The sequence below is a fragment of the Juglans regia genome, chromosome 1 (genome assembly GCF_001411555.2).
Source record: "Juglans regia cultivar Chandler chromosome 1, Walnut 2.0, whole genome shotgun sequence".
NCBI lineage: Eukaryota > Viridiplantae > Streptophyta > Magnoliopsida > Fagales > Juglandaceae > Juglans > Juglans regia.
The window spans coordinates 10936909-11079481 of NC_049901.1; the positions used below are offsets into that span (position 1 = coordinate 10936909).

General features: G+C 35.0%; 14 protein-coding genes, 1 long non-coding RNA gene, 1 other non-coding gene and 2 pseudogenes across 23 annotated transcripts in view; 10 read left to right on the plus strand and 8 right to left on the minus strand.

The window, feature by feature from the left end:
- Positions 1-6358: 6358 nt before the first annotated feature.
- LOC109018078 lies at positions 6359-12770 on the plus strand (annotated as a pseudogene).
- A 1120-nt stretch (positions 12771-13890) lies between these two features.
- TRNAQ-UUG lies at positions 13891-13962 on the plus strand. The gene has a single exon. It is a non-coding gene; the product is annotated as a tRNA-Gln (tRNA).
- Positions 13963-14706: 744 nt separating this feature from the next.
- On the minus strand, positions 14707-26334 carry LOC109018077 (fatty acid amide hydrolase-like). Of its 2 annotated transcripts, none has more exons than XM_035682630.1 (20): positions 26212-26334; positions 25538-25647; positions 22693-22753; positions 22373-22563; positions 21932-22061; positions 21553-21630; positions 21320-21467; positions 20525-20637; positions 19428-19503; positions 19263-19334; positions 18920-18974; positions 18421-18492; positions 18200-18280; positions 17878-17981; positions 17690-17782; positions 16181-16249; positions 15842-15906; positions 15626-15687; positions 15442-15537; positions 14707-15016 (listed from the first exon to the last, which is right to left on the minus strand). In XM_035682630.1, exons 1-20 carry the CDS (start codon positions 26309-26311, stop codon positions 14954-14956), a joined length of 1839 nt encoding a protein of 612 aa, XP_035538523.1. In that variant the 5' UTR covers positions 26312-26334; the 3' UTR covers positions 14707-14953. The 2 variants fall into 2 exon arrangements, with proteins under 2 accessions (XP_035538523.1, XP_035538502.1); XM_035682609.1 differs by having other exon boundaries at positions 22373-22566.
- Positions 26335-30766: 4432 nt separating this feature from the next.
- On the minus strand, positions 30767-38128 carry LOC108996371 (alternative NAD(P)H-ubiquinone oxidoreductase C1, chloroplastic/mitochondrial). Its single transcript, XM_018972240.2, has 11 exons — positions 37844-38128; positions 37299-37492; positions 35468-35563; positions 34890-34956; positions 34595-34778; positions 34074-34167; positions 33737-33949; positions 32994-33398; positions 32709-32785; positions 31234-31337; positions 30767-31140 (listed from the first exon to the last, which is right to left on the minus strand). The coding sequence occupies exons 1-11, from the start codon at positions 37890-37892 to the stop codon at positions 31001-31003; spliced, it is 1623 nt and encodes a 540-aa protein (XP_018827785.1). The 5' UTR covers positions 37893-38128; the 3' UTR covers positions 30767-31000.
- Positions 38129-42026: 3898 nt separating this feature from the next.
- LOC108996342 (serine carboxypeptidase-like 45) lies at positions 42027-46031 on the minus strand. The gene is made up of 10 exons (XM_018972189.2): positions 45643-46031; positions 45330-45431; positions 44969-45064; positions 44543-44635; positions 44106-44176; positions 43663-44010; positions 43443-43570; positions 43247-43339; positions 42446-42563; positions 42027-42340 (listed from the first exon to the last, which is right to left on the minus strand). The coding sequence occupies exons 1-10, from the start codon at positions 45896-45898 to the stop codon at positions 42191-42193; spliced, it is 1455 nt and encodes a 484-aa protein (XP_018827734.2). The 5' UTR covers positions 45899-46031; the 3' UTR covers positions 42027-42190.
- A 3207-nt stretch (positions 46032-49238) lies between these two features.
- LOC108996129 (serine carboxypeptidase-like 45) lies at positions 49239-50366 on the minus strand. Its single transcript, XM_018971897.2, has 3 exons — positions 49903-50366; positions 49568-49693; positions 49239-49462 (listed from the first exon to the last, which is right to left on the minus strand). The coding sequence occupies exons 1-3, from the start codon at positions 50288-50290 to the stop codon at positions 49239-49241; spliced, it is 738 nt and encodes a 245-aa protein (XP_018827442.1). The 5' UTR covers positions 50291-50366.
- Positions 50367-50845: 479 nt separating this feature from the next.
- On the minus strand, positions 50846-54474 carry LOC108996341 (serine carboxypeptidase-like 45). Of its 2 annotated transcripts, none has more exons than XM_018972187.2 (10): positions 53926-54474; positions 53617-53718; positions 53262-53357; positions 52856-53041; positions 52347-52417; positions 51902-52249; positions 51682-51809; positions 51486-51578; positions 51255-51372; positions 50846-51149 (listed from the first exon to the last, which is right to left on the minus strand). In XM_018972187.2, exons 1-10 carry the CDS (start codon positions 54179-54181, stop codon positions 51000-51002), a joined length of 1548 nt encoding a protein of 515 aa, XP_018827732.2. In that variant the 5' UTR covers positions 54182-54474; the 3' UTR covers positions 50846-50999. The 2 variants fall into 2 exon arrangements, with proteins under 2 accessions (XP_018827732.2, XP_018827733.2); XM_018972188.2 differs by having other exon boundaries at positions 52856-52948; positions 53926-54426.
- Positions 54475-58275: 3801 nt separating this feature from the next.
- On the plus strand, positions 58276-68543 carry LOC108996130 (annotated as a pseudogene).
- On the minus strand, positions 65330-82334 carry LOC108996306 (protein disulfide-isomerase-like). Of its 6 annotated transcripts, none has more exons than XM_018972127.2 (11): positions 81964-82334; positions 80753-80783; positions 80340-80627; positions 80072-80260; positions 79847-79972; positions 78927-79064; positions 78715-78834; positions 78367-78484; positions 77141-77253; positions 76238-76431; positions 65330-65515 (listed from the first exon to the last, which is right to left on the minus strand). In XM_018972127.2, exons 1-10 carry the CDS (start codon positions 82125-82127, stop codon positions 76243-76245), a joined length of 1476 nt encoding a protein of 491 aa, XP_018827672.1. In that variant the 5' UTR covers positions 82128-82334; the 3' UTR covers positions 65330-65515; positions 76238-76242. The 6 variants fall into 6 exon arrangements, with proteins under 6 accessions (XP_018827672.1, XP_018827673.1, XP_018827671.1 ...); XM_018972128.2 differs by lacking the exon at positions 65330-65515 and adding an exon at positions 75370-75576 and having other exon boundaries at positions 82036-82334; XM_018972126.2 differs by lacking the exon at positions 65330-65515 and adding an exon at positions 75370-75573.
- Positions 69861-73021, plus strand: LOC108996309. The gene is made up of 2 exons (XR_001996992.2): positions 69861-70665; positions 72707-73021. It is a non-coding gene; the product is annotated as an uncharacterized LOC108996309 (long non-coding RNA).
- Positions 73824-75122, plus strand: LOC108996308 (protein DOG1-like 3). Its single transcript, XM_018972133.2, has one exon. The coding sequence runs from the start codon at positions 74019-74021 to the stop codon at positions 74886-74888; it is 870 nt and encodes a 289-aa protein (XP_018827678.1). The 5' UTR covers positions 73824-74018; the 3' UTR covers positions 74889-75122.
- A 5852-nt stretch (positions 82335-88186) lies between the features above and the next one.
- LOC108996307 (15-cis-zeta-carotene isomerase, chloroplastic) lies at positions 88187-91143 on the plus strand. Its single transcript, XM_018972132.2, has 4 exons — positions 88187-88795; positions 89646-89792; positions 89901-90110; positions 90618-91143. Exons 1-4 carry the CDS (start codon positions 88310-88312, stop codon positions 90951-90953), a joined length of 1179 nt encoding a protein of 392 aa, XP_018827677.1. The 5' UTR covers positions 88187-88309; the 3' UTR covers positions 90954-91143.
- Positions 91144-93136: 1993 nt separating this feature from the next.
- LOC108996339 lies at positions 93137-100156 on the plus strand. Its single transcript, XM_018972185.2, has 4 exons — positions 93137-93527; positions 95368-96275; positions 97439-97513; positions 99794-100156. The coding sequence occupies exons 2-4, from the start codon at positions 95382-95384 to the stop codon at positions 99908-99910; spliced, it is 1086 nt and encodes a 361-aa protein (XP_018827730.1). The 5' UTR covers positions 93137-93527; positions 95368-95381; the 3' UTR covers positions 99911-100156.
- Positions 100157-101423: 1267 nt separating this feature from the next.
- On the minus strand, positions 101424-107774 carry LOC108996383. The gene is made up of 2 exons (XM_018972253.2): positions 106660-107774; positions 101424-101837 (listed from the first exon to the last, which is right to left on the minus strand). Exon 1 carries the CDS (start codon positions 107583-107585, stop codon positions 106665-106667), a length of 921 nt encoding a protein of 306 aa, XP_018827798.1. The 5' UTR covers positions 107586-107774; the 3' UTR covers positions 101424-101837; positions 106660-106664.
- Positions 107775-109154: 1380 nt separating this feature from the next.
- LOC108996365 (aldehyde dehydrogenase family 3 member H1-like) lies at positions 109155-115207 on the plus strand. Its single transcript, XM_018972231.2, has 12 exons — positions 109155-109342; positions 110059-110160; positions 110254-110506; positions 110709-110777; positions 110888-110984; positions 112296-112502; positions 112670-112785; positions 112868-112972; positions 113046-113218; positions 113320-113410; positions 113910-114059; positions 114604-115207. Exons 1-12 carry the CDS (start codon positions 109305-109307, stop codon positions 114841-114843), a joined length of 1641 nt encoding a protein of 546 aa, XP_018827776.1. The 5' UTR covers positions 109155-109304; the 3' UTR covers positions 114844-115207.
- A 572-nt stretch (positions 115208-115779) lies between these two features.
- LOC108996215 (aspartic proteinase Asp1-like) lies at positions 115780-118687 on the plus strand. Its single transcript, XM_018971985.2, has 8 exons — positions 115780-116147; positions 116234-116348; positions 116822-117048; positions 117261-117494; positions 117730-117868; positions 117967-118164; positions 118300-118369; positions 118457-118687. The coding sequence occupies exons 1-8, from the start codon at positions 115945-115947 to the stop codon at positions 118564-118566; spliced, it is 1296 nt and encodes a 431-aa protein (XP_018827530.1). The 5' UTR covers positions 115780-115944; the 3' UTR covers positions 118567-118687.
- A 6635-nt stretch (positions 118688-125322) lies between these two features.
- LOC108996217 (NAC domain-containing protein 2-like) lies at positions 125323-127338 on the minus strand. Its single transcript, XM_018971987.2, has 3 exons — positions 127034-127338; positions 126227-126501; positions 125323-126090 (listed from the first exon to the last, which is right to left on the minus strand). The coding sequence occupies exons 1-3, from the start codon at positions 127191-127193 to the stop codon at positions 125656-125658; spliced, it is 870 nt and encodes a 289-aa protein (XP_018827532.1). The 5' UTR covers positions 127194-127338; the 3' UTR covers positions 125323-125655.
- Positions 127339-138506: 11168 nt separating this feature from the next.
- Positions 138507-142573, plus strand: part of LOC108996213 (beta-galactosidase 6-like) — a 13994-nt gene continuing 9927 nt past the window's right edge. The window contains exons 1-7 of the mRNA XM_035689709.1: positions 138507-138656; positions 139064-139159; positions 139263-139375; positions 139726-139792; positions 140135-140227; positions 140418-140561; positions 142393-142487. Coding sequence (XP_035545602.1) covers positions 138516-138656; positions 139064-139159; positions 139263-139375; positions 139726-139792; positions 140135-140227; positions 140418-140561; positions 142393-142487 — 749 coding nt within the window. The 5' untranslated portion in view covers positions 138507-138515. The remainder of the gene's footprint in view (positions 138657-139063; positions 139160-139262; positions 139376-139725; positions 139793-140134; positions 140228-140417; positions 140562-142392; positions 142488-142573) is intronic.

Sequence of the window (142573 nt, forward strand, 5' to 3'; positions counted from 1 at the left end):
ACAATTTTTTTTAATTTCTACATAAAAGAAAATAAACAATTCAATTTTTTTAAATTTTAAATAAAAATAATATTAAAAAAATATATTCTAACAATATTTTATTTAACTTTTAACTTTAATCTCAACTCATCTTATCTCATCTGCGAAAACTAATAAGGATAGTTACGCTATTTGCGAGTTAATGTATAAAGAATAATCAAATATATAAGTTTAAAACGTACAAATTTTGCGTAGTTTTTTTTGTTAAAAAGTAGACCCTATCATAAAAAAATATAAACAATTCATCTTTTTTTTTTAATAGTAGGATCTATTTTTTTATAAGTAAAATGATTTATACACAATATTTTCTATAACACATTTCATAACAACGTGTTAAATGAGGGATAATTTTGTAAAACATTTTATAAAAATAATATTACTTTACAGAAATATCATTATCTTATAACATTGTTGTGAAATGCGATATCAATACTCTATTCTATGATGATCCATTATTTGTTAAAATAATTATTTATAAGTCCACTATCATCGCTCATTGCACAAATAACAAACAATTGATATAAAAATCTTCTACATCTACACAAAAATTATTAATATTTTGATTTTTCTATACCTATATACCAATAGATGTATTTACATGTGAGTTTGTGAATAACATAATTCTATTCAGCCACTCAAAAATGCACCGTTAATACATTTTTTTTTTCAATGTTAAAAAAACACATAAATGCATTGGTAGTAGAATTTTTTAACAGTTAAAAAAAAAATCAAATGCACTAACAATAACCTTGGATGGTAGACTCGAAGGGCTACATAGCATCTTCCATAGATCAAAACTAAATATGAAGATTGACATTTATGATGAAATAAAATATTTAAAAAGAATCCTCTTTTGGAAATTAATATTTATCTCACATTAGTCTAAATCAATTTTCAAAGAGTGACACTATATCATATTCCCCCCCACACACACACATATCATATTTTCAAAGACTGCAGTCCAGTGATCAAATTGAGATAGAACAAACTTGGCATCCCATAAGATAACTCCCGAACTATGGAACTATGAAGTGTTAAGTTTGATTTTGTGAATTACTTGCAGTGCATCCCCTTCTAAGATTATCTTTCTCAAACTTATGTCTCTTGCAAAAATGATCGCCAATCATATGGATTTGTTCATGAATTAAAGAGTGGGAAAAAAAATACATTTAGCCTTTGCCCCTTCGTTTCAATTTCAGTTTTTGTGCTATGTGTAATAAAGAGACGCACATGTTGAGTACCCATTCCCTTCAATTGTACAAGAATTATAAAGTCAGTTCAAGAGTTTTGATGGCTGGACTTCAAGGCCAACCGGGAGTTACGGTTGGAGAGGCCATAGCCCCTCCCACTTAGAGTGGCGTGCTTCCAATACAAAAAATGAAAATCTTTTTCAAAATATGTATATTTCTTATCCCGACATTTAGATTGTAGAATATGCGAGTATTGTCCTGGTTTTACTATATGGCACACTCCACTATTAATGAGGATGGTTTCGGACAAACAATACCCGTGGAAAAGCTTGTAGAATAACCGCACCTGATCCAAGATTTGCCACCTCAGACAAACGCTTCCGCTATGCACTCTAATATAGAATTTCTAACATTATGTAATCTTGATTAATCCACAAAATCAATCTAGTTGGTTCTTTATTTATGCCTTGTATTATACTTAATAAATAAGCTTTTTTTTTTTTTTTCTTTTTATGGTGATGGTCAATGAGCATATTTTCAACATTGAGATGTATACACTTTTAAAAGATGTCAAAATGTTATGCTTCAAATTCAATTAAATATCATGCAACCAGTGGGTAATCCATAATAAGGCTAGGAGTGGGCCCCCCAACCTGACCTAGCTGCCGGTTCCACCCTAGGTGCGAGCTAGTTCCTAACTAAAAGATACATATGCGGGTGGGGACGGGGTGGTTACCTTACCCACTCGTCTAGTGTGTGTGTGTATGTATGTAATTCTATATAAATACCTCAAAGCCTAAATTCTTTTTCTCTCTCCTCTCATTTTCTCCTCCACCCCTCATTTTCTCTCTCATTTCTCTTCTCTTCTTCCCTTTTCTCTCATGCTAGTGCCTATCACCTACTATACTTCCTCTTCTTTCTCCCCCTCATCTATTCTTTTTTTTTTTTCTCCTCCCCTTAGCCTATTTATTCTTCTCCACCCATTGCCAAACCATTGTCATGGGTCATGGCCAAGCCGTAGTCTATGACGATACAAACACAGCTTGGTCGCGGGTCTCTACAATCCAAGACCAGGGTCGCTGTCGTGGATCTGTAAGTTAAAAACCCATGACTGCACCTGTAGGTTTGCAAATTTTATGATCCACGATTGCGATCGTGGATTTGTGGGGTTTATGAGCCACAATCATGGCCATGGTCATGGTCATGACCTTGAATTTGCATTTTTGTGCATATATATGAAGATCTATGCACATATATGATGTTTCTTGTCGGTTTTATGCTATTCATTTGATGTATTTACGATTTTCTACCATTTTTTGTGAAGAACCTATTGTTGGACGGGGTGGCCGAATGGTGGTGGTGTCAACCCGCCCACCTAGTAAGCAGATGCAGGCGATCAGAGATATGGATGGAGACGGGGTGCGAAAGGGGTGGCTACCTACCTGTATGGGTCGGGTAGCACCCCTAATCTATAGGATGCACATTAAATAAAGTAAATTTAAACATCAAATAAGTGAGAGAAATTATATTTTTTAAAACCCCAATGACCACAAATGATTTTTTTGAGTTATTCTATTATCAACGTAGTGCGTAAAACATATCATCCATATCACTTAAATGATAACAATTTATTTATAAGCACTTACGGGTTTGAGAATGAAAATTTTCTTCTGTCTTTATTATCTAGGATAAGATAGATAAACACATAAAATATACCTCATAACACATACCGACAATTTGATACTACCTGGAAATTTTACTTGGACACCTATAAATATTGTGAGGTCTAATTCAAGCATTTAACTCTATCCTATTCTAAATCCCAAAAGCTTCGGAATTGGAAGTCACAGTCTGTAACATACTAAGCATATATTTGGAACATGTAAAATAAGTATAATCTTTTAGTTATTATTATTATTTTAATATCGAGGTTTTATTTATTGAATATTATTATAAATATTTAACCCAAAATCTGTATTAATTTTATCGGATGTAAACACTACGGACTGAGTCTCTAGTGAATTATAAAATCATTTCTAAATGTGAAAAGCATGCCTAGGTTAGTTTTAACTACACCGAAATTCATTGCAAATAAACCACTCTTTACTTCATGTCACCCATTTCGTTATCCCTCTATTTTCGGTGTGATCACCTAGTCTTTTTCTTACAAACTGACTGAAACAATTTGAATTGGACACGTACAAGACGATTCCCATCTATTTATCCCTTCTCCAATTTAATCACATAAAAGTCTCAAGCAACAACACAACTACTCCCGCAATCCGATATGTCCTCCATCTTACTCAAAACCAACATTCATTTATATATACCTTCGTACTTCATCTGGCTTGAAGCTATTGTCACCGTTGACTTAGCCACTTAGAGCCATTGTGCAAGACATTTTTTAGAGGCTTCCCTCAGTGCTCTACCACTGTCTATTTTCACTCGCTAGCCACCAATCGCATCTCTTCCACCCCGTGCTAAATTGCACTCCAAAAACCACCATAAGAGGATCCATACCCATAATCTGATACACCTACCAAGCATCTCGTTAGAAACCGCCTAGACAACCACGAAAACCGTTGTTCGAGCACTCTTCATTAGCCCAGATCCGTCGCACGCCCTCCCCGTAAGTTCCTCATTGCAAACTCCATCCCTCTGCTCCTTAATTCTTAGTTTGGCAACACCCAATGGTTTTTCTCTCTCTCTCTCTCTCTCTCTCTCAATGCACTTTAGCCGTGCCACCCACTGTTGTGTGGGGGTAGAGGTGGAGGAGGTTGATGATTGTTTTGTTGGGTGAAGTAGGTTCGTAGCATGTCCTTAATTTCCTGAACATCAGTCTTAACCTCACTGAGCTCCTGCTTAGCTTGGTCCATTTGAGCTTGTTGGGCATCAAATTGTTGCTGCTGTTGGTTTTTTGATCGAGTGTTTTTAGCCATGGTAGTCTATGGTATGGTAGGATTAATTTTCTGTGTAGAATGCGTGGTTTGATGACTGTTTGACTGAATTTTTATGGGTGGTTGGGACTAATTTAGGTGGCTGTTTGGATGAGATTTTTTTGTGGGTGTTTGGATCTTATTTTGGTGGTTGTTTGGATGTCGAATAAACCGACATGTAGCATTTTCTACCTACTAAACATGGAAGACATCCAGATTACAAGAAATCTAAACTATAACCAAACTAATTTGAATTGATATATACAAAAAAACTTGCTGCTTTATAATTAACAATAACAAAAAAAATCTATTTACAAGCTCACTGATCAACACACTCAATTCATTATTGATTCTTTTTATATTTATAATGAGTTGCGCGACAAGTACGTGGTACATAAATAATCTGAATAAACACTTTTTTTTTTTAAACTTTGATACTCCCTTCCATGCAATGTATATTGCATATCAAATGACTGAGACAAAAAAAATCCAAGCAGAAATTGATGATTGTCTAGAAGAAGTATTCTCTTGAAATAATTTGATAAGCCAATCTTAGAACCATCTAATATTTTATGAATGTAGAACATGTTTTTGAAAAGATATACAGAGCAAGTTGTGGGAAGAAGTTGTTTTTATTGGAGACCGATGATTGATTAGTTTTCTGGTCAAGCTCTAGATGATAGTACCCATATAGTTGTGGAGAAACAGTTGCAGCCAAGTCCCATAATTCAAGGGCGGGAATCATGCAGGTTCCGTTTGAAAAAAGAAAAGAAGCTCAATGCAATTATAAGCGTAGGGGTGGACTTTTTTAAGGCACGCATTCCTAACTACACGTTCGCAATGGCCCTACACTTGTATTTTTTTGAATTATTTTCTACACAGAAGCAGGCTAAAACAACAAATACGGAGTACTATTATTCTCCACGTTTCCTTCTTCAATCCCAACACGTTGCGCCTGACATTCCACAGATCTCTCCACATTGTTTGGCGTTTTGTGTGATCCAACTCTTGGCTAGTTAGTTTGGGAGGTAGAGTATTTTTATAATATTTAATTATTAATTAATTAATTTATTATTATTTAATATTATATTATTTTTTATTACTATTCATAAAATATTTGAGATCATCTCACTATCTAAATATAATCTTAAACTACTTTTAGAATTTGAACTAAATTGAGATCAGTTTAATTTTAAACTGAATTTAATATCCAAATATCTAATTCTCAAATTTGAAAACTAAGCTCGTTTGTTTTCGAAAATGAGATGAGATTAAAGTTAAAAAATTAAATAAAATATTGTTAGAATATATTTTTAATATTATTTTTATTTTAAGATTTAAAAAAATTGAATTATTTATTTTATTTTGTATTAAAAGTTAAGAAAATTATAATGATTAGATAAGATGAGATGTTTTCTCAAAACAAACGAGATCAAATTCATCTCAACTCATCATTATAACTTTTTCAAATTTCAACACAAAATATAATAAAAAATTCAACTTTTTCAAATCTCAAAATAATAATAATAATAAACAATAATATTCTAACAATATTTTATCATCTCAACTCAACTCAGTTCAACATCTAAACGCACTTTAAATTTATCTCAATTTAAAATTTTTTTACATGTGAGATTCACAATATATTTCAACTCAACACTTATTTATACTCGAGACTTATAATTTTTTTTAATTTTTTATAAATATATTAATATTTATTTTAATATTTTAATATATCTAAATTTATCTTAAATAGGTTTTATAAAACTCATTTTACCATCACAATCTAATATTATTCGTAAAAAACCCAGCTGAACTCTGCTTAAAATGTTCTTTAATATTTCAGTTGCACTCCCTTTAATCGCGGGGCATCGCTTTTTGTTTAATATTTTGGATACGCGTATTAATGTGTTAATATGAAGAATCGTTTATAATTAATTTTTTCGAAATTATAAGCAAATTTGATATGGGTATTCTCTGTCTCTTACTTCTGCGTGATATTTTAGGTGGGTCTTGCTGTTTCCCAGTTTTCTTTCGGATGTATTGAAATGGGTATTGTCTATTTCACAGTACTGTGTGGTCCTCCCTCACTTTCTCTCCCGCTCGCACACAAGGCACTCACGCACACATATCGTATGGCGTAAATTTAGAGCATTTGGTAGGTGCGGATTGAGGTTTGTTCTGATATGGTGTTTCAAGTAATTACCATTAGAAATAATCTTCAAAGAAAATTTTAAAAGCAACCTGTATTCCATTTATATTTTGATGTTGCATTTCAAAATACCCACTCCTTTCCGGTTTGGTTTAGAAGAGCCCAGGTTAATTAATTAATTTTATGGAGGTTGGATTTGTTGGGAAAGTGAATTGTAAGCAAAGCTAATAATTACCGCAATATCCATCCTTCTTTGTTTGAACAGTATATGGTTTCATCTTTTTGCTTCTTTTGGTTTGTTTACGATGTTTGGAAGTCGTGAATTTCCCAAACAAACCAAACTCACTTGCTAGACACTACTGGGTTTATAGTTATGGATGGTATAAACGTTCTCAGATTTGAATCTTTCGATCTTCGTTAAGATTTCAAGCACAGAGGTTCAGATTTAGTTCTCCCTGGTATTGTTTTTTTGCAATGATATTTCTCGATGTAGCACTTATGGTTGGTGGCTTTATGAAATTGCAGATGAAGTCTCTGTAACAGGCCGCTGAGGTGCTGCTTTGTTGGGATTCAAAATGGACCGGCGGAGCTGGCTATGGCGAAGGAAGTCTTCAGAGAAGAGTCCCGGAGAGACCGAAAGCTCAGGATCGTTATCTTCTCATTCTGAAAGGTTCTCTGACGAGCAGGTAGGTGATAGTAGCATTGTGGTGTAGATGAATCCGTGCCATCCATTTTGGTGAATTCGATTGCTGAGTTGAATGGAAAAATGGGGTGATCTTATGCCATAATAGACCGGATTTTGTAGTCCTCCCGTTACATAGATAATGATCTTTTCTTTTCCAATTCTCTCTCTCTCTCGTTTGGTAATGACTTATTTTCTGCACAAATATATTCATGGTTTCCTGTTATACAAATGTCCGAATATTCATGCCCACCATAAATCAGCAAATCAGAACCCACTCTTTCTTCGTTTCTTTTTTTGATTGTCACTAGGTGTCCGGATCAAAGTCCCGACTAATCCCAGGATGCATAAGCCATCGGCAATGAGTTCCCGTGAGTGCACCTCGGGTAACTCAGATGGAAATTCTCCCATCCGATGACCCCTAGAAATTGTTTGGATCCAAGGGTTTGAACCTTAGGCCTGGAGGGAGCATACCACCAATACCAATGCATTTATCACTTGAGTCAACCCCTAGGACTCACTTCTTTCTTCTTTTCTTCACTGTCATATTATAGTAGGTCATTGAAGTTGCTGTGCAGAAGGTTTTTTAATGGCACTGATATTCCTTTTGTACTGTATTTTAATTTTAGCGTTCCCTTGGATATTCATAATAACTCTGAAAAGTTGGTGTAACTTGTGTACCACATTTTTTTTCATTGGGTCAAATCATCTTCAGCGGCCGGTGGCGTTTGATCCCACCAAGATATGTGTCCATAGTTTTTTCCCAGCGTGGTGGGGTACTTGCATTGATGGGAATTTTGTTCTGTCTGAGGCTAGCTAAAGCGAGTCAGAATATGAAGAAACCTTCTGAATTCATCAGAAACTGCAGCCTAATCTTGACTTGAGAGTATTTCCAGAACTAAGGCTTGAAGCAAAAGTACTTCCAGAACTAACAGTTGTGTGTGTTTCTTGGAAATTTAGAAAATATGGGGCTTGCCTGGAACACTTTCATGTGTGCGTGTGGGGGGTGCAAGTGTTATTGGAATATCTCTGTTGTGCATAGTGCTGTCCAAAATTGTATGTCTATCTATGACTGTGATTATCCTATCATTTGATGTCTTTGTATTACTTGCTCATCTCCTTGAATACCACCTTAAGTCATGGTAAAAAATCAGTTAAAAACACTTTTTTGGGCTCTTTAAGCCGTAACTGCCCGATTTCATTGGATGTTGATTTTTTTATTTTGACTGGTGAATGATGGTTTTGTATTCAAGATACACTGCTACATGAATTTTGTTAAATTTGGCAAAAGATAGTCATAAAAGAATAATGTGTGGCCAAGAATAGGAGTCAGATTTGCTGTAATACTGAGGTATGATGAAAACCTTAAAAGATAAGTTGATCAAGTTTTCTACTGGAATTCTGTAAGTTTATCCTGCTATTCCTAATCATGTGCCTGCTATGTAGTTTCTGGTCTCCTTTGCAATTGGATGGAGTTAAATTCCATTTTTTGAATGCCTTATTACTCGATTCAGTATACCATAGTCAGCAATATAGATCATCTTCGGTGAATGGAAGAAGTGCATGATTTTTATCTCACTTATTGAAGAAATTCATAAGCTTAACTCATCTCATAAAACCGGTTCTACAAGAGAGGATTGCTCATTCCTTATAAACATGCTCAAGAACTTGTCCACAGGTAATGCGAGATTATTCCTCAACACTCTCCCTCACGTGCAGGCCAGTATTTTTCCTGGTCCTTGTCACGGGGTAAGTAGTGTGGGCGGCCTCCATTCGTCCTGTGGCAGACTCTGATACCATGAAGAAATTTATGGGCTTAACTTATCTCATAAAATCGGTTCTACAATAGAGGATTGCTCATTCCTTATAAACATGCCCAAGACCTTGTCCACAAGCAATGTGAGATTATTCCTCAACACTTATATTGGATGCTTCTCTGCGGTATATGTTTTGTGATGGGTAAAACTGTCTAGACCAAAGTGACAACAGAAGCAAATCTGGTGATTATAAAAGCAAGTTAATGTCTTGAGTTTGTCCAGGGTTTTCATCTGTATGGGTATATGAGGCAAGTTAAAAGATGGCTGTTTAGTACTTGAGTTTGCTCTCTGGTTAATTGGTTCTAGGTAATTAGTTCTCATAATATTCAGTGTCCTGTTGGATTAATCTGTGGCATTGACTCTTAATTTTCCTCACAGTATGAGTTGTTCAGATTTTCTTTATATGAAATATGTGGAGTTGTGTGCATCAGTTAATTTTCCTTTGAAGGATGATGACCTTTGTGATCTTAAACTGTTGTATTGTTCTGTTCCTTTTGCGTGTTTTAGATTGGTTTTGTCCTCTGAATGATGTGGAAAGAGAAAATCTTATCTTCTTTTGAAATTATATTCTCATGAAAGGCATATCCATCTCAAAGTACCCAATCACCGGAAGTCACATCTAAATCTGCAAACAATGATGAAGAAGTTAACAATAGTGTGAAGACCTTAACGGAGAAATTATCTGCTGCTCTTCTAAACATTAGTGCCAAAGAAGAATTGGTAAAGCAGCATGCCAAAGTTGCAGAAGAAGCTGTCTCAGGTATTCCATCTTGAACTGTAATTTTCATGCTACTTTTTTTAGGCATTGTTAGCCAAAAAAATGATAGAAAACCTATAATGGGAATTAGGCTAAAGTATTTCATATGGTCACAAAAGATCGAACTTGTGTGAAAAATAGATAATTTGGGTCAGACCATTCTGAATGCCCAAAAAAAGGATTTTAGAGAAAGATTGTGTTAGAAAATATTTGAGGGAAGTGTGAGAGTAATGTCTAAGCAATTAGAGATCTTTATGGCATCGTGTAATGATGTTTATTTCAAAGCAGCATGTTTTGTCTCGTCTTTCTTATTAAATCATATGTCTAAGTTTTTTAATGAATTATTAATGCGTTATAACATAAAGTTTTTGCTACAAAATTTTGGGAGTCAATTTTTTAAAGTTGGAGGCGATATTTACCAATTTTAAATAGTTCTTCTAAGTCCAAGATTATGGGGATCCTTTTTTAGGGTTCATACTTTTTTGGGCAATAATGTTATTCTGTTCGTCAGTCATTCACTCATTTCAGATTATAATTTTGCCATGTTGACCCTATGTCAGCCACGTGTACTTCAATTGTCAATTGACTCACAGGCGTTATTGTTACCTTTTAAATTGTTCAGGGAGTAAAAAAACTTGTTAAATTTTTTTGGGGATGAGATTGAAACTTTGGCCAAATTCAGGGACCTAGCATATTTAGCTTTCATTTTGAATTTATTTTCTCTTGCTACATTAGTTTGCCAGTGCTTTACATACTAGTTTCTTCAATTACATTTATGCAATGCTAGGCTGGGAGAAGGCTGAAAATGAGGTACTCTCTTTAAAGCAACAGCTTGAGGCTGCCAAGAAGAAAAACTCAGCTCTTGAAGATCGTGCCTGTCATCTTGATGGAGCACTGAAGGAATGTGTGAGGCAGCTTAGGCAAGCGAGAGAAGAGAAAGAGCAGAAGATCAACGAAGTCATTGCAAAGAAAACTCATGAATGGGAATCTGCAAAGTCTGAGCTTGAGAGACAGCTTGTTGAACTTCAGGTCCAACTTCAGGCTGCTAAAGCTGAAACTACTGGCTCAGTTGGTTCTGATCTTCGCCCAAAGCTTGAGGCTGCAGAAAAAGAGAACTCAGCCCTCCAACTTGAGCTCCTATCTCGGCTGGAGGAGATAGAAATCAGGATTATGGAGAGAGACTTGAGCACGCAAGCTGCTGAAACAGCCAGCAAACAACATTTAGAAAGCATTAAGAAGGTGGCTAAGCTTGAAGCTGAGTGCCGCAGGCTAAAAGCCATGGCTCGTAAAGCTTCCCTTGGTAATGATCACAAGTCGTTTTCTGCCTCTAATTGTGTAGAATCTTTTGCAGATAGCCAGTCAGACTGTGGGGAAAGGCTACTGGCAGTTGAAACTGATATGTGCAAAATTAGTGGCTTGGATCCTAATGAATGTGAACCAAACCGTTCTGACTCATGGGCATTAACTCTAGTCTCGGAATTTGATCATTTTAAGAATGAGAAGGTTCTCAGAAGAAACCTTATGGTTCCTTCAATAGAAATAAATCTCATGGATGATTTCCTTGAAATGGAAAGGCTTGTGGCAATGCCAGATACAGAAAGTGGTAGCTATTGCCTTGAGACAGGGCCTGCTGTGGATCAAGTCAATGCTGGTGAAAGCCATATAAAAGCTGAACTCGAAGCCATGATTGACAGGACTGCCGAATTGGAGGAAAAGTTGAAGAAGTTAGTGGCAGAAAAAGAGGAATTTAAGATGGCTTTAACTGATTGTCAAAAGCAGTTTGAGACATCACGGGGTCAGCTAAGAGAAGCAGAGCTGAAATTGGTAGAACTGCAGACTCAGTTAGCTCTCGCGGACAAATTAAAGCAGGCTACAGATCAAGAAGTAAAGGCCACCCAAACAAAGCGGGAAACAGCAGAGTCACAACTCAGAATTGTTGAATCTGAGGTCAAATCCTTGCTTTTGAAAGTTAGTTCATTAGAAGAAGAGGTTGAGAAGGAGCGTGCTTTGTCTGCTGAAAATGTGGCCAAGTGTCAGAAATTGGAGGATGAACTTTTAAGAATCAAAAGAGAAGCTGAGATCTACCGTGATGCAGAGCTGCGGTTAGTGAAAAGCAATGATGGTGAATTGAAGATGAAGCAGGTCAGTTTTCCAGGACAAAAATAATACATTTTCTTATTTAGCACGAAGTAATAATAAAACGACATCTCTGAAAATAAGTAATTTCAAGTTTTCAGTTTTCATATATTTTAATGCCTTGGGAAACAGGACCATGCCTATGAATGACATTATTAGTTTGTGATTGGATTGACTTCTGATTCATTTGGCTGGCCATGACCTGTTCCAAATGTTATCAAAGGAAAGAAAGTTCAAGCTGCAGCCTCGATTATCTCTTGATTGAACGGTACTTTTGAACGATAATTAAACAATTTTTCAGGAGTTATATCTAGATAGACCCTTAAACTGCTAAATTGAATTGGGACCATGAGAGATGTGGGATCCTTGCCAAATCCATGTCTGTCTTTGATTGATTTGCAATTGGTTGCTGGGGGTAACAAATGAATAATTTTGTATACACCAATTACTTTCCTCAATACATTGGTTTTGATGTCTTGAGGCTTGTGACAGGAGAAGGAACTTGCTGTGGCTGCTAGTAAATTTGCAGAGTGCCAAAAAACGATTGCATCGCTAGGCCAGCAGCTGAGGTCTCTTGCAACACTGGAAGACTTCCTGACTGACTCCGAGAAGCCACTAGAACTCACAGGTGAGGGAACTAATGGTCTCAAAAATGGCAGAGAACCATTGAAATTGCAATTTGGCGATCTAAAGTTGCCAAAAAAAGATTCTGAATCGATAAAAATAGCCACTGATGATTCAAGTCTTTAAAAAGTGGCAATGAAAGGGAATTCTCAGTAGACCCAATTATTGCCTCTGAAGAGACCCGAAATGGGTTTGGAAAGTTTTTCCCTAGAGTGTGAATCGAAATGAAAATCAGGGAGAATGATAAGCGAAAGAAATCAAAAGAAAAATAATAGGTTTGAGTTTTTCATTGTAAAGCTGCTTTATTTGTTCTTTACTACCAAACACTAGCATATGCTTGTGACAAAACAAGATTTTATTTTCATAGAAGGTGATTCTTGGGAAACAGAAATTTCTCAATGAAGATATAGCTATACATAAATACGATTGTTTTTATCGCTCTTGGTTTTGATTTTTCAGTGTCTCAAATATCATTGATGTGAAGAATGGCTAGTGTCCCACACGATCAATTCTGGAGGCTGACTGAGCTACATGGGTTAGGGGTTTCAATTCTTACCATTTGCAAACCCAGAAAAACAAAGGAAAATAATAATTGGAACTTAATATGCATTGGTGTTTGGTTCGTATGTTAGGAAATGTAAGCCTCTGCAACCTTAAGAACCAATTCAATAACTACCCCAGTGACTGTTATAAGAGCATTAGTAGTGGAATCAACAAAGTTTGGTTAGAGAATTTACTTTTATAAATTTAGTTAGTTATTTTTCAACAACACCAAATAACAGACTCAACAAATTTATTATTATTCTATTAAAATATTGATTTTGATATTTTCATTTATTTTAATTCTAATTATAATTTAAATATTTATTTGTTATTTTATGTATTAATATTTATGGTTGTATTAATGTTTTATTGTTGTATTAATTTTTAGTCATAGATACAACAACTTGGTAAATATTTGACACAGTAGCAACATCGAAAAAGAACAACTTCAAATCCAAGCATACTAAATCATCTTTGAGAAATTGGAAGTTTGGCGAATTCGTGCTTCAAGTGGAAAGCGTGAAACGAAAGCACGCTAGAGATGAATTTCTTACTGTAACTTAATAGATTTGGCCAGTAAAATTGAAGAAAGCTAAAAATACTGTAACTTTGTTGAGTCCACCGCAACCCTTTTTATGCAATCTAGTTAAATTTTGGTCAAATTATAACGCTGTTGGTATTTACTTTAATATTCCATGGCTTCCCAATTTAGTCCAGTGTGATTTCAAGACCAAGAGAAGCACCTAATTAAGCAGTAGTTGAGCCGTATATTTCTAGTTGGGTAATGCTGTTTAATACGTTAGATCGGTTGGAGTTTGTGGATTATCTTTTTGTTCATACCAATTGCACGTCTTCCTCTTAAAAGCTGTCTGAGGATTAATTAACTGTTTTCAATCTTTAATTCTTAAAATAATATGAAAAGAGTGCAACAAATAATAGTTGACTCAAGTTATTTCTTCTATTCATTAAATCTCTTTATTTAAATAAATAAACAACAGTTAATCTGACATCAAAGGTTCTATGGTGTAGTGGTTAGCACTCTGGACTTTGAATCCAGCGACCTGGGTTCGACTCCCGGTAGGACCTTTGCATATTTCTAATTTTGCTTTTTTTTTTTTTTTATATGAAAGTTGCCATTCTGTTTATTCTTTTTGGGTATGATCAAGGAAAACTAGTAAAAGTTTCCTCTTCAACGAGTTTTCCAAGCAAAATCTGTAACACCTGCATAATGGAAAAAATGGGTTGGTCTATGATTCCACGACTTTCATGAATGTGATTTTTTTATGGTAAAAGATTTTCGGAAGCTTTTGCTTGAACTTGAGGGTCTCAAATGAGACACAGAAAGACGCATGAAGTACTGCATCAGCATTTTATTGTTCATGAGAAGAACCCACCATAATCAAAACAACAACCCATTATCACTAAGAGAGCACGTTTTCACCAAAATATGTTATCAAACACCCCATACAAAGTAGGTTAGAATCATTAACTGAAAGCGATTCCAAAGAATTTAACCGACCGATCTGGTTTTTGGTCCTTGAAAAATCTGTCATGCCACCTTCAGATAGCAGTAATATTTGTAGTTTGAGCAGGTTTCTTTTCATCCTATGGTTACTTGGATTTTTCAGGGTTCGGTTTAAAAAGAAAAAATGGCGTCGCTACCATTCAAAACATCATTTTCTCATGAATATGTCCTCTGTTTCAGATGCAGAAGGCATAACAAGACCCTAACACATGAGTTTGACAGTCTGATAGTTTAAGATTTGATCACAACGACATAGATATTCAGCGGTCATACGATTGCAAGCTCTTCAACCGAATAATGCTTACTTTTCGAATGATGTTGCGTATTATTGTTAATTGTAAAAGTAATACAGACCTTTTGGGTAATGCCACGTACTATGGTGATTCATAGTTAAAAACATAACAGCATAATCGAGAAGTTCAACAAGTGCTCACAAAAAAAAAAAAATAATAAAATGGAAGGAAAGAGAAGTTCAGTGGACATCATTATCCAGTGTAGAGTTGCTCATATGTGTGACCATCTGTAATCATGTTGTGGACATTCCCTGCGCACTTAATCCCTATTGAGAAGATCATGGAAGACCTCTGGCTTTCTGTATTCTGACATGCAGAGGGCCTGCCATGAAATTAGCTCTACATGTTAGGACACTGAAAAATTACTGTAGTCTTCCCTTTCATAAAAATTTAATAATTCTACATACAACTGTGCGTAAATGCCGCGTAATCGCTTTGAAAATAGTGGGGTTTGCTAATAAAAAATTAATTTTTTTCATATGGGTCTCATGTCTTATTTAATTTTTTTAAAGCGATTATACGATAATTACACAATTCACGGTTGCAAATATATTTTCTCATTCATATAATGCCTTTCACAGATGGTATACATAAGCAGAATCTAAAAAGGTTAGCAGCATGTGAATATTTTTTGAAAACTGAGTTATTCAATATCCTTGATCTGAACATAAATAACAAAGGATAGAAGAAAAGCGAGAAACAGAAAGAAACTACCAACTTCTTCACTGTAAATATTTGGTAATCTACCTGCATGGCAGACGCTATGTGAATTAATGTTGGTTCAGACCATGGCCTCCCAATAAACTGCAGGCCAATCGGCAAACCAAGTTTGTCATATCCCACCTGTTGATGAAGAATTGATCAAGCTTGCTACTAAGAATAGCATACCGGAAAAGATAGCAGAAAGACAAAAAGGATGATAAGATCAGACCGGAATGGTCACAGCAGGCAGTCCTAGAAAATTTCCTGCTATTGAATACCGAACTAGTGCAGCTGCAATGGTGGCAAACTTAATCAATTCCGTTTCTTCTTTTTTGTCTTCCATAATTTAGTTAAATGTGCATGGATGCTGAAAATGCTTCTCTTCAAATGCAAAACCTTGGTAGAATGGAAAATTTGAGAAACTAATTTAGTAGGCATTGAATACCTCCATTTATGTAGTCGAGTTCACCAGTCTCTACTGCATCATCCTTTATTGGGTATGCAGTTACACTGTCACATTAATCAGAGAAAGTAAACATTAGATATTATTGGAGGAACAGTGAGGTGAAAACTAAACTAAAAGGTGTCTTCTTTTTAATTCTTTTTTCTTGTCAATATAATCTCTGTCATGCATCTTATGATTGGCTTAATATTTGCATTAATTGAAGGCCATGGCTTAGAATGTACAAAAGCAATCAAGTGGGAGTTGCTTCAAAGTTCAAACTTTCAGATAACAGGTAACTTGGAGAAACGAACTAGATCTGACTAAAGCAGCCAAGAATACCCTGTTGTTGGTGAAACAATGACATCTGCCTGAGCAAATATCTTCATGTGAAACTGCATCTGGCGGTTCCTGTGGATAGTCAAACAAGCTAGTGTCCAGATAAGAATGAAATTAGAACAAAATGTTCAAATGCTGTAGTTCTAATCATGTGGATGCATACCTACAAAGTAAGGATAATGAGCTAAAATGTTTCAAAGCACCCAGCTTAGATGCTGTTTTAGTACATTTCTCAAATATCTGGAATGGAATAAGTGCAAGTGCATGTGCATTGAAAAAATTATCTAGTAGAATAAAAAGGAAAAACAAGAAGCACTACCTAACATGCGAGAATATTAGCATATGAACCAAAAAGATTTTCATCTTTCCTCGTATTACATATAATATAATCGGCATGTGTAGAATTTTTCTTAAAGCTTTTACAGAAGAATATAAATGCTGTAAATATGAGCGTCAAATGATGATCATGCAATGGCAGATAAATTTTCCATATGATCTCAAACATACATGGACTCTCCTGGAAGCTTTTTGAACTTTAGTTACTTCTTAAAGTTCGATATTTTGTTTCTCCTGAGCACTCAAAACTCAAAAACTTTTAAATTTGGTTGCAACTTCAAAATCCAACAATCCAGCCTGAGGCTGTCTGATTCGAAATTTGACACTTTAATAGAGCCTTTTTACTGGGGGCCTGACAAGTATATTAGGAAATTAGCACTATCATTATAACGCTTATGGGTTTGAACCTGGTTTTTCCTATGTTTCCCATACCATAAAGCTTCTTAATTTGTAAACCAGAATATAAGTCCAGTCATAAGTTATAGGCCCTAAAACCATGCCAATTTGCAACAGAATCTTGGCAAATAATATGAATTGGAATCCTGATCCACCCCATGCCTACCGTGAACTTTAAGGGCTTGTATGGATATAGAAACCATCTCATCATTACAACTTTTCTAAATTTTCACACAAAATTTAATAAATAATTCAACTTTTTCAAATATCAAAACAATAATAATATTAAAAAATAATATTCTAACAATATTTTATTGAACTTATCTAAAACCATCTCATCTCATCTCACTATCCAAACGCCTTTTTCTGTGCACTTGGAAAGCTTTGGCAACTAATTTCGAGCCCTTGTGCCATTTCCACAAAAAATTGAAGAATGTTGCAACTTGACATTAGTTTATTTACAAAGTAGATATGAGACAAAGATATAGAACATATCATCACTGATGCAATTAACCAGATAGCTTCATTGTCAGATATAATTTGTAAGCAGAGATGATGATATGTGAACTAGAAAACTTAAGCAGTCCAAAAAAGCAAATAATTGCCAGGAAGGCTCAGTAATTTTTATCTCCACACTTCTATGATTCGTTGTTATTGGCAAATTGCAGCTTCAGATATTTGTATAGCTGATCAATTCTTTATGACTACCATGTTTTTCTACTTATGGTACCTTTTCATGTCATTTAAATTAATAAAAAAAATTAGGTAAAAAACACTTACCTAATTTGCTGTGCCTTTATGTACTCCTTGCTGCTGAAAGCACCATATACGCCAAGTCCTACCCTTATATCCCATCCTGATTCTGCAGGATCCCTTTAATGTGTTTCTAATGTCAGCCTTTTTCTTTTTATATTTCTCACTCTTTAAAAGATAACTATGAAGAAAATGCAGTGCTGAAGACAACATACAGCTTTTCTAGATGAGAACTAAGGGAAGTGCTGCACTCAGATGCAATTGTAGAATAATGTGCAAGGCGCATCGATTCTATCTCCGGGATAGTCACGTCTACAACCTTACAGACAAGAGAACAGAGTGAATGAATGACTATTGTATTGACTATAGTCGCCATGACAAGTATAGAATTTAACTTTCTTGCAAAAAACCTATTCTACAATATGAATCTTTGTAAGAGGGAAGTTGACATTGGATAGGGAGGTGCAGACAGGGCATTATTCAGTAGCAGCAACTCAATAGATAATTATAAGATAGGGAGCATTTGATTGCTAATACCTTCCAACCATAGTGCTTCTTAAGCTTGTCAAGTGATTGAGAACAGCATATTCTTATATCGTCACTGCAATCATTAAACCACTAATTGTCCCAATTAGTGGTTTGAGTTTAAGATTAAGAATATGAGAAAACAACAATTCAATATAAATTAATGAATCATCAACTTTAATATTATCTATTATTGATTTTTATATTATAAGCTTGAGAAACAGGGTACTAACCTCCTCATACTTCGCCAATTTGACATCAGAGATAGGTTCAGTTGAGTTGAGCAATGGAAAATACACTTTTGGCTGGAAGGTTTTCCAAAAAGAAAAAGGTCAGAATTCAGATTCATTTGGGAAACCATCGTTAATTTAATGAAGGGAGGAATAACGTAGAAAGAGAATTCTAGATAGAAACATAGATAGCAAAGCCAATTTGATAAAGATGCAATCTAAAACTTGAAGTGTACGATAATTGAATTGCCTCACAATCACAGCTTTTATTAGTAAAAAAATAAGCAAAGAAGAAGGCCATGGCATTGTCCCGAACATTTGAGAAATGTAAGCTCAATTAGATTATCTTTTAGTTTAGAAGTCCCCATTTGAGTCTATTCCGAATGAGTGTATGCATGTTTCTACATCAATTCGAAAGAAAGCATTATATGCAATAGGTTTGGATAAATGCATAAAATATAAAAAGAATCTACATTGTCAAACGATTGCAACATGTTCTTACCTGTACAGAACTTGTGGGTTGATCCGATGGAAGTCGTCCACTCATAGCTGCATAACTGTAAATATTAAAAGTTAAAGAAATGCTTGGTCTACACGGAAATCTTACAAAAACAAATTTTCAAACCGACACAACTTGATATGATACGTTAGATTGTAAAACATTTTATCGTAAAACATGTCTAACATATCACATGACTTATAAACAATATCATTTTATAATTTTGTTTTTGTAAAATCTTTGTGCAGCACTTTTCTACCATCAAACCCATATAATTAAGGAACCAACAGAGGAAACATGAAAAGCCACAGCCAAATGAACAAATAAATAAGAAATATATACTGACACAATAAATGCGTCCTCAATGGTGCCTGCTAGGATTCCAACCATCCCCACTGTCCAGTTTAGAGGAAAAACACTGAAAAAAAACTCATAGAACTTCCAAATTACATGAGAGAGAGATCAGAGATCAGAGATAGAGAAGATAATTCATGTAAAAGTTTATATTCACCCAGAATGAGGTATGCGCCCAAAAGTTGGTTTCAAGCCAACAACACCACAGAGAGCTGCAGGCATTCGCACAGATCCTGGACAAAGACACAGATGAAGAATTCAGTTATTTAATATTATACACATGATATGCAGAACTGTGTCATACAGAATTTTAATGTCCAATGAGTTGTAGTTCACAAAGCACCTCCTCCAACTTAAAAGGCAGGTTGTAGGGTGAGGTTGTGGGTTTCAGACAAGCTAGGCACTCCTGAACTACATACACGTGATACTCTTATCCTTTCATAGGATCTCATGCCATGTTGTGATACGTACTGACATAAGTAATTTTAATTATATGACATGTTGTGATAGGATATGAGCACCACGTCATCCGTACTGAGTAGCTAATAATTTTCCATCTGTAATTTACTAATAAATAAACTCTTCATTTACATTATAATAAATTTAAACTGTTCAGAGGTGAAAATCAGTTAGATTATGTCAGTGGTTGGGGTTAGAAAATAGTTAAAGTTGACCATGATTGAGTCACAACAAGCATGAAGTTTATTGCCAATGCTAGTCCAACCAGGAGAAATATTATATCAACACTGAACATCGAAATTAACCAGAATGGATCAGCCATTTAATTATGGACTCCAGAATAGATCATTTACTTCTCTGCATTATTACTCACCAATCACCATTTTTTCTATATTTTTCCTTCTTGGTATGTGTTTAGCCACTTAAGAGGACTGATCTTAAAGCCTAAAGGTCCAAGCAAACCAACGAATAATAGCATCCCAACACTGTTTAATTGACGCATATACACGAAAATAGAAAATGGAATCCTCGTGTAAGAACCCACTACGAAGCCATTATCCATGTGATCAGTGGAGTTCAATGTTTTGTTTAGCATAATTATTCCTGTAAAAAGGGTGTGGAAAATCATCTATATATATGGATCATGGTTCTGCTATATATTAATTCTTAGAAAATAAACATTGACATAGAATCCACACAGATCAGAACAGCAAATGCGGGAAAGGGGAAACATGCATGCAGGAGTACTTTAATTTGCTTCTCAGTAAAGGAATATTTTGAAGTAGCAAGCTGTACCTCCCCCATCAACACCAAGGGCAGCAGGGCACAATCCTGAAGCCACTACAGCAGCAGATCCGCTGGAAGAACCTCCGGAGATCTTGCTGATATCATATGGATTTCTAGTGGCCCTGCAGCAGTCATAAATCATCATGAAGTCATCAATGATTCTGAAATGAACAGGCTAATTAAGGAATTCGATACTGAAAAATAACTGATCTATATATGGAGCAAAGTAGTACAAAGACTCTTTTATACCGAAACAATCAGTCACTGAAAAGCTAACTGTAAAATCAGTACTGAGTCTTCGTGATTTTGCATGCAATATGATCAAGCTGCCTCGCGGCTTCGTTTGGTTTCTCAAATACTCTCAACTCATCTCAACTCATCATTACAACTTTTTCAAATCTCAATACAAAATATAATAAACAATTTAATTTTTTCAAATCTCAAAATAATAATAATATTAAAAAATAATATTCTAATAATATTTTATCATCTCAACTCAACTCACTTCAACATCCTTTTGTAACATCGAAATTTAAATTTTTAAAAATTATAATTAATTACTTCTGTCAATCTCTAATATGTCACGTATCTGTCTTTGATTGGTTGATCACGTGGATATTATTGCTATGTGTCATTTAATAAAAAAAATTCATGACCCGTGACCTCCCATTAATTTTGCTAACAATAGACTGACAGAGGTACCTAATCACAATTTTTTTTAAAATTTAGGCATTAATTTTGCAAGATTAAAAATTGAGGCATTGAATTGCAAAAAGGTGAAAACACACGTCCTTACGTACGTACCCATAGTGAGGATTTATCCCACTTGTTCCGGCCCCAAGTTCATGCATATTAGTTTTACCAACAAGTATCGCACCACACGATCTGAGGCGCTTAACACAACATGCATCATCCGTACAAGATCGAACTTTGTGTAGCCACTTTGTTCCTCCTGGAAAAACCAACTTTAATTTACTTTTAGGAGAATATTAATTTACTTTTGGCTTGACTGACACATACCTATAGCAGTAGTTTACCTGTAGTAGGATATGGAGAACAATCTATTTCATCCTTGATAGCAATCGGGATCCCGTCTAGAAAGGATATTGCTTGTCCTGGAGATCATGACCATATGTATATAGATAATGAGATAAATGATCAGATGAAGAATAGATCATGCACTTCCTAATGTTATTATTCTGGTGAAGATGCATATATAGATATGGTTTTGCTGCATGCATGCAGAGATATAAAACTTCAAACATGTTCTATATATATGCAATAGTTCCTAAAAGCAGCAGCTAGCATTTCCAGTACTGTTCAAGTACTATGGCAGTAGCTGGGGAGTCATGCTTATAATGAGCGCGCATTAATTCATCAAGTGTTGGAGCATTCATGATTCAGTTTGGCGAATACCTCGTTCATAACGAAGTGTTGATTCGGTTGCTTGCTTTAGGATGTCTTCAACATTATAGTTGATAAAGAATGACATCTGCAATGGAGGACTACAAGATTCACGTACAGCTTTTATAAACCGCTCTGCGACCTGCACAATCGTCGGAAAAGTCAATCGCTTTTGAGTGTACGTAATATACTAGAATTCAGTAACATGACATGACGAACGGCCTTAATTTATGCTTCGATCAAATCTTCTGGGTCTGCGGTCTGCCAAAATATTTATTTTATAGAAAGGGCATGCATATACAGTTGCTAGCTAGCTACAGCCATGCACACATGCATGCACGCACAGGCGCAGAAGAAAAAATTCATGACAGCATACGATCTCAAAACACTACTCTTTCCAGGATTTCAATTCATGTGTAATGTTGATTTAGTTAAAGTTGGCGCGCAGCATACCATCCGGGGAGTTATTTCTCCAGATCTATAGGCTCTTGAATAGTCCAATATCGTCCAGCGATGGAAAGAATCTGATTTAACTGTATTTTCTGATGAATAATGAGGCAAACAATCCATTGCCTGTTGAACTTGTTCTGGAGGAGACAAATCAGAATCTATGTACTTAACTTCCTGTTGATCTTTCAGATGATCATCTGCAGTCATAAGCTAGCTGAGATTAGCTAGCAAAAAGATCGATCCTGCTTTCCCGAGAAAAACTCATTTATTTTAATTAGTTAAAAAATTTGTGGTTCATTGCTTCATTTTTTTTTTTTTTTTACCTTCAAAAGGATGCGATGGAACGAAGAGAGGTGGCTCCTCTATCTCTGCATTTGTTATGAACTGCAAAAGTTGAAACACACTTTTTAAACGAATGGCACGTCATGAGAGTAATGATACACGCATAATAATTTTTTATACAATTATGTCTTAAAATAAGATATTTATATAAAGAGAAGTTATTTTTATAAGTTATTTTCTAAAAATATTTTCATCAGCTTTGATCTCCTTCCTCAAGACGTTGCATCGATACTTAGATCCTGTTTGAATATAAAAAGTCTCTCAAGTGTCAACCCATTTAATTTTATTATTATAATTTTTTTAAATTTTTATATAAAATATAATAATTAATTCAATTTTTTCAAACTTCAAAACATGAATAATAATATTAAAAATTAATATTTTAATAATATTTTATTCAATTCATCTAAAATTATTTTATTTTATCTCAATATCCAAATTTATCCTTAAAAGAAAAGAAAAAAAAAAAAAGTCGTTCATGTATAGAAGGTTTTATCATCTCAACCACAAGTTCAAAGTTCAAATGTACATTAAGTACTCATGAAAACCCTATATCTACTCTCAGTACGGAACATTTTAGCTACCATGGAAGATTTGTTCACCCGGCTTGATACATGCACGTACAGAGAGGAGAACACTAAAAAAAATATGACAAAATTATATATATATATATTTTTTTATAAAATTTAGATTTCTTGGAGTTCTTGACTGAAATATATACAGAGTTGAGAGCGAATTAAAGAAAGGTATACACGAAGTGAACTTGTTCGAATGAATTGTTTGGCAGTATTAAATGCTCAATATATATATATTTTGCTAGCTATCGGTTGGGAGTAATGCTAAAGAATGATATTATAGGGTGTGCAAGTCCTGTTCATTATTTAAAAAAAAAGTAAGTTCTATTATTAAAAAAGGGTGATGATACAACTCCTGCTGGAGGCTCTCGTTGGGAGCTTCCGCTTGGAGTGTAGTATTATTTTACATGTATTTTGTTTAATTAATTTTTTATATAAATCTTTTAATATTTTAAAATATTTTTAAAAAATAAAATAAATTTAAAACATCATTAAGAAAATATTTTCTTAATCAGAAAGTAAAAAAAAATATATTTTTAATCACGAAGTAAAATAAAAAATTATAAAAAATATTTTTTTATATTTTTTTATTTTACTTCATGATTAAGAAAGTATTTTTTAATAATATCATTTTTTAAAAAAAAAATATTTAAAATGGTCATGCTACAACCTTGCTGAGGCTCCCACTGGGCTTAGCATGTACTTTCCTATGTGTATTTTTTTAATTTTTTTTATATAGATTTTTTTACACTTTTAAAATATTTTTAAAAAATAAAATAAATTTAAAATATTATTAAAAAATACTTTCTTAATCAAAAAGTAAAAACAAATATTAAAAAATACTTCCTTAATCACGAAATAGAATAAATATTATTTTTTATTCTACTTCGTGATTAAAAAAATATTTTTTAATAATAATATTATTTTATTTTATTTTTTTAAAATATCTATATAAAAAATTAAAAAAAACACATATAAAAAAAATGCTAGAGCCCAACGGGAGCCTCCAGCGGGACATCTAGCATTTTCCATTAAAGAATAATTTTTTTTTTCATATGAATTCTAAATTTATTTATTTTTTTAAAGAGAGGGAGCTTAACTCATATATTTTAAAACTGTAAATATCATTTTTTATAAGTTAAATATGATAAATACTAATCTCACAAATATTTAAACTTTAAAATGATTAATAGACTATTAAAATTAAAAAATCATGGTTAGGATTCAAAAATATTTATCATTAAAATTCTCTATATTCTCTATATTATCGTGATCAAGGCTAATAGAGAAATGTTTTTTCAAATGTAATGCATTACTTTAAATTTTTTTCAAAATTTTTTTTCTCAAAGCGTTGTACATGCACCTAATTTTGTTTTGGCAGCAATAATTCCTTTAAAATTGGTCCCCGATCCCCGTACACTCTTTTCTGTTGTCAATAATAAATGGGGGAGGCCCAATTTGCAGGAGCCACTAGCCTTACCGATACAAACTAAGCCCCGTTTGAAACTTGTAGAGAGATAAATTCAAATCAATCTAATTAATTTTAAATTGAATTGAATTTTTAAATATATAATTTTTAAATTATTAAATTTATATCAATTCAAAATTTCTTTACATGATATCTTGTGAGATTCACAATATTTTTCAACTCAACATCTTTTTATACGCGGAACCCACTACATTTTTCAACTTCTCATAAATGTCTTATAAGTTCATCTTAATATCCAAATACATCTAAACTCATTTTAGGTAGGCTCTATAAAATTTACTCTACCATCTCAACTCACTACTATTCATAAAAAATTTAACTCATCTCAATTCAGCTCAACATCCAAACGAGGCCTAATACTTTCATGATAAAGTAATACTATATGCAATCGGAGAGTGTACAATTGTCGTGTAATCGCTTTGAAAAAAAGTGAAATCTACTATTAAAAAATTATTATTTTTTCATGTAGAAAAAAAAAAAAAAAGATTTCGGGATAGGGTGAATTACTTTATGAAAATACCCCAAAAGACCTCAAAAAAAAAAAAATATTGTTTTGAAAATTTTTGTGGGGCTAGAGTTACAAAGGGATACGTAGTCCGTTCTGATCTGCAAGAACATAATGCTTGGTCGACGTACGAAACTCATATGTTGGTTTGATATGCAGAGGAAGATGATGAAAGGTTTCCCTCGAAATGCCAAAAACCTCAGAAACTGAAACTAGCTAGAAAGCCATGAAAGAGCAAGTTTATCGTACGTACTTACCTTGTGAATTAGATTGTTTTTCTTCAATATGTACATCAACAATGTCCCAAAGATCCTTGACTCCAGAAACCAGGCGAAGATCTTGACCAGAAGACCGGCCATTCTAGGAGCTATATATGTAGTAAAAGAGTCATGCACTTCATTAGGAAATTTATGTGCAAATCATGTATATAACAGTAATTAATAAAAGCCTTGCACCGGTGCATGGCATTTAACCTATGAGATAGGAAGTTTCATGTATGTATGGAATTCAGGCTCCAAAAATGGAACACCATGAGTATGAACCGTCAAAGTTAATATAACTGCAATTTAAGTTTGATCATCTGCAACTGCATGCCCTCTGATCAGGATTGTACTTTTGAATAAAAGAGAGAGAAAGAAATTATCTGACAGAGAACACATGATGATGATTTTTTACAAGTATCGCCAGAAAACGGCCTCGATCTCTTTGGTTGCAGAGTCTTTGTTCTTCAAGATTCATCAACCCACAACACATATATTACTCCAGCTCATAATTAATACGATTTCAAGGCGTTGGTATATAGAGAACCCAACACGAAGAATTCTGAGAATCCAAGTACTTCATGATGAAAATATATATATATATATATATATATATATATATGTGATAACAACAGATAAGAAGAAGAAGAAGAAGATATTAATCAATCAACCTTTGACGTTGGCTCGAACATAGATTTGATCACTGTGAGGACCAACATCAACCTCTTCCACAGGCTTGTAAACGACGGTTTCCTCCTTGAGCAACCCCATAATTAATTAAGAAAGAATTCTAAGATGTTCTTTTGGGCTTACAACCTATACATGATGGCTAGCTGTTGTTATATATAGACAGAAAGCAAAGATCAGAGCTCTGGGCGGAGGACGCAAAGAAAGATTTGGCTTCCCAACAATTAATAATAATAATAATAATAATAATAATAATACATACATACATACATACATACATACCATAATGGAACTCTTTAGGCTTATAGATGTGTGTACATTTAACATGAGCTAGCTAGCAATGACAATTTTAGGGCAGTTCAAAGATACATAGGAATACTTTAATTATAAATTGACGTAATTATATATGATACGTTAAATTGTAAAATTATTTTTATCGTAAAATAGATCAAACGTATTATAAGAAAACACGTCAATTTGTGACTGTTCATATATATATATATATATATATATATAAAAGAGTGCAAGCTTACAATATTAGAGGAAGTTGTTCATGTTTTGGGAGGGGGTACTACTGTGGAATCGGTTGGAAAACATCATACAACTTTGTTGGGTAAATGCTAATTAATCCTATTAATCCCACAACGTAACATTTAATAATATTCTTCTACCATAATTGTCAAATTGATGCGAAGAAAACAAAGGAAAAGAACGAGTACGTACGTACACAATTACTAATTTAATCTTTTTTGTTTTTTTCTTTTTTTGTTCCAAGCAAAACTAACTTTAATTACAGTACTTAACGCACAATATCTGAGATATTACATGCTAGAAATTAAGTGATAAGGGAAAACAAAAAATCGACTCTGATTTTATTAATAATAAATTATAAAATAGGTCTTTGGTGTGTTTTGTCGATCTGACTCGAAAACACCATTTTGACTTAAAAGCTTCATCTTGTACTTATAATGGTTTTTTATTACAACTACCCGCTTTCACAGGTGTTAGAAAATAACAAGAGAAGTTCATTTTAAAGGAGTTTTAACGTTAACTGCCGTGCACGGTACATCAAATTTATTTTTCATAAAAAAAAAATTATACAATCTAATATATTATATCAAAGTTATAGATCGTTTTATTAATTTACTTTTATAACTTATATTTATTTCTTAAACAATAAATTTATTCATCATCAGCTTTTTTTTCATCATATTCTCATCATTTCATAATGTGGCATTAAATAATTTGATCATTTGATCATTTCATGATGTGGTATTAGATGATTGGATCCTTTTATTATCTCATGATGTGGTTTTATATTTTATTTATGAACTAATCATCTAATACTATATTATGAAATGAAAAAAAAAAAAAGAGTAATATTAGTCCAACATTATAATTGATGTAGCCCGGCCCGTCCTTAAATTATAGCAAATTTAAATAATAATTATGTCATGTGACGGTGACGATTGAGTAGTACGACGTGCAATATTATACGTACGTGATATATATATAGATGATTTGTATAAATTTTAAATAGATAAATTTTATACAAACTCTTGTAAAAAGATGGATCTTACCTTAAAAAAATATAAAATAAATATAAAATAAATATTCTTTATTAGTGGGATCCATTATTTTATAAAAGATTTGTATAAAATTTATCTATTTAGGACTTATATATAGCATTACTCATATATATATATATATTTATAGATATATATTTCCTATATCTTAAAAGTACGTATCCTGAAATGAATATTGTTTATAAATAGTAATGAATAGTATTTATAAACAGTAATAAATAGTATTTTTAACGGATAGTATTTTTAATAGTACCTATATTTTAAAAGTCCGTATTGTATGAATAGTATTATAAACAGTAATAAATAGTGTTTATGAACAGTAATGAATAATGTTTATAAACAGTAATAAATAATATTTTCTATGGACACTTTTTATTCCGCCTATCATTTGCCGTGTAATATCTTACAAGAAAAATTTTACATACAATTGTGAAGTAGGTAAACGTCACATAATCGTTTTGAAAAAAAGTAAGATTTATTATTAAAAAATTAATTTTTTAAATGTAGATCATATATTTTATTCACTTTTTTAAAATAATTACGCGACGATTGCATAATTCATAGTTATAAATATATTTTCTTATTTTCTAAAAGTTTTGAACTCTTTTAGTGTATTGGCAAAAAATGATCCTTACATTTTTAGATGAGTTGGTGTGCATGCAGTATAATATAGTCACATAAGTTCATACGTATATATATACTAGGTAGACATAATTATTTTTAAAAAATAAATGATGTAGTTTTATTGAACATTTTTAAGAAAAAATTAACTAATTAATTTAAATTTTTAATATAATTTATTTTTTTATTAGACAGATGTGACAAACGTGCAAAGCCACCGCTAGTATATATATATATAAACACGCGCATGCAGCATCGAGAGTAGATTAACCTATTTATTATTTTTTGTCTTGTTTTCATCCACAAAGTTACGACAACTAAAAAGTTATGTAAATTGGGTTGAGCTAGCTAGCTAGCCCGGCCAGCTTGCACAATCAAACGTCTCTCGTGACTCTCTAAACTATGAAAGAATAAAAATAAAAATAAAAATAAAAATAAAAATAAAAATAAAAATTGTATTTATTACGTGCTCAAATATGGATATTTATTAACTTTATAATGGATTGGAGAAAACTTCTAATTTAATATATATATTATATATATTTTAATGTCATTTACGCTCGTAAGAAATTAAATATATATACACATATCGAATCTCGATATCCACCTCTAATATATTCTACTTGCTAAATTAATGGTAATGGATCTACCTTTAAGCATGCATGTAGTTTATTATTGCTACTTATTTTAAACATATAGCTAGCTAGCATTATTCTGTCCATTTTGATCTCTTCAAACTTAATTTTTATATATATATATATATATATATATAGTTGTACAAAATAATTAACCGCCTACGCACACAACATTTATTTCAAGATGATAAGATCAGCTGGAAGGGAAGCTTGTTGAAAAATGAAAAAGACGGCCGCCCCCAAGATCAGTAATTAAATCAAGAACTAGCATATATATATATATATATATATATATATATATATATAAGAAACCTCCAGATCATCATGATGTTTGTTTGTTAAACTCCACGTACAATTTGCAAGTTTCCTTTGCAGCTTGGATCTAATCGTACGTGAAGATCAGGTATCAAGATTTTTAGACAATTAATCTCGCTTATAATTGTTAAGTTATACCCAATAATATAATTATTGGAAACCTTCCCGTCAAAATCATACGGCCTGATCTTCATATCTTCAACCAACCCTTCTCCATCAAAACTAATTCACGAGGATCGCTGTGTTTTTTAGTTCTGATTGATCAAAAGAAAACGAATAATAATTGATGACATGATGATGATCTTGTATATATACTGGGTGATCATGACAAAGTGCATGTCTCCTGAAACAGGAACCGCATGCATGCTGCAGAGTTTCTTAGGCGTATCAATAGTGCATAACTTGCTGTATCAGTACTACTGGATGGCTTTACAATTTCGGCATTACCTTAATACAATCCTTTCTGCATACGTACAATATCTTTGAAAGTCTGGTCTACAAATCAGAGAGAGTGTTAAGATATAAAATAAATAATAAAATCTATATTTTCTCATTAGTTTAAGCTTTTAAGACAAGTGGTGATTTCACAGACTTGGAAATGGTGTGCACAAGTTCAATAATTTTTCTTTCCCACTTTTTTTGGGCACAAGTTCAATGATTTGCAAGCATAGAATTTAATTCTCAGTTGGCGCCACCACCATTATCATGTTTCATGGGTGTGATGAAAAGAAAACCTTGTATCAAAGCTTCTCATGTTTGTTTAGAATTAAGAATTATTTTGTAAAGAAAACCTTGAAGAAAAAGGAAAGGAAAAGAAAGATAAACCGGCCTAGCTAGGCGTGGGAAATGCATGCTCAACGTACAGGAAGTAGTTTGGAACTTGGGAAGACAGTAGTGTGGTCCTCAATGATAAGTGAACTTCGTGAAGAGCCTACGTCCATGCATTATTCTAACTCCTTTCATTAAAGTGGAGAGTAAGCCTTTAATATCTTGTCCTCAATAATTCTAAATACGTCTTTCCAGATATAGGTTTTTGATGCATTAGCACGATTGGTCATGTGTATAGATATTTCTTCTTTCTTCAAAAAGGCAAAAAAGACATGAAATATATTACTTACGACTAGGTTTGGCTCATTGTAATATTGTCATTAGACTATTTTGGCACTGATCAAAAGAAAAATAAGTTTGTGGAGCACTGCGTGACTCCCTGGAGAGGGCTCCTGACTCCCTGCGTCCTGAACACTGGTCTTTTTTGTTGGTAACTTCCAATTGATACGATGTCTCTTGAACCTACCTACAACCTTGCTTTTCATCTCATTGACATAATACATCAAGCCATAACCTCCAAGAGAGCAACAAAAGAGAAAAAGGGAAGTTCCTAGTTTCATTGTGGAAGGCCAATTTCCAAGATTTCATTTCATGTCATACTTGGGAATACCCGATTGATATAAGAAAATTGGTCAAATTTATGCTCCAGTACTGCTGCCAGGCAGAGATAGTATCCCAGCCATAAACATTTGAATCCCATCTTGTCCGAGAAATATGTAGTTTTATAAGTCATATAACAAACCAAAAATATACTGTACAACCTGAAAGAGTTAAGACAACATTCTGGTCTATGAGCCGGAGAGAACCTTTGTTAGGTTGCTTTGTAGCGAGGCAACTGATTCTATAGCAGATTTTGTAAGCCAGCTGATTCCCACTTTAAGCCTATGCTCATCTGTTGGTAATCTGATCAAGTATGCTATTTTCCTTGCTGCAAAGACGGGGGAGAGATCCAATGTTCTAAATATTTACACAGAGCAAAGAGGTGAAGGAGGAGGCAAGAGAAGCCAGGAAATGAAATTACCAGTATGACCTATAGGACCTTCTAAGGTAAGCCCCTCTATGAAACTTGGTGAAATAGCAGCATCATTTCTCCCCAGAGTCATCATCTCACCCAAATTCTGAAACCTGGTAGCAAATGTGGCAGGTTATATACATTTGATGTTTATATTAATAATTCTTCAAAACAAAAAACGAATTGGCGCTAGCATATGTAATACGGATAAGAGTACTAATACAACCAAGAAGCTTAACATCGTACAAAAAAAAATTACTATATTAGCAATACAACTATAGAAATGTTTTAAGATGATAGAACTGTATGGATGTGTAGCGAATGCCACCTATCCTATTGAAATCAGGCATATTCCATGAAAACCAGACCCGGCATACTGGCATAACCCAAAGTCAAAATCCAGAGGATTGGGCATTTACCATGATACAGAATCGAATATGCCACACAGAGCAAAAATGCTTGTGGTTCTAGCATGGGATACTTTCCAATATCAATTAACAAAATTAACTCTCACCAGATTGATTAGACGATACATTAAGCATAAGCATGTAGTGAAGTTCTAATCAACTGCTAAGACATCTATAATCCACATTCAAATGAAAATCAGTCACATTGTCTAAGGGTGGGGGAACTTTAGGCTACACAAACATTGCTGAATCAAGCAACCATTTGCAAGGCAAACATGAGACTGAGAACTTGTGTAGTTCAACCAACATTTGCACGCTCACTACTGCTTGATGTAGGAAAAAGCCTAATATTGAGCACTGCTCAGAAAATCTTGATAGGCTAGTGCAGTTCATGGAGGGATAGGTAGAATTAAGGATTATGGACAGAACGAAGCACAGACTGGTTATGGTCTAGGAGTATTAACTTATAAAATTAGTGGTAAAGGAGTATGGGATGTGAATGGTTCAAAAATTGGAAGGTTGCATCTTAAAGCTCGCGGAAGTGGAGAATGGTAAAGATGCTGAAAATAAAGAGAATAATGAAAAATTAAAGGAATCAAAACCAGAAGCTAAAGACTTTTTAGGAGTCGTGCTTAAAAGTACCAATGAAGTCCCTATTATTCTTTTGACAAGTAATCCAATGAAGTCCCAATTATTGCACAAAAATACAGAGATTGGTTAAGATTTCTCTAGAATATAATATTTTCTAATTGTCTCTGCAGGACTACCTCATTTCCAAAGCATGACTAGGGAAAAAGAGAGATGCCCTAAAATTTCACTTCCCACTTAGACAAGTGAATCACCAAAATACCCTAAATATTGAATATTTGCTCTAAATCTTAGGTTGTTCAAACCAAATTATTGAGTATCACCCCCACAAAACAAGTTCTCTTGTCTGTAGACCCAATACCCATTAAACCCCACTCCCTATAATTGCCCTGATTTGCCAGTTTAGATCAATAGAATCTGAGAGAGAGAGAGAGAGACAGAGAGAGCAAACTTGCGAGTATGATACTAGAAAGTGTATGAGCGGCCAACCTAAATGGCAAAAGAGGACGGTCATTGATTGCTGCCCACAGATTCCACCCAGTAAAGTCTGCTTGCTGAAATGCAACCTGCGAGGTGTTCGGAAGCAATTCACCAGATGTAAAAATAACATTAAAGGAGTATAACATCTTTTTTTTTTTTATCAGTAAGGGAGTATAACATGTACAAACCTTTCAGCTCAAACGTTAATTAATCCATTAGATTAGGAAATACCTATTAGAAAAGACTAATTATATCCATTAGATTAGGATATTAGAAAAGACTTATTTAGTACACCTGTGCTGTGGCTGGAAGAAGCTTTCCATTTGAGTCCCTTAAAGAAGAAGAGTCACCAAGGGCAAATATGCGAGGATGGCCCTTAACACGAAGAGTTTCATCTGTTTCTGCCTGTCCCCGGCCATTTAGGGGAAGCTCATGGGGTTTATCATGGGGTTCCAGTTGAGGAAGAGGAGGTTTAGATCCAACGGTCCATAATACTAAATCTGCCTCCAGGATTTGACTCTGTAATCCCCTTTGAGCGGGTTGAAGTTCCAATGTATATGTCTCATGATCATGTTCAGCAGCAATGCCAGGAACTGCTCCACTTCCAGTCATATTTTCTGAAGCTTCCACATTGTCCACTCTCCGAATACAGCGGACAAAATAACCCAATAGCAGTTGAACTTCCCTGGAAGAAAGAACCTAGAACCAAAAAAAATAAAAATGAAAAAAATAAAAAAAACAATGTCGAAATGTATATATAATTTAACTGCATTATAATGAGAACCTTACAAAAAAGATTGGAACACACTCAAAAATGAAAAATATAATAAACTATACCATCAGACAGAAAAGAGACAAGTTTGTCACTAACTGAAAAAGACGGATTCTCAGGAGTTCAGTTTGAAATTACTGAGCAAATATGTATCAGTCCCTATGACCAGGAAGATATTGCAGCTAAAAGGACTACTCTGAATCCGTTATTCAATGTTATACAAATGTACTCCAAAGAAACATGTGAACCAAACTCTATGACTTACTTTCAAAGCAGCTTCCCTATTTCCAGGGGGGGCAGTTGGGCATATTGTGGTTTCCACATTGATCGCTTGCACAATTCCTCTACTCTGCAGCCTCTCCGCTACTGTGGCTGCTAACTCCACACCAGAGTAACCACAACCAACAACAGCTACACGAATTGGAGAGAACTTACCAAAGTTCCTCCTCTCCAGTCTTCTTAACTTACTGTCAACCTTCTGCTCCACAAGGTTATTGTACATGTAAAGGCAGCAAACATCAATTTATTCCAACAAAGAAACCCCATCTGTTTGCGAAGGGATTTCAGAGAACGAAAATATTTATTTTCAATCAAACACTCACGCGTGCATCCTCCAGGTTGGAGAATGGCAATGCAAATTCTGATGCTCCTGGTACAACATCAAGTTTAGATTCAGCTCCCAAAGCAAGAACCAGCCTGGCTGCCCAGGGTTATCAACAAAAAAAAAAATGGTCAAATCAGCAGGGGCAAACTCCTTTAATTAAAAAAATACGAACAAAGTCTATCTACTTCATGCTAACAGAGAAATCCATATGTCCAAAACGAAGTATTTACATTCACACAGGCTTCTCCATTCATATGTTTTTGGGACACTTAAGACCAAAATACATTGGATCCTACCCAGACTTACCCGACACCACAAATAGTACAGAGAGGCATTAAGGACCTATTCAGTAAGGTCTCTCAGGGATCCCAAAAAAACTAACAAACCAAGCAGGTCATGACAAAAAGCAACACCTATCATATCTTTGAGGGGAAGAATAAAGAAAACACGGTTAATAAACAAAATTAAAAAGTTTTCGGTAGAAACTGCCAAGAAGTTTGTCGAGTATCAGAAGTATACCAGTCATATTCAATAAGGAGACCACTTTCAAGAAGCACAGTTCCTCCAAAACTAGATCCAGAGGGCCCATTCATTCTAAAATGATCATACGGATGTAACAGCTTTACCCTGTCTTGGCAAAACTGCACACTTGTATTTGCCAGCAAATCCAAGAAACGAGGAGCAATTTCCCATGCATCCACTTCTGCATACAAGGAGATAAATTATTTAAGAAACCATTTATAAGAACGTTTAATATAATTATAGCTCAAATGAAAAGAAAATTACATATGATTAGCCCAAACAAAATACGTACCTCCAGATAGAAGCTCATACAACATTGGCTTAAAAACAAATCGTTCAGACTGGTCAACCAGAAGCACCTAGTTCCATATCCAATGAATTTCAAAGGTGTTACCAAACAAATTGAATATCATATGTTGTGATCGTAAAAGCAAAATTACAAAAGTCTTATATTATCTTTCTCTTTTTCCTTCCACTTAGTCTTAATACAGCGAGGGTGGGTAAAAGTATCCCATTATATTTTTCACAGAATAACAAGGAGCTAAATTTTGCTTCAACATAACGGTATGCATACTAACATTCTCAAAGCTTCAAGATTTCCCCCCCCCCCCTTTATCCATAATTATGGACCGCAATATGTCCTCAATTCTCAGAAATGATTCATTTTTGCCTTATGAGGTTTAATCTGATACAATTAAAACTCACAATAAAATTTCAAGCAAAAGAAAAAAAAAAAAAAAGGGAATAGTAAGATTGAATAATAGAGCACAAGGAACTAGTTTCTTTTACATTTAGGATCCAACTGCCCCCAAGGTAAGGCAAACCATATCCAGTGATTAAATGTAATGTTGCCTTTTAATCACAACTTACCTGAGGTTTTTTGTCATCAGGCCATACAAGTGATTCTAGTCTCAAGGCAGTATATAAGCCTCCAAATCCACCACCTAGTATACACACCCTAGGCTTCTGTAAGCAAAAAAAAGGAAAAAAAAATGTTACTAATGCTGTAACATCCAATCCAAAGGCTTGAGGTAAAAAAGAAAGGTCAGATCTGAAAAAATCATGGTCTACTTCAAATAGAGCATAAGAAATCCATCCAACAATGATGACAAAGTAACTTGAGAACGCATTGGGTAGTAGGCATCAAAACTGGATATTTATAGATGAGGATGAACAAGCATTGTTCGTAGAAGAGTTACAAATCCTTATGGACATGCTGGGGCACCCTTTTTGCCCTTAAAATAAATTTGAAGTGGGGGGAAATGGATGTGATTTCACCTAAGTAACGTAGGAAAGGTCCAAAGCCAATCTTATGGAACAGTGAGACTTTATAGGATCTTTTTGTCAAGATGAAAATAATCTCTATCTTCATAACTTGTCTATTTTAGTCTTTCTGAAACAGTGTCCGGACATAAATTTCAACTGATTAGAAAAATAGCCACTACTAAAATACAAAGATCCTATGGCTTCTAATTTTGTAAATCATCCATAACTGGGGTTTTGAACCATGACCTCAATTCAGTTTGCCCCTCAATAACACAACCTAGGAAAACCAAAGGATAGATGATACAAACTTCAAACTGAAGGAAGCAGTTGGTTAGTGAGATTTATTAATGACCAATAAAAGAAACAGAGGCATAATCAAAGTAAATGGTGGGTATAACTTCGCATTTATGTCCATCCTCAATGGATTAAGGAAAGGAACAAGGGCACTCTCCCTTGGTGCAAAAGCTACTGGTTCAGGTGTAGGGTATGGCACTGAAGGTCCTCAGACTTCCAGACAGTTTTTCTTTTGTACGGTTTTTCACCATGGGATCTTACCATAACAGCCCCCTATAGTTTTTGTTACTGATATATCGTTCTTATTTGTGTATATATATTGTTCCCAGGGATTAAAAGTGTTAATTGACATCTTTAGTCCATATTCCCTAGTAACACATCAATAACTTGTCTCAGTATACTTGCAAAAAAATTTTGAACTTTTGACTACACTGAATGAACTTCGTGTTCACAGCTAAAATTTTTGTTTTGACAAGGTAATTGAGCTAGACCAATATACTCACATTTCTCAACCATCCAAAATATCATCCAGACTTTTGGCTGAACCTCAGCAAAAACCAAATAGAAGCTCTCACTACTGTAGTCATATGCACTATTTACAAGTTACGACTACTCCACAGAATGCGTAAGTTAGGTTGACTATCTTAGAATAGACATGATATTTTTTGGGATAAAAGAGCTTTTAATTGATCTTCCAAGCTGTTGCAATAAGAAAACTTTGGTTGAAACACTAGCTCCAAGTGGCTAGAAAACTTGATGAACTAAATTGCCATTCAGCATATTTTCAAAACCAAAACCAATCAATTGCAACAAGACAGTGAAATCACCAACACGCCCAACTTTAATGGCACCCTGAACATCCATCTATGACATGCTTCCTTTCCCATTAAAAGGGAAAAATGGAAAAAAGAAAAAAAGAAAAAAAGAACCAAACTTAAAGAAACGAAAGTAATAAACTATATCCTTGCTGAAAATTTCCGAAGGAAGTTTAGACAGAGTTTAATACGATTAATTACTTACAGCGACAAGCGTCATCTCATGTTGTAACAAATACATTTTACACTTCATCAATATGGCTTCAAGCAATGATAGGAACCTTTGTCTAAACTTTTTACAAAATAAAAATTCACACAAGAGTAACCTTCTTATCTGGCCATACATAAGACCTTGGAGCTGTTTCACCGTCAGATATCTCCGGAACACCACCATTCCTCCCTGTCGCATCCGAAGCCACAAATCTAACTCCTTTCTTCCGATAACTCATGAATAACGAGATGTTGGTCCCGTATCTTTTCGAGAACCTGGGAAATAGATTAGTCCATTGCTTTGCTCCACCTGATATTAACGAATGACTCAAAAAACATATCTCAAAATTGAAATTGACGGGAAAATGACACCGGATAATAATATTCCCATCAGCTTGGTTGCGAGAAATTGTAAAGAAACAAGAAGAGGAGGAAAAGTTTAAATCTTTAGGCATTTTCCTCCATTATTCGAGAACCCGAAAGCAAAAATCTAAAATCAGTCAAGCAGGTCCAACTATTTTGCATCAATGGACAATAATCTTCCATTCCTTTGACAACTCAAAAGAACACAACAGTTATTATGCATAGTTTTGGCATTCTCCTCTCATCAACGAGAAGAATTGATTACGCGACATCTTAAAAGGGAGAAGGAAAGAATTACGATTGAAGGGAAAGAGCGCAGCTGAAGTAGTTAAAGCAATCTGTGCCATCAGCGAAAAGAACAAAGCCAAGGCTTTCTGCTTGCAATAAGGGACTATCACTAGCCCCGGAGGACAGAGCTATTAAAGAGTGAGGGTGGAGGAAATGCAGTGGTATTTATTCTATGGCTGTTTTGGTTCCACGCCACAATCACCACGATTTGTTCTGCTATCGAGCTCTGGTAGTGGGCGTGTCCCCCTCTGAAGGGTGGTGCTAGAGCCACCGGTACCGAATTCGACAGTGTAAAATGTTTTTTTTTTTTTTATTAAACAATCACAAATCTTTAAATAAAAAAAAAAAAAAAACTAAGCAGGACCTATATGTAAAGAATGTGTTTCACACTACCAACCGAGCAGATGACATGCAATAACGAAAAAATGGTACTAGTTGTCCTGGGCAGATTTTGATACTTAAATCAGTAATAATATGAGAATAATTATATGTAAAAATGAAGAAGATGATGTTTGTTACCTCTCATAGGTTATTTATAAAAGGACCTGGACATATCAAAATGATTACTGACTCTGATCCCTTCCTAATCGAGAGGAAAGATAACTCCTGCTTCGTAATGGTTATCTTCCTCAAGATAATGACCTTCACATGTGGATCAATATTATATGATATGTCATGTTATATGATATATTGAGTGCATATATACAAGACATGTGATATTTTTACCATTTTTAATATATTGCATATAAATGTCATTTTTCATGAAACTTGCTGCATATGTACATGTCATGAAAAATATTTTTTAAAGCATAGAATGAAAATAATTTTGTCAAGACCCCAAAGGCCAGAATGAGGAATTATCTTGGTGGAACTCCTCTATCCACTTTGGAGTGTTTAATAATGAAGTGGTAATCCCCAGGTTGACGAAGAACAATCAACAGGTTTCGGATGGTTTCTTTTTAAAGAACGCCGGAGCGAAGTCAATATGTTATGACACCTAACGCTGATGGATGTACACGTTATAATTTTTGTAATGTTATGTTATTTACTAATGCATTGAGAACGAGTCTATAGACAACATAGTTTCAACATAAGTTATACTACGGTCACATGCAGATACTCACAGTGCATATGGAGAACTGTGACATTACCACACGTTATATTATTAATTAAGATAATGATGTAAATTTATGATGATGAAAGTTTATGATGAAAGTTTATAATAAAATATTATGAAGAAGTTATGTCTTTTAAAAAATGATGATAAAATTACTTGTTGAGTAAAAATCCGTGTGACCACATTTTTAAAAGATGTTGAAGAATCTGGATGGAAGACATATATACTGATTTTCTACATCTTATGCATTGCATATTTATAATTTTTTATGATTGATTTATCTTTATCTTAGTTAATTGTTTAACTTACTAAAATTTCGAGTAAATCTCATCCTTTTATGGGACCACTATCATTCCACTCAGAATGATAGAAGTTGTGTCAGGATTCGACCAGGACAAGATTGATGGAGCATCGGATTCGCATGATTGAGGAGGAGTTGGATTTGGAGAGGAAGCTGAACTTAATTTTAATGTTCATACCCCAAGTTTTTTATGCTTTAGATCGCATGAAGAGAATGTTATGACTTTGTATATAAGTTTATGCTATTTAGTATTTTGAATATGATGATTATCTAATGAAGTTGAGATGTTTTAGTTATTCTGACATATTTTTCACCTTAACCTTTTATTTTTGCTGTGATTATTGCATACTGCTAGTTGCATACTAGGATGCATTGCATATTTACTGTCATGAACGAGAGTATATAACCTTGTATTGCATGTCCCGACGCTCTAAGTCTTCGTTCCATCCCAAGCGGGGATTGGGGGCGTCACAGGTTCTTCCCCTCATTCTATTGTATGGTTAGTAGATAAGCAGTTGGTTTGCGGTGCCTTCTGCTCGCCAAAAACTGTGTGAGAAATTGCTTAGCTAACTCCTCAAACTTGCTAATGGATCTAGGGCGTAGGGTCCCAAACCATCCTCATGCTATTCCTTTCAATGTTAAAGGAAAGACGCGACAAGCCACCTCCCCGAAGAAGCCGTGGAAGATCATGTGAGTTTTCAAATTCTCGAGATGATCAACATGATCATTGGATCCATCGTGTAGGTCGATCTGGGGTACCTTAAATTTAGACGGTAGCAGGACTACCATGACCTCCTCGTTGTAAGGTAGGTCCGTTCGTGTGAGAAGCTGCTCTACGAAAGAGAAACCACCCATCCTTTTCGCCATCTCCTCGTATTTGTCCACCAAACTGCGCAACTCATCGTGCATCTTTTTCTTTTTCATCTCTTCGCTATTGACCTCCTTCTTACTGTGTGCATCTCCTTCAGCTTGCTCGTTCTGGCCTGGGGGATTACCTTTCTGTCGCTTTAGCTCTTCGTTCTCTTTTTACAGTCGTTCAACAACCTCCATCACTTCAACCTTTCTTCCGTTTCCGCTAACCTCACATCCACTTCCTTCATGCTTGTTTCTGGATCCCGGTGGACATGTGATCATGTGATGGTTGGCATGTAAACATCACGTTTAAGTCTGCAAACGATTCCACAGATGGCGTCACTTTAAAGGACATGTTTCACACTATCAACCGTACGGATGACCTGTAGTAACGAAGTAGCGGCACTGGTTGCCCTAGGTAGACTTCGATGCTTAAGTTGTAACAATATGAGAATAAGTGTATATAAAAATGAAGAAGATGATGCTTGTTACCTTTTGTAGGTTATTTATAGAAGGACTTGGACGTATCAGAATGATTACTGACTCTGATCCCTTCCTAATCAGGAGGGAAGATAACTCCTGCTTGATAGGGGTTATCTTCCTCAGGATAATGACCTTCACTTGTAGGGATCAATATTCCAACCTTATAATAGTTATCTGCCATAAGGTTATGCTTCTGGGCTTTCCAGACGCGACCCTTTTAATCCCTAGGCCAAGGGCTCTGGGCTTGCTATTAGTCATGGGCTTGGGCGGCCAGGGGAACCCAAATATCCCTTCTACTATCATTTTCTAAAGAGATCTATTACATATAGTTTTTTTTGCATATTTTATTGATGTGATTTACCAAAACAGTTATTTTATACTAAAAAAATGACGCAATCAACCACTTTAATAGAGTGTGCAAAGAGTACGTAAAAATAACTGCACAAGGAATAGGTAAAAATGAGTTTTTGTTTTCGAAAATTGCAAAGCTATTTGAGCTTTGAAGTTTACTATTATTTTTTTTTATAAATATCATTTTTTTTTCTAAATATCATTTTTTTTCTAAATATCAATTTTTTTTAAATAAAATAGAATATTATTTTAAGAGTAATGTTAGTTATAAGTTTTGAATATATAAATTTTGAACAAGTCTTTTGTAAAAATGTGGATTCCATCAAGAAAAAAAAAAAAAATTTCATACTTTTTCAAGATGGGTCCACTTTTTGGTAAAAGACTTGTGTCAGATTTAGACATTTGGAACTTGTATATATTATTTTTATTTTATTTTAAATATAATATACTGCTGAAAATAATAAAATTTAAAATAAATTGCGATTTTCTTTTTTTAAGATCACGTAGTTTTGACTGAAGTAAATGATCGCTTAAGAATGAAATAATATTTGCTTAACATGTTAACAATTATTACCAAAATAATTTTGAAAATACAAAGTTTTATTCCTATTTATGAAGGAATATTGCAAAAATAAAGTGATTACGAATCCAACTTGGGCTATAAAAAAAATTATAAATGCCATTATCCTTTCCTTTTCACAAGACTTCAACTGATATTTGTATTGATCGAGTGGATTTGCGAATAAATTCTCCATATATAGAAGAATTTTAAATTAGAATAATGCATGGAATACACAAATATCATGCAGTTACTTTAAAAAAATGTGAGACTCATTATTAAAAAATTAATTTTTTAATATAATCTCATATATTTATTCACTTTTTTTAAAATGATTGTGAGCGCATTTACAACTGCAATTATCACTTTCCTTCAAATTAATAGTAATGGAGTGATGCTACTACACCCACCTATAGAATCTACTGATGGATGCTACCCAGAAGGCCAAATTGTTTTTTTTTTTCATTGTTTTTATACCATTCAACATCTAAAAACAAGTTCACAACATATTAAAAACACTTTATCAATCATTAAATAAATAATAATAATAATAATTAAAAAAAACCATCGCGGTGGACTAAGCATTCCTCAATAGTAATATTACATGCATCCGCCATACAACAACAATGATCAGCTCTTATTAGAACTTAATATAAATATTAATGAGAGTAGAGATATCTCTTTTAGTACTTGATCATGTTGCTGGCAGTGCTTTGCCTGCAATAAACCCCTTAAAGAGCGTTAATGATCTCTCTGGTTGAGAGGCAGGAGCTGTGTGAGAAGCTCCTCTTATGCTGGCAAAGGATAGCTCCATCTTTCCATATACCTGTGTCCAACCACCGACCTGCCATAATAATAAATCAGGAAATTATTATAAGAACACCATGCATTTGGCAACACTACTCTTCAGAAAGTTTGAATTTTGAGATATAGACATGAACACTTTCACCTGTTTTCCTTCAAACCAAGCTCTGTAAGGTACAGTTGTATTCAATCCCAACTCCATTGCTAATCCATGCACGAGTGTCCGAGTCCCGGTAAATGGGATAACTGAATCCTGATCTCCACTGCCAAATAATATCCAAATCACATCCATTATAGAAGCGGGATGATCAACATTTTATAATTTAGGCTCGAAATAAAATGAAAAATCAAGTTAAGAGATAAAGTCAGAAAATGAAAGGGATTCAGACTTTTAATAGAGAAATGACTCAGACTCCTAAAAAGAAATTGGCTCAGATTTCTAATAGGAAAAGACTTCACAAATAGGAAAAGACTTCACAAAGCAAGTTGAACATCTCTATATATAAGAGGATCCCCCACAAAACAGATGAACTCTTCATGGACTCTCTACAAGCCCTTTAGACAGAAGCTTCCTATGCCAAACTCCACTATAATTCCAAATGATCTTTTCTAAATTTTTTTATTGTATTGTGAGATATGTAAGGTCATGAGAGATTTAAAAATTCCATTATAGTTGATTTCGTCCTCAAACAACCCGTAGACGTAGGCATTATACCGAACACCTTAAATCTTTGTATCTCTCTTTATTTACTTTTATTCACTCATTTATTATTTATCATATAGATAAAGGTGAAGAATATCATATTGAAATCCGAATCGTCTCTTGGGTCGAGAATAATTCTTTCCTTCATTCTTATCTGCTGGCATTAACACGGGACAAGCATATGATGTACGACAATAAGGAGCTCGAAATTCGATCGTTTAAGAGGTTATTAAAGATCGATACCTGTAAACCAAGGCCCGGATGCCAGACCTGACAAGTGATCCTACGACAGGAATCGTAGGTATCTCTCGGTCTCTCGCATCATAGTTTGGAACTCTGAAATAAAAAATAGTAGAGAAGATCAGCATCTAAGAACTGATTGCAATAACCCATTTCAAGCATGTTATAATTAATTACTAACAGATGTGCATGTTATTACTTGCTGCATAAAACCCATTTTGGGACTCCAACAAGCCGGGCATGGAGAGCCTGCTGCACATCTTTCCTGTTCAAATACTGGGCTGTATTTTCTTGAGCGCAGACATCTTCCTTGCTCTGCCTAACTGCCTGTAATTAGCAGAGGGAGAAATGAAAAAACCGTTTGAATTCGAAACAAGATCATATAAAAATGCAATCTTTTGGGGAACTAATTCATTCACCTGTTGACTGGAAGCATCTGAGAGTGAATGAAAAGATGACAAAGTCTCAAATCTAGATTTTAGAGGGTGATACAGAGTCTCCACTTGAGATTGACCAGATGACTGCACACAAACATCACCAATGACATAGTATCGATCGATTGACTGAGAAAGTTCTCTTGAAAGTTGGGTATATACAGCAGTACAGGCGGGAGAAACAATGCCATTTATGGCCTCTCGCATTATCTGAGAACTGTTGCAATATTTACTGAGAAGGCTATAAACAGCATCAGATATCAAGCCATGAGACCAGTTATATTCGTCTGGAGCATTGAAATCAGTGGCGAATTCCAGAAGAGGATTCCCTATCTGCAGTAGTGTTCGTTACAAATTAACAAAAAATCTCTCATTGTGAAAATCAGTGAATTAATCCGAGAAGTCATATTTCCATCATGTCTACTCACAGCGATCCCTTTCAATTTGAACTTCACATTGGACTGAACAATGAGATGAGCAAGTTGTGGAACATAATGACCTATTACCAATAATAAGGCCATTCAATTAAGAGAAATGATATTTATAATTTTAAAAATTATAAATCTCGCATAATTTTTTTAAATAAAAAAAATTTGAGATTCATTTAAAAGGATTATTTTTATAATAATTGATTCTATTTTTTTTTTTTTTTTTTATCCAGAGGAAATGTCGGGACTTGCACACCTTTATCTAACATTAATGGTTAATTAATCCATGTTAATTCTCAACATCTCATCTACGACGTGCTCTCTATCGTACTTTTCTCACAGCAATTAATGCCCGCACGCACATGAACAATCATGCCGATGATAGTGGATGGTCTTCGTTAAAAGGGACAAACAAACAATAAAGGGAAGAAATTTACCGCCATAGCTCTCTCCTGTGATAAAAAAATCTCTGTTTTGGTATTCTGGAAACTTGGCAAACCAGAGTTTCAGGAACAAGAGACTGTCTTGTGCTGAAGAAAAGCAGACCCAAGTGTCAGTTTCGAAATGTCTATGCATGTCTAAGCTTGTTATTTGATAAACATCCTCTCGTAGCTGTAATTCTCGTGTAAAATATTCTAAATGTGAAAGGATAAGCCTAGTTTTGTGTATCTTTATTATTATCAAATCAAAGCTATCATGTCTGTATTCTGTTTTTGATAGATAATCTGTAAACATCAGAAACTGAAAGTATATGCATGTAAACTGTATTATTCGACATGAATAATCATCGAATAATGTAAGAACCAGACACTCAAAACAAATTCAGTAGCTAGAGATTTATTAGATGATGAAAGAACATAAACCTGTAATCTCATCGTCCACATAGCTGTAAAATGATTTATTAGATGAGTAAGAAAAACCAACTCCAGCTGGTGACTCCAGGTACAGCATATTTGCTTCTGTTAGACAAATAGGATGTACTTAAAAAGTGAGTAATCCTTTCATTTAGAATAAATAAATAAATAAACTCAACCAATTACAGTAAAACATGAAACTATTTTCACGTGCTAAAAAGGACTGATGTGGATAAGACTTCGACTTATCCTCATTGAGTCATTGCTTTGTCTAATCTGGTGAGATTTTCTTGGCAGACATGCTGTGGTTCCCGCACAAAGACACGGGGGAAAAAAGAAAGAAATTAAGCAAGAAAGAAGTTGTAAAGACCTTTATTCCAACTATACTCGTTCTTGACAAGATTATTTCCACTTGGTCTAAAGGGTCCGTGCTCAATAAAAGCTCCAGCTCCAATAGATGAACAACCAGGCCCTACGAAAGAGAGAGAAAAAAACAAACTCATTCACGCACCAAAGGGAGTGTATCTAATCTACTATATATTTCTAATTTCATAAAACTCAGAAAGATCAGATTTTTGTTTCAAAACATTTAGGAAATGAAAAACAACTTATACAGAGAAAGAAAGAGGTTATTTCGATGAGCTGGGCCCAGGTGATGAAAAGTCAAAAAGAATCTAGGCTACCTCCAGTTAGCCAGAGAACAAGAGGCCTTGAAGCAGGGTTTCCTTCAGCTTCAACAAAGTAGTAAAAAAGAGCTCTCTGTTGCTGTTCATCAATGGTGATGAAGCCAGCAAATTGTTGGAAAGTGACCTGTGGCTGGCCAGGCAGACTTTTGATTTTGTGAGCTACGGGAAGAGACTCCACTGGAATGAGAGTTTGGAAGAACGACGCACAGATTACGCCCATGACCATGATCCATTGCTTAAACTTCATGATCATGGAGAGAGATGGAAGAGTGAGATCAGAGTCTGAGCTCGCCCGATCTTTAATTTGGTTTGTAACAGAATTGTTATTCTTATAGAGCTGGAGGGGCGATCGAGTGGTGTGTGCCTCGTGGGGAGACTGGAGATTGGTCCTCGTCCAAATTATTAATCGAGAGAAATCACATATCGACAAAAGAGTAGCTAGAGCCACCGCTGCGGGACCATCTGTTTTTTTATGTATTTTTTTTATAATTATTTTTATATAGATATTTTTAATAATTTTTAATATTTTAAAAAAATAAAATAAATTTATAATATTAGTAAAAACACACTTCTTTAATCCTGAAGTAAAAAAAAAATTATTAAAAAATATTTTCTTAATTACGAAATAAAATAAAAATCAGAATAGCTGTCGTTGCATCCAACGTGGATTAGTCCGGTCAATATCCGTGACAGACTCTGCATAAAACATAATCGTATGGAGGCGTCTTCGCCTTATATTAATAAACAATACAGTTGATTTATAGTAATCGTATGGAGGCGTCTTCGCCTTATATTTATAGACAATATAGTTGATTTCCAGTAATCGTATGGAGGCGTCTTTGTTTATATTAATAAACAATGTAGTTGATTTATAACAAGATAACAAGCTAATGATCCTTACTTATCCATATCTCTTTCAATATTTGAATTTACATATTATATATCTCTAGGAGTGATCTTCTCGAATTTATGTTTATTTTTGTGTTTGACTTGGTCTGGAGCATTATGCCATTATCACTAGAGGTGTAATCGGTTCGGTTCGGTCTGATTTTAGATAAAATCTAGGATCGAACCGGTATGTACCGATTTTGTATTTTTCAAAACCGATTACGTACCAGTTACCCTCCTAAACCGGTACTTCCGGTTTCCGGTCCGGTTTTTCGGATTTTTTAAAATGTAAATTTCACAATTTATCATTAAAAATTTGTTTATAAAAAAAAAATTGATTAAAAAAAAATTATTTTATACTTTTATTAATATATTAGACTATATAATAGTATTAATATTAGACTATTGGTATAGTTATAAGTTATATATTAGTATTAGTTATAAACTTTTAGTGATTTAGTATTAACATTTTATGTAATAATTTATAAATTATAATAAGAAATTATTTCATATATGAATATATATGTTATATATAAAATTTCACATAAAAATTTATAATTATACATTATATATAAAAATTATATATATTAATATTTAATATATATAAAATATTTTGTATAAAACTTATATATAAAAATATTATTTTTTAGTTTTTTTAATCAATCGGTCCGGTCCGGTTCGGTCTGGTCCAAAAAATTTCAGAACCGGAACCAGCCGTTTTTACATTTTAAAAACCGGTCCGGTTCGGTACGGTCCAATTTTTCGCTTTTTTTAAAATGTAAATTTCACAATTTGTCATTAAAAATTTGTTTATAAAAAAAAAATTGATTTTAAAAAAACTGTTTTATACTTTTATTAATATATTAGACTATATAATAGTATTAATATTAGACTATTGGTATAGTTATAAGTTATATATTAATATTAGTTATAAACTTTTAGTGATTTAGTATTAACATTTTATGTAATAATTTATAAATTATAATAAGAAATTATTTCATATATAAATATATATGTTATATATAAAATTTCACATAAAAATTTATAATTATACATTATATATAAAAATTATATATATTAATATTTAATATATATAAAATATTTTGTATAAAACTTATATATAAAAATATTATTTTTTATTATTTTTAATCAACCGGTCCGATCCAATCGGTCCGGTCCAAAAAATCCTGGAACCTTACCGGAACCGGCCGGTTTTTACATTTTAAAAATCGGTTCCGGACCGGACTGGTTCAAAACCAGTAAAACCGATCCGGTTTGGTCCGGTCCGGTCGGTTTTCCGGTTTGAGTTTACACCCCTAATTATCAATTACATGCCCCCTCAAGCAAAGCGGGGCAGAAGCCACGTGAAGCTTGTCTTTGAGCAAAGTAAACTGCGGTGAAGGTAGAGGCTTTGTCAACACATCTGTCATTTGATCCTTCCCAGAGATGAATCGGACATCCAACAACTTCTTTGACACTTGATCACGTACAAAATGATAGTTCAGCTCTATATGCTTGGTACGGGCATGAAAACTCGGATTAGCTGTCAAATAGGTGGCGCTGATATTATGTCAAATAGTTCAATTGTAGTATTTGCAATGGCTCGATACTTGGCTTCCATACTAGACCGTGTCACTGTGGTTTGTTTTTTGGAACTCCAAGTCATAATATTATGACCAAAAAAGATGCAATAGCTGGTTGATCGCTGATCTTCAAGGGAACCTACCCAATCCGCATCGGAAGAGGCTATAAGTTGTGAGGTATGACTTGGTCGGATAAGGATGCTATGATCGACTGTGTGTTTCAGATAACACAATATGCGTTTTACTGCTGTCCAATGAACTATTATTAGTCGATGTATAAATTGATAGATTCGGTTGACGGCAAATGAAATGTTGGCTCTTGTTAATGATAGATACTGAAGTGCTCCAACTGTGCTTCTGTAGAGTGTTTCGTCTTCAAAGTTATCCCCATCAAGTATGGTTAGATTATGAGCAGTGGACATTGGAGAGGCAACTGGTTTAGCATGAATCATGTTTGTATGGTGCAGGAGATTTATAATATATCTGTGCTGAGAGAGGAAGAATACCAGGTCCTGAGTGCTTGTTTTAGTCCATAAAGGGCCTTATGAAGCCTACATACATGATCGGGATATGGAGGATGTATAAAGCTAGGAGGTTGTTGCATATATACCTCCTCATTAAGAAATCCATGGAGGAAGGCATTAGTGATGTCGTGCTGTTTAATGCACCATTGTTGACTCACGGCATGAGAGAGTACTAGGCGGATAGTAGTGGGTTTGACCACGAGACTAAATGTGTCTTGAAAATTCAGTCCTTCTTGTTGATTATATCATTATACCCTTTAGCCACAAGATGGGCTTTATATTGATCAATTGTGCCGTCCGGCTTCCTTTTGATTTTATAGACCATGCGACATCCCACCACATTCATGTTGTTGTGTGGTTTAACAAGTGACCAAGTGTCGTTTTTAAGCAATGCCTTGAACTCTGTATTCATGGCCTGCCGTCACTCTACATGTTTAGTAGCACGAGTGAAGGAGGTTGGTTCAACCAGAGATAAGTCGCCAGTAGCCATTAATGCTCTCGGCAGAGGATAGCGCACAACCATCATGATACTGCTTGGGTTTTTTAATGTTATTTTGGAGTCGAGTTTGCATCGGATGAGAACACAATGGAGGATTGACTACTGCATTGGGCTGGACTGACTTTGACGTTGAAAGTGTTGGTGAGGTAGCCGTATGTGAAGAATCACTTGAGACGTGAGGATAAGCTGGGAGGGTCGGGTGGAGGTGGAGAGGGTGTTTCGACTAGTTGTAATCTCATCGTCCACATAGCTGTAAAATGATTTATTAGATGAGTAAGAAAAGCCAACTCCAGCTGGTGACTCCAGGTACAGCATATTTGCTTCTGTTAAACGAATAGGATGTACTTAAAAAGTGAGTAATTCTTTCATTTAGAATAAATAAATAAATAAACTCAACCAATTAGAGTAAAAAATGAAACTATTTTCACGTGCTACAAAGGACTGATGTGGATAAGACTTCGACTTATCCTCATCCTCGTTGCTTTGTCTAATCTGGTGAGATTCTCTTGGCAGAGATGCTGTGGTTCCCGCATAATTAGATGAACAACCAGGCCCTACGAAAGAGAGAAAAAAACAAACTCATTCACACACCAAAGGGAGTGTATCTAATCTAAATACATATTTCTAATTTCATAAAACTCAGAAAGATCAGATTTTTGTTTCAAAACATTTAGGAAATGAAAAACAACTTATAGAGTGAAAGAAAGAGGTGCTGTCAATGAGCTGGGCACTGGTAATGAAAGTTAAAAAGAATCTAGGCTACTTCCATTTAGCCAGAGAACAAGAGGCTTTGAAGCAGGGTTTCCTTCAGCTTCAACAAAGTAGTAAAAAAGAGCTCTCTGTTGCTGTTCATCAATGGTGATGAAGCCAGCAAATTGTTGGAAACTGACCTGTTGCTGGCCAGGCTGACTTTTGATTTTGTGAGCTACGGGAAGAGATTCCACTGGAATTAGAGTTTGGAAGAACGACGCACAGATTACGCCCATGACCATGATCCATTGCTGAAACTTCATGATCATGGAGAGAGATGGAAGAGTGAGATCAGAATCTGAGCTCGCCCGATCTTTAATTTGGTTTGAAACAGAACTGTTATTCTTATAGAGCTGGGGGGTATTAAGGAAGATTGTCAAAATCAAGCACAAGTGAAACATCTAGAATCTATCCTAAAATCAAGCTGTCAATAATTTCCTGATCTGTTGCAAATCAAAAATCATTGTATAGTCAATAGCCAAGATTTCTGTAAAGTTTAAATGTCTTTGTAAATGCTGTATTTATTTCCTTGAATAGCTTTGTAAAGCTCCTGTATAAATAAAGCTTATTCATTAGTTAATTATGGAAATACAAGGTTTTATTCCTAATTATGAAGGAATATTGCAAAAATAAAGTAATTACGAATCCAACTTGGGCTATAAAAAAAATTATGAATGTCATTCTCATTATCCTTTCATTTTTATAAGACTTCAACTGATATTTGTATTGAGAAGATTTGCGAATAAATGCTGCATCCATAGAAGAATTTCAAATTAATAGTAATGAAGTGATGCTACATGCACCGGTAGAATCTACCGATGCATGCTACCGACAAGGTCAAATGGTTTTTTTCTTTTTTTCATCTTTTTTATACATTTTTTTTATACCATTCAACATCTAAAAACAAGTTCACAACATCGTTTAAAAACACTTTCTTAATTATTAAATAAATAATAATAATAATAAAAACCATTGGTGGATTCCACCGGTGGACGAAGCATTCCTCAATAGTAATATTACATGCATCCGCCATACAACAACAATGATCAGCTCTTATTAGAACTTAATATAATTATTAGTGAGAGTAAAGATGTCTCTTTTAGTATTTGATCATGTTGCTGGCAGTGCTTTGCCTGCAATAAACCCCTTAAAGAGCTTTAATGATCTCTCTGGTTGAGAGGCAGGAGCTGTGTGAGAAGCTCCTCTTATGCTGGCAAAGGATAGCTCCATCTTTCCATATACCTGTGTCCAACCACCGACCTGCCATAATAATAAATCAGGAAATTATTATAAGAACACCATGCATTTGGCAACACTACTCTTTAGAAAGTTTGAATTTTGAGATATAGACATGAACACTTTCACCTGTTTTCCTTCAAACCAAGCTCTGTAAGGTACAGTTGTTTTCAGTCCCAACTCCATTGCTAATCCATGCACGAGTGTCCGAGTCCCGGTAAATGGGATAACTGAATCCTGATCTCCACTGCCAAATATTATCCAAATCATATCCATTATAGATAAGCGGAACAAGCATATGGAGTACGACAATAAGGAGCTCGAAATTCGATCGTTTAAGGGCTTTTTAAAGATTGATACCTGTAAACCAATGCCCGGATGCCAGACCTGACAAGTGATCCTACGACAGGAATCGTAGGTATCTCTCGGTCTCTGGCATCATATTTTGGAACCCTGCAATAAAAAATAGTAGAGCAGATCAGCATCTAAGAACTGATTGCAATAACCCGTTTCATGCATATTATAATTAATTACTAACAGACGTGCATGTTATTACTTGCTGCATAAAACCCATTTTGGGACTCCAACGAGCCGGGCATGGAGAGCCTGCTGCACATCTTTCCTGTTCAAATACTTGGCTGTATTTTCTTGAGCGCAGACATCTTCCTTGCTCTGCCTAACTGGCTGTAATTAGCAGAGGGAGAAATGAAAAGACTGTTTGAAATCGAAACAAGATCATATAAAAATGCAATCTTTTGGGGAACTAATTCATTCACCTGTTGACTGGAAGCATCTGAGAGTGAATGAAAATATGACAAAGTCTCAAATCTAGATTTTAGAGGGTGATACAGAGCCTCCACCTGAGATTGACCAGGTGCCTGCACACAAACATCACCAATGACATAGTATGTATCGATTGACCGAGAAAGTTCTCTTGAACGTTGGGTATATACAGCAGCACAGGCGGGAGAGAGAAAGCCATTTATGGCCTCTCGTATTATCTGAGAACTGTTGCAATATTTACGGAGAAGGCTATAAACAGCATCAGATATCAAGCCATGAGACCAGTAATACTCGTCCGGCGCATTGAAATCAGTGGCGAATTCCAGAAGAGGATTCCCTATCTGCGCAGTAGTTTTCGTTAGAGATTAACAAAAATTTTCTCATTGTGAAAATCAGAGAATTATTTCGAGAAGTCATATTTCCATCATGTCTACTCACAGCGATCCCCTTCAATTTGAACTTCACATTGGAGTGAACAATGAGATGTGCAAGTTGTGGAACATAATGACCTATTACAAACAACAAGGCCATTGAATTAATAGAAATGATATTTATAATTTTAAGATATATATATTTTTTAAATAAATAAATTTAAAGATTCATATGAAAAGATTATTTTTTTAATAATTGATTCTATTTTTTTTCCGAAGAAATGTCGGGACTTGCAGACCTTTATCTAGCATTAATGGTTAATTAATCTCTCTCTTACACACAGGCTTATCAAATGAGAATTATCTCACTTTCGAAAACTAGGCATAGCGTGGCAACCTAGTCATCATATCGTATTGAATGATCCATGTTAATTCTCAACATCTTATCTACGATGTGCTCTCTATCGTACTTTTCTCACAGCAATTAATGCCCGCACGCACGTGAACAATCATGCCGATGATAATGGATGGTCTTCATTAAAAGGGACAAACAAACAATAAAGGGAAGAAATTTACCGCCATAGCTCTCTCCTGCGATAAAAAAATCTCTGTTTTGGTATTCTGGAAACTTGGCAAACCAGAGTTTCAGGAACAAGAGACTGTCATGTGCTGAAGAAAAGCAGACCCAAGTGTCAGTTTCGAAATGTCTATGCATGTCTAAGCTTGTTATTTGATAAACATCCTCTCGTAGCTGTAATTCACCTGTAAAATATTCTAAATGTGAAAGGATAATCCTAGTTTTGGACATCTTTATTATTATCAGATCAAAGCTATCATGTCTGTATTCTGTTTTTGATAGATAATCTGTAAACATCAGAAACTGAAAGTATATGCATAACCAGACACTCAAAACAGATTCAGTAGCTACAAATTTGACTAATTGGTAGATGATAATAGGACAAGATGATGAAAGAACATAAACCTGTAATCTCATCGTCCACATAGCTGTAAAATGATTCATTAGATGAGTAAGAAAAACCAACTCCAGCTGGTGACTCCAGGTACAGCATATTTGCCTCTGTTAAATAAATAGGATGTACTTAAAAAGTGAGTAATTCTTTCATTTAGTATAAATAAATAAATAAATAAACTCATCCAATTAGAGTAAAACATGAAACTATTTTCACGTGCTAAAAAGGACTGATGTGGATAAGACTTCGACTTATTCTCATTGCTTTGTCTAATCTGGTGAGATTTCCTTTGCAGACATGCTGTGGTTCCCGCACAAAGACGGGGGAAAAAAGAAAGAAATTAAGCAAGAAAGAAGTTGTAAAGACCTTTATTCCAACTATACTCGTTCTTGACAAGATTATTTCCACTTGGTCTAAAGGGTCCGTGCTCAATAAAAGCTCCAGCTCCAATAGATGAACAACCAGGCCCTACGAAAGATAGAGAGAAAAAAGCAAACTCATTCACACACCAAAGGGAGTGTATCTAATATATATTTCTAATTTCATAAAACTCAGAAAGATCAGATTTTTGTTTCAAAACATTTAGGAAATGAAAAACAACTTATAGAGAGAAAGAAAGAGGTTCTTTCAATGAGCTGGGCTCAGGTGATGAAAGTTAAAAAGAATCTAGGCTACCTCCATTTAGCCAGAGAACAAGAGGCTTTGAGGCAGGGTTTCCTTCAGCTTCAACAAAGTAGTAAAAAAGAGCCCTCTGTTGCTGTTCATCAATGGTGATGAAACCAGCAAATTGTTGGAAAGTGACCTGTGGCTGGCCAGGCAGACTTTTGATTTTGTGAGCTACGGGAAGAGACTCCACTGGAATGAGGGTTTGGAAGAACGACGTACAGATTACGCCGATGACCATGATCCATTGCTGAAACTTCATGATCATGGAGAGAGATGGAATAGTGAGATCAGAATCTGAGCTCGCCCGATCTTTAATTTGGTTTGAAACAGAATTGTTATTCTTATAGAGCCGAGGGGGCGATCGAGTGGTGTGTGCCTCGTGGGGAGACTGGAGATTGGTCCTCGTCCAAATGATTAATCGAGAGAAACCACGTATCGACAAAAGTCAGAATAGCTATCGTTGCATCCAACGCGGATTAGTCCGGCCAATATCGGTAACAGACTGTGCATCATGCTGATCGAAATATAGCGCAAGTACTAAGCTAAAAATATATTTGTAAAGAGAAGTAAACAAGCAGAGTATATATATATATATAAATTTATAAATTTAGATAATTTTATATAATTCGTTAGATTTATTTTATAATAAAAATAATTTTATAATTTGACGTATTGTATCAAACTACGTCAATTTATAAATTTATTTTTGTGTAATCTTTTTGTAACTAAAATGTTTCTATTTTGTAAATAGTTTGACAAAGGCAGAAGTTCGGTGACCATAACTCCCAATTTTTAAAGAATAAATATAGATAAAAGTTACTATTAAAAACATATATTTTATACACATGATGTGACATCATGTAGATCACACATCTCTCTAAGTGAATATTGGGAATAATCAACTAGAAGCAACTATACAATGAGTACAAAATGTGTACTGCTATAGTGGTTCCTCTCTAACATTACTCTATAAAGCTAAAAAAGTACTCTATTAAAGTAGTCCTTATTTATTTATATTTTTTTAATAATTATATTTTTAGAAAAAACACTCTACATAAATTATTTAAAAAATATTAAATATATTTAAGAAAAATCTACAAAAAACTCAATTTTTCGCATGTCAATTATTAATATAATGAAAATTATAAAATTTAAATTTAAAAATAAAAAACTAACTAAATAAATTTTATAAATAAAATTATAAATAAAAATATAAATACATCTAGCACTATTCAAATTACTTTATGAGAGAAGAACTGGTCTCATTTATTTTTATTTTATTTAAATAAAATAAGCACGATTGCATTAAATTGCTGGATCTTAAGTAGATATTTTATTTATTTTATTAAAAAATCTCCTTTCGAGCTCATCAAGGAAAAGTCAATTCATGAAATGCAACTATAGCACTTGATAATAACTATATATAAAACTTGATGCATCAAGACTTGCTGTTTTGAAGTAGTTTTACAAATATATATTACAAGGTTTTTTTTTAAATAAAAAATATTAAATTAAAAAACATAAAATTAACCTTCCAGCACGTAATTGGCAAATATAGACTATATAGTAGTCATAATGGAAGAATCAAGCAAGTTTCTTTCTTTGTTTTTTTTTTTTTTCTTTTTTTGTATGGAACCAATTAATAAGATGTGGATTGATTGTCACGTGTCCACTACTCTACAATTTCCATCTCTCTCCTTCCAAAAAATGATACTTGCAGTCGTGAGCGTGCAGTCGCCGTGCAGTCGCTTTGAAAAAAATGAATAAATAAGAGACCCACCTGAAAAGAAATTAATTTTTTAATAGTGGACCCCACTTTTTTTCAAAGCGACTGCACGGCGTTTGCGCATTCCACGACTGTATGTAGCATTACTCCTCTCTTCCTCATATCAAAAGACATTATCCAAAACATAATTGACTAATGATGAATACACATGTTGTTATATATATATATATATAGCAACTAGTTCTCACTGTCATGTTGTAAAGTTGAGTGAATGAGAAGGAAGGAGAAATAATAGGTGAGACCCATAAAGCAACCTACTGATGCGATGCCCACTAAAAAAATGTCTTCTTTTTTAGCTTTTTGTATTGGAAAATTCTATGGTCCCGACGCACTAAATCGTGTATTAATATTAAATATAAAGTATTTGTTTAACGAAACAATATGAATGAAAGATAAAAAATAATTTTTATAAAATAAAAAATTTTATTATTCTCTCAAAATTTTGTTTCTTTTATTTTTTATAATAAAAAAAATCATGTGAGTGTTCATACATACATTGTACCTAGCAAGTCTATTTTTTTTTATTTAACAATTCAAGAAGCATTTTTTTAAACATATTGTAAATTCTTTTAAAATAAATATATTAAAAAAAATAAAATACACTTCTCGAGACACATTTTTTGTGGTGGGCCTAGCTGACCCAATTTGGGTTTTGGATCCCAGCTGAGCTACAGTGAGTTTGACAACCCCGAGAAGACCCAAATGCTGAGGTTAAAGATGAATAAAAAATTATATTATTTTTTATGTTTTATTTGAAAGTTTGAAAAAATTGTATTGAATTTTGTGTTTGGATAATGATTAGGTAATTATTAGATAAAATGTCAAAAAATTTAAAATTTAAAATTATTTTATATTTAAATAATATTTAAAAAAAAAAATTATGAGAAGTGTTGACAATATCTCATCTCATCTATATTGCTAAATAAGGGCCAAGTCTTTCCCTCGTTTACAAATACCCAAAATACAAAATCTCATGGTTTTGACAAAACAACTAGTGCTCCATATAAAATTCAATCCAAAATACTATGTGAAAGCACTACAAACCTAAAACAAAAAAGGTGTCATCAGCATTTCCAATGGTTTCTTTATTTCATTTTTTAAAATACATCATTAAAACTTATTTTTTCTATTTTACATATTCATTTTTGTAATATCCTATACATCAACTTATACATTTTTTCGTTATATCATTTAAATATTTTTTTTTAATATTTTTTTTATTCATTTCAAATATATCCTCTAACTATCAATGATATCTTCATATCATTTGATAATATCTCTCTATATACAACATCATATAATTATGTCATATTTCAAATTAATCCAAGTTTATAAGCCAAAAAAATTAAAATTGAATAATATATATATATATATATATAAGATTATGTAATGAGAATATTTCATACAAAGAGTATGAATTATTCAACAGGTTCAATTTTCATCCGTCCAACGTGAAGCATATCCAATAACATAGAACTTCAACACGACAAGCATTCTTCGCAATTACTAGCTGCTTCTTCAAAATGTTCAACTTTCAATTTTCACCCCTCGAACGTCAAGTATATCCTATAACATAGAATGTCAACACGACGAGCATCTTTCGCAATTACTAGTTGCTTCTTCCAGCATCTGCCAGATAAGATCACAACACTCCCATCAACCCAATGCCAAGAATGGGAGTGTGAACACAAATTCTTCTAGTCTGTCCCACACCTCGAGCGCCATAGTTCGGTCTTGTTGTCGCTTATTCTTGCTAATCTGCATTTAGGAAATGACAATTATATTGAATGCTAGATGATTTTGCAAGCTAAAGCTAACGGTTTCATATTTGGAAATTAATCCCACGAAGTTTCTTGGTTTGAAACTTTCCTTCCTTTCTTGTTTGCAAATTGGGGAGCAAAATATATGTACGCTTGGGAGGTGGCACGAAATCTTTAATATTCTGTATACTTTTCATAATTTTCTCTTACGATCCAAATGGAGTAGCACGAAATCTTTTGATTTCATTTAGGTACATATGTACTTATTTTTGGGGTGGCTCAGTTTGTTAACGTCGTATTTCGCGGGCCTGGGCAACTCTATGCTGACAGTGCTCGAGCGGTCACCTACACACTAACAAGGGGGGACCTCGGGGTCCATTGTTTCTCCAATGCTTAAGTTAGCTATGGTGTAGAAGATGAAGATGAGTAATAGTGAAGATGAGAGTGTAAGATATAACCTACTTGTTTGCTGCAGGTAGTGTTTATTTATACTTGCCGACCTGATCTCCACCGTAGTTGAGTGTTGTATAGCAAGAGATAATATGTTCATGTTGTCTACTCGCCAAGCTATCTTTGTGCCATCAGTTCACCAAGCTATGAAGTGCTCAGGGTCGTTGTGTGTTGCTTGGGCCTTGGGTCACATTGAATGTTGTTCTGGGCCGCATTGAATGCGGCGTGTTTTCTGCCTTGGGTTCCTCCTATCTCATTAATGCTTGGTGTGAACCGCCTTACATTTCCCGACTCGCATTGAATCCGATGTTCCTTCTTCCTTAAGCCTCTCATGTATCCTCCGACTTGGTTCCTGACGCAAGCATGGTCCGACCCAGGCCTCATACCCAGGTTTAGACCCAAGACTTCCTAATTTGTTTGACCCAGCTCAGACCTTGCATCTGGGCTCTAACCTTGGCCTTGTTTTTAGCCCGACCCAAGGGATTTACTCCATTCACATAGTTATTACTGGAGATCTCACACGAGAACGTTGTGAAGCTCATGAATGTTCACATCAATCACGCAGACATGTCACTGTATCTAGCTTTCGACTAAGCCGAATATGACCTTTATGTGAGTACGAGTTTCTTTTAATTGTAGTTGCGTAAATAGTTGTGTCGTTGGTTTGTAAATTTATAGCATTTCTTATGCTTGATTTGGATATGAAAAATTATTAACACACAATACTTTTACAAAAGTACCCTTATTTTACATCATGTGTTGTGAAAATTATTATAAAAAATATTGTGTGTGTATCATTACTCTTTAGGTATTTAGACAAGCTCATGTAATGTTTTCAACTTTTTGTGACATGATGTTTATCTCTGCCCTCGCCATGCCAGGAATTTAGTTTTTGTAAAAGAATTAGTTTATATCACTTGATTCTCATTATTGTGATGAACATCTTACATTTCCAAGATGATGCATTTTAATCTCGGACATTTGAAAACTTAAAATGATACGATTCAGTTTTCCTTACTGTCCATTACATGGTCTTGTGAGATAAGATTTTTGTGAATAGTAGTAAGATAGTTTGTGTGACTAGTAGTGAGATATTTTGAGTTTTATGGGATTTTGGGAAAAGAGAGATAAAAATTGAATAAAAAATATTATAAAATTAAAATATTATTAGAATATAATTTTTTAATATTATTTTTATTTAGAGATTTGAAAAAGTCGATTTTTTTTTTTTATTGGAAAGTTTGAAAAAGTTGTAATGATTAGTTTGCAAATGTTATAATAATTAGTTTGAAAGTATTTGTATTAAAATGATGTTTGAGAAGGAGATGAGATGAGAATTTTGATATGAAAACTTTTTCCAAACAAACTCTAAAATCTTATGCTAGTCTGGTGAAGCAGCAATATTCCTTTAAAAAAAAAATATATATATATATATATATATATATCTGAGGTTCTTTATGCAGAATAAAAATTATCAGCTTCATTTAGTTGACATTTTTATCTATATAATAACACCATTTATGTACAGTGCATGACAGGAAATTATTAGACATCATAGGGACAAGGTTAACCATGTCATTAGCCCCTACACAGTTAAATCATTACTCTGGGAGCTGCTCAATGGACTGAACTATCTCCACAGGTAAGGTCTATTTGTGCGACACTGATTTTTTTGTTTAGTTGCATTGCGATTTCATCATCGTGGAAGGATTTATATTGTGGAACTTTCTGCAGTGATTGGATCATACATGGAGATTTGAAGCCATCGAATCTCTTGGTGATGTTTTGACCACTTTTCTCTGTTATGTGATGAATAACTTTACATCCTAAACTTTTGTCATTTCTTTGTGAACTGAGCTTGTATGTGCATATATTAGCCTTCATACATGCTGCCAAATTTACATGAATCCTTTGTGAACAGGTTATGGGTGAGGGAGACGAGCAAGGTGTTGTATTAATTGCTGATTTTGGACTTGCAAACTCCTTTGAAGCCATTATCTGACAATTGGGTAGGAAGCTTCTTTTGTGTCCTTTAGCACTACATTGTTTGTATTTTCATGTAATGTTCTCATATCTATTATAATGAAATGAAATGTCATCAAAATGAATAAATAGGCAGACCTCTTACATGCACTGTGCAAGATACAGTTCATGAAAGTAAAAAGTCTTAATGTAGATAAGCAAAATGTTACGTATGTTTTCCTCAGTCTACAAGAATAAAGAGGGTCATTGGAAGGGAAGCTCTGATGCCTACTGAAATTTCTCTCTTCCATTTTTATTAGTTTCACCCAAAGAAATTCTGAGGAGCCTTTCTCTTCTTGATCAGACCTTATACTTGTGGATTCATGAGTTGATCTCTGATGCAGACGGTCGAGATAGTTTTGGGCATCTCCACACTAAATCTGATCAAGAATTTAGGCAGCACTCAATAGTGCAAAGAAAGGATCAACAAACCTGGTCTACCCTTTGTACATCTTGTCAGAATAAGCCATATATATATGGCTTTGACCATTAATGGTCACTAGGGGGAGCAGTAATAGTTAGCCTGGACAAACAAGCCATATACCCTAGAGCCTAACACATTTAAGAAGACTCTTTAGAGGTAGTAATAGTGAGATTGGGCTAACAATGCTTCATAGGAGGAATCTACATCTTTCATCTATCTGATAGAAAAATCTTTGTGGTGTGCGTCTGTTGAGGCATTCTGAGCTAGATGGAACTTGTTGGAAGAAACCAGGCATTCCAATTATGAATTTTGAAAATTTAGCTGTAAATTTATATGACAATGGATGTATCTCGCCAGACTGACCCCATATTCTTCCACTGCACTTTCTCATGTATTAGTGCTGTCAGCCCTCTTGGAGCAAGGATCATGTGATGATTGTCACATGCATTTGACTGTTTGTAATTTATATTTTGCTAGTGTTTTCTTTTCAAGCTGAAAATGCTGGAAGCAAGTGGTGCTTATTGAAGCTTTCAGCTTCTTGGGTCCAACTGCATTTGCAGAAATTATGATCTGCAAAATGTGATTGTTTCTTCAGTGTGTGCACACACATACGTAAAATAAAAAAGATTCTTCACTTTGCAAATATTCTTCTAATTTAAAATTTGAGTGTTTGGAACTAAGGTGTTTTCCTAGGAGTGTTCATCCGAGTTCCGACCCGGGAATCCTGGTATACCCAGGCCGGAACCAGGACTACATTGGTCCGGGTCAGACCCGGGCTGGAACTCGGGTGGATCCGAGTTTCGAGTTGTACTTGGATTCTTTTTTTTTATTATTTTAATAAAAGCCTTTACTTTATTAAATTCTTTTATTTGCTCATCTCCTAGTTATTCATGCAAATAAATTATTTGTCCTTTTATTGGTGGCATAAAAATAAGAAGGCTTAGAAAATATCAACACAAAGATGAAAGAAGGATTTTTAAGCTCAAAAAGCCATTGACTTGACCATCAAGAATTCTAGATACATTGGACTCAAACTGTGGTGTTTATGAAAATTTCTCTTGGACTCAAACATGGCATGGATGAGTACATACAGAGAGTGAAAAGAACGAAGTAAACAAATTTGGACTTTTTTCCTTCAACTTTCCCAACAACTAAACAGATTCATTAAAATAGAGAATTAACGAATCCAGAAACAAGTCGATACCCGATACAGATTAAAAAAAAAAAAAATTCAAACATTCCAAAAACCACACGGCCACCAGCAAACAGATGGTCAAAGCATCCATCCACCACCACACGACCCATCTCAACGATAAATAGTTCACACACCCAATGACTTTGTACTCACGCACAAAAACATAGTTACAAGGGGGGGGGGGGAGAGAGAGAGAGATGAGTGGGGGGGGGGGTTTACCAGAACAACGACCTAGAGGCAAAGGTCGACGGCGAAGGAGATGCGGCGGTGGCTAGGGACCTAGGGTTTTTGCTTCTACCGCAGCGCAATGAGAGAGAGAGCGAGAGACTAGAGAGAGAGAGAAGTGAGTCGGGGGGGTTTACCAATCAACGGGGGTTTTTTTTTAAAAAAGACTCGACCCGGTATTTGGGGTCCCTAACCCGTACCCAGACTGTGTTGGTCCGGGTTTTGCAATCTGGGTTTCGGATCCATTTTGATCCGAGCCGGAACTCGGAACCCGAAACAGGAATCCAGTTTTCCGGGTTCCGGACTAGACCGGGAAAAAACCCAGCCCAGAAGAACAGTGCTATGCTTTCCCAGTCCCCATTAGGTTAGTTGTTTAAAAAGTTATTTTTTATGTTCTTATTATCCTTTAGTTTCCTGCAAGCAGGGGCGGAACTAGGATTTGGTGCATGGGGGTGATTAGCAAAGTGTGTCGTATGTATAGGTGAACAGTAACCGACATTTAAGATAGCAAGGTGTGTCACCGACATTTAATATTAACCATATAAGATTGTTATCTAGGGACAAACTAAATTATTAAAGCCACTCATCTAAACCTCTCACTTGAGCTCCATCAAACTTAAGTGAAAGATAAAAATTAAGATATAAATAGTCATGTAAGATTTTTTGAAGCAAATCATAAAAATTAAGTAAACAAAGATAAACTTTTTTGTTAAATCTAAGATTGAATATTGTAAAATCTTTATAATATATATAGAAATAGGTATGTGAGATTTGTTGCATTCTCTCCTAATTATTAACTCGATAGTAGTATATATGTACTTACTAACAAAATTAATCCAAACAACCTAGTTAGTAGAAGAATTAAAAGGAAATATATAAATAAATAGAAAAAATAAGGTTGTAAATTTACCAAATAGTTTATAAAAAGAGACTAATATATTTTATTGTCTCTCATGAGATGTAAAAAAAAAATAAGAATGTGAGATTTTATTAATGACAAAAAGTAGGTATAAGTATGAAAAAATTATTAAAAAATTAAAAAAAATCTAGATAATTAGATAATAAATGAAATTTTTAAAAATGTTTTGAGAAAATAAATTATTTTTATATTAAAATATCTTTAAAAAAATTATATATTAAAATATATTTTTGAAAATTTTTGGGGGCTACCCCAACCACCAACTAACGTAGGGCCGCCCCTGCCTGCAAGCTTATTTATTAATCATTTCTGACAGGTCGTGGTAACTATTTGGTATCGTGCACATGAGTTGCTCCTTGGGGCGAAGCACTATACAAGTGCTGTCGTATCCTTGACAGTATATTTCACCTTCTACTTTTTGCAAGCCCATATGGTATGCTTGAGCAAAGCTGCAAAGAGATATTTACATATGCTCAACTTTTTCCACGATAACTCAGTGCTTTTTTATGTTGTATGTGCCTCATTGAGTTTGGTTAGAATGATACTTGATGATGTTTGAGTTGATGCGCTTATGCATACTTACACCAGAAATGATCATTTATACTATTGTTGATTGCATGGAATGGTAGGATATGTTTTTTTCTTTTTTAATTTATCGGGAACCTCTCCAAGCAGAGTCCTTCGGATTTACCTGTGCAAAGTAAACTCTGATTCCGTACACTGCATCTTCAAAAGTTTTCCTACACGAAACTGGTTAAATCGTTAACTTTTTATTAAAAAGTGTTGAACTTTAAATTTTGAAGGGAGTGATACTCCAATACCAAAGTCATCACCACTTCGGCCAACCCGTTAGAGTTTGTTAGGATATGTTACATCATTCTTTGACTTAAAGGGCAAGGGATTGTACTACACGGGTCATCAAGATTGACTTGGAAGGAAGTATAGAATTAATACACCATAAATGAAGTGAACGATGAAAACTGCTTAGAAAGAATTCTATTATAAGCTTTTTGCCATATTGATGCTGGCTTATGATTATAGAAAATTAAGGAAGCAGTAAATCCTTAATATTGTAACTAGATATGTGGGCCATTGGATGCATATTGGCTGAGCTTGTGACTTTGAAGCCACTTTTTCAAGGTGCAGAAGTCAAGGCCACATCAAATCCTTTCCAGGTATAATGTGTTGATGCCTTATCCTTTCAAAGTTTAGCTTTCCTTAACTGACTTTTCATATCCAAGTTGTAATTTCCTATTCTGTACTGGATACACTGTATATTCCCACTCGTGAAGCTTGATCAACTTGACAAGATATTCAAGGTCTTAGGTATTTGTTCTCTTTACTTTCATGTTGGAACGGTTTTTCTCCTTTTCTATGTTGCTAATCTTATATTACAATTCATGGTTGTTTCATAAGGCCATCCCACACAAGAAAAGTGGTCAACACTTGCAAATCTTCCACATTGGCAACAAGATGTGCAGCATATACACAAGGGCACAAGTAGTAAGTTTTTCCCCCGCTTCTCGCCTATATATATAAAGGTTTCAAGGAACTTATGTGCATATGCATGCCAATGATTCTGGGATCAAATGGCATCTCCTCTCCCTATATGTAAGGGTGAAGGTGTGGGTTCGAAGGGTTCTGTCTTGGAGAAGTTTTCCAACATTAAAAAAAAAAAATTGTAAGGGTGAAGGGTGAGGTCACAAGTTAAATCTTACACGAAAGCAATAATTGTGTATTAATTTTTTTTTTTTTTTTTTGCCCATATTAATTTTATTTTTATTTTAAGTTTGTTCTTTACCGTACTGAAACTACTGGACTTAATAATGTCGTTCATCTCTCTCCAAAAACTCCTGCATATGACCACCTGTCTAGGATGCATGCTCGAGTATGTGGCACCTTCTAGCTATCTGTTTATCTATTATCTAATTGGCTTAGCTATAAACATTTTGAAATTTCGTCTATTTATCTATTGGCTTAGCTATCGAGTATTTAGTCTTGCTTTTAGTTAAATAAATTCTCATCATTCAGGAAAAAATAAAAGGAAGATTATTTTCCTGAAATGTTTATTTACATGGTAAATGTGCATTTCTGTGAAGTGATTGTATGGGTGGCATGAATCAGATTAAGGCGTTCATTCTGTACAGGAAAAACCCTCGATACTATAAATCTTGCTGTATTGTCTGTTGATCTGATTTTGTATCACTTTTGTCCATATAATTCTACTCAATTCAACTATTTCTTAATCAATATGCATGTCTTTATAAGCAGATATGATCCTTGGAAGCGATGGCTCTCTCTCTCTCTCTCTCTCTCTCTCTCTCTCTCTCTCTCTCTCTCTCTCTCTCTCTCTCTCTCTCTCTCTCTCTCTCTGCGTGTGCACGCACGCGTGCGAGTGTGTGGGCATATGTATGGGACTAGTTATGTTACTAGTTATACCATAAGTTTAAAAGCTACTTTTTTTTATCAGTAAATAAGAATTTTATTAAAATATGTGAAACAAAGTACACGGGACATATTCAAAAACAATACCAATGCATGAGTGTCTAAAGATACAAGGAAATTATGTACGTCTATGCCATTAAAGTCTATTACAATCAACCAATGAAATAAAGTAAGAAGAAATAAAGTTTTAATCTCATATATTGTTTGTTCACGATTCTCAAAACTTCGACCATTCCTCTCCATTCATATGCACCACCATATACAGATCGGTATCTTCTTTCACATAGCTGCAATTTGAGAGTTATCTTGGATGCCTTGCCAACTAGCAAAAAAATCCACAACCCTTTGTGGCATCACCTAATGGAGCCCCGCTCTAGCAAAAAGATGTTGTTCCACAAACTTATGATTGCGTCACAATGCAGTAATAGATAATACACATACTCTCCACTTTTCTTGCACATATAACACCAATTCAACACAATAAGTTAGCGTTTTCTTACATTATCTGAGAATTTTCCCTAATGAAGATATTCATACAAAAAAAAAAAAAGGCTTTTAAGGGGGTCTTAGTCCTCCATGTGTTCTTCCTTGAGAACATTCTTGTAGAGTGTTTCGTAAGGGACCTATAGTATTATACAATAAATCTCCCCTTCTTGGACAGTGACCACAAAATCGTATAAGATCCTCCATTCACTCTACAATTATACACAAAATTGAAAAAATATGTAAATGTGTCAATTTCTCAGTCTTTGGCAACTCTAAGGAAAATGATATTCTATTGGGAAGAGCCACTAGAGAGATCCATGAGTTCTACTATTGAAGCCTCTTGTCTTTGTGCGATGCCATATATTGTTGAAAAGGGTGAATTTCATAATTTAATTAATTCTCAACACTCTCACATGTTGGCTAAACTTCCCTTTAACAAATGGACCCAATACGTGGAACTGATATGGGGTAAAAGGCTGAGGAAAAGAAAGGATATGGGGTAAAGAGTAGAGTGAAAGGAATTCAAGATCATTGCCTTAATACAATGTTAAATCATCAATCGTCTCAAAAGCATAAGCTGATTTGAATTCAAAAATTAAATCATTTAATTAATATCTGAACAATTTACAATTTTTTGTATGCCCCTACTTGCTATGGGGAGGGTTGTTCGGGTTAGTTTCTCTTTTGTTTCACTACAACCTTTGGGATACAATCCACTCGATACCATCCCAGGTTTGACATGGTTCAACAATTGTCCAGTGTGGGAAGGGAGCATACATTCCAGGGGACTAGTTAGGGGAAAGCTCCTTGCGTTGTGTTTAAATCTTTTTTTTTTTAAAACACTGCTGGAGGCTAACTGTGGAAAGCTATGCAATTGGATGATGGAGTTATAGTAATGCATTAACAGAATCATTGTCTTCTTTTTTACTTAACCATAGCTTCTCAACACAGATAATGCATTATTTGCTACCTGTTTTGGTTGTAACAACAATTTATCATGCACATGTTTATTTCTGTGAAACCAAAAACTCCCAACCAAAGCAAAAAAGACTGGTAACTTATCATGCATTTTCTTTTCACATAGTTTCAGTGCAAACTCATAGATTGATTTCCTCTATCAAACACCAAACCAGGAAAATACACTTGCATCAATCCCTACAGAGAGTTACAGGTCATTACTGCATGAGTAACATCTTCTGTATCAAACAAACAAAATCTTCATGTAGCCTCTGTCAGAACATGTTTCTGCACTAAATTTTTCCCAGTAGGTAGACCATTTTTACATGCACGCCATGCAAATATTTTTATCTTATTCGGTGCCTTCATTTTCCACAAGTGCTTCCATAGTACATTCTAAGTTTGTACATTCGAGGACTCTGCAGATTGAAAACCAATCTGATCAAAGATGAACCGATATCAACTTCTAACACTGAAATTACCATTTCTTTCATAGACTATAACCACTTACCCCCACCAACAGTAGAACATAATTGTACTTTGAGAATATCAAACACCACATTTGGATTGAAGAGAGTCCGAAGTTTAGGAATATCCCATTGTTTGTCATTATTTAGAAACAGAGAATCCACAGAAAGCAACCTAGTATCATCCCTCACCACAATCCCTTCATCTACTAGAGAATTATGCCCTGGAATCCACCTAGCATGCCATATATTTACACATCTTCCATCTCCAATTCTCCACCTACAGCCTGCCATTAGCCACTTCCTTGTCTCCCAAATACCCCCCATATGTAGGATGGACACCTACCTAAACCAACATTCAGAAAACTAGTCTGAGGGAAATATTTTGTCTTCAATAATCTGTGCATCAAAGATTGCTAATCCTAAAATAAACGTCACCCTTGCTTAGCCAATAAGGCTAAATTAAAGCTTTTTAAATCTTTAAACCTCATTCCTCCTTTAGATTTTCTGACACAATTTATTCCAACTCAACCAGTGAATCTTACTCTCATTCCCCTTCTGACCCCACCAAAACTGAGATATCATTCCCTCCAAGTCATTATATAAACTAGAAAGAAGAAGAAAGTGATACTGCCTTCAATGGAATTTCCTTCCCACCTTGTGACAACAATTTCTCTTTCCAAGATGGTAATTTTTGCCACAATCTCTGTTTGATAGGCTCAAATGCACTTTTTTGCTATTCCCAATGACAGGTGGAAGTCCAAGATACTTCTCATATTGCTGAGTTTCACAATTAGCCCATAAATTCTTAATCTCAACCTTGGTAGCTACCTCCACATTATCACTAAAAACAATAGCAGTTTTTTTCTTGTTTATTCTTAGGCTATGTTTGGCAAGTGAGAGTAACTCAAGTACTCTCACTATTATTCTTTATTTTTTTATTATTTTTTACCTATTTTTTTACTATTCATTACTTTTCATCTACTTTTTACTATTATTCAATATTTTATTATTACTTTTTTATTACTATTCACAAACATTCTCAACACTTCTCACTACCCAAACCTACCTTTAATCTCGGCCTTAGTAGATATCTCCCTATATTGTGCTTGTTTTGAAGATCTGTCACATCAATTTCAGTGCACTGGTATGCCAAACTAGAGAGAGTTAACTATCCTACTTGCCCAATGGACACAAGTACAGATTTTGAAGGGACGACTAGTATCCAACCTTCACAACCAGTATATGAGTGCTAGTGTGTCTTTTATGTTTGTGCTCTTGATGATGTGTGCTTACTAGTTCGCTGTTTCATTGGACGATATCATCCGGAAATGCAGTTTCTGGGAGCATGCCTGGTCATGGAGGGACAATGAGATCTGTCCCTCGGTAGATGGTAGGTGGCATGCAAAGGATGCAACCTCGGGCTTGCCTGCTTATAATCTAACATCTCAGGTAGGGATGGGTGGTGGAATGAATCCTGGCCTCCTCTGAAAAAAACAAAAAATTTATACATAATATTTTTACAATACATTCCTATAAAAAAAAGCTGCCCTCACTAAATTCGAAAACCGCCCACCATTCACGTACTAAAGTAAACTGGATAATCAATAACTGGATCGGTGCATAAAAAAAGCGGTTGCTTGGCGTATTAAATTTTGAAAACCACCCACCATATCCATTTTTGGAAATCGAAATCAGGCGCTGCAATTTCACAAAACTGCAACTCCAGTCAGATTACCCAGTACTCAAAGAAACCTACTCAATATTCGAGACGAAGACAAAATGTCTTTTCCAAGACATATATACGTGCAGCATTGTATATCGTGTATATGTTTGTTGTATCATGATCCTCGATGCAGACAACAGTACATGAGGACAAACCAATGGATATCTATTTCCTTCCTTCAAACTAATGCTGTATACCTGTCTATGTATGCATGTACGTACGAGTCTCTGACAAATCAGGTCCGGTGTATAACCAATTTGATTCAATACCGGTTCTAATTTTACAAAATCGGTTCAAAACAAGTTTGAATCCGGCTTTACTTTTTATAACACTATACCGGATCGGTTTATATATATAATTTTTTTATAATTTTGTATATTATATATATTATATGCTAAATTATTAATCAATATAACATCAAATTTCAAAATCTTATTATTTATGTCTAATAATCTAATAACATAAAATTAATATAACATTTAATATAATATAAAATTAATTTTATAAATCTTAATATAAGTTATAACATTTGATATAACATATAAATTTTAATTTTAGAACATAAACAATAATATTCATATAATATATATATAGTAATTAGTTATTAATATAATATAAGTTAAGTTATTCATATAACATAAACAATAAAATCTTAGACATCAACAATAATATTAAGTTATTAATATAAGCCTACTTTTTGATATATATATATATATATATATATATATATAAAAAAGATAAATACATTTTATTGCACAATGAATTATAATATATATTCTTTTTTATAGTCATATAAAAGGTGTATAGTCAAACTTATATAGACTATAGTTAAATATAATATTATAATTGTTAGGGACTAAATTGACTGGGTCAAACCCTTTGAAAATCTATCACTAAGAGAAGAGATAAAGTCAAGAGATAAGGTAAAGAAGTTAGCTCAGACTCCTAAAAGAAAAATATTTCACAAGACAAATTGAACCCCATCGTTCCAAGGAAATAACTTCTATAAATAGCCTACAAAAGATAACAAAGAGGGGGGATTTTTTGGCTATTTTATACATATACTCTTATACTATTACTGACTTAGGCATCGGAGGCGTTCCCTTGAACCTCCAAGCCACTTTATTCTTTGGTTGCAGGCGACCGTTCGGTGGTGGCGTTGAAACATGTTCTCAACAGTTGATGTCTTTTGTGATATACGAATCCACGACCACATGGTCTCAGGCAACTAGAGATTAGGGAGAAACTTCACAAACATGGAGGAAAGACTTACAAAAATAGATGAGGTAATAAAAAAACTTACCACAGAGGTTGACTCACTGCGAAAGGAGAATGATGCTCTTAAGTCACGAAACGGATCATCGGGAAAGGACGCGGGCAGTATTACTTCCCAATTCGAATTTAGCCCCCGCGTTGAACCTCCTCTGCCCACTGCCACCGTCTCCTCTGCCCACCACCACCGAAAAACGTGTGTTTTCCCTCCTGATGGAAAGACTCGTTTTACCCAAACCCAAATAGTCAGTGCATTTCGAATCCTAGGTTTATCCCTTGTCTCCAGCTCCCTCGTCTCCAGCACCCGTGTCGCCTGCCCAGTGCCACCCCGCGACGACCATCCTCCGTCTGCCCAGCGCCGCCACTCCCCAAGAGTTCATTGAATGAGGCAAACCAGGTTGCATCCCGCGAAGATCCCCCTTCTCTCTTGCCCAGCAACCCGCATCTCCATCCCTCTGCCCAGAGCCACCCCGCGACGCCGTCCATCTGTTCAGCATCACCTCGCGACTCTCATCCGTCTGCCTAGCACCGCCCCTCCCCACGAACTGATTTAATGGACAACGACACATCTACGGTGGAGCTTTGTTTTGTTGCCGCCCCTGCCCAGCTTTGTAGGTAATTGATTAACCATTTTTTCTTCCATATTGTGAACCTCAATTCAGATGCTGAATCAAATGGTACTGATTTTAGTTTCGGTTGGTGGTATGTGCATAAACATTTCCCTTGGAGTACTGATTTTAGTTTCGAATATGACATTTTTCCTTTTGTTTGCTGGATAAAGTGAAGATGCTTGATAACTTTTTTTGGATGTAGGGATATTGATTTTGCCAATTCAAAACTTTGTGGATCTAAAGAAGTATTAAACAAATAACTATAGGCCGTAAAGACAAGCATTTTTCAACCATTCTGCCTAATAGTTTTTTTTTTTTTTTGCAAGTGGTGGTGGGTCTTTGCAGATTTTAATAAAATTATGTTGTTTAATCAACAATAGTATTGAAAACAGTTCGGCCCAGTTATGAAAAGTTTCTCTTTTTTTTTATTGTTTTCTTTGTATCTGTCCCTTTGGCATATGTATTTCTCTGGTTGTCCCACCACATTCTGTTATGATCATCAACTTTGTTGGTGCATATTAACCTTTCTTTGATTTGGTTGCTTGATTGGGATTAGTAAATATTCTAGGAATTAACTTGGATAAATTCGACTCTTTGCTGGCACTATATCATGCAGAGGGTTACTCTATGGACAACAAATTTCAATATTCAATCATTCATTTAGGACTTTTTCTAAATCAATAGTTGTTGAGAGAGTGATATCGATCAGTCCTTGAACATGTAGAATAGAAGAGGAGAAGAGATATCTGTGAGTCCTTGAACTTGAAGATGGGAAGCACTATAGGTTCCCAATATAGGAGGGGACTGAAAACAGTTACTCGGATTAGAGGCTGTATGATTGAAATAATGATGGAAGCAAGATTCTAAGGTGCCATCCATGGTTGTGAGTACCATTTGTTGAACTGTAATTTAGTGTTCTTTAGGCTGCTACCCAAATTTTGGCTCCTACCTCAATGTTGCATCACATATCTTCAAGATTGCCTTCTCTAAGGTGTTGTCCAGGTCTGTGAGTACTATCAGTAAAAAAATGACATCATCATAACCCATTAGAAAAGCCTTACTGTCATGCAAAATATTCGGATTAGGTCCATTAAATTGAGAACTTGTTTTTGTTTTAGGATGCAGATTTTGGGATTGTAGATTTTTGTATTACACTGTGTTGGGAGAGAGAGGTTTTGTGAATTGTACTTTTGAAAAGGGTGTTTTTGTAAACAATTATATATATATATATATATTTGATGTAATGATGTATTTTACAATATTATTTAATGCATTCTATTAATTAAGAGATGAACTGCCAATATATGTGGTTTGCAAGCCTATTTAACAAATAAAGATATCACAAATCGTTTTGGTACTGTTTCTTTGCTGATTTTTTTAAATGACCTTGTATGTGCTAAATATCAATATTTCCGATGTTCTGATCATTTGTTTTTGGATTTATTTTGTTCCATACAAGTTTCTTGGTACAATTATTTGCTTGATGCAGAATTTTGGGGACAGTTTTGTCCCCAAAATGACTTTAATGATATTGTTTTGTTGATTATAAATTATTGTGAGTTGAGCTTGCATTTAAAATAATAAGAAGCTATATGCAGAATCTTCACCCCATTGGGTTGTTCTGTTTGATTCTTATGCAATTCTATATGAAATACAGCTCTTAGGGTTTATTAGTTGAATTATATGCAACTTTTTTTGTTATTATATGTTATTTATATCTGAGTTGTAGACACTTGCGTTTTGGCCACTATTACATTGAAAGATGTGCTTTGAAGCAATTTGTAAGCTTTTATTTCTGCTTTATGTTGAAAGATGGGACAAACCTGCTTTGAAAACATGATTATATGGATAAAAGATTTTAGTTAACAGGAACAAAAAATAAGATGCCACAATCTAGATGTTTAGTAATTTTGAATTGATGCTTAGATAAATGCTAATTTTCCTTTTCTGTTATGGTTCCTATTCTAACAGTTATAAGCATTTTGTAACTTCTCTGTCCATCCATCACTGGTGCAGATTTATTGATATAATTTCCCGTTTCTTAGTCTGTGAATGGCAGGTATAGCTCGAGCTACATCCCTTTCGCGAGGTCCATGGTTTCAAAGGTCGTGGTTTCCTGTTTTGATACTGATTTTTAGAGCAATGTACACCATATATAAGAGACCATGATGTAATCCATTCAAGAACTTCTTAACATGATCACCCTATGTGCGATTTTTGCGAGTTGATGCACACAGGGAGTCTAGTCCACTCTGAACGCAGCAGAGCTGCAGAATTGAGATTTGTGTATGCTGGACTGAGATTGTGATCAACTTTACCTAATTTCCTATGTTAATTGAAATTGAGCTGTTATTGACTTATGTAGTCTTGTCACCTAGGCCGTTGAACTCCATTGAAACCAACTCCACTTTTGCATGTTGACAAGGTACATTTGCTGAAATTGTGGTGATCGTTAATGGAGATGTATATTATCTGTGGAAGAAATGTTTATTTTATCTCCTCTTAGAAGAATTTATGGCTAAATTTATAGCAATGAATTTGAGGTGTTTTTGTGTGAAATGATATTAATGAGCTGATCTTGGAGATCCTCTCAGTAACATGTTGAAGATAACAATGGAGACAGAGCATATGAGGATCTATCATTGGTTGAATAGAGAGGCAAAATATTAGAGCCTATTCACAGAAACCTCAAAGAGTAGTAGTGTCGTCTCCCTCTGACGTGGGATTACTAAAATCGGTTTATATGAAGTTGTTCAAATATCAATGCACTGATCCATGTGAAAAAAGCAGAGTGATAGGGAGCTGTATGGTGGAGTACTGCTAGCCTTTCTTTGTTTTGATTTTTTCTGTACATTGAACGTGGGCCAGTGATGATGGTACGAATTACGAAAGCCATTCCAGTTTGGATATCGGAACTCGTAAGCAAACTCTAATAAAAGCCAGCCAATTCTACTGCCATGTGAAGTGTAGGCGACGTGTCCCTTAGAAGCAATAGAAAATCATAAAAACTGATCATGTCGGTTTAGGAAAGTGGATACCACTTTGATACTGATGAACTCCGCCCTCGTTTTGGGATCACTTCCACCAAAAAACTCTTGTTTTGGATGTGCAAACTTGCTTCATTTACTCTACCAAAAAAACTGGGGTGTTCAAACTTTGGGTAGACTTCCAAACTAAGCAAACGCAAAAAATCCAGCCTTGCAAGTTGGCTTTTTTTTGTCGGACCGACCCTCCCAACCCAATCCATCCATGCAAATCCTCTTTTGGCAAATCTTCCTTCTATAAAACCAGAAGCAGATAACCCCCAATGTACTTGCATATACGGTTCTCTCCCCTAAAGTGAAAACCACACCCAACATGTCCGTACTCCCAAATGGCGATCATGATCGCCAAAGCTTCCATAGATTTTTCGAGCACTGGATTGTGGAGCAAAATAAATACCTCCAGGACCTCACATCTGCCTCCAAACAGCACAAACGAGCAAAAACTAACACCACCATCGCAGCTGAATCAACCCAAACTGAGGAGACTCGGGTCCCAGACAAGCCTCACTTACGCCCCCTCATTAACAGAGTCATTCTGAATTACGAGAAATACTATCAGGCCAAGTCAAGGTGCGCCAAGCAAGATGCGGTAGTCATGCTGACACCCCCATGGACAAGCGCTCTCGAGAACGCATTCATGTGGATAGGAGGGTGGCGACCCAGTATGGCTTTTCAGTTGCTCTACTCCAAGTCCGGGCTGCAACTCGAGGACCAAATATTTAGTTTCATTCAAGGGTTGAGTATAGGCGATTTGGGCGATCTCTCACCGAGGCAACTCGTCCAGATTGACGAGCTGCAGGAGAGGACCATTAGGGAGGAGAGAAAGATCACGGAGAAAATGGTGAAGCATCAGGAAACGGTAGCGGACCGGTCGATGGTGCAGTTGTCGCACTTGGTGACGGAGTTGATGGGGAACGAGGAGGAGGAAGGAAGGAGTACTACTGATGGGGGTGGACTTGAGGAGAGAGTTGGGTCCGTTCTGGAGTTGAAGGCGGTGGGCTTGGAGAATATCTTGCTGAAGGCTGATGATCTACGTCTGAGAACTCTCAAAGCCATTCTTGATATTCTCACTCCAATCCAGGCTGTCCATTTCTTGATTGCTGCCTCAGAGTTACACCTGAGGTTTCATGAGTGGGGCAAGAAGGAGGATGCAAGTCAACATGTTACTGGTGGGGGGAACTGATCGCTTGGAATTTTCTAGCAGTTGAGTGAACGTTTTCTTGGGACCAACACATGATTCCCCGACCAAATTTAAGATTTTGTTATCCATGACCAAAAAAAGAAAAAAAAGAAAAGAAAAACACCTCTTCACCTAGTGATGGAACTGGGGAAAGGTTTTAGGTAGTTGCTGCATGCTTTTCCCACTATCAGCAGTTTCGGTTCTAATCTGAGAGAATAAAATGATATATTTGTGGTAGTATATTTGCAAAGTAACGAATCACAGTCCAGGATTAGTGCTGCTCAATCCGTAGGAGTGGCAATAGTTTAAAGAACTTTCTGTATATATTAATTGGTTCGGCAGCAAAACCGCTAGTAGGCAGACGAGTCTTAAAAATGGAATAGGAGAGGCCGATTAGGACACACCGATTTTAAGCATCCTGCCTATGTACGGTGTGCCTTTTATATGTGCATGTGTGAGCTGAGAGATGATTTGCAACAAGGGCTAAACGACTCTAAAATATGTATTTGGAGAAAAAGTACGTACAAGATGTCACTGCAAAGGAAACTATCTGCAAAACTGAACTACAAGCACCACATGAGACTGTCAATCATCTCTTATTTTGATCCAACAGTTAAAAAGATTATAAAGGCTTTCAATTTTCTCGGGTAAAATCCTCCATACCAAGCATCTTGATTGTTTGGAAGCACTACTGCAGACATTGACAAGAAAAGGCAAATCAATTTATCGATGCTCATCTATTAGAAAATATATCTTGGACTCAGGTTAGAAAACAGAGCAGATTACAACTTTTCCAAGCCACTAGCGTTTACATCCAATGTCAAATCCATTCAACGACCCATTTATCTCTCACCCAGAACGTTTCAATGAAACTTAAACTAACTCTTTAGTTAATGCCTTTAGGCACCAACTTTCTAAGCATCCCATCGCAACCATGATATCAAATCTCCCTGAACATGTTTTAGCCTTTTTGCTCTTTTCCTTGTGAAAACTACTAAAACATATCACATAAGAATGAATCCTCCAAGGGAAGTTGCTTTCAAGCGCATAATAATCTTATCACATAGGCAGCAATAAACAGTTTATTGAACTAGACCCTTGGTGCACGTACAATTATAGTTCCCTATAAAAGCAATACAACTTTAATGGGTTTATGCCTCTTCTCTTGTTTTAATTTTAACTATTCGTGTTGAAAATCAATTATTGATAAGTTACGGTCCAGAAGTAAATTCAGCAGCCAATATATTTCAAGGTGCAAAAGGAAAAGAATAATTGCACCCAGAATTAACAACCTTCATCTTAAGAGACCAATAACTGATCGGATAATTTGTAGCACATGAAAAGGTACTTACCATAATCACAGTTCATCCTTCACCGTCTCTGGTTGGATACTGTTCTCGCGATTATTCCGAATAAAATCAATGATGTCCTCCTTTGATCCATTCCCATCATACTTAACAAATTTGCCACTGGCAGATTTAAAGTACAAAGTTGGGTAACCATGTACCTCAAAGATATGAGTTGGGATGTCATTTGCAGTTGCATCCTAGACAGTAATAAGATTCAAAATAAATCACTACCAAAACCAATTAAGGATCTATACGAGGCTAAGTCAGATTTACCAATTTGAAAGTGATAATGAAGGCAACAGAAGTCTTTAACATTCTAGTGTTACTTATGCTTTGATTTTAAACTGTAAGTTCATGCTGGATTAGCAAGAAAGGCAAATGGTCTAGACATAAGTCAAGCTACAACATGTAGATTCAATATCTGGTTTTTATTGATTCTTGCTCTGAAGCTAAATGTCAGTCCTACATTAACTACTGCCTGATTTGGATAGTGAAACCATCTCAATTCATCTCATCTAATCATTACAACTTTCCAAAACTTCCAAACAAAATACAATAAACAATTCAACTTTTTCAAATCCCAAAACAAAAATAATATTCTAACAATATTTTATTCAACTTTCATCTCATCTCATCTCAACTCACTATCCAAATTAGGCCAGTCTCAAGGTTTTGCTCCAATGCTCTTTCCTTGAGACCAAGCTTGTCAGCCTTAAAACCCTTCAAACAATAATTACAGTTGCTTTGGTTTTCATCTACTTGGCCTAATTTTTCCTAAGGCCTACAGGTGTAGGCCTCAGAAAAAATATAGTAGTAGTTAGTGGCACAACCTATAGTAGTAGTTATGTACAATTAGGCCAATGAGCTGTCTTTGAAGTTCCTGACTGTGTGGAAAAAGATTCTTACCAGCTTTGCAATGATCATGTTGGCATCATTTTCAAATGAGACTGCAACTTCATCCAAAATTGGAGCCAGTTTCTCACAGTCTCCACACCAAGGTGCATAAAACTCTAGCAGAACTGTGAGCAAAAACCATTATTTTTATGCAGGGTAAAGAGTTAGAATGAGCAGCAAAAGAACCGTAGAGGAGGGAAAGGTGACGACTTTTCTAGATAACAAGAGTGTAGCATTTACTTGTTTATCAATGTGTTTGCTTATATGTGGATTCCTTTTTGTCCTAGCTAGACAAACTAGTGTAGAGGATCCATTATCTGGTTGCATAACATCATGTCGATTTTTTATATGACTTTAAAGCTCTTACAACGAGACGGTATGTTGGGGGAACTTAACTTTCAATGTCAAACGAGTTTTTGCTAACAACTGCAAGCTCAATCAATATCTGACTATAAAAACTACCTCATATTGGATAAGAGCAATGAGATGATCAGTTGAATACCTCTGATTTTTCAATCATCTAATTACAAAGTTTAAAGCACTGAATGCCATGCAAATCCAATAAGATTTATAGCAAGAGAGAACTTTGTTATGATGGCAGAGAATCATGAAAGGCTCATTTCTTTAACTAAACAAATAGGTGCAGAACGTTCATGGTGGATTTACTGCATGGTCAAAATAGTTATTCATGCCATTCTGATTAAGGGCCCCATTTGTAAGAGCAAGATTGCATAAGAATCATAAGAAATTCTAGCTACATGGGCACAAAGCAGATATCACGACTAATAGTGACCTGCACTCCTTTGAGAAATATAACTTGTCAAAGCGAAAACGAACCAGATACCACTATTATTAGTTGGAAACTCTTATGGGCCCGATTCATATGTAGAGATCTTAATTTTCCAATCGTTTATTAGAAGTGGGTAGTGGCACTGGGATGGACAGTCTCCCCACCCTTAAGTGGTATTGCCAACCATTCTGGAGGAGCAGTTGATTCAGCAACTTCCAGACTGTCTCTTATGTTTCATCCATTTTAGATTTTTATGAATTTTATAACAATTATCGACAACATGTGTGGACCTGGAATGATTATGCATATATTACCCCTATTTGTGCTGTCTGTTACAATGATCTCATTCCCACTTTTATTATTACTTCCGAAACTTATAGTTGTAATCTAACAACTATAGGAAGAAAATATGAATGATGCAACTAATGAAATGGTACTAAAGACGGACCGTTCTTTCCAGAGTTAATAACCAGGTCATGGAGGCTATCAGCAACAATCACCTTCACAGGTTCATTATTAGTTTCGGGAATGGGCTCTGAGTTCATAAATGGTTGTAAGTTTCCATCCTGAAACATGAACACAATGAAACCTCAGGATGAACACAATGAAACCTCAGAAAGTCAATTCAATTTACGATTACAGACAAGAAAAAAGCTAAAATAACTACGGTTTATGAGATTAATGAACAAAAATACTTAGATTCATGACAAAAAATGGACAAATTAAATCTGCAATTTAAAAGGAATGCAGCAGCCATTTGAATTGATATCCACAGCGAAAGAAGTGGGAGCCCTACCTTATATTCCTTCAACCAAGGTCCAATATGGTCAGGCTCCAAGTTTGATTTAAGGTATTTCTGACCATCATTGTTTAATATGAAGATAAGAGGTACCTGTTCATCTTTGAGTCTAAAGTACTGCCCGTCCAGTCCAAATACAAATTAAACATGTCAAAATAGTATGCCCTATAAATACAAATAAAATTGGGTTGGGTGGAAGGTAATTTTACCTGGAATGGCCCTTGGCTTGCCTCAATGTCACCAATTAGAAAGCTTATGCCATTACCTTTGTAGCGCACAGCCAAATCATAGAATTTTGACTTAAAACCATCAACAAGTTCACTACTGAAATTCAAAAACAGCATCGCCTAATGGGACAAAAAAATGTATTATCATGCCTATTGTGGAGACAAAAAAAAAAAAAAAAAAAGCAAAGAAAAGAAGAATCAGTAATAACATAAAACAAAAAACCGTGACAGTGAATTCGTCCACATAAATGCATTCTTCTAGACCAAAGCAAATAAAGAGAAAACATGGGGGTTTCTAACACTAGACATTCTGACCAAATAAATTAAGAATAAAATGAATGAAAGGTCATGGCACTTTGGGAAATGGAACCACCAGATCTTTATTAAATAATGAAATCATTTGTGTTCAAGTAAATGGTATTCAACCAAAATGGTTTCTGATTTGTTTTGATGTAAAATGTTTTTAGAAAAATGTTCTCAGCATGCTTTCTATTGTTCATACGCAACTGGTCATTGAGGAAAGCTTAAAAAGTCTGCTTTGTAGTGCACTGATCGGGCAGATTTGGTAAACTTTTGTTCTTTTGTGAAAAACCTACTCCGGTAGATCATCTCCTATGTTCTTAGATCTGCTGCTCGGGATGATCTTTTGATTTGTTTTTTCTCCTATTAAAAAAAATGTTTTCTGCATGTATTTCCACGCTGCCCCCCTTCCCCCTCCTTTTATTCCCTATTATTTTCCTCTAATAGATTTTATTCGTGCTTTCTTGGAGTTTTGTGTGGTCTTCCATCTGATTGTCCAAAACTCCTCTCTCCATGGGCTGATTGGTCTGTCGGTCTAATCATATATTTTTCTGGATTGTGTGCAATCATGGTTTAATCCTGATATTTCACAATTTTCTGACCTTGGCATTAGGACTGTTGAAGAACTTGATAACAAATGGATGGTTACTTGGGTCCTTGTTGAAAAGAGTCACAGTAGGCACACTGGCTTCTTCAACAAACTTCTCCAAAGCATCCACATGAAAATCCTGAAAACATAAAGAGAAAGAAACCAGGCATCATACTTGAAAAAATAACAGAACAAGTGCAATAAGATCTATATGATCAGTAGCAGCTTTCCAAAGTACCTGGAAATCAACAGAACGCTCATCAAATGGCTTTAGTAATCTCACTGTTGGTCCATTCACTGAAGATTCCCCTCTTGGCAGGAGTTTGGGATACAAAGTGTGACCAAAATCAAAGTCAGAACGCAATTTTTCTGCTAGGGCTGTGAAGTTATTGAATTCCTCCCCAGAGAATTCTGTAAAGATTCCAACCTGTTGAATTGGACAAATAAATTAGTATAAAAAGGTGGGAAGAAAACAGAAGTTGAAAATAAAGCCCAAAAGTACTTACTATGGAGATCTTGTTTTCATCAATGACACTAGTAGCATCTTCCAAAGATTTTATTTCAGCTGAAGCAGGAGCAACTTCCTTTTCTAAGTAAGCTACTATACCATCAGCTTCACGAGGCCCTTTGTATTCTTGCAAATTCTTTCCTCCATTTCTTAAAATCTTGACTGTAGGGATATGCGTGATCTCATATTCACTTGCAAGTTCCTCGTTTGCTTCATGACTTGCATCTACTTTTGCCAGAATGACTGGAGGGTCATGGCTACTCAAAATGGACGCAGCTTTTTCATACTACACATTTGACAAATTTGAGTTTGAAATAAATATGTCATTCGATTAAGAATGCACTACACATGCAGAACGGAAGACCCGAGACAACTCCCTATTCAACCAAATGAGAAGACAAATTAAATTACCTCAGGGGAAAGCTTCATACAAGGGCCACACCTGTCACAGGGAAAGGAAAAGCAGTATTAGGCTGAAGACTGAACCAGCCAAACACACAGGAAAATGAAAATTTAAACTTTTGGGGAAGCACAGAGTGCATAGTGTAAACAAGTTGATAACTCCTAGTAAACGAAGTAGTAAGCCAATACACAAACTCAAACTAAAGCAAGGTTTTAACCATGTTCGAGGAAGTTTTTAATGGGCAACTCATCAAGCATAATTGGTCGAATAATTATTTATTTGAAAAACAGTGGGATTATAAATGATAATTCATCAATGTAACTTGAACTGGAAAGCTTTACATGAAGGGCAAAACACAAGGTCACATCGACTTTAATCGCTAAGAATGCCCAGATTGGCCAGGAGCTTAACCCTATTGAGTATTTGTTGAGTGAATCAGCCTAAAAAACCATTCACCAATCCTATACAAGTACCTCAGTATATCACTGGCTGTGGGCTGCTTGAAACAGGACTTTAATATAAATAGAGGACTACTTACTCACTAGCCGTGGGACAAGTGAATCGGCATTACTATGGTTGCCAATATCAACATCGGAGGGGCTAAACTCTACTTTAAAACTCAGATTTCGCTTTGATTGAATATTTCTAAGCCTTACTACAACATAATGAATCAACTTAGGCAATCTGTCATGTTCTAGCTAAAAACAGAGCTTCCCAAAAACCAAGCCATCCTCTTCTCGGTAAAGGAACAAAATTATAGCAACATGCATAAAAACCTATAAAATTTAACAACTGAAAATATCATGTAGACGTACCTAAAAACCTAAAATTTCACTAAGCAAATATGCATTCCTTCTTTGCTGTTGAATTTTGAGATAAAATTCCCAACATGTTGATTATGTTTGCTAAAAGAAAAATACTTTAAGCACTATAGATTTGATAGAAATAAACTTATAAATTAACCTGATTTGGCATGGTAAGTGAGATTGTAAAATTATTTTATCGTTCATTTTATCTATCAAAGACATTTGCAAATTTATTTTATAAAATCTCTTTTTACTACTGTAATAAAAGGACCGAGTCGGTAACTCCAGTACTTGGCTGGTTTGAAAAGCCAGTTTTAATTTCTCAGTTCCCACACGAGGAATTAAACCCAGTATTCAAAACTTTGATTAGGAAAGAAGAAAGCGAAAAACAGTAAGCAGATTTACGGGCACACCATGGAGCATAGAACTCAACGACAATGAAATTATGTTTGGAGACAGTTTCAGTGAAGTTTGAGTGACCCAACGTGAGCACGTGCTCTCCGGCAGAGACCAATGTAGCGTTGCACAGAAAGGGCACCAGCATGAAGAACAAGCAGGCCCAAAACCTAGAATCCATGCTCGCAGCTCTCTGGTATTATAGTCACTGTTGTGTGCTGTGTACGCTCTTTCTCGTGGTACATAGTAAATCGACGAGTAGTCCGTGTGCATGAGATCGGCAAACTTGATAAGCAGATATAAGCATGGCAGGTGTTGCTGTCAGGGATGCGATGCGATTTCCCATCGTACACGCGCTGAAAGCCATTAACAACGTTGTTGAGATTTCGATGGCCAATGTTACGAGGCACTGTCGTTCTGGGTTCTCTTATTTCGACTTGGAGTGGGGCTACTCTGCCGCCCCACTCTTACCACTGGGCGGTAAGCCCAGTGTTAATTTTTTTTTTTTTTTTTTTTCTTTTCACATTTTTTTAATACATTTAAATATTTTTAAAAAATAAAAAATATTTACCAATACACTTAAAAACACTTTCTTAATCACTAAATAAATAAAAAAAAAAAAAATTTATCAGCGGTCAAATGGAGCGGTCAAAACCGGTAGGCAAAGTAGCTTTATTCTTCGACTTGTACCTTCCTGTATCTTAAAAATGTATATAACATCAATAGAAATGAACAGTTTAAAACAATACTCAATCCAACGTCTTATTCTTCTGTCGTTCATTTCTATCATATTTTCTTTTATTTCAGTCACATTTTTACTTCTTAGTTGAATATTAAACATCTAGTTAGCCTGACAATCCAAAATATCTATCCTTGATAGAAGGGATGGAGTGCAAAATCTTTTCTACAATCTGCAGACGTTTCATACTCAAGTGGAGGAAGAAAAATTTCCTGCCATGCTATTTGAGACTTTTCTTCTCGCCGTTTAGTATGCAAAAATTTTCTAATTTCACTTCTGCATCTTGTTTTTCTTCTTCTCTTTCTCGCATGTTTCTTTTCTTTCTACGGCTCAATCGCATATTTGTTTTTTTTCTTCGGCTCAACAAATAGGTATATTTCTTCTTCGTTTCCCTTCTTCCCCGTATGATTTCTTTCTTCATTTCAGATGTATTTTCGCATCTCTTTTTTTTTTCTTCTTCGTTTCTTTTTGGTTTGAAGAGAGGAAGAGAGCGAGTTGTCATGTGCGTGTGAATGACAGTGTGCGACGGAGAGGGAAATGGAGGATTGTGGTGGCTAGGTCTAGTAGAGACTGTCTTCAATGTGAAGTGGTGGAGGTGCAATGGCTTGGGTGGTCGCGTACGGCTGCGCTGGTTGAGAGAAATGGGAGAAACTCATTTCGGATAGGTTTCCGCGGTGGATAGATATGGCTGCGTGTGGGGGACATCGGTGGTGGCTGGGTTGGTCGCCGGCATGAGGGGGAGTCGCCTGTGGTGGTCGTGATGGTAGGTGGCCGAGTACGGCGGCGCCGGTTGAGAGAAATGGGAGAAATCCATTTCGGATGGATTTCCGCGGGGGAGAGATAGGGCTGCGCGTGGGAGACATCGATGGTGCCTCGGTTGGTCATCGGCGTGAGAGGGACTCCCCGGTGGGGGCGGTGAGGCTGGCCAGCGCACGGCGGCGCCGAGCTGGGCTGAAGAAGAACGGACTTTGGGGATGAATCGGGCCACAAAGAGAGACAATATGAAAAAAATTAAATTTTAATAAAATCATTATAAAATCACTACAAAAAAATAATATATGTTGAACAAATATCTAATTATTTGTTATTGATAAATAATAGTCAATTTTTTTTTTTTTTTTTTGGTAAAACTGGATATCTTCCTATATAATATAATGTAGGCATGAATATTTAGATAAGAAATAGCTTTAGATGGAAAAGTCAGGAATGTCCCTAATAACATACAGGATTTCAAAGCCAATTTTTCCCCCACTAGCCGCACCACTTCCTTTCTTTTTACAGAGCCTTGTATCACAATCCCTGACCTTACCAAATTTATAAATAGATATCATCAAAGAATTCTAAGAAGTTGACTGCATTGAAAATCAGTATCAATGTATCATAGTAGATAAAGAAATATAAAAGAATTATCTGCATGTCAACTTTTTTCAAACAAATAAAATATCCAGCATGCTCATCTTAAATGGATTCATTTCCAATAGTCAAGAATCAAATGGAATACAAAATAAATAAATAAAATAATAATAATAATGACTTCAAACCCAATGTATTTAGCCATCAGTAGATAATGTGCGAGAATTGGTAGGATAACTCCATGATATCAAAATTTAATAATTATAAGCTATTGCATATTTAATATGAATAATACAAGAAAGAAAACTTTAACGCGCATATAGGTGTTCAAAAGGCATATGTCAGTATGAATTGGAATATTTTCAAACAACTTTCTATAACTAACTAAAGGCTCCAAGATTAACCTAAAAGATTCACATCTCAGGACCCATTCACCTATATGTCCCAATTTCTGCAATCATAACCCCAGATTGAGGTTTTACTTTTGCAATCCCAAAATCAGTTACCTTAACAACTTGAAAGAAAAAAATTAAGGTTGTGTTTGGATGTTGAAGTGAGTTGAGTTGAGTTAAGTCGAGATGATAAAATATTGTTAAAATATTTATTTTTAATATTATTATTATTTTAGAATTAAAAAAAATTAAATTATTTATTATATTTCTTCCCTGCTATGTAAGACCGTTGAGAAAATATTATAAATAAGAAAGATTTCAAACAATAAAAAGAACATTATTCGTACGTAAATTCCATTAAAGCAAACTGATCATCAGCTAATTCCAAGCCGATTTTGTTGCTTTTATCGTCCCTTCTCTGGCTAACGCATACATGACTTCTAGCTAGGCTATCTATTATTAGTTACTTCTTTAAAGAGAGAGTCGGGTTTAGTTAATATTTACAATAAATCACAGGACTCGCGCGTTACCACCTTCCTGGCCAACCATATATAAATATATAAGAAGTTGCTTGTCTCAATCATAAAATAAGAAAAAAAAAATTAATGTTAACGAATGTAGTGCATACATGTGAGTGTATTTAATAATGTGTGCAACTTCCATTATATTATATATATAGATATTTCTGTAACATTAACCACCGTCTACGCCATGGAAACATACACGTACATGATTCCAATACATGCCGTATATATGTGTACTACCTATTATATATATAATGAGTAATGTTAGGTCAAACATGCAGCATGTTTAGCATTATTTTTATTGAAAGATAACATCATTAATGATCGAGATCAGGTATAGTTATGATGAGGTACAACGTACGTGATCATGATGATCAGTGACGATAAGTTGCCTTGTTTCTTAAGCAAAATATTTTTTGTTCAATCTCTGGCCAATATTATCTATTAATTAAAAATGATTAAAAATTAAGGTTTATTTTTTATTTATTTATATGTGCATTATTAATTAACTAACACCATGTTATAGGCTTTAACAAGATTATGATACGATAAGATTCTCTATGTCTTCTACATGCATCACTTCTATACATTTTTACACAATAATGTCGACCACTCAGTTTTTTCTTCTTCTCTTCCTTTTTTTTTCACCATAGAGTTGTGGGCGTGATATTATTTAATTATGAGGCTACAATTTGTGGAATCATTTGGTGGTTATCATGGAATTAGCTTATAACTAATTTAATTCATATATTTTAATGATACTGGTCATAATTATATATACAAAACAAGAAAATCAAATTTGTATGCACTTACTTAGTATCTATTAGTACGTCATGTAAACCTTCATTGTTAATCATGATGATCATAATACATAGTCTCCAAACTTTACTTTTAGTAACGAAAAAAACAATTAAGTAATATTTAGTCGTTTAAAAAATAAACTGTAATTTGAATTAGTTTGTCTTCCAAACTTGCTTGAACCTATAATTTATTTAAACTTATTACTATTTAAATTAGTAGTTTCTAATTAGAATAATCTATATTATCTTCATAGACATTATCATTAAATTCTCTTCTTCTACACTATATGTTTATATTTTAAAACAATTTAATACAGGATAAACGTGCCTCGCACGTAACTTCACCGCTAATATATATATACATACGTGAATTATATTTTTATGAATTACTCTTTTATTTTATTTTTTTAGTCATTGCATAAGTAATTTGATTCACGTCAACCAAAGTAATTGACGTAGGTACCCAAAAAAAAAAAAAAGGCAGCTGATTTTAAGCACTTTATAGAAGAATTTTGGAGGATCCTTGAATGCAATTTTTGGATGCAGTTTGGATATTAAATCTATTTCAATTCATCTTATTTAATTATTATAATTTTTTTTAATTTTAACATAAAATATAATAAATAATTTAATTTTTTTAAATTTTAAAATAATAATAATATTTTATTTAATTTTTAATATTTATCTCAATTCAACTCAACTTAATTTAACAATCGGGGTAATAGATCTCAAATCAATTATTATTGTTGACAGAAATGCATCTTTGAGGTAAAGACGTGATCTTTACTGTCAATTCGTGTGTACTAGTGTTTGCAAATGGATTAAAGAGATAATGCCTGTTTTGGTTCCAAATATCTCATTTTATATAATTATTATAATAATATAATAAATAATTTAATTTTTTTAAATTTTAAAATAATAATAATAAAAATTATATTTTAACGATATTTTATTTAATTTTTAACAAAATATCTTATTTTATCTCATCTAAACTGTGTAACCAAACGAAACATATCACTGGCGCATTTAATATGACAACAGGTTTGCTTAGTTCTTTCAATCTTTGTCCGCAACTTTCCACCAAAGAATATTATGTCATGTTGTTAGCAGTTTCTAAAACTTATAAATTGAAGCCAATTGTAAGGATCGGACATCAAATGCTTAAAATCATTTATTTAAAGAAATGGGCAACCAAATTATGGTTAAGTGGACATAGGCTTGATGAGTGGAGCTCATCCCTGTCATAATCCATTATGGTAAGTTGAGATTGCATGGCAGATTCTTTTATGCTTTTGGCCAATTCATGATTTATAATTAGACACCAACGTTTGACACTGTATACAAAGTTGGACAACAAACACCAAAGCACTACTAGTGCTTGTCTTCATATATTCATAAATTAAATATTATCAGATATTATAACATCCATCGCATTCCGTAAAAAAATAATTTGTACAATTTTAAAGTATGTAAATCTGAATAATGTTATTGTAATGTATTTATACCACACAATACTTATGTGGTATAAGTTGATTTAAAAAATAAATTTTAAAATTTGAATCTTATAAATTAAATCTTATTATTTAATTTAGGTGACATGACTATATCTGACTTAGTGCATGTTTGGAATTGCAGTAAAAAATATAACTTATAGTTTTAAGACTTATAACTTATGGCTTAATTAATAAGTTATACTATTAAAAAGTTATTTATTATTTGATAATCATATGTTTAAAGCACTTTTTAATATATTACATTTGTTTGTAAATAAATTAAAAAAAAATACTTTTTAAGATAGAAATAACCATATCCTTAAAAGATTAAAAGTTGTATAGATATTTTTACCTATTATTTTTTTTTTAAAAAAAATTGAACTACATTTCAGATTATCTAGAAAAATATGTTTGAAGAAAATACTCTTCATAAATGATAATTTTTCTCAAACGTACTTTTAACTTATTTAAAATTAAAAAAATACTTTAATACCCCAAAAACCTAATTTTTTTCCTAACAAAACTTTTAAAACTATTTAAATTCTGTTCAAGACACCTACCATAACCCCTCTAAATTAGAACTTGCACTATATCTTACCGGACTTTGTTTTTTTGATAGCTTTTAGTCCTAAGATTCGGACCAAATGCATTTGATATTGATGGGGTGCCGACTGCTGAGTCATAAGGAGAGATTTGGATTCAAAATCTACCTCAATTCGTCTCATTTCATCATTATAATTTTTTTAAATTTTTATACAAAATATAATACATAATTTAATTTTTTTAAACTCAAAATAACTTTTTTAAATTCTCAAATCAAATATAATACATAATTCAATTTTTATTTTATTATTTACTACTCATCTCAACCCTAAACTTGTCTACAAATCTCTCCTAAATCTTAAGCATTTCCTCCTGCTCTCGGTTACTCCACCGAAAACAATATTAAAAAGCACAGAAAATCCAAAATCCACAACCGAGAGCACAACAGCCTTCAGATGCTCTTTTCTTTGGGTGTTTTCTCCTATCTACTTTCCTCGTTCACTTCACCACTCCGTAGCAATGGCTACTACTCTTCTCGTCTCAAACCCCTTCTCTCCCTTACCTCACCGCTCCTTTGGTCATAAGCGGTCGACCCACCTACTCAGACGGCCTGCCTTTACCCTCAAAACTCTGCGCATACCCTCTTTCAAGGAATCCTTCCATAGTTCACCATTTGCTTCCAATTCCAATTCTAATTCCAATTCCCTCCCATTATTCACCCGGAGGTTTCAGCTGGCCGCCCGAATTTCCACGGGTGATACGGAGACAAAGATATCCTCCGATGATGATGATGATGATGATGATGATGAGTCTTCAGCAGTGTTGTTGATGGGCGAGGACTCCGCCTCGTTCGACTTGGCCCAGCAGAAGATATCTTCTTGGATATATTTCTCTCTTATTCTTGGAGTGGTTCTGTTTGTGCTTGACTTTGTTTGGATTGATAACTCGACTGGCTTCGGCAAGGCCTTCGTCGACGCTGTTTCGGGACTTTCGGGCAGCCATGAGGTGATCTCTTTATCTATTTTGTGGCTGCGGGGAGGGAGTTCTATGCTGATAGCAATTGATGCATTCTTCCAGTTTTCACGCTTACCATCTGTTTGCTTACTGAGAAAAGGTGTGGGTGGGTAACCGTTGATCATCCTTGTGTCACTCGACATAGTCCAACATATCCCCCATAAGCTTTGCTACCATCTACGGATTGCTCTCTCTTGTAACAACTTTCTTCTTACGTACTAATCAACTTTCAAGAAAGACAATTTCATGTGGCAACCTCGTAGCTTAGAGATGTTACTTTTATTTAATTAAGTGAATAAGCATAATTGCAGTCACTTTTTTTTTTTTGGTTTAAAAAAAAAGAGAATACTTTGCAGTCGGACGAATCTGATTTTACGTCAAGACAAGCCATGGAACCAAAAAGCTAGGCTCAAATCCACAATACCTCCTCCTTTCTTCCCTTAGCTCCCCCTTCTCACTCTTCTCTTGTCAGAATCTTCAATTAATTATGGTCAAGACATCTCTCTTCAATGTCCAAGAAGTTCAACCGTGTAAGCATTTATTCTTAACGGGTGTCCATCAGTCTACTTAGTGAGCGAATGCTAGTGTTTTAGTCTTTACTGGTCATAAGTTTTGCAGGGAGTGCTAAAATTTTCATGAAGCTTGGTTCTTCCCATTGGACAAAAATTTTGTTTGTCCAACATGTGATTCGTATGACATGCTACCCAAACATTAAATAAATTAAAAAAAAAAAAAATAGCATGACAAATTGTTATTCTCACTCAATTTTCTTTTAGTTTACAGAGCTCTTGATAAAAAACATTGTATGCTAATGGGCTATGGAACTTTCTATTTTCTGCAGGTTGTGATGTTGACCCTCGTTCTCATTTTTGCGGTTGTCCACAGTGGCTTGGCTAGTCTCCGAGATGTGGGTGAAAAACTCATAGGAGAACGTGCTTTCCGTGTTCTGTTTGCAGGGACATCTCTACCGTTGGCTGTTAGTACTATTGTGAGTTCTCTATTTGAAGCACGGGAGCTTCTTCCTCCAAGTTAGCTTGATGTGTTGCCTTTTCTTTTGTTTCATTCTTGCCTTATATAATTTTCGGCTTTGATGCAGGTGTATTTTATCAACCACAGATATGATGGACAACAATTATGGCAGCTCCAGAGTGTTCCTGGGCTTCACCAATTCGTGTGGCTCTCTTCTTTTATCTCTTTCTTTTTCCTCTATCCTTCAACCTTTAATTTGTTGGAGGTAGCGGCAGTTGAGAAGCCTAAAATGCATCTTTGGGAGACTGGGATCATGAGAATCACGAGGCACCCACAGGTATAAGACCCACCATCTTGCTTTCAATTAAAGATGTGTTTACTAAGAATTGGAAGACGAAGGGCATTGGGATAAATGCTGGTTTTGTCTTTGGTGGTCTTGACCGCCTACAATCAACTTCAACCTCTGATCCTACTCCTTCAATCAATAAGTCATTCAACCACTGCTTTCCATATGTTCACAAAATCACTATAAGATGTTTTGCACAGAAAAGATGTGTGATGGTGTTTGGACAGAAGTAATTAAATCTGTTTCATTATAGAAGACGCCATTTTCCTTCATTTAGGGTGCTGAGAAAACTGAAATTGTTTATACATCTCTAATGGACTGCCAACATAACAATACCAGACACCATGTCCCTTCATACGTTCCTTTTCTTTTTTGGTGTTCAATGTGGGTCAATAGGCCTGAATGTAAGTTAACACCGCACACGTACACATGAATAGAAATGCATAGCCGGCCACACGAACATTTTACTAACCAGTTTAAGGTTGTGTTTATTTTCAGATGGTTGGGCAGGTAGTCTGGTGCCTGGCTCACACCCTTTGGATAGGAAACTCGGTGGCTGTAGCAGCCTCTGTTGGATTGATTGGACACCATCTCTTTGGTGTTTGGAATGGAGATAGGAGGTTAGCTATACGGTACGGCGAGGATTTCGAATCTGTGAAAAGGCGAACAAGTGTAATTCCATTTGCAGCGATTCTTGAAGGCCGTCAAAAGTTGCCAAAAGAATACTACAAAGAATTTATTCGAGTTCCATATTTGACAATCACAGCATTGACATTAGGTGCATATTTTGCACACCCACTAATGCAGGCAGCTAGTTTCGGTCTTCATTGGTAGGATACAGATTCATTCATCTGCTGTTGTATCGGATGACACGCGATTTTGGTTTTTGGATTTGTATATAATCGATATACCAAAACACTTGCTTTTGTCCCGTGCACACTCTACAAGTTCTACCATTCAGGAATAATGGATTTTTCGTTCAGATATTTATGGGGATTATAGACTTGGTTCTCTTTAACAAAGAGGACTTGCTTGAGGATTTGACACAAGCTATAACTATGAGCTGTCTTAAAATCATTTTAAGAAATAATAAAATAACAAAGACATTTACTTGAAGACCACAACAAGGAGTAGTTTTTGTATTAGGCATTTCATCAAACAATTGGTCTACACTAGGTGAAGCCGACAATCAACCGTTGCCAGGGGCGTTGGAGTCGTCATCTGCCAAAAGGATTACCAGTTTGAAGTGAATAAGATAACACAACTTTAGATAAGAGAAGGGGAAAATAAATTATATCAAGAAGAGAATGGATACCGAAAAGTGTGTAGGACTTAGGGGAAGGAAAAATATAGGAATTAAGAAGTTACGGGTGATGGATGATGGAAAAATGAGTATGGAATGCCTTGTATTTTCACTGTATAAAAGTATCTCGTGTACTTAAAATTCTTATATTAATAATAACTTTAAATGATATTTGCAGTTATAAAGTGCATAAATTTTCAAAAACAAAAAGGTAAATATGAGATCTATATAAAAATTTTAATTTTTGATAATAAATTTTACTATTTTTTAAAAGAAGTACGCGATATTTGTACAATCCATAATTATATTTATGGAAAAAATACTCATAAATAATTCTACTTAAGAGATGACATGGAATGCAAATTACTCATAAAAAAATTTGTATTTTATAAAAATATTATAGTTATAGCTACATGTGTCGAAAATTCATACATAGTGTGAGGGAATAAAATACATCATCCAAAAATGGTTCTCAAGGTCCAGCCCATCAAAGGCCCACTACTAGAAGACAAAATAAGAGAGAGAGAAAGGGGACAAAAAGGAACAAGGGGGTGAGGTTGTCATAAGGCAGAGAGGTGTCAGAAGAAAGTAGGAAATGAAGAGACAGTCAAACACGCAAAGCAAACATTCCTTACCACTACTGAGACGCACGCACAAAGATGGTTAGATAAAAGGGATAGAGTGCTTACGGTTTTGTGGACTTTTTCTTTTGAATGCTTGGGGGGTCTTCTTCGACTTCTTCTTCAACTTCTAAACAGAGAACTCCAAGGGGAACAACTTCTCCAACAAATAGATCTCTAGCTCTTATTGTACATGGAGAAATGAGAGACTGTAAACAAGCATATTATAATGGAATCTCCTCTCTCCAAACCTCCGTGAACATAGGCCCAATACTGAATCACGTAAATTTGTGTGTCCATATCTTTTTATTTTCTCAACATTTAAATATTGTTCACCGTCATGGATGTACGCACGGGCACCATACAGCCGTATCAGGGGCCCCACACCTCATCGATAGAGGCCCTACCCACTTCAGCATATTTGGAAATGAATCTTTCTTTCTTTCCGGACTGCACCTTTCTCGGAGGTAAACACACCATTTTGAAAAATTTCTAACGACACCGTAATGGAATGATTGGTTTGATCAAAGTAAAAAAATATAGGGAGTAAAAATGCCAAAATTACAGTTAAGGAGTTAACATGTGCAATTGGCCAAATCGCAATGACTATTTTAATATTTAAGGCTAATCTATCTATAAATTCAAGCTAATGAATTTTGAAATAATTTTTTTTACCTTTTATACATATTCATACATAAATACATATACAAAGGGTAAAAACTATAACTCTGTGAAAAATTATTTGTATACTTTTTTTTTATTAGGTCTCATTTTTTCTTAGAAGGCATATACGCCAAGTCTTTTATCTAACAATTTTCTTATTCCACACCTCCAAAAATATTATTCATATATATATATAAGAATAAATATATATAATATATCCTAAAATATATCTTTTAAATATATATTATATATATAATAACTCCAAAAATCTTTTTCTTATATATATTATTTTTTAAATATATATATATTTTTATTACTTTATTGGTTGTGACCCCAATTTTTTTTTTTTTTATACAATTCGACCCCTAACTCGTCTCTACCTTAGTCGATGAATATACACTAATTTATATATGAAATTAAATGCACCCAACTAATGTCAGAAGAATTGTGTGGGGAGCAAGAACGCAGGAACTACCATGTTGGTGAGCCTGTGGACTGAATTCATTGTAATGTTGTACAGTACCTACGTTGAGAACTCTGATGAAAAAGGTATGGACTTTTGGCGAGTAGGATGGAAAAAGGTCAAAACATCTGTAAACGTAGTGAGTGTGCTTTAGGTAAATATGCGACACTTCTTGTGTTCTTTGGTGAGTAGGGACATCCACTGCTCAACAGTATAGAGACAGAGAGATATTCCCATATTTAGTGAGAGAATCTTGGGCTGGAAGTTGCTTCAGTTATGATTGATTTTAGTGCTCGATCTCGGGGTATCTGATGCCCATCTCTCCTCCTCCCAAGCTAAGTGCGCGTGTTAAGAGAGAGGTTAGTTTTTCTTTCACTTTCGTTTGTTTCCGTTCTCTACCGACAAATTTCAACCTGTTGATAATGGGTTTGAGTTCATTTCATGATTTCTGGTTCTGGGTTTTGTTCACGACCGTGATCCATCGCTTTATTGATTTTTTTTTTTTAAAGAAATATATTGCGCGCCTGCTTATTTCAATTCTCTAACAATATTGCCTGATTCTCGACGAATTTGATCCGATGGATTAACTGGTATGCATTTAAAGATGCAAGTATTGTTTCTGAGAGAGGGGGGAGGGGGGAGGGGGGGGTTCACTGGGTCAGTGTGCTAGATTGGGATGGGGATCTTTTCAAGAGTTTGAATCAGGTTTGAGAATCTACCGACGCAATACTTCAATTCAAAGATGAAATTTCAATTCAGAAGATTTTCATATTTCTTTTCGTTCTGAGTTTTTTCTACGGAGTGAAATGATACTTCTGACATTCCCAGATGAATTAGAGTTTTAACAAGCTATGCTTGGTGTTCATCAGAACATTTTGAGTCTCTACATTAATCGATTCAAGACATTAACAATGGCTTACGAGAGGTTTTCTTACATACATGCCATCTTCGGTTTGTATTTAGGTCCTTCCTTCAATGGAATAAGATTTTAATATTGTATTTTGCAGAAATTGACGACCAAGAACAAAATCTTTTTTAATTTTTTTATAAGAACAAAATCTTAAAATTAAAAAAGGAAATCATTATTTCAGACTGTGAAGGCCATTGGTGTTCATTGTTAGAGATGAAATGATTCATGGGCGAACATTCTGTGACTCATTACTTGACATGCTTTTATTATTGGTGAAACTGCCGTTAATGCATTTTGAGTGTTACAGCGATACGGTATAACTCATCCTAGTTTAAAGAGGTTATGTAGGTAAAATAAGATGATGTGAAGTCCATGTATTAGGTGTTTCTTGTGTATACTCCCTGTGTACTCGGGCTATGCCTATTACATTGTTATTAATAAAGCTATTACTTATCAAAAAAAAAAGATGATGTGAAGTCCATTGCTTAACATACTTATTCTGGTAAGGTGAAATTTTTTTACGTGACCAATTTCTTGCATTGTCTAAGTCGGGAAACTCATAACTAGGCTCCTAACAAGGATGATCTTGATGTGTATGATTGTTGTACCAAAATAAAAGATTGTAACAATTAAATTGATGAAGAGTGAGAGTTCTGTAGTCTAATTCAATTTAGTGGAATAAGTAGTTATTAAAAAAAATCATTTTAGCAGAATAAGACAGTAAATAAAGAAATTTTCACTGATATAAGTATTATTCTTGAAATATAATCATATTTGTTTTTTGTTTGGGGGCGGGGGCGGGGGCGGGGGGAGGTTTAGTACATCTTTTGGATGCTTTCGCACTTAATTCCTAATGATGTATTGTTTTAACACGTCAGTGCATTTACCAAAGTGTTTAATAAAGGTGCTTTAGAGAGTGATGTGCCTCAAGTCACTGTAAAATGAATTTTCTTGTCAAATTTTTACTTACAAAATAATGAATTTTCATTACATCATATTTCTGAAATAGGAATTTGGAGATAGAACATTGGATATATTCTGCATGTATTCTCTTTCTTTTTTTATTTGCACCACAGCCTTAAGTTATGCTAAAAGTCTTGGTTTTCTTTCACAGTTGGAACAAAAGTTTTATGTGCTTGTTAGTTTATGGTGCACTGCTAGCCACTTGTTGTCTTCACCATATAAGCACACAATGGGGACATTGGCCTCCTGAACTTTGGTTAAGTGAAATTTATTGAAGCCAAATGTTACAATAATCTGAAGTGCAACTTGCTTGTTTGAATCCATAGATTCTTTTAATTCAATGGGAAAGGAAACACATTTGAAGGATGGAGTCAGCAATGAGGATTGCTCTTCTATCGAGAGTGAAGAATTGGGGTCTCACCCATGTCATAGTTTTGACAAGGAGGCAGGCCTGCCAAGTTGTCGTGTGTGCCAATGTACTGAATCTGACAAAATGGGGGATGCTGTTTTAGGATTTTTGGGCATCTCTCCTCCATTACAAGATGCAAGTAAAAGCTATGGGGAGGTTCAGCCTGATAGAAAGGAAGTAATCAAAGATATTGAAAATAAATTTTCTCTAAAAAAGAATGGAGGAAGAGAACGTGGGCTTGTGGAGTTTATTGGCCCTGATGGGGAGGTTTTCATTTGTAATACAGATTTGGAGATGGGCTCGTGTCACCACCAAGACACATTGGTAGAGCTTGGTTGTTCTTGCAAAAATGACCTTGCTTTAGTACACTATGCTTGTGCTTTAAAATGGTTTGTTAACCATGGATCCACTGTTTGTGAAATCTGTGGATGTGTTGCAAAAAATATTAGAACTGCAGACTTCAAAAAGGTTGTGGGTTCTTTAAAGGAATTTGAAGCATTGAGAGAAAGGACTGCTAGTGGAGAACCCAGTCCTGCACCCTTGCGTACAAATCAAGGTGTAGATCCCGATGCTGTTGCTGCCATCCGAAGGCAACGGCTTAGTGAGATTTCATTGTGGTTTATTCCACATAATAATAGTAACTATAATAATTCTGCTGCAGTTTCACAGGTTGTTTCTGAACAACCTTTGAATACTGTCTCAGAAGATGTTGTCCCCGACGAAAATCCTGCAACCAAGTGGGCCGTGGAAGGTACTGGGATTCTGCTTGCTACAGGACTTCTTACTGTTACTCTTGCATGGCTCATTGCACCTCGTGTTGGGAAGGTACGTTCTTCTTCCTAAGCATTGGGAAGGTATGGTAGATTAAGCATTCTTTTAGTGTATTAAGACAGTGCAGACAGGGGGAACTTTGCATTGGCAGTTATTAGCTCATCTTATGTGTAAAGGTATTTAACTATTTTGGTTTGCACTAAAGTACATGCACAAGTATAGGCAACTTGTGCCATTCAAGAAGATCATGACATTGTTTGTAACGGACTTAATGTCCGTGACTTTCTACTTTCAGTTGTAAACTATAGTTAGGTAATTCTCATGTATACTCCTTGTGTACTTGGGCTTTGCCTATTATTATGAATAAAATTTCTTGATTACCAATAAAAAAAAGAAGAAGATCATGACAGATGATGAAAATGATAGGAAATCGACAGAATATCATTCCCCCATCCCTCTCCACCACACCCCACTTTTTGATAAAGAAAATAATAGTTTCTCTGTCTATAACTGTGTATTTGTGCATTATCATGTTAATTCCTAGTCCTGCTGTTGGCCTGGGGTTGCCACATGCTACTGACTTGACAAATCTTGTGCCAACTATCATTTTCTGTCTGATAGTTTACTGTGAATTCGATGTCCTCTTTTACTTTTTTTTTTTTTTATAAGTAATGTCCTCTCTTATCAAAAAAAGAATTCGATGTTCCTCTCTTTTCTCCTCAGTTGGCAGGATTTCTTTGAAGTATCAAATGGTATGTTTGGCGATTATCTTCAAGACACAAATATACATTAAGACCACATTTGGTTTTCCTCTCAGGCACACTAGAATTTACTCTCCAGCCTAGAAGAGATCTAGAGAGAGAGAACATTAGGTGTAAGGAGAAGAAGATGCTTAAACTTTTTTTTCTCTTCTCCTTAATTTCCCTCTGCAGCATTGGTGCATTTTTGCTTTTTTTTTTGTGTGACCCATGGCAAGAGAACGTGTAAAATAGTCAATAAACTAGGAATCTGACCATATAGACTGCTAACAATTTTGATCAGAAGGCGCTGCTTTTAACTCCAAAGAAAATGCTTCCATATTGGTTTTGAGATTGCTTCTTGTGTTTATCATTTAAATCACCATGTCTTTTTTTTTATTTTTTTATTTTTTATTTTTATGAGTAAGTCACAATGTCTTTATTGTACGCTATATTTGATATATTCCACTTGTTGTGCAGAAAACTGCCAGAAGTGGCCTTCATATTCTCCTTGGAGGCATTTGTGCTCTAACAATTGTGGTTTTCTTTCGCTTTGTAAGTGGATTACTATTTGTGAACATGCTTCTGGTCCTCCCTCCATTTACTATGATCATTTGCATTTGGTTTAATGTATTGACAGATGCTTGACTTTCTTGATGAGCAATGGGTACTAGAACACATTAGATTATAGAACTTCGATCCTCTATCGCTATGGTTCTGTTTAAAGGTTTTAGCCATTTGTTGTTTTTTTATGTGAGCGACATAAGGATAATAAAAGTAAAAAACAGGATCCTAAGACAGTTATTCTATCTGTTGAATAAAAAAACAATGCCATATATTCCCTTAATGTGCATTTACAAAACTACATGAAGGTCTATTGCAAGGAAGAGATTAGATAAGAGTTCTTTTTAAACAGATAAGAGTTATTCCTTATCTGTTAGTTGTGGTCTTCTAGACTTGGTTCACCTTTGACAACAAAATTTTGCTAATTCTCTTCAAATCTTTGTTAGAATAGGGTCTACTATAGTTTAAAGCTAGGTTTTGTAGCGACATCCTTAGATTCCATTCAATAATATATAAGAGGCCTTGTTTGGTTACATAGATGAGATGACATGGGAAATTTGTGAATAGTATGAGATAATTTGTTAATAGTAGTGAAATGGTTTGAGTTAAGATTTTTATGGGGTTTTGGGAAAGGAGAGAGAAAAAGTTGAACAAAAAATTATAAAGTTCAAAGAGGGTTAGAATATAATTTTTTAATATTATTTTTGTTTTGGGATTTGAAATTTTTTTTTTTTTTGTTTGAAAATTTGGAAAAGTTGTAATGATTAAGTAATGATTAGATGAAAAAGTTGAAAATTTGAAATTGAAAAATGTTTGTGTTTGAATGGTGTTTGGATGTTGAGATGAGATGAGATGAGATTGCTTGATAGGTTTGTGAAACCAAATCAGGCCTAATATGTGTCTGAATTAGATTTTTTCTTTTTTCTTTTTGTTTTTTTTTTTGTTTTTTTTGTTTTTTTTTTTGTTCTAGGTTAAGTGGTTTTATTTTACCTTGCTGGCATATTAACATTTCTTCTCAGAAGCCCAAGTTCATACATGTTTATAATATAATGGGTTATAAAAGTACATTGTTCACTCTTGGAATTCGCACATTAAAAAATGGAAGCTGGGGTCTTGTTTTGTGTACATTGCATTCACTCACATGCACATATCAAGTCTACTCATAACATTACTTGGATTAACAATGTGCAAATGAGTAGTACAGCTCCTTTAGCAGAAATTTCAATAACATCAAATTCCAAAGGATTGGGATCATCAAAATCCAAGGATTTTTTCCCCTTTTATGGGTAGGTAAAATCCTCAAAGTTCATTCCCTTTTTGTTGGACTTGTGTTCCTGCCAACCTTCATCTCTGCTCAAATGATCAGCTTCCTATATTGTAACTGTCTCAACTCAGATTGAGGGAATAAGGCAAATGAGGAAGTGCTGAGTAATTTAGTGGGAGGAAAGAGAGTACGAGTTTCTAAGATAAAATTGTGCAGAAGATGAAAGCAAGGGACTATTTAAGGAAGGGGTAGAATAGAGGTTTTGTCAGAAGGGCCTTGTATTCTGGTGTACGGGAGTCAATTTCATTCATTCTGGTCATGCTGTTTTTCGGCTTCCACTTTAAAATAGGCTATCCATAATGCTGTTGATTCTTCATACATACACAGACATGCGTATACAAACATAATGTACATAGAATATTACACAAGGCATGTGAACTTGCAACCTTTTCACTATTGCTAATGGATAAAAGCTGTGGGTATCTTTCTATATAATGGTATCCATTATTGAACAGAAGAGGCTTTTTACATCTGCAGGTGTTTATTATTATTGAGGAAAGAAAACTTGTAAAAAAAAATTATTGAGGGAAAGAGAAGAAGAAATGTAATATATATGCCGAGATTTTTGCTCACCTTTGAGATGTTGCCTGAAACTGTAACATAGATTTTTCTTGCTTCGTATTTATTTATTTTCTTTTTCTTCTCCCCATATACCATTGATTATAGGGTTTCTTGTTGGAACTGCCTTTTTGAAGTTATCAAACCTTATTTTAGGACAAATTCAGAGTGGTTTGCATCTGGGTTTGTATATAGCATTCAACAGAAAGCTTGTCTTTTCTCTCTACTCTTAAGTTTTATGTACATGGAATCTTTCTGTGAGTTCATTGAAACATCTTAGAACAGTGAAACTATTTTCTAATTGAATACCAAGTGGAATATGCAATGGTAGACTTTTTTCTGTCTGTATACTAATCTGGGTCTGAGAGTTTTTCGTATGAATTATGCAGTTTGTGCTTACCAGAATCAAGTATGGACCTGCACGCTACTGGGCAATCTTGTTCGTCTTTTGGTTTCTTGTCTTTGGTATATGGGCTTCACGGACACATGGCACTCATTCAGCATGATCATGTCAGCATAATGTTTATCCATGTCAATCACCCCCTTTTTTTTGGCCATTGTAGAACTGCATTTTATTTCATAGATGTCTCCAATGCACGAACAAAAACTGAGTTATTGGTAGACTATTTAAAATGTGTTAAAATGTATAAGCCCATTATTGTAAAGTAGCTCTTTTGTGGGCAATGTTGTTCCGGTGCTACATTTCTATGTTTGTCAACAGCCGGTCTCTGGCTTTACCCTTGCATGGTAAATATTGAGTTTTTAGAGTTTCTGTGTTGTGTAGGTCACACACCCAGAACACACTCTTTGAGGTTGGAAGTAATGTTGGGAGTTAAACCGAGTACCATTTGGTTCTCATGGGATTTCTGCTGTTTTCTTTTCTATCATAAATGTTTTTAAATATAGAAGGGCGTCGTATATAGGCTATGAGAAGGGCCTTGTATATGTGCTGCCAGAAATGGTATGGCTCCAACCTTTGGTATGATGGTCCTACTCACGAGTATGGATGTTTTTTTTTTATGTTCTGTGACCAAACAGTCCCCAAATGTGTTGATACAGCAAAATCTTTAATACATTGTCTTCTTCACCTGCCAATTATGTAATGTAAAAATTGTTGTGAGAGTGGAGATCGGTTAGGCTTAGAAGTCTGAACTCCTTAGTTATGTTTGGTACCTGACGTATTACCTAGATCATGAGTTGTACAAGGTTAATCTTGTTCACTTGTAAAACCGTAAAAGCCTATGTTCAGCTTGGTTTGGTTTAAAAAAAGAGAGCTGCTGCATCTTTTTCGATGGACTGAAAATGGTTCCTCGTCTTGAAATACACTGTCCTCACGTGAACGGTGGATTTTGGGGTGAGCATTTTTAAGAAATCTAATTCGAAGTAATCCCCAGAACTAGACTTCGGGAGGAGCTCATTGTCATCAATGGTGATGACGGTACAAGCAGAATCTGACCTTAGACGTCTCAGTTTGTCCAGAACTTTAAAAACTGCTTTTACCCGACTCACTCGGGAAGATCAACATATTTTTCCGCTACTATTTCCCGTGTGGAATAACTATCTGGTAAGGCTTTCAAGAGGAAAGAATACTGGCAGTGATTCAAAGAACTAAACGAGTGCTATAAGTGAGGGACGAGAGGGAAAAAAAACATAAAAAAACATTGCATGTTCTGCTCAGGGTGGAAAGCAGCTACAGAGTCTACTGGGGGAGGTGGTCTACTGATTGCAGTGTGTTTTTTATTTTTTGAACCACCAATGCTCAATGCTGACTAGTCAAAGTCCCATAACAGTCATCGAGTTAACTCTAAAATGCCTACATGAACTGTTAAATTGAGGTCAACCTGTGGGAATCACTAGTTGGGAATTGGGATTACCAATTATAAAGAATGAACTGCTCCTCTCTCTGGTATTATTGAAACTTTGAATCTCTCCCAGAGAAAGAAAGGGCCAAACAAAGAATGAAAAAAAAATAAAAAAACAGAGAAGAAAAAGGCATGAGAAGAGCTTCACTACCCTTAATCAAATCAAACATTTTCAGAGTAATATCTAACGATATTATAGCTGTCTATAATTGGTAGTTGTATATTGTATATAACGAACTCGTCAACAACAAGAGGAAAAAGAGGAAGAAACGGTAAGAAGAAAAAGTAGATACATGGTACAAGTGTGGATGTAATACAAAAGTTAGTCTAAAGCTGGTGAAGCCCAGCGGCATGAGAAGCCATTAGATAAAAACCCAGTCATTATCATCAACAAAATGGGGAAACTATACAAAAAACAAGGGAAAAGAGATCAAATTTGATATTTGTTAGTTACTCAAGTTCACGCTCGTAGGAGGAACAAAATGACTCCAAATTTCGGATAGACCCAAATTTTCTTCTCCACTCTGCCTTCTTCACTCCTCTACATATCAAATTCTCTGAGAACCAAACCCTGCAATGCAGATGCCAGACAAAATCAATCCTTACTACTTTCATATTTAGAGAACGAAGATGGGCCTGATATTTGACAATAAAGAAACCAACTAAACAGCGAATTCTTGAACCAATTCTAAATTTCTCAATGACAAAGACAAGGCAAAGAAAGAAAGAAAGAAAGAAAGACAAAAACCAGAATGAGAAATGCCAAAGATGCAAAACCTGCTCATGCACTAAAATAACACTCAGACAGCTGTACTGCTAACACACACTCACGCATCCTTCATAAGGTAATCCTACAGAAGCAAACTTGGCATTATGGACATCTAAATCTGTAGTGAAAATAAAAACTCTATCTTGAAGAAAACTTCTACACATTGGCACATCAAAAACTTGCGTGTTGGCAAAGCAGCAAAAAGAAAGTATTAAGAAAACTTCTGAGTTGGCAAAGCAGCAAATATGAGCATGGACGCCACGAAGGAGAAGATATGTGCGGGAAGAATGTCACAGAATGAACTTATTAGTATACTGTGCCTACGAGATGTACTTCATCTAACACACCCATACTATAATTGTATCACCAGTACACTTTTTCTGTAGTACCATATATTTCTTACAAAATCCCTCTTGTAATATACAAGAGAAAACCTAATGAAAAATTAAGATGTAGCTCCTCAGACTTTTCAGATCATCAATATAGGTCCAATAATAACATTAATTCCTCATGTTGCCTTTCCATGTTTTCTTCCTTATGTAATTCTTTATTATCCATTTTTACGAAAATGGAAAAGCAAATGCTTTTGAACTCCAACAATTGATTATCAGTCACTGTTGGTAACCACAAAGAAGATTGTAGAAAGATGCCAGATTATACTCAAATAATAGCTACAGAAACAAAGAAACAAGTTTCTCTGAGTATTTGCTTAATCTGCTTGTTAACTAACTTGGGAAGTTTTAATATATTATCAGAGCTGAGTTCTTAAAACCTATAAATTTTTTCCCAAAGCGTCGGAAACTTTTTAACCAAAATCCAGCGTCCTTGTGGGTCATGCGCTTGACTAATAACCTCTACCAATGTCCATCTATACTATGCCCACAAGATGTTGATCTTCGACCATGCATCTCTTAAAGCCATTTGCTCATGACCACACAGGCTGCACAGCCTCCTGCTGTTTCTCCAGCCACCAGCACCATTAACTCGTTTAGAGGTTGCTGATTTCTTGAATCGATGAATTCTACCCCACCAGGTCTGCAACACGTGCACGCTGCCACCAAACATGCTTCACACACTATGTGAGATAAGCCTCGTTATGCTTGCATACTCCACACGCTTCACATAGATGCACTCCTTACACACAAGTACGTGCTTTACATGGGCACATGCATTGATACTCCAATCAACCAACAGGCCTGAGTCCTGACATGCCTCAAACCCACACACACAGATCGCAATCTGACTCCAACCTGTTTCCTACATGGTCTTGCCAAACCTTGGTTCAGATCATTCAATACTTGTATCCAGTCAACAAGGTCCATATCAAATCTATCCCTTTTTTTATAAGTGGTGCTGTCTGAACCTTAGCCCACTCAACCTTGCCAAGCTCTTCCATCTCACCTAGTCCAAGGTTGGAAAAAAATCAAAAACCTACACATTTGACACTCATGCTATCCATGTTTGGACCTACCATTACACAAACAACATATGCCTACATACAGTTCCCATATGCCTTCACATGGTTTGATAAGCCTCCGATTTAAACCTTGAGTTTGAAGGAGTATGTTAATGTACTCCAGCTACCATTTATACTTCACCTACCATACCACTACTGCAACTATAGAACCTGTATCAAACTTGTATTTCTCTAGTACTACATCTAATATAAACCTCTCTTGTAATACATGACAGAAAATCAAGTCAACGGTAAAGAAGTAGCCCCTTGGACTTTACAAGCCGTGAATGTAAGCTTTTAGGCCAAACCGCATTCATCCCTTGTTTTCTTTCATTTCTATATCCTTCTAGTTTCTCTTTACTTTCTTCTTCCATTATTTTAAAAAGTTCAACGAGAGTGATGATGAGGGGAAGCCATGGAGCATACATATATGGCAATATGATGATTACATATGAGGGTGATATGTACATACCCATGTCTCTGGCAATTGAGGCCACTTTGTGTGTCTGTATAACTACGGAAATGGAGAAACTTGATCTGTACAATTCAGAACAGATTTCCAAAAGCCTATCACTAAAATTAAGGTTCTTTGATGACAATGTCTAAATTTTAAAAGCAGGCTAAAAATCATGAGCATGCATGACACCTATACAGCCTTTCTGGTACATATTTTTTCGAGACAATGATTTCAATTTATATTGTCACATGCCTTCTAGCTCCCTTTCTAGATCAACAAGCACTGAATCATACTTTCTCACTTAATCTTTAAACTAAATTCAAAGAAATTTAACAGCGTTACTGAGCTTGTTTAATTTTCCACTGTATGTTAGAGATATTTGGGAAATGTCTGGTTTAGTTGATTGACATCTCTCTATTCTTCCAACTTATAAAAAAAAAAAAAAAATCTCTCCATCCTTCCAATCTGTGGAATCAAGAATCAGATCTCAAAGAATAACCAGTCATATGGCATATCCTTGCAACATTACTTCCATTCTCTATATTGATATTACTCATTGAAATTTATGATAGATTGTTATTTACACCTCAAGCTTCCAATGATGGAGGCTAGAACATCATGCCACAAACCTTCATTATTTAAACACAGATCAGGAATTAAAAGATACAATGGGCAACAGCAATTAAATATATGAGAAAACCTTAGGAGCGGTTGGGCTGATAACCTACAAATAACAGCCCTCAAATAATTGGTTGCCATGTAGGCTTCACAACTTAGTGATGGTGTGACCGCACTTCACCTGATTCCTCGCCATCCACAGCCCCTCTTGCACAAAAACTCTTTGTTCACTTACAGTAAAGTACAAATTATTTCCAGTTTTTGTTACTCAAAAACATTCAAATCAGATAACTTGAATTTATCCTTCTCTTTTCCTCAGTTTCGATAACTTGAATTTATCCTTCTCTTTTCCTCAGTTTCTGAGATACCAAAAATAGATTAACAAAACCCAGTACCTTGGCCGTAAAATCGTATATGGATTCGGAAGAATCTTCAGCCATACTCTGAGGAGGAGAAGGAGCAGATGGGTTTCCGTAGAAGTACAAGAAAGCGATACCCAGAAAGAGAACAGAGACCCAGTTGGTGAATTTCAACAATTGCAGTGCCTCTCCTCGCCGAAGCAAAATCAAGCCCCTCCCCCTACCTCTCCTTCTGAAGCATTAAAATCAAAGATATGCAGCCAGAGACTCTTCAAGGAGCTTCAAAAGGAAAAAAGAAGTTCTGAAAACGAAACCTTTGCTTTTTCTGAAGCCCCCCGAAAAACTAGGATAAAAAGGATGTTAACTTCCTCTCCAAAATACAGTCTTCTTCTTTTTCTTTTTTTTTTGGAAGCTGGGGAATTTTTACGGATTGAGCTTTGCATAATTTTTCTTGAGGCGGACGCCTAAGAACATTCCTCCCTTTCTGAGCAGTTTCACGGCGAAACCTCAGAGAGCAGACACAGTTTCTTTGGGAACCCAAAAGGAAACAACAGACGACTCGCCAGGAAATGAAGAACTTTGGTAACAACTTGCGGTAAACCTTTTTTAACTGTTCGCCTAAAGAAAAAAGCTGGGAGGAGGGTGGGTTTCGCGGGATGTAGGCGAAATTCAAATGGGAAGAGAAGAAAAACAACGATGATGCACAATGATTGAAAAACAAAAAAATCCACGTCGGTGTGCAATGGTGAGTTTGGAATCGAATCGAGGCGGAAGGGAGGGGATCTGGTTACCTAGGTTTGTGATTTGCTGTGGGTGCATCTATTCTCTATTTGGTGAGATATCTGATGTGGCAACTCATAATAGGAGGGCTGCTTCTCTAGTAAAAACAGCCGGACCGCTCCAAAGCGGCTTTGTAAATATATCGGTTAGTTTAGGATTCTTAATGTTCAGCCAAAGCCATACAAGTGGCTTCAACTTACTTATCAAAGTCTACACCAGATGGTACACCTATTTGTAAAAATCATCCAGGGGATCAAGGGCTCAAGTAAATCTTATGTGTTGACAACAGAAATACAGATCAATAATAGCAATGCATTACACAATGGACTTTTAATGTCATAAACTATTGAGATTACTATGATCAGTTGAATCCACAGTGGGATTAAAAATTCCGAATAAAATATTTCCAACTTCCCTTCTATCTGTCTTGATCACTCTCGATCTGCAAAAAAAATCCTAATCCTAACTTGGCACCAAAATTCCAGACTAAAGGGGAAACACACTTCATTATTTTCTCTTTTTCGTCATACCTCCTTTGAGCAAAGTTACAGTAAGAGATTTTAGGCATTGCTCTGCAGTCTGCATTCTAAATGCAGTTTCTTCTTCTTTTTTTTCATAGAATCCTTTTCCTTTTCCTTTTGGGGTATTGGAGTTCATCACTCCGCAAAACTATTATATTAAAGTAGAACAATGACCGACCAAAGACTGCCATTTGACACATTTGCCCAAAAGAGCCCACCTAAAACAACAAAATCACAAGCTTCAACTCCAATTTATACCTACCAACATCAACAAACACGGAAAGGAGAAAACAGAACAAAGACAAAAACTTGATAAAAAACAGCCATCTGAAACCATGAGACTTCAAATCAAATTTTCACATAACAATACAAGAAGGGCAAATAAAGTAACAGAAAGAAAACCAACAAACCAATATTCAAATAATATAATTACCAGTATCAAGCTAGATAGAAGATATCATCGGTCATTAGAAGAATGTACTGCAAAATCCTCAAAGGGGCATTCCCAAAATCCAATGGGGGCAACCTCAACTCCCTAATTCTGCACTCTCCACCACTCCCACCATCTCCATTTACCCGCCCTAACCGAACCCGGCTGGACCCGACCTTCCTGAACAAATACACCAAATTCCCACCAGAAACTCGCCCATCCCCGGAATCCGAAGATGGGTTTTGGTTGGTCTTGAAAAGGGTCCAACCCATCCCTGCCAGAGACCGAGAAAAGCCATCCATGGTGTCTATTCGGTTGCCCGTAAGCCGGGAGAAGAGAGAGAGTGAGCAACAATCCCAGTTACTCGTGGTGTCGGCGGTTGCTTTGCTAGGGGAATGGGTGGCTTTGATAAAGGCCAGTTTGAAGAGGCCTTTGGAAAGTGTCACAAAGGAACGGAGGTGGGTGAGAGAGGCCGTAGTAAGTGAAGGAAATGGGAGGGGAACGGCATCATTTGGTAAGTAGGAGGATGAGAGCGATGAGGATGACCACGATATGGGGTATGGTGATGATGAGGAGGAGGTTGATGGGGATGAGGAGGATGACGATGATGATGGGTATGAAAAAATGATGTGAGATAGAGATGGAGTGGGGTACAAGTCCATGCCCATGTCTCTGGCTATGGTGGCGAGTCTGTATGTGTCTGTGATGAGCTCTTTTGTTGGGAGGAATAGGAGTAGTGGGGATTTTATTATGGTGATTTTGTCAGCGCTGGTTTTGATTCTCCTTCTCCTTCTCTCCTTGTGACGGGAAAGGACATCATTGGCATCTCGAGCAAGATGGTCATTGTCATCGTGGTCACAGGATTGCTGCAAAGGGTTGTTAATGGTTTCTCCCAAGACCAGAGCGCGTACCAGCTTTAGTGGGAGCATCTTCGCTTTTCCTTTCTCTCTCTCATATGGGAAGGCATTTCCTTATCTCTATTAGTGACAGACTGAATATCTTGAACAATCTTGAACAGCCAGCCGTATCCCCTTTGCTTCTTGAACAAAGAGACAAGGGATGATGGTTTTTCTTCATTTTTGACTATATGTCCATCTTGCTTTCCTAAACTTTCTCTACCAATCTACCAAGTCATATTCAAGGAATAAGGTCTCATTAACGCCTGTCCAAACTTTAAGATAGGAAGAAGGTACACATATTAATTTATAAAAAAAAATTATTCATCATCTCTATAAATTATATTTTATTTTTTTTTAATTTTTTTTCTTAATAAATGTGTAGTATATGAATAATAAATAAAAGAGTTCAATTAATTTTAAAAATAAATTAAAAAAATATAGTGCGTGGAATGATAATGAATGAATATCTATTTTTATCTAAGTGAAGAGGCTAAAAATGTCTTCAATTTTTTGTTTAAATTTAATGACTTTAAATAAAAATGAGATATATACATAAAATAGATCTTACGATATTTTTTATTACTGTCCATATAATTATTAAATGAACAATAAATATTATACGACTAACTTTAGTGTCTATCTCTATTTCATTTGAAACTCTCAACTGGGGATAAGAATTTGACAATTTGTGAACAAGACCTTGATCCCGTGTAAAAATTCTGAAAATCCTAAAAAACTGTATAATCCAAATTATTTAATTTGTTGCCAAAAAATAATATTGAGTAAACTAGTAGACCAAGCAAGCATGGGCTCAAGTATTATCATTTTATCATAAAATATTATATAATTAAAACCGCTTATATCCTCTTAATTTAACTTTTAACGTAACGGTAAAAGATTGAAACATTAACTTTCACTAAAATAATTGACTAAGGTATAAGATTGGTACAATCTTGCAAGCAAAAGCCACCACTATAACCTATTTTGCCGTATGAGTGAAGTTGCATTGACCCATAAAGTTAAAATGTATCTATACTTACAATTTTACTTACATAATTATGTAATTATATATGTGCTAATTATTGAAAATAATGAAAATTTTAAAATTCGAAACTTTAAATTTAAATTAAAACAAAAAAACATTGAAAAATGAGATTGCTACTCAATACGTATAATATTGTGAAAAAATAAATTGTGCACACTACTCTAAAACAAAACTACTTTGAAAAAAAAAAAAAAAAAAAGGGAGGAGTTCTTCACATTACAAGGCATTGAATTTTTTAGCTTAGAAATAAATTATTTCATTCCACTTATTTACAATTTCACTAAATGGTCATGCTCGTCCCTTTATGCTTGATTTTGAGCCAAATTATAGTAACTTTAGCTGTCTTGATCTTTCTGTAGCCCCTTAAACGGATCAAATCTCAAAGTGGGTGACCACTGACCGGAAAGCACCACCATGGTTTCATGGGGACCGGTTGATAGTAATGTTAGAAGCAGTCCCAAAAGGGCCAAAACTGTACTGCATCAACCAATGCCAAGAATCTTTTACGTACGTTATCTCCATGTTTCAATGGCTGAGAAATCATTGTCTGCATTATGTTGTCATGTTTATACAGAACAACGTTTTCCATGCAAATGTTTTTCCCAAGCTCAAAAGGCATTATTTAGGTATGCTTTCTGTGCCCATTTCTAGGAGGATACTCCACAATCTGTCTTTCAATCTTTCTCTCTTTCTCTCTTTCCATCATGAAGAACATCTCTATCGAGCTATTGTGGCACTGCAGGTAATTATTCTCACCTTCTTATATACATGTGTCACTTCATCAACGAAATTAGATATGAATATATATCGATCTGATCCAGCTTACAACTTGTATATTACATGGAACTATGGAGTTTCTGAAGTAGGGCATGGCTTTCTTATTTCTGCAATTATTTCCTTCTTCTTTTCAGTTTTCCTTGATGAATAATGACTTATTTCACATGACTTTAGATGCAGTATAATTTAGAAATTGTAGACTATTATATACAACGCACAGACAAAGCAAGAAAAAGATCTACTCTACACTCTACAATTGTTAATTACTTTTCACCGCTCACTCCAAAAAAGTGCTAGATCTCTTAACATTTCCACTGATCATGGGTCCATCTTCTTCATTTTTCTTTAGCTTTGTTGCCTTTTCTTTTTGTCTCAGATTTCCGTGCTTTATATATATATATATATATATAGTATCTTGTACATGCGCAAATATCTAGCCCTTTATTTTTGGTTAGAAGCAAAACTCAATTGTTCAAGCTGGATATGATGATCAGTACTTACTTTAAGTTTGGTAACAAAAGAATTATTATAAGATGCTACGCGCCATTGAAATTGAGCAGTACTTCAAATTCCATGAACAAGCTAGGAAAGAGACCCTTTCGCATTAAGCGCCTGTGAGAAGAAAACAGATAAACGCAAGCAGAACTGATCATGTGACTATGCTTTGTCTTATACATACAGTGCAGGTAGTGCTGGCGTTAACAGAGCATTCCCTTACCGTTTTACAAGAAAGAGCAATCAAACACGACTTTCTTTCCCCAACCTTCCAAGGACTTCCTACCGGTAGCCTAATTTCTTTCCATCTTTATGCATATTTTCTTGGTGTCCTCACTTCTCTCAATACTCATTTCCTTCGTGTATATATGTGTGTTTTAGGCTTAAAAGCTGTTCAGCAACTTTGTCATTAATGGTGGAGATGGAAGAGAACCCAAAGTTTGACGCAGACAAAGCAGCTTCACTCGTTAAGGAGCTCAGGAAGAACTTTAACTCCGGCAGGACAAGGAGCTATGAATGGAGAGTGTCGCAGTTGAAGAGCATCGAGAAGATGGTTGAAGAAAAGGAGAGAGAGATCACCGAAGCACTTCATAAGGACCTCTCAAAGCCTGCATTCGAAGCCTATATTTCCGAGGTACTCGTTATCTTCTTCTTTGGTTTATAGCTATTGTGGTCACTCATTTTATTCCTTCCTTCGTAGAATTTCTCTGAAGCATATCTCTCAACTGCTATTTGTACCATGTCATACTATATATAAATATCTCATTTTTTTTCCCACCTATTTACTCCATGTTGTCTGTTAGATAATTAACATATATGCTTGATGTTTGATGCAGATTTCTCAGGTAAAATCATCGTGTAAGTCGGCTCTAAAAGAATTGAGCGGGTGGATGATTCCAGAAAAGGTGATTAACAGTGCCTACTTTTATCGTTGAGAACAACTGTAATGGGTAATGTTTTGGCCGTCTCCTAAAATTTGTACAATCATAAGCATAAATTTGTCAACACTTTTCAGGTCAAAACTTCACTTACAACATATCCATCATCAGCAGAAATCGTGTCAGAACCGTTAGGAGTTGTGTTGGTCATCTCGACATGGAACTTCCCTTTCTGTAAGTAAAAGATCAGAATCTGGTTTCATGCAATCTGACATTGGTTCACAACATAATGTTCACACTTCAGAGTTATCATCCCAACAAATCCCATTTTTTTCTAATGTGCCTTTAGTAGCTATACATAATAACTTTCTATTAGAGCTATAGCATCAGTACTGTTCTTATTTCTTTTTGTCACTTCGTTCTTACTTTCTTTTCTTGGCTTATCTACTCGCTTCCATGTCATAATCATATTTGTAAAATCATCACTTGTCTCAGACTCATAAGTTGATGAGAATATATAAATTTTATTATTTATTTTATATCTTAATACTCTCCCTCACGCGTGGACCAGACTCTCTCTCAATGGATGACTCAACATATCAAATACTTAATTAAATGAGATAGAGTGTAGATTCAGGATTCGAACTCAGGACCTCTGTTCTAATACCATATGAAATCACCACGTATTCCAAAAACTTAATATGATGGGAAGAGATAGATTTTATTGTTTGTTTTATATCTTTAACAATATATAGCTTTAAAATGAATGGAAGCATGCATATCTATATCACATTCTACAGAATGCAACACCTACAATGTAATCTTGTTCTCCGCTGTTATTTTATCATGTATGTTGTCTTTGACTGTAAGTACTGTACTCTCAAATTTCCAGTATCGCTAACTTGAGTCCTAATATTTTGTAGCTCCCCTGAATTGGGGCGACAAAAGTTGTTCCTTCATGCATCTTTCAAAAGTTCCCACTTATTCATTGTGCAGACATTGACTTCAAAATTAAACTTCAGTCTTTTTAGTACTGCTGAGCAATGATGTTCCTTTGACTTTTTATGCATATCCCATATCTAAAGCATAAAGAACATTTGTCGGAAACCCAAAGTTGTTCCTAGACCTTTGTAAAGCACGTAGACACAAAAGCATGTTTTGCTGCTGAATGCCCATCTGGTTGGTTTCATTGAATAGGGTAAAACAACATCCCACTGTTCTATAACTGGGAATCTTAAGAACATGTAATCAGCTTCACAAATCAGCGGGTACCCTGTTTTCCTCTTTCTCAAATTTGTTAACTTGTAGTGATCTATGCAACAATGTGAAAAAAATATCGCTCGCTCTCTTTGTTATAATTTCACTGAGAGTTTTTTATGGTATCTTGTGCACTGTTGACATTATAAGTTTCGATTTAAATTTTAAAATTTATCTTTCAAATCAAATTATCTCACATTGACCGTGTGCGGTGCAGAAGCTTATAATAGAGTTATTCATTACACTATCCACAGACAAAAAATAACGTATAATGTGTCTATTTTCTAGCGTTATCTCTCGATCCGGTCATTGGAGCTATTTCAGCTGGAAACGCTGTGGTTCTAAAACCATCAGAAATTTCCCCTGCCACATCATTATTGCTCTCTAAATTAGTGGAGGAATATTTAGACAAATCTGCAATAAGAGTTGTTGAAGGAGCTGTAGATGAAACTACTTCACTACTTGAGCAGAAGTGGGATAAGATACTCTACACAGGTTTTTTTCAAGCATTTTATTACTGTTCGTAATTTCTTCCGATAGCCTAAGGTTTTTGAAACGTCCATTGTTACATGTGTAAGCAGCAGCTGCATTTAAATTCCCCCCAGCATGCCTGACTTTCCTATATTTAATACTTATGAAGTAATTGTTAGAGTTTTCTGCAGGCAGTGCAAGGGTCGGGCGCATCGTGATGGCTGCGGCTGCAAAGCACCTTACACCTGTGACTCTGGAACTTGGAGGGAAATGCCCAGCTGTTGTTGATTCAAACATCGACTTACAAGTAAGAATTGCTCTTCTGCTGGAGTTTGAATCGTGTTTCCCCTCGTAGTTTCTGAAATGGATTAAATTTTTTCATGTATAAGGTTGCTGTTAGGAGGATAATTGCTGGCAAGTGGGCACTCAATAGTGGGCAAGTATGTATTGGTGTTGACTATATTATAACAACAAAAGACTTGGCTCCAAAGTTGGTAAGGCCGCTTCTTGGAAGACAGAAATGGTATACTTGAAATGCATATTTCTTAATATATGGCTGCTCTACAGATAAATTCTTTAAAATATGAATTGGAGCAATTTTTTGGGAAAGATCCACTGCAATCCAAAGATATGTCCCGCATTGTGAGCTCATCCCAGTTTGCTCGTCTGGTAAAGATGTTGGATGAGGACAAGGTATCTGATAAAGTTGTCTTTGGAGGCCAAAGGGATGAGAGTCAATTGTGAGTACGGTCGTTCATTACTTGTTTGATTTAGCTTGTTGACAGTCCTATCTAAGTTAGATGAACCATCATTACAACAATTGTCTAAATTTTGATTTCAGAAGGATAGCTCCAGCCATCTTGTTGGATGTCCCAGAGGACTCCCAGATAATGCAGGAGGAGATATTTGGGCCTTTAATGCCTATTCTCACTGTGAGTACTATGGTTAGAATTAAGGAGTGCATCTTCCTTTCTAAAGAGATATTGTCATTTGATGAAGATGGAAACTTTATTCTCGCTCCATTCATCTTCTGAGAATTAAGAAGTGTCTTTGTTAATCTACCCTGCTTCATTATGCCCAAGTGACAAAGACCAACTCCAAACTAGACATATGAATTGTCGATACAGCAATGCTCTCTCTCTCTCTCTCTCTCTCTCTCTCTCTCTCTCTCTCTCTCTCTATATATATATATATATATATATATCTAATTTTCTTTTTAAAAAGTAATGGTGGTTAAAACCATTGCTCTTCTTCATGTCAATGGAACACTTTCTTCCCTCAATTCTTCTTCCTGAAAAATTATTGCTACACATTTCCCAGATCTGTGCACAACAGTGGATTCTAAAAGAAGCTATGTTTGCAGCTCCTATAGTGGGACAGAGTCACAGAAGTGTGTAGAAATGTTTCAATTTTTCTTCTGTTTTGTTACAGGTTGAGAACTTGGAAGACAGTTTTGAGGTGATAAACTCAAAACCGAAGCCCCTTGCTGCATATCTCTTCACTAATGATGAGCAGCTGAAGAAGGATTTTGTGCAGAAGATATCTTCAGGAGGAATGCTCATCAATGATACCATTCTACATGTGAATATTCTCATCCTGAAATTGATACAGAAAAGAAAGATATGCTAAATTTATTCCATTTTGATCTTATTTCATAAATCCAGTCATAGTTGGGTTCCAATATCAATACGAACCAAAAATGATGATTTCATCATCCGTTTAGTTTGGTTGGAATAATTGGCATCTATGGAGACATTTTAAAACCTTTTGATGGCTAAATAAGTAACTGTGCAAGACCATTATTAGAGCATCAACATTCCTCAGAGGTCTTTATTGTTAATTTAGTTAATCTTCTTAGTGAAAGAGCAAACTAGTGAATTTGAGGAACTCAACAGATCAACGATGAAGTTTGGGATTTAAGGTTGACAGATATTTGTGTTATAGATGTGGTGTACAGATTCCAACTCTGTGACAGGAAACTTGATTGTCCTCTGCCTTCAGAATTATCTTCAAAGCCCTCTATGACATGAGATCACCATGTGACATTTGGACATACCATCTTTTATTACCTGCGTTCGATCTAATTGATCATTTTTTTTTTTCTGTCACCAACTTCACAATGCAGGTTGCAGTAGACGGTTTACCTTTTGGTGGAGTTGGGGAGAGTGGAATGGGAGCATACCATGGCAAATTCTCTTTCGATGCTTTTAGCCATAAGAAGGCAGTTCTATACAGAAGTTTTACTGGAGATGCATCTGTTAGGTACCCACCATACACGCCGGGAAAACAAAGACTGCTGAAGGCCCTGATCAGTGGAAACATAATTTCCATAATACTTGCTTTGATTGGATGGTCGAAAGATTGAAATGATAGATGCATGAGGATGAGTCACTTTGAAGATCTGTTTAATTTGATCTCCAGTTATTCTTTTAGGAATGTTTTTTTTTTTCTTCAAATAATCAATGGCCAGGTATATTCTCTGCATAATGAATAGAGTCTGAAGTTCTCTGGCCTGTCAAATACTTTTTAGGACTAAGTTTAATTTTCAATTGCTTCAGTTTTATGCAAGGTCAGTGTCTTCTAATCACTGGCAATTTGTGGAATTCAAGGCGCTCGATCGCCCTTCTTGTAGTGTGCCATCAAGTACCTATTCAAGGTTGTAGCATATATACAAGAACATCGAAACAAGGATTTTATAAGCATCTATTATTTTTGTTGTTGGTAGACTATTCAAATGCGTTCAACATTGTAAAGAGTATCAAATTATTTATACATGCATGATTAATTAGATCAGGTACGTACGTACGCGCGTATATATAGAAAGTTACTCATGGATGGATGGAAGCTTCCCTATTAATTGTCTTGCATACATGTGTTAGACTGGGAGTTTGGAACGGCAAAAGAGATAGAGATAAATTAAGTTTCTGCACAAAGAAGTTTCCAAGAAAGTCCCCATATTTCAACTGGGAGTGCTTTTTCTCTTCACTCAAACCTACATTCGTGGCTTTTTGGTTTTGTGGGTGTGATCGTCTCTTTCTCATATCTCTATTTATATCTTTTATTTTGTTATTTTTAAGAGAATAATTTTCAAAAAATCCATAGATTTCAATGGAGGGAAGGAATAACCATTGTTAGAAGAAACCTCATCTTCTTCTTCTTCTTCTTTTCGTACATTAAGCCTAACAGTACAGAGAAGGGAAAGAACGGAAATTAGAGAGGATAAAAGAAGCAAGCAATACTTATTCATCCTTCGCTCAGAAGTGATACTAACGTACTTAAATGCCTACCCACTTTATCACATGCACCCACCCATGCCTGTACGTACGTACTTCTTGTCTCCCTGCATGCCATTTTATTGGACATGGAGTACTTAAATTAGTGCAGTCATTACATGCAACTCGTTCATTCAATTTGCTAATTGAGGGAAAGAAAAAGCTGGATCAAGGAAGAGGCTCAGGTGGGCGTGATGTTGCTACTGCAGTTGCTGCAGCTGGTGTTGTTGCTGAGTTTATGTGAGTTGTCATCGTCATCCTATGTTGATCATCAGCACCAGCAAAATGGGAGGAAGTCTGTGCAACCAATTACTGAAGCGATTTCCTCACTGCTGCTCAACCGAGATAATAAATCCTCCATTGTGTTCCCCATTGACGGGAACGTGTATCCTACCGGGTACGTAGTACTCTTAAGATTTCTATATAATTAGAAGCGATCGATCTGTTGAATTTAAAGCTTTGTTGCATCATAAATATTTGCAGGTTCTACAACGTTACCCTCCACATAGGCGAGCCATCAAAGCCATATTTTCTTGATCCCGATACAGGTAGTGACCTCACATGGCTCCAGTGCGAGCCCTGTTTAGCATGCACCGAGGTAATTAATTCAAATGGTCATGACAATGAATTCTACATAGCTTTTCCGTCGAGCATGCATGAGTTTTTTTTTTTTTTACTGTACGTCATGATCAGGGCTAGCTAGCTAGCTCAAAGTGGCCGGAGTACTGGAGATTTTCTAGGCAAGCACAATTTCTTGTTGCTAATTTATGGAAATAGAAGAGGGGAGGATATATAGTCATATCATGAAATAACTTGTGAATAACACCCGAACTGAGTGCAAATTTGGATACTTGTTCTTGATTACTGCTAATACGATTCGAAATAATACTTCATTACCATCGTGTATTGCTAGCTTCTGCCAACCGACCGGCCTCGAAGATTGTACTCTGATTTTTTAAACTTCCGTACGTAGTAATTTCATGCGCCCAAGTTCTGCCATGCATTGTGACTGCGGCATTCTGATCTACTCCTCTTGTTTTTTTTTTTTTTTTTTTATTATTGGTTTTGCAGGCTCCTCATCCACCTTACACGCACAATAACGATTACGTGGTACCCTCTGAGGACCCTCTTTGTAAATCCTTGCAACCACCCTGTGACTACAAATGCAAAACCCCATCTCGATGTGACTACGAAATAAAGTATGCAGATGGCCTTTCCTCCCGTGGTTTCCTTGTCAAGGACCTTTTTTCCCTCAACTTCACAGGTGGAAAAAGACCCAAACCTCTTCTAGCCCTTGGGTTGGTCATGACTTTGCTTGCTAATTTCTTCTTCTCAATTATTCTTGCCTGCTCTTAATTTTCAATCTCTCTGAACTTGATCTGTACGTACCCGATACGTCTTCCAGTGCACCCATGATTTACATATGATTGATCATTAATACGTGATCCTGACATGCATGTAATTTTGATTGTTTTGTATTTTAATTTCCTGCATGTCTACGTACATACAGCTGTGGTTATGACCAAACTCCTGGACCTGGTCCTTATCATCATCATCCCTCTGACGGAATGCTCGGCCTTGGCAAAGGAAAGTCCAGCATTTTATCGCAGCTTAGTGAGCAGGGTTATGTGCGAAATGTCGTTGGACATTGTTTCAAAGGTCAAGGCGGAGGATATCTCTTCTTTGGGGATGACCTTTATAATCATTCACGTCTGTCTTGGACACGAATGTCACCTAAACATCCGTACGTAATCTGCTTCTCCTCTAATCAATTTATTTGCAAACTTGTTTATTGACATCTTAAACGTCACATGATCATCACTGATATAAAAGCCTCCGGCATGATCAGCTAACGACATGAAAAAAAACAAAACAAAACAAAACTGATCCTAAAATAAACAGTGCGATCGACGTTTTATACGCTTCTTAGTATTTTTGTCTTCTTAATTATAACAAACTCATGTTGTAATATATGTCAGCGAACATTACTCACCTGGGGATGCAGAACTGATATTTGGAGGGAAGACTACAGGAATTAAAAAACTACGCACGATTTTTGATAGTGGTACCTCCTACACCTACCTGGATTCTCATGCTTACGGAACTCTGACTGATTTGGTAAGTGAAAATCAGCAATCCATACAGTACTGCCAAAAATATAGCAGCAATAACCAGCAATTATCATGATGTACATACGTATATATTTAATTTTGTAGGTGAAGAAAGAAGCAAGTGAGAAGGAATTAACAGTAGCAGAGAATGACCAGGCTCTCCCACTCTGCTGGGAGGGTCCATTCGAAAGCCTACAAGAGGCGAGCAAATACTTCAAGCCCATAGCATTGAGCTTCAACAGTACTGATGGGAAAGATAGAATTGAGTATGAAGTCCCCCCGGATGCTTATCTCATACTCTCAGTAAGTTCCATATATATATATATATATATATATGCACCTATTTATTCATATTCTCTCATTCTAGTCTTTGCGAAAAGCAATTAATTAAGACACTAATTTGTATTAAAATTTTAATTACTATATATTATATTATAGGATTTCAAAAATGTTTGCATGGGTGTTCTAAATGGAACAGAAGAAGGGGCGACTTTTAACATCATTGGAGGTAACACCATATATCCCAATTGATCATATTCTCTTCAATTAATTAATTAGTCGATTGGGGTTTCTATCTTTGTTTTATCTTTTACAGACATATCGATGCAAGGAAAGATGGTAATCTTTGACAACGATAATCAATTGATTGGGTGGCACTCTGACAAATGTGATCCATTTCCAAAATCTAAAGCCGTTAGCATTTGATGATAATAATTATTATTCGTTTTCTCATCATACTTTGTCTATTCATCTCGAGTATCATTATGATTTCGTTACCTATCTATTTGTAAATGTAAAATGCAGGTTACCCCTTGGAGTATACTGCTCAAAGTTATCATTACTATATTTTATTTTTTTATTTTTTTATTTTTTTTAATGTTTAACAAAGTTACTATTATTGAATTTGTGTTTTTCTTAAAAAAAAATAAAAATAAAAATAAACTAGCAATCACATCCAGCAATAAGAATTGGGTGGCCGACTGGCATTACCTTTTGCAAATAATGTTTTGCACTCCTTCGTATATCCATTAGAGAAATGATATTTACATTCATAGAATGTGCAAGCATTTTACAATTCTTTTAAAAAAATGAATAAATATGAGACTCACATGAAAAAAAAAAAAAAACAATAGTAGAGTACCTCACTCTTTTTCAAAAGGATTACACGGTACTTGCGTACTCCACGACTGTATGTAGCATTACTCTAAACTTTTCATCTTATAATTTATCAATTAGGCTCAGTTTGGTTTCACAAATTATCTCAACTTATCTTACATCATCTCAACATTCAAACACAAATACCTTTTAATTTCAAATTTTCAATTTTTAACTTTTTCATTTAATTATTACATAATTTTATAACTTTTCCAAACTTCTACACAAAATACAAAAAACAATTCAAAATTTTTAAATTTCAAAACAAAAATTATATTATAATAATATTTTTATTTAACATTTTCTCTTATTTCTCAAAACCTCATCAAATATCTTAACTCAAACCATTCAATTACTATTCATAAATTATCTCATTACTATTAATAGATTTCTTATCTCGTCTTGTTTTATATACGTATATGTGTAACCAAATGTGGCTTTAGTCCAACCCATAAACCCAAATCTTCAATTTAATTCTCACCCAAATATATAATTGGGTCGTTCCTCATGTATTTCTATTATTCTTGTTTGAATGTCAAATGCGGACACTTAGGCTTTGTTTGATTACACAAATGAAATGAGATGAGAAATTTATGAATGAAAGTGATATAATTAGTAGTAGTAAAATGATTTGAATTAAGATTTATATGGGTTTTGAGGATTATAAAGTTAAAAAGGATTATAATATAATATTTTTTTAAGATTTGAGAAAATTAAATTATTATTTGTGTTTTATTTGAAAGTTTTAAAAAGTTATAATGATTAGGTAATGATTAGATTAAAATGTTGCGATTGAGGATTTTAATTACTGTATTCAGAATTGCAGATTGCTGGAGATGTGTTCCAAAGGACCGAGGATGACTTGGTATAATGGCCAAGGCGGTTTAGCTAGAAGCTAAGTAAGGTTAGATAGATGTTTTATTAATTCTGAATTTCTTATTTGTTTTCTAAATATTTTTTATCAAGTTCTGGCATGCACTACCTCAAATCACTCTCCTTTATTGATACAAATGGGAGAGGACCCGTTCAGGTATGGACCTAGCTCCCTTTAGATTTCAATTCATGTGGACAGATCATGTAGATTTTCTTAATTTTATGGAGAGAGTGTGGAAGCAGGAATGTATTGGCGTTGGGATTCATAAGCTGTCTATTAAATTGAAAAGGATCAAGGTGACTTTAAGGGAGTGGAATCAGTGTTTTTTGTAGAACCAATGTCATTATTCAGGAATTAGAATAACGTATCGAAAGATTGGAAAATCGTCTTCAAGGTTGCTTTAACTCTGAGGATGATAATGATCTCGTGGTGGCTAAGTTGGAACTTTTGACTTAGATGAGTAGAGACGAGACGAGACTTGCTCGCATAGCAAAAAAGAGCTGGTTGAAAGATTGTGATCAAAATTCAAAATTCTTTCTTACTATCTTGAATGCTAAGAAACAAAACTGGGTTAATGATATGTCATTGGCTTATCGTACTCTATTAAGTACCCCGATTGATATTCATTGTGCTGCTATTGAGTATTTTCACCAATTTTTGGGGAATAGCAGTAGTTGTGAGTTACCTAGTTTAAGCAACTTGATCTCTCTTGTGATAATCGATGCGGATAATCTGTTCATTTGTAAAGATTCTTCGCTTGAAGAAATTAATGATGCCCTTTTTAGTATACCCATTCAAAGTAGCCCTGGTCCAAATGGTTTTGGTCCCGGTTTCTTTCGGTTTTGCTGGGATTTAGTTAAAGGATTTATTGGAAGCCACCTTGGATTTTTTTCAAACAAATTCCATCCCCAGGTTCTTCATTGCGTCCTATATTATTTTGATCCCTAAGGTGGAGAACCCTACTGGGTTTGAGAAATTTAGGCCAATTAGTATATGTTCGATTTTTTATAAGATATGTGCTAAGATTATTGTGGCTCGTATGATGAGCATGCTTTCTAAAATTATTTCCCAAGAGCAAAGGGCATTTATTCCTGATCGTAGTATTTTTGAGAATATCAGTCTCACCCAGGAACTCATTCATTCTATTCACAAAAAATCGAACGCGGGTAATGTTTTGATAAAGCTGGACATGTCTAAAGCCTATGATAGAGTGGATTGGAATTTTCTATTACATGTCTTGGAGGCTTTTGGTTTTTCCGCCCAAGTGTGTGCTTTGGTTAAAACATGTATTTCTTCACTGTGGTTTTCTGTCATGATGAATGGCACTCCTCTGAGTTTCTTTAAAGGTGAACGTAGTCTGCGGCAAGGTGACCCCCTCTCACCATGTCTGTTCATTGTTATGCAAGAGATTCTCTTTCACCTGTTTAAGAAATCTTTCGAGAATAAAAAAATTGGACAGTTCACTCGAGCTTGAGGTACTCATCTTGTTTCTCATCTTATATATGCTGATGATATTGTTATTTTTACTAATGGTGGTCAGAGGTCTATAAATGCTTTGATGCAAATTTTAAATTGTTACGAAAAATGGACGGGACTGGTTCTCAATAAAGATAAAAGTGCTATTTATTTTTCTAAACATATCTCTATCTCTAGAAAATGCTCTATTATTCATTTTACTGGTTTTTCTGAAGGGTCCTTCCCTTTTAAATACTTGGGAGTACCTATTGTGGTTGGTAGACTAAAAGCGTATGATTTTGGTGACTTAATTGGCAATTTTAAAAAGAAAATTGCTGTTAGAAGATGAAAGTGATTTTTGCTGGTAATAGAATAATCTTGATGCGGCATGTTTTGTCTAGTATGGTCACTCACCTTCTAGTTGTGTTACACAATCCTAATGTCGTGATTAAGTCGTTGAATAGACTCCTGAGTTCTTTCTTTTAGGCAGAATCTGAAGGAAAAGACAAAAGGAAATGGGTGGCTTGGACTAACATTTGTAGACCTACGGAAGAAAGCGGTCTAGGCATTCGAGATTTTGGAGATATTCAACAGGCCTTACACATGAAACTTGTTTGGTGTTTGATCTCGGGCAAATCTTTGTGGACGGATTATTTTAGAAGTAAGTATGTTAAGGGTAATCATTTATCCCTCTTGGAACCTAACAAGGGTACTCGGTTATGGAAGTCTATTGTTAAATGTATTCGAAAAGTCTTAGATCATTCAAAGTGGCTAGTGCATGAGGGTAATATTTTTTTTTTCTGGTATGACAACTGGGAGGAGGTTAGACCCCCAAAAGATCAGTACCTGTTTACAAAGTATCCCTTGATTAAGATTAAAGAGTGTCGCATTGAGAATGAGTGGTATATCTCGCAATTGGAGAAGTTAGTGGGCCCTAAAAAAGCTAATGATTTGTATCAATTTTTGGCTAAGCGTAAGGATGGCCGGGATGTTCTTATTTAGAATAAAGAAAGTGATGGAAATTTTACAACTAAAAGTGTTTGGGATTGTATTAGGATCCAGGCCCCTCCTTTACCTTGGGCCCATTGGATTTAACATAATAACCATCCCAATAAAATTTTAATTATGGTATGGAAAGCTACTAATAATTGTTTGAGTGTGGATACCAAGATTAAAAAGGTTGGTATCACTATGGCGTCCAAACATAATTGTTGCTCTTTGGGACATATTGAGGACTTCAATCATGTGCTTTATACAAGTGATATGGCTAGACATATCTGGCGCCTAACGTCAACTTAGTTAGGTGTGCATATGGGCCTCTTTCGTACTTTGCAGAAGCAAGTGAATTTTTAGTTTCACCGTGTTGGAAATGTCTTCTTCCTTCCATTGTCTTTTGGAAACTTTGGAATTGGTATTGTAAAGCTAGGTATGAAGAAAAATGTGACACGGTGAATTCGATTCGACATGCTATTAAATTATGGATTTGCAATATTATGCAATTGACCAAGAAAACTGGGAAACTCCATACCACTAATATGGTTATTTTAAAGAGGTTGGATATCCTGATGCTCTTACCTAAATCCAAAAAGGTATCAGTGGTGAAATGGATTCGGTCACAGTAGAATTGGGTAAAGCTTAATACGGATGGTAACAGTTTGGGTAATCCAGGACCGGCAGAAGCTGGGGGTGTTATATGTAATGATGGTGGAAGATTCCTGGTGGCTTTTGCGGTATTCTTAGGCCATGGTTCTAACAACTTTGCCAAAATGAGAAGTCTACTGGAATGAGTTAGAAGGTGTTGTCAACTAGGGTTTCATCAAGTTCACATTGAGACAGACTCTCAAATTCTTGTTAGATGGCTTACTAGGGAAGAATGTAATATTTGGCATCTTGAGGATTATTGGGATGAGCTTCAGACCTGCCTGGGAAGCATGGTTTATAGAGTGAGTCATGTGTTTCGTGAAGGAAATATTATGGCTGACTTTTTAGCTAAGCAGAGAACTAAGGGTGTAAACATAGGCTAGATTGAAGACATAGATTATTTACCTAGTAAGTTGAGGGGTCTTCTTCACATGGACAAAATTGAAATCCCTTATTTGCGATGTTCGTAGTGAGGTATTTGTTACTTTGCACCTGTTTTCTTTGCTATTATTCTTATCAGTGTGAGCTGACGTTTATCTACAAGATTGTCATACTTTTTAGTTTTTTAAGGTTTGCTTTAATGTTATTTAACCTATAACCTTGGATATTTGTCTATTGTTGCTTTATATTAGGTCCTTTTGATGTCTGGGTTTTAGTCTTTTATGATTATCTGTAATTCTAGGTATATGTCTGTAACCACATTTTTCTTCCCACAAGTGAGAGTTTTCAATAAACTTGGGATACCGACTTCTTATATATATTTATATATATTAGATAAAAATGTTGATTAATTAAAAAAATATTTGTATTTAAATAATATTTAAATTTTGAGATAAGAAAAGAATTGATTAAATGGTTCAAATTAGTTAAATCAAACCAGCCGTTAGACATCATAAGATAAGAAACATGCATCAATCCCAATAAAGAGGAGATAAGAATCATAAGATAATTAAGAGTCTGAGACCCTGCTTTTCTCCGCATTCACCAACCTCATTTCCTAATCGCTTTTTACCACAAGTTCTGTTGAAGAAATCCAAAAAATTCCTTTGTCAAATTGTAACTTTCATACTCTTCAAGACAAAATAAAACGGGTATACCATTCTTCTGGCAAGTTTTCAGTCAAGTCAGCCTATGCTACACTTGTGAAACCACAAACTCCTCACCAAAACAATGTGGAGTGGACAAAATTGTGGAAGATCAAACTTCAAGATAGATTAAAATTGTTTCTTTGGAGGGTTAGTCATGATATTCTTCCAACTAGGAAAAAATTAGAGAAATTCATCATATTAGAAAGTAATCAAGTTCTTTGCCCTCTTTGTATGGAAGAAGTTGAAAGCATTGAACACTTATTTCTCAAGTGTATGTACACTAGGATCCTTTGGAGAAGCTCACTTTGGCCCCTGGACATGATTTGCTTAGCAACACAAAAAATCTCAGACTAGATAGGAATCATTATAAACCCATCACTTCTTTTAAATATTCCCATAGAAGAGCATCATGGATTCCAAACTTTTGCTACACTTGCTATGGATAATTTATGGTTCTTTAAGAAGCAAAGCAGTGCATGATCAAGAAACAATTACACCCCACATCTTTGTTACTAAGCTCAAGAAGTCTTACTCTGAACATAAAAAGGCTTGGACTGAAATCCCAAAAAACCCGGCAAAAATCTACCAACAGGTTTTTCATCTTCTAACCTTTGATGTGGCGGTTAAGAAAGAATGTAATACTCTTGCTGCAATTTGTAGATCTGATTCAGGGAATATAATAGTGGTTAAAACAGATTTCATTCAAAGCAACAACCCCAATATAGGAGAGGCAGCTGCAGCCTTGATGATCATAGAAGAAGCTGAAAAACTAAAGCTCAAGAAAATCATAGTTCAAAGTGATTCAAATCTAGTTGTTCAAGCAATAAACAACAAGAAGCAAGCTTCAGATTGGACTATGCAAAATATTATCAGAGATATCAGGCATCTTTTTGGCAACTTCAAAACATGAAAAGTTATAAAAATACATCAAGACAAAAATCGATGCAAGCATAATTTGGCACAATGGGCAGTTTCAACGCAGGCCTATGAAAATATTTCATTTTTATTAATTTCTCCTTGCATGTTAGATTTTCATAGTGGTAAAGACCTCCTTAAAGTAGATATGTTTGTAAATTAAGAACATGAACTCAATGTTATGTTTTTCCTCTATATATAAAGATAAAGCTTGGTTAAAAAAAAAAAAAAAAAGTCATCACTAAAAAAATCATCACCTAATAGTAAAATTCAAAATAATTATAAAAAGAATTAAAATATAACTATTATTTAATATCAAGAAGATAGTTGGTGTATAATAAATAAACTTATAAAATAAGCTTTTTTCATTAATTGTACGTATGGAAAGAATCCAGCTACAATTTCAAAGAATTTTCCCACAGAGTACTACATATTAACACGATCAGGAAAATCTAACAAGTCCCGTTGGATATCCTACACGTCTACACCTTCATCTTTTATCGATCATAATTCAAATCCAAATCATCACCACTGTATATATATATATATATATATATATATATATATGACCTTACTGACCTACAATGAATTACAAATAATATTTAGTCCCGATCTAAGATGATCTGAGCCGTTGATCTGATCAAAGTGGCCTCTGCTGTTAGCCAGTTACATGAACATGTCCTGAAGAGGTGAGATCTGGTCCATTTGGTACTGAACTTGAGAGGCAAAAGGGTCCTCTGCGAACCCATCCATGTAATTATAACACTGAAAAGAATCGAAAGAATTGAATGCATTCTGTATCTCCTCCCACTTGGCTTCACTTTGGACCTCCTTCTCCCAGCTGGTGACGTCGGGCGACACCACTTGCTCTGAGCTGCTCGTGTCGGTATGCAACCTTGGCACCGACTCTGAAGTATCCATGTGTAATTGGTCGCCGGTGATCATTGATGACGGTGCTATGTTGTACTGTCCGGACGCCGTAATTTTTGGTTTCTGCTCCTCGATTTCTGGCGAGTTTGCCATCTTTTGCTCCGTCATGGCGTAGTTTTTCTCTACCGTACCTCTCTTGTTGTAAAGTCGACATAAGACCCAATCATCAAGCTGTAATGGAAACCAAAACCCAATAAATTAGACTAAATTTGGGCATCAAAATCTTATATTTCTCAGTACTTTTCTGGATTTTTTTTTTTTTTTATGTATATATGTATAGAAGAATGAGAGGAGAAGTTGTACGTACCCTCAAGTTGTTTTTCTTGCCGGCAGACCTATCGACATTTGCAAGGCGGTATTCGTGCATGATCCAATTGGTTTTGACTCCTTTGGGAGCTTTGCCAGCATAGAAAACAAGTGCTTTCTTGATTCCCAGTGGCTTGGGCTTGCCGATGGGCTTGTCGGCTCCGGTAGCCTTCCAGTAGCCGGTTCCGGCCGCTCGGTTGGGCCGGGAACCGTTTGGATATTTCCTGTCTCTTGGGGAGAAGAAATACCACTCCTTTTCACCGTACAGAGCCATGTCTACACAAATCAACGTAAACAAAGAAATTAAACAAAAATGAAAATAGAAAGAGAAATACACAATCATTCAAGTTATGATTCAGCGACTTCCTTTCCAACCCATATGTAATATATATTTTATTTTTTGGAGAAGAAAGTTTATAATATTATCTCAAATTAAAACGAATAAAGTGGTGTAAAGTTTAAAACTCATCCGTGAAATTCGCTGCATTTCTGAAGAAAGCGAAGCAAATTCTTTTAAAATCCAGCAAACCGGTTTACCCAAACCGAAAACTAAATACAATTCTTCCGTGATTGGATTGGGAAATTCACCAGAAGGAAGAAGAAAGGTTACCCTGTTTTCTCGATTTCAGAAACTGAAAAGGGGGAAACCAGAACCCCATAGTTTTAGAAAGAAACTAAACAACCCAAAGCAAATTTAAGTGATATTAAGCTGACCCCAATTCGCAAAAGTGGACCGCAAATCAAAATCCAATAACACATGGTCTTCTGTAATGAGTAAAAAGAGAAAGTAGGAAATTAAGGATTTTACCTGGGAGCTGCCATGGATCAAACTTGTAGAGGTCAATCTCCCTAATAATAGGAACAGCAAGAGGCAGCGACGCGCATTTCCTACACAAATAATGATTTACCAACTCCTCGTCGGTGGGGTGAAATCTGAACCCTGGTGGTAACTGTAGCTCACTCGTCATTCACCAAAGTCCCTTCTCTTGTTTCTTTTACTTCTGGAAGAAGAAATTAATATCTCTAAGCTTTTTCCTCTCTCTCCCTCTCTCCTTCTCAAGTTTTCTTCGTGGGTTCTTTTTCTTCTGGATAACTTGCAATTGCAGAGCTAAGTCGAGGAAGCTGAGGTCTTTTATATAGAGGTATACGACGCCTCGAGGGGGACGGGGTGCAGGTCATAGCTAGTGCTACAAAAACGTGCTGACCGCAGCCTGGGCCGCACAGAGGCACGCGTCGACAGGCAAATCAAACTCCGACGCGTGTGCATGTCCCACTCTTCTGTGATTCTGTCATTGCTTCCGTCACCTACCTTGTCCGTTTCCAAAAGTCGGCTCAACCAGAACTGCTTGACTGCCACTAGTCTCTCATCGGTCATCAATGCGCCCCGGGGCGTTCAATCTCTCGCTCGTGCACTCTCTACCACGTCTAAGATTAGGGTCAGTTTCGTACCTTCGCGTAAATGACGGGTTGACAGTTGACGTAAACGCTAGTTTATGAGTGGGTCACCTCGGTGCTTTCTCGGAACAAGATGTGCAGACTGCAGAGACCCTGTGCCTCTACTAAATTTTAAGGTATCAAATCGCGTTAATGAATAGTATTCATGTTGTGTCGATATGTATATTATATTACATAAATTAATTTGAATATAGCTCGATAGCAAAATTTTAGTACCATCCATTAATATAACGAATTCATACGATACAATCATTTTGATCTATTAATAAATAGTATAAAATAAGATAACACGACTCTATTCATTTGAATTTATTTATGTAAATAGATTATAGATTCAAAATTTATCCATTTGACTTAATTAAATTTATCATAATTTTATGTAAGTGTTAAAATTACAATATTTATAAAAATATATATATAATTAATTACAAATTTAAAATTACAATCCAAATAACAAGAATATCGAAATAAAAATACTAACAATTTTATTTTTAAGTATAAAGGTATAATTATAACTTTAACTTTCTTAACTGGTTAAAAATAGTTGACTCATTATTAACCCGTTAAGTAATCGTGTCTCAACAGACTATCAATTCGTTTTTATCCGAATCCGTTAAGATTAAACTCAAACTCACTATTATCCTATCATGTTCGTGTTGGATTAATTGATTATGTCACATATTACCATCCAAAATATACAAATGAATTCAATTGGTTGGAGTTGAATTACACGTCAGCTTCCTTGATTCCCACGTTGACAAGCCAAAGTCATCAGCCGGCTGCCAATTGGATTTTAAATCCACACCGAAATTTCAAAAGTCTTTTTCATATATATATACTTTTCCTTATTCGGAAAAAACAATTAAATTCTCAAGCTTTTAAAATCCGCAATAAAGAAAATGTGATATAATTCAAGTGCTGGCTGCATATGCAAATATGCATGGCATGAAACTTTGGTCTAATATATAATGTGGTCCATGTTTACATTGTGAATGCGAGTTTCATGCCTCTTCTTGTCCCATCCAGGTTCCCCCACCAGTCCCCCACATGCTATAAATTGGTCTTTTTTATTGCCAAATAATTAAAAGCCCCTGTCATCATAGAAATTGTTTTGTTTTTTTCAACTTTGATCTTAAAAAAAATACAGAACGATCAACGTTTAATACGAGATCGTTGTTTTTTATGGAATAATTTATAGGTTTTCTCATTTTCTTTTGCATTTTATTGGTGAAGTACGTAGCTTGATAATTAAACTCATTTTGACCTTTAAAAAAAAAAAAAAAAAGGAAAAGAGGGTCATTTTGACCATCCCCTCGGGAAACAAAAGGTCACATTGACCGGTTAAGGAGACTGCAGAACATTCCTCATATAACAGGGGCCGGGGCAGATCATGTGGACGCAGAATCACGGTCTTCGTAGGTTGCATGTGACGTGGTCCATGACATTTCTAAGTAGATAAGGATTAAGGATGTTGTAGTTGGAAGCTTCTTGGACATTGCCGACCGACCTATACTCCATGCATGCTCATTCACTGCTTATAACCCTTTTTATCTAAATATATGACCTTTTTCAGAACCCCATGTTGTGGGGATCATCTTTTTCTCTAATCTGTTTTACAAATTGCCCAACTTGGCAAATCCTTTCTTGTCTCTCTCTTTGTTATGGGCAATTTGGCCAACTTGGACTACCGACTAATTCATTTCTGTCACTACTTCACTCATGTATTAATTATAATTTTATTTCGTTTGCTGCACACGTAAACGGGTTTCATGGTTTGGTCTAAAACATGAGTATTATTATTTAATTAATTAAATAGCTAAAGGGTGTTTTTCTTGTCCTCGATCGTTATCTTTGAAACTGATATATATCCACACTGTATATATATATATATATATATAATAATTATAATATTGGTATAAAATTTCAATTCTGGGTTGTTAAAGCTGATGGGTGGATGGATGATCAGTCCAATAATCGCCGCCGTTTTGTTGAGATTTTTCTCAAATTCAAAGCTGTTTCAATTTTTTTAAAGTTTGCGAGACAAAATATCAGTGTCAGTTGGTATAAGCAGTGGGGTAAGATAAAAGACATAAGGGGTCTAGGTGAAATGAACACGAGAGGTCACTGTTGTTTTAGCGGGTTTCGGCGAAGGCTCTTTGGAGTTGAGACAAGCTGTCAACATTGACCAATTCCTACGTTCACAAGTCTCGACCAGAAGGATATGAGCGGTGCTACTCTGCGGTTGCAGGTGCCCGCTTTTCGCTTAGTTCAAATTGTAACTTTTTTTAAAAAATATAAATACATTAATAAACACTTTTTTAATCGTTAAAAAAATAAATATATAAAAAATTAAAATGAAAAGACAAATTGAAAAGAAATAATAGCATTATTCAAAGGATATATATTCAACATGATATTATATATATTGTGAAAGTGATTTGTAATAATGACAGTGAGTGGACTGCGGTTGGGCCTTTTGGGTCGAGGTCCACAGCCTTGAAATCCAGGTTTTTTTTACTGGAAAATATATATCCAGTTAAGTTGGTGGGCTAAGAACAAGGACCAAGCCCTTCTACTGATCAATTAGGAAAGATTTGATTTTAAAGTAATATTATATATAATCACTTGGTATAATCATTTTGAAAATAGTAGAATTTATTATTAAAAATTTAATTTTTTTTATATAAATTTTATATTTATTCACTTTTTTTAAAATAATTATATAACATTTATGTACTCATAATTACAAATATGATTTATTGATTTTATAACATAAAAACTGAGACAAGTTGGGAATGGATAGGGAAAGATATTTGGTGCACGTTCTGATCTGTTTATTTGGCAGAATTAATGCTTTGTTGTCTCTGTATACAAGTACAGTACTGTATACATACATACCCATGAAATTTGTGGACAAAATCACCTCTCTCTCTCTCTCACACACACACGCACAAACACACACGTACAAACACACGCACGCACGTTGTGGTCATGCAAAGGTTACAACGTTATAGGTCTCGTGATGGAGAACCTCACCATCAACAATAAATTTTAAGACATAAAAACAGCAGACTGCAGCTTCTAGATGGAACAGAGAACGTTATACGTAAAATTGACTTTTGAGACATAAAACTCAGACCTGAAAATGCTCAACTAATTAATTCCATCTATATTTAGTGAACATGACGACGTTAAGTATTATTCCACCCATCATAACCAGGATGGTCGGGTATTAATTTAAATTATTAGATATATATATGCATGATCAATATTTTCAGATCAGTGCGTCGCTGGTCTAATTAATTTCTGGAATTATTTATTTATATACCTCGATCGGTAACCAGTAATGGGTGAAGAGAGCTAGGGTATAAAATTATCGTTATAATTACTAGCAGCCAAAAAAAAACTTGGGAAATATATATATATACACACACACTAGTAGTAGTTTTTGCACGTTTGTCTACTTTGTAGGAGTGCTACCCGCCCCCTACGACCTCGACCCTCGCCCCTGCATGGGCGGGGCGCCATTTTGTAATCTGCCCTTGCCCCTGGAGTGCGGGGGCGGGGGACTCCGTCCCGAATAATAGGGTGCGAGTGGAAGGGGTCCTCCGTCCGCCCCCCGCACCCTACTGGGCTAAAGACCCAAAAGCAGTTTTTGGACCAAAACTGCTGAAATGGGCCATTGGCCCAGAAACAGTTTTTGGGCCATTTTGGGTCCATAAAAATAGAAATTTTTATTTTTCATAAAAAAAGAGTTTAAAAAAGAAAAAAAAATTAGATGAATAAAAATAATATATACATACACAATTTTATATAATTAAGACTCTAATGAAGTACTACTATAGACTACAAGTCTACTACTTAATAAACTAATAAATAATAATAATAACTAAGCTATTACAAAAATAAAATGGAAAGTCTAAACAATTATAAAATTACAAAGAAAAAAATGTTCAAGGGATATTGTATCAACATTACAAAATTACAAAGCAAATACATAATACATACATCTTATTCAAATTTCAATATTTTAAGAAATTAATATTCTAAAAAAAGAGGCGAGCTGTTTGGGTCTTTGACTCTGACATTTGGGGCGGCCGGATGGGTAGTCTTTGACTCTTTTGAGACTTGAGCACATATTCATATTGCAGTGGAGGTAGACATCGTCTTAGTCGTCTCATGTGTTGCTACAACAATCAATACTAAAATTAATATTGATGAAATTGAAATGAATATAAATAAATCAAAATAATAAAATAAAAATAATAATTACCAGATGGTCCAAATCCAGACTGATCACCACCATTTTCGTCAGTTTCTTTAAAATCTAAAACATCTGGAACATAAATATCATTTCCCATCGTCCAACTCGGTGTGCATATCAATGCCTCCACAGTTGTAGGAGACAATGAACTACGGAAAGGATCTAATATGCGCCCTCTGGTACTAAAAGCAAACTCCGAGGCAACAATGCTAATAGGGATAGCCAACATACAACAGGCAATCTAAGAAATGATAAGATATTTCTTTGATATTGTCTTCCACCATCCTAATATGTCAAAATCATCATCATCTTGAATAAAATCCGTTGACAAATAATTGTCTAATTCTGAAACCACCTCCGTAGATTGATGGACTAGTTGGGATTATGTACGATGGTCTTAGTCCATGCCAATCTACGCTTCTTTTTTGTCCCGGTGTCTGGAGGAGGTGTTGGGGGTAAGTGTAAGTGTAGTAGATGCAGTACCACCCTTAATTGCATTAAACTCATCATAAAATCTATAAATGATATCTCGGGTCATCTCACCAAGAAGATCAATATATGCCTGATTATACGCAATTCTCAAACCATATAACATGCCTGAAATTTTTAGACAGGGATCAAGAATAGTAGCCACATATAACAAAATATTTAGTATAGTCAAATCTCTCCAATACTTATCATATTTGACCCTCATGGTCAATGTCATCCCCATCATCCTTAAATTGGAACCCCTACACATGTCGTCTAATTCTTTTTTCACCCTACATATTTTTTGATAAAATTCATGGGATGTAGAGTGCAAAGAATTAGATAACTTCAACGTGACATCATAAAAAGGTCCGAGAAAATCAACAAATGTAGCAACTACCTCCCAATCATCATTATTAGGCATTCCTAAACCTCCTTACTCATCAAAATACTTGACATATTGAATGTCTTCATCACCCAATATTTGAAAGGCTGCCTTATATTCTTGGACCTCCTCCAACATCAAGAAGGTTGAGTTACATCTGGTAGGACCATCAGTACAAAGACTCTTCTTTGATGTTATGCCCACAGTTTTCAAAACAATCTTGAATTTCTCCAATCTAGAAGGAGAAGACCTCACAAATTTCATAACCAGTCTAACTCATGCAACCGAGTTATCAACATCTTTTAACCTCTCAGTCACAATTAGATTCAATATATGTGCAGAACATTTAACATGTAAATATTCACCATCCAAGAATGTCTTATTTGCCTCTCTAAGATAAGTCTTTAGATACCCCAAGGCGACATCATTAGACGATGCATTGTCAACCGAAACTGTCAAAATTCGTGTCAACCCCCACTCCTTTATTGAGGCCTCTAAGGCCTTCACAATCGTCTCACCCTTGTGATCAGTTATTTAACAAAACTTAATAATTTTTTTTATGAAAAATTCAATCAGAATCAATGAAATTGACAGTCAAAGACATATAATTAAAATTTTGGATAGAAGTTCACGTATCGGTAGTGAGGCAAACTACCAAACCAGTCAATTGGCCCCTCAAATCATCTTTATCTTTCTAGTACATCTTTTTAATATCATTTACCATAGTGTGGCGAGAAGGAAGCGTAAATCTAGGTTCCAATTCTTGGACAAATTCTTGGAACCCTCTCCTATCCACAAACTGAAAATGTAGCTCGTCTATGATAACCATACGAGCTAATTTTTTTCTTCACTCATCAGCATTATACTTTGTAAATCTCTTCAACGTTGGACCCCCACTACTCCCATCCCCTTTTTTTTTTAGTCCAATTTCTAGTCTAGATTGACTATTCTCTAGTAATGATCTTAATATTGAACTCTTCTTGCATTGTTCCTCTAAATGGACATTTAACTAGGATGTACTATGTTTCTTATAGTGACATATATATATTTTCTCACAATAATTATATTTAGCTTGGGGGTTATTGGGGTCACCATGCCCACCCCTACTCATTTGCCTAGTTGAAAGAAAAACTAAAATTCCTAAAAATAATGTCTCCAAATAGCAAACAAAGTTTGACTCTTTACATGCAGCACAAAATCTTGAGTAACTAGGTTAGTTGTTAGTTCACAATCAATAAAATTGAAAGAATATATAAGATTGATTAGTAAATAGCCTAATGCATAGGAGCATAAAACCTAATATAAGCAAGCATCTATGTATTTTCATTTTTTTTCTACTCTAATGGGAAGAGTTTCTTCAAACCGCAGTATCTCTAAACATTTACTTTGGGTTGATCATCTATACGTGAAAGATCAATCACGATCACGTGTTAAAGCTTTTCACGGAAGTTTCAACTCTACAAATTAATCATATTTGACGGTAGAAATTAATGCATGAATGTCATGTTATCTCCAACCATGCAGAAGATGTAATGATGTTGTATGAAGCAAATTCACCTTTTTTGTTTCTGCATTTTCAAGAAAAAGAAAATATACTCAAATTAATTAAATTCTTTAATATTTTAGATTAAAAAAACAATAGATTTCGAACTGTATCAGATGGCATGCTTGAAAACAAGAGTGTTGCCTACAAATTAATGATTTTTTATGTCTCATGATAACTGTATTACTTATATTTACAATGAAGTACTGAATCGTATCATTTAGACAATTAATATGAAGGATATATTTGAACTCTTACTATTGAGTTATAATTTTTTAAGTTAATGTTATTTTTAGCTGAGGAGTGTTTGTTCTAAGGTTATAACCTACCTTCTCATGTACAATCTTATACAATCCAGTCATTGTCGGGAGTCGAGAAAGGCCATCCACCCTTTGAAATGTGGAAATGCCACAGTAATTAAGATCTCCTGAACTGTCTATCTTAACCTTCATATATATATATATGAGAACCCAAATGAAATTTGAAATTAATTAACCTTCATATGTATCCACCATTTCTCAATATTGTTGTCATAAAGATGGCAAGAGAAGATATTTTCCAAAATCTGATCGCATGAACAAAAAAATCATCTCACGATTAATAAAAATTCAACAACACTACTCGATGACCCAGTGAGCACTAAAAAAATACAAAATATTTTATTTCTATGTTGCTCTCACGTTCTTAATCTAGCACATACTACAATTCAAGCTTGTCACCACAAAATAAACCATCAACATCTTTTTCTAACTGATGTACTGAAGACTTAGAAGGCATAGGGGATTTTAGATGATAACAAAAAGCAAGCCATGCACCCTTGAATTAATGAGCCTTGAGAAAAATTCATTTGTAGAGTAGTCTCCTTTTATCTCTTTTTCTTTATTTTCACTCATAAGTTGTATATCAATTGATCCAGAAGCGAAGTAAGAATTTTGCAACAACAGCCTCTAAAATAGAAATATTTTATTTATTTAAAATTTGAGGCCATTTCATCAAAGGTAGAGGAATCAAAATGAGAAACTCCCCAATAGAAAAAGAAAGTCCATTCCTTCTCAAAATCTTGATTCTCACTTCTTAAGTTCTATGAAGAAATTATAAGCCAAACAATCTTGAAATATATATTAAACAGGTTCGTGAAAGTTGGATCACAATCAAAACAAGAACTCAATTGTATCAGGTAGTATTAGCTTTTACAACCTCTTCTACTATGTCCTACCTTTCTTCAATACCTTTTGAATTCCATGATGGGCTTAACCATACACTTTATAACACTTTTTATATATATAAGGCTTGCCCCTAACATATGAACCATACACTAAAACTAGTAGTTTTGTGACCTTCTAATAAGAGAAGTATATCAAAGACAAAATATATTGATCTCCCCTACCCCTCCTATAGACTATATTTCTACTCTTACCAAAAAAAAAAAAAAATTATCCTTCTTCCAAGGTGCGTAAACCATTCTCACAAAATTCAAGCACAAGATTTAAACTAAATTTGCATTTCATAATTGTTTGGCCAACAATCAACTATTCAGGGTATTCGCTTAAGTAACAGGGCATTGTAATATAATTATGAGACTTGAACAGTTCTAATTGGTATTAAAAAATTCTACAAGAATGTAAAGGTGAGGAAGAACAAAAAATAGAAATAGTTTCATTGTAGCAGGCTTTCAGCACTTGATCTCTATCCTACAATTCATGAAAATCAAGGTTGTTATGAATGATACTTGCCACCCAATAGTTGATTGGAGTTGCATAAAACTAAAATAGCATCATTTCCACCACAATAAATACTACCACCACACTTAAAGAACACATAACCAAGATTTTAACAGCTAAGCATAGCACAATGTACAACTACCATTGTTGGTGGCGTGGGTAGCGGTGGAGCTAGACTTGATGTTGGTGGCTTGGGCAACGATTGAGAGATTGGAGAAATGGAGAAACAAAAAGGGAGAGAGAAGAGCGTTAGGGACTAGATCTCATGGTGGAGCTCGTTGTGTGGGTGACGTCGGCACTGTCTGTGGTGGTTTGAGGCAGAACTGGAGGTTGGATCTGCCCTAGATGGCGGTAGGCAGCTCAATGGGCCTTCCTTACTGTGACTACATGGTGGCTGCAACAGAGAAATGCAGGAGAGATCGAGAGAGAGCTGCTGCTACTTGAAGGATTATTATTGTCCAGCTTGCTTCACGACTGCTGACGACGGCAACCGACAGAAGGAGAAGAGAGAGAAAAGACAAAGGGTCTTAGTCGAAAGAGAGAACTCGGGAGGGAGTGAGCCGACAATGAGAGAGAGAGGATTTATGTGTGGTCTGAAATTTTTCAAAACCAGATGAACAAAAATGTAATAAGACCAAGCAAAATAAGGGCATAAATGGAAAAAATGGAAAAATCAAACACAAGTTACTATTCATTTATGTTCAACTCATATACCCATTTTAAGATACAAGGAATATATATAGTTGATTCAAAGTATTGGTATTGGCTTCATCAAAAGGCTAATCATTTGTAAAATATAATGAATTTCATCAAAATAGAGCTGCATTGGATTAGCCAAAGAAATAAATGAAAAGTTTTGAGTTACAATAAATGATGGGTTTCTTCAAATTTGAAGGGTTACTGTTCACTCATCAAATCTATTTTTTATTTACTTTTAATCTGTAACGGTCTTTTTTATTCACGTTTAATCTTTAATCTTCTTGTAATAATAATGTAAGAATCAAACTAAATTATTAATTGACATATGATTAGTCTAATTGTAAAATATAAAAAAATAAAAATATTATTATTAAAAAAATAATATTATAGTATTATTTTAATAAATTTAATATGAAATTATGACTAGAAAAATTTTAAATTTATAAAAAATATTTTTTTTTATTAAATTTTAGAGATAACTTTAATAAAATTAATGTCAATACTCGATACCGATCCATAGATAATATCGTGAACTCGTGTACGTTGACTTGTCAATCGTGCTAGGAATCTGGTCCCTCGAGGTCGTGGTCGACCTCACGCGTTAATTTTATGAAACTTGGAACCTCATGCACGCCACGCATGCACGCCACCAGCTTAATTGACGTGCAAGACTTATTTGGGGGAGTGGGGTCCATTTTAATACTAAAAAACGCATAAAAAATATAATAATTTTTTTTAATTACGTCAGATGTTTTCGCGTATTTCAATTAATTTATAACCTTTATGGTCAAAATGGTAATTACAATGTTTTTCAATTTTGCATAAGAATAGTACATTAAGTTACATTTTTATTTATAAGATTTATTTTGTTAATTTTTTTTAATTTTTTATTTTATAATTTTTTACATATCAATAACTAATATGTAAAGAAATAAGTCTTTTGTAAATTTTTTTAATTACATTTATTATTTTCTTTTTGTATAATTGAAGCCTAATCGAAGACATGGATGATATATATAATTAATATTTTATTTTGAATAATTCATAATATAAATTAAATCAAAACATATGTGAGTTAAAGGGTGATAAATTTATTTTTCCCTAAAATATCCCATACCACCTTGTATATATATTATTTAACATCTATTATAATTTGAAAAAACATCACAATAATTAGACGCATACGGCATATGGATGAAGAATGTTGGAATTACCATTATAGTAGCTCTAGTTTTTTCCCCATTATTGTGCAAAATGTTATGTTAGCATATTTTAAATCCTCATGTCATCTTTCCGTCGTAAGTACTGAATATATTAGAGAGCAATGCTAGATATATTTTCTAAATGGAGACTGCAATACAAGTTTAGGCTATTTTAACTTTAAAATTTTTTAAAATTACAAAATTATCTCTCTAAAAATTATGTTTTCTCTCATTTAATAATGTGCCTGCACATACAGTCCCTACTTGAGGACTGTAAATAAAATTTCTCGATATTAGAGCACTATTAGAGCACGTATATACGTACGTACCTTTCCTACTATAGTGGGGAGCCCGATGGAGCACTCACCTCATGTCTGTTCACCTACTCTCGATATAACCCTTTCTTCTCCTGTTTTTCAACGTCCCAACTTCTTCAGATTCCACTGCAACGTTTGATTAAGCTATACGAGAGAGCTTGAAAGTACGTATAAGGACGTTCGATCGACTTGAGATGGGGGGGGCGCGGTGGTGCCTGTATTGGGGGGCTGTGGTCATGATACTGATCATAATAATGATAGAAGGTGGCCACGTTGAAGGAGGAGAAGTGACATACGATGGAAGATCTCTCATTATTGATGGGCAGAGAAAACTTCTCTTTTCTGGTTCTATTCACTATCCTCGTAGCACTCCTGAGGTAAACTATCATCATTTAAATATGTCGATCGACAATATTTCTTCTAAGCACAAAGAATTGGAACACATTTGGTCAAAATCTGATCTTTAGCAGTATATTCGTATATCATGCCCGGCAGACAGATCATCGACGATCAAGTTCATTATTTTCAACTTGTTCTAGGCTAGCTGATGTGTCCGGCCAATTCATCAATCTTCATCTTTGACATATACAGTTTCGGCAGCCATTTTCTCTGTAAAGAGGACAAAAACATTTTTTTTTTTTGGCAGAAATAAATTAAGCACAAAGCTCATGAACATTATATATATGTGACAACAATGTTAGCTAGCCGTCTTAATTACTGGTACATGAGATTTTCACAAACTAATATTTAAAAAAGGAAAAATAAATAAATCGGGCGCATGCAGATGTGGCCATCTTTGATATCAAAAGCCAAGGAAGGAGGATTGGACGTCATTCAAACCTATGTGTTTTGGAACCTCCACGAGCCCCAACTTGGTCAGGTACGTACTTAGTTCATAAACTCTAACTCTAACTCTCTCTCTCTCTCTCTCTCTGATCTCTCTCTGATATTAGTATATGCATGCATTTCGTGTAATTGAACAGTATGACTTCAGTGGAAGAAACGATCTGGTGGGATTCATAAAGGAAATCGAGGCTCAAGGGCTATATGCTTGCCTTAGGATTGGTCCTTTCATAGAGGGTGAATGGACTTATGGGTATGTGTGTGTGTATATATATATATATATGGAAAATGATTTACACACAATATTTTTTACAATTATATTTTAAATGAGGAGTATTTGTGGAAAATATCTTATAAAAGTAACATGATCATTTTATAAAAATATCCTCATTTTATAATATTATTGTATAATGTATTGTGTGTATATATATCATGTAATTACTCATATATATTCCCTTTCCGTGACGTCTTTACGCCAATATTTTTATATACTGCTGGCCCATTCGAGCGATCGAGCTCCTTGATGAGATCATGTGACTGACCTTAATTCTGTGCATGGTGTTTAATTAATGCACGCGTTTGGAACTTTTTCTCTAAATATAGGGGGTTTCCATTTTGGTTGCATGATATTCCTGGCATTGTTTATCGATCGGACAATGAACCCTTCAAGGTACGAACACCCATGCCTGCATGCATGATGCTCTCTCCCTCTTTAGTATGAAATCGATCGATGATCGATAGATAAAAGGGTTCAATCCATTCCGATCCGTTAATTATTAGCTGCATATATATATATATATATGCAGCGCTAATTGCAATATTATTCTTGTCATGCTAAATTAATTACGTGCATATATATATATAAAGCGGTAGCTAGTTAGTTAGTTTGATCATCATGTATTAGTAAATTAATATACTTGATATGAATTATAAATTATATATTATGATTAATTGATTATAACTTCCTTTTCTTTATAAATTTCTTTGTGATTTCACATGATATGTGTGCTAGTTTTACATGCAAAATTTTACAACAAAAATAGTGAAGATGATGAAGTCAGAGAGTCTATTTGCTTCACAAGGAGGTCCAATTATACTGTCACAGGTATTTATTATATTTACGTATAATACCTTTCTATCGATCTATATATCTATTGAGTTAATACTTTGAAAATAATTAAGGAATTAATATTATTGTTAATTAATTTACTTCATGATACAATATGTATATATATATATAGATGTATCTGATATGGACTTCCTGCTATCATGTACGTATATATGATGAGATATAGATCGAGAATGAATATGGAAACATTGAAGCAGCATTTAAGAAAAAAGGAGCCTCTTATGTTCGTTGGGCGGCTAAAATGGCGGTTGAGCTCCAAACTGGTGTACCATGGCTTATGTGCAAGCAAATTGATGCTCCTGATCCACTTGTTAGTAATTCCATCCTTCGCAGCTTTATATATATAATATTCTCAGCCAAATTAATTAATAATAGACTAATATATATAATAGTACTCCTACATGCAGCTTTTAGCTCTAGATGATTAGATCATCTAGTAATTTAGAATTTGATCAGCTTATTAATTAATTTCTTCCTTTTTAATATTCTACCACGACTGATTGCATATTGTATAATATATATATATATATATATATATATATATATATATCCCCTTAAAAGCCGCTATAAACATGAACAGTGACATAAACAGTAATAAATAGTAATACATGTTTTACGCTTTTCTTCTTCCACCTTACGTCTCTCTCTACATCCTCACAGCAAAACCACGACAAAATCACCATAAAATCACAAAATCATCACAAAAATACTACAAAATCAAAAAATCACCACACAAATCACCAAATCAACACACAGGTTTCCACACAAATCAAAAATCAGGGTCGTCGGCTAGAGCTTGGGAAGGAGGGAGATCTGTGAGAGAGTGAGAGAGAGTGGGCATGCATGAGGGGTAGATCAGGGCCATGGGTGGTTGGGGTAGGTCGAAGGTGGCCAGAGGAGGCTCATGACGGTGGCTGGACACCGTGGGTGGCGGCGCACGGCGGTGGAAGTGGGAGAACTCGTGTGTGAGGGAGGTGGACTTCTTGGGGGCAAACAACAGGGCGATGGAGGCCGAGCTCGCTAGAGGGGGATGGCCGGTGGGAGGGGAGGCTACCGTGGAGGTGGTGGTGCCGGAGGATGGCGCACGGCATCGCGGCAACATCAAGCCCATTCTGGCTGTGCACAGTCGAGAGAGAGGAAGAAAGTGAGAGAGTGAGACCGGTGTGGGGGGGACTCGCTGGAGTGAGGTGGTGCCAGTGGAAGGGGCGATGAGGCTCACCGGCGCACTGCAGCGCCGGATTGGGCAGAGGAAGAATCAGCTTGGAGAGGGGCAACGCACCGGGTACGCTGAAGGAGGAGAGAGAGAATGGAGGGAAAAGCGAGGAAGAATAAAGATGGGTCTGGGTATTTAACCCAGTCACTTTGTCTTGGGATCTTCAAAACGTTCTAACGGTAGAAGATTAAAATACTGATTTGAAATGCGTAAACATTAACTTAATTAAAAACACTGAGAGAAATTAAGATAGAATATTATTTAAACTAATAATAATGTCACCATCGACCTTATTATTAACACACATGAAGATTTGGGTTTGGTAAACTGCGGGAAAATACTATGAAAGAAATCGAAAAGCAGAACACAAGATGGCACAACCATAATTATAGCATGTCACACAAGGGCATAAACGGCTCAAAAAGTGTCCAACAAAAAGAAAATTATATAAATAATTAGAATTTTTAATATAATTTAAATATCATAATATTCTTAATTAACTAAAATCATTTAAATAAAATAATTTTCTACCTTTATAATATTTTTGGAGTTTTCAAAATAGAAGAGACTTACTTAAATGATGAAAAATTGTGAGAACAATATAAAAATAAAAGACTCTAAATTTTTTTAGTACTCCTTAGGCTATTGAGTAGTATGGTTAAATTCTATAATTTATATATTTTGTTAAGAAAGCTATTAATAGAATATCTAAAATTTTTTAATTTTCATATTACTCATATTACTGTAATATTTTGTTATCATTATAATAATTGTTAAAATTTATTTTTCTATTCCTGTGTATTAAATTATTGACTAATTAATTTTATTTAAAAAAATATATTATTTTTACATCTTATAAATATTAGCACTAAAAAAGCATGCATTGTACGTCACTTCACAACTAGTATTTATATATATGTGCATGCAGATTAACACTTGCAACGGGATGATGTGTGGAGAAACTTTCAGTGGACCCAACTCACCAAATAAGCCATCATTATGGACAGAGAATTGGACATCTTTGTACGTACGCAGCTTTCAATATCATCATCATCATGTGATTATTAATTCAATTAAATAAATTACTGACTATATATTACCATATATAA

Bases quoted from the DNA above. Each gene is read 5' to 3' on its own strand.
- LOC109018077 (XM_035682609.1), bottom strand. From the start codon at position 26,311: ATGGGGTTGCTCAAGGAGGAAACCGTCGTTTACAAGCCTGTGGAAGAG. The intron at 25,648-26,211 runs GTTGATTGATTA...CTACATATATAG, and splicing joins TGTTCGAGCCAACGTCAAAG to CTCCTAGAATGGCCGGTCTT. The intron at 21,468-21,552 runs GTAAACTACTGC...TGGTTTTTCCAG, and splicing joins TTCTCCATATCCTACTACAG to GAGGAACAAAGTGGCTACAC.
- LOC108996371 (XM_018972240.2), bottom strand. From the start codon at position 37,892: ATGGCACAGATTGCTTTAACTACTTCAGCTGCGCTCTTTCCCTTCAAT. The intron at 34,168-34,594 runs GTATACTTCTGA...CTGGGCAGCCAG, and splicing joins CTCCTTATTGAATATGACTG to GCTGGTTCTTGCTTTGGGAG. The intron at 31,141-31,233 runs GTAATTTCATTT...CCGTCTTTGCAG, and splicing joins AGGTCCTATAGGTCATACTG to CAAGGAAAATAGCATACTTG.
- LOC108996342 (XM_018972189.2), bottom strand. From the start codon at position 45,898: ATGATCATGAAGTTTAAGCAATGGATCATGGTCATGGGCGTAATCTGT. The intron at 44,636-44,968 runs GTTTATGTTCTT...GCTTTTCTTCAG, and splicing joins TGTGGACGATGAGATTACAG to CACAAGACAGTCTCTTGTTC. The intron at 44,177-44,542 runs GTAAATTTCTTC...TATTGGTAATAG, and splicing joins CACAGGAGAGAGCTATGGCG to GTCATTATGTTCCACAACTT.
- LOC108996129 (XM_018971897.2), bottom strand. From the start codon at position 50,290: ATGTTTCACTTGTGCTTGATTTTGACAATCTTCCTTAATACCCCCCAG. The intron at 49,694-49,902 runs GTAGCCTAGATT...TCTCTTTCGTAG, and splicing joins TGTTCTCTGGCTAAATGGAA to GGCCTGGTTGTTCATCTAAT. The intron at 49,463-49,567 runs GTGAAAATAGTT...TTCGTTTAACAG, and splicing joins ACATCAGTCCTTTGTAGCAC to AAGCAAATATGCTGTACCTG.
- LOC108996341 (XM_018972187.2), bottom strand. From the start codon at position 54,181: ATGATCATGAAGTTTCAGCAATGGATCATGGTCATCGGCGTAATCTGT. The intron at 51,810-51,901 runs GTGAATGAATTA...TGCTAATTACAG, and splicing joins CAGATGCTTCCAGTCAACAG to CCAGTTAGGCAGAGCAAGGA. The intron at 51,579-51,681 runs GTAATAACATGC...TTTTTATTGCAG, and splicing joins AAATGGGTTTTATGCAGCAA to GGTTCCAAAATATGATGCCA.
- LOC108996308 (XM_018972133.2), top strand. From the start codon at position 74,019: ATGTCCGTACTCCCAAATGGCGATCATGATCGCCAAAGCTTCCATAGA.
- LOC108996306 (XM_018972127.2), bottom strand. From the start codon at position 82,127: ATGGATTCTAGGTTTTGGGCCTGCTTGTTCTTCATGCTGGTGCCCTTT. The intron at 78,835-78,926 runs GTAAAATTACCT...CTGGACGGGCAG, and splicing joins CAAGCCAAGGGCCATTCCAG to TACTTTAGACTCAAAGATGA. The intron at 77,254-78,366 runs GTCCGTCTTTAG...TTTTGCTCACAG, and splicing joins TATTAACTCTGGAAAGAACG to TTCTGCTAGAGTTTTATGCA.
- LOC108996307 (XM_018972132.2), top strand. From the start codon at position 88,310: ATGGCTACTACTCTTCTCGTCTCAAACCCCTTCTCTCCCTTACCTCAC. The intron at 89,793-89,900 runs GTGAGTTCTCTA...GCTTTGATGCAG, and splicing joins CGTTGGCTGTTAGTACTATT to GTGTATTTTATCAACCACAG. The intron at 90,111-90,617 runs GTATAAGACCCA...GTTTATTTTCAG, and splicing joins GAATCACGAGGCACCCACAG to ATGGTTGGGCAGGTAGTCTG.
- LOC108996339 (XM_018972185.2), top strand. From the start codon at position 95,382: ATGGGAAAGGAAACACATTTGAAGGATGGAGTCAGCAATGAGGATTGC. The intron at 96,276-97,438 runs GTACGTTCTTCT...CTTGTTGTGCAG, and splicing joins TTGCACCTCGTGTTGGGAAG to AAAACTGCCAGAAGTGGCCT. The intron at 97,514-99,793 runs GTAAGTGGATTA...TGAATTATGCAG, and splicing joins TTGTGGTTTTCTTTCGCTTT to TTTGTGCTTACCAGAATCAA.
- LOC108996383 (XM_018972253.2), bottom strand. From the start codon at position 107,585: ATGCTCCCACTAAAGCTGGTACGCGCTCTGGTCTTGGGAGAAACCATT.
- LOC108996365 (XM_018972231.2), top strand. From the start codon at position 109,305: ATGAAGAACATCTCTATCGAGCTATTGTGGCACTGCAG. The intron at 112,503-112,669 runs GTTTTTTTCAAG...AGTTTTCTGCAG, and splicing joins GGATAAGATACTCTACACAG to GCAGTGCAAGGGTCGGGCGC. The intron at 112,973-113,045 runs GTAAGGCCGCTT...GCTGCTCTACAG, and splicing joins AAGACTTGGCTCCAAAGTTG to ATAAATTCTTTAAAATATGA.
- LOC108996215 (XM_018971985.2), top strand. From the start codon at position 115,945: ATGTTGCTACTGCAGTTGCTGCAGCTGGTGTTGTTGCTGAGTTTATGT. The intron at 117,869-117,966 runs GTAAGTGAAAAT...TTAATTTTGTAG, and splicing joins ACGGAACTCTGACTGATTTG to GTGAAGAAAGAAGCAAGTGA. The intron at 118,370-118,456 runs GTAACACCATAT...TATCTTTTACAG, and splicing joins GACTTTTAACATCATTGGAG to ACATATCGATGCAAGGAAAG.
- LOC108996217 (XM_018971987.2), bottom strand. From the start codon at position 127,193: ATGACGAGTGAGCTACAGTTACCACCAGGGTTCAGATTTCACCCCACC. The intron at 126,502-127,033 runs GTAAAATCCTTA...TGATTTGTGTAG, and splicing joins TGATCCATGGCAGCTCCCAG to ACATGGCTCTGTACGGTGAA. The intron at 126,091-126,226 runs GTACGTACAACT...TTTCCATTACAG, and splicing joins GCAAGAAAAACAACTTGAGG to CTTGATGATTGGGTCTTATG.